General features: G+C 43.2%; 1 protein-coding gene across 1 annotated transcript; it reads left to right on the forward strand.

Annotated features, from left to right (window-relative positions):
• Positions 1-8,224: 8,224 nt before the first annotated feature.
• On the forward strand, positions 8,225-100,395 carry LOC147425916 (uncharacterized). Its single transcript, XM_086498058.1, has 14 exons — positions 8,225-8,426; positions 38,821-38,975; positions 39,054-39,197; positions 65,194-65,321; positions 65,427-65,565; positions 93,560-93,828; positions 93,960-94,084; positions 94,207-94,250; positions 94,336-94,467; positions 94,600-94,677; positions 94,884-94,966; positions 95,056-95,178; positions 99,549-99,609; positions 99,914-100,395. The coding sequence occupies exons 1-14, from the start codon at positions 8,324-8,326 to the stop codon at positions 100,076-100,078; spliced, it is 1,749 nt and encodes a 582-aa protein (XP_086354184.1). The 5' UTR covers positions 8,225-8,323; the 3' UTR covers positions 100,079-100,395.
• The last annotated feature ends 43,784 nt before the right edge of the window (positions 100,396-144,179 follow it).

Below are 144,179 nucleotides of genomic sequence, written 5' to 3' on the forward strand. Positions count from 1 at the left end.
CCTTGTCAATGCTTACAATGCTACATTAGAGTAACCAAATGTACATGTTTCTTTTAGATGATCAATGTTTTTGTCTTATAAGACTAATTCTCCTTTTATTCTCCACAAATTTAAGCAGTATACATGCTTACAATCATGTTTGTGATGACGACGTCTCTCAAACACCAAGTAGAATTTATCACTCTACTTTGGGAGAATGAAATTGACTAAATAGCAGATATGCTTGGGGCAACTAAGTCTCCCAAGCCCCAAATGGACTAGTCATCCATCTTTGAATGATGTTGTAGGGTAAAAAGGGATCCTCTACCCGCTAAGAAATATCGATTGATGACTAAGGATTTATCTTTTCTATCTCATAGTCGAGGACGACTATGATTTCAAGAGAGAGGTAATGTCATAAAATCTAATATGTAACCAACCCAAATGATTTTCTCATATTAAACTAATCATTCAATGTTGGAGAATAAACAAGAACAAGGGCTAGAATATAGACATGTGCTTATTGATCTATCTCAACACAGGGCCAAGGTTAAAGGGGTCCAAATGAGAGAGGGTAGGTCAAAGAGCAAGGATACCTAATGGAGCTTAAAGACCTTAGGGTTAGCTTCATTAAAGACCTCCAAAGGTTAGTGTTAAAACTCCTTTGACCTTAAGCAAGCTAGGACTGTGCTTGAGGTGGGAACCCGACCCAAGCTTGAGGTGCTTGCTGACTAAGGTGCTTGAGGTGCTTAATGCTTGAGGTGCTTAATGACTAAGGTGCTAAGGTGTTCCATGACTAAGGTGCTTAAGGGGTTCAAGGTGTTCCCAAAATTCAACAAGATCCCTACTTAAGGGGGGAGAGCCCTCATTGTAGGAGCTAGAGAGAGAACACACACACCCTCACACCAAAGTCAAGCCTTGCCTAATGAAGTAACAAGGACACTTGTCAAGTTCCTCTTCATGTTGCCCTCATGGTGTGCCTAAAGCCTATTGGTTGGCCTCCCAAGGGGTCCAATGATAACTTAGCCAATTTAATTAATTGTGCACGCATTTAACAAGTCCTCTCTCTAAAAGGGTAAAGGGGGACACTTGTCCCAAGGCTAGCATGCTTGCTTGATATGCACTCTGCATGTGATTGGCTAGGTTTGAAGGGATCCAATGAGTTTTCGCCAAGAGCTAGAAGAGGGGGTCGACCAAAGCAAGGAGGGGGCAAGCTTGGGGGGGGGCACACACACACACACACACACACACACACACACACACACACACACACACACACACACTTATATTATGCTAAGCAAGAAGAGTGATGATAAGTGAGGAACTATTTATTTCTCCTATTAATATTTCTTCTTTCTCTTCCCTACCCTCATTCCCCGCTAGCTCTCTCCACCTTTCAAGGTGTTTGAGGCCTTGGGACTGAGGCCGGGGATGGTTATTGCTTTTACAAAAGATTATGCTATGCTCATGATTCTTGAAGCTTTCCATCTTCATTGCACCACCCAGGTCACAAGGAACACAAAGATTATATTGTACCAAGTCTCTCTTGATGGGAGAATCTATAATACAAAAGCCTATTGGAGGGGGGACCGGCTCCACATAAATTCGGTCCTTAATTGTTGTCAAGTTCTCTAACTCTCTCTCTTGCAAAAGTATTGTTCATTCCAAGTTAATTAAGTATTATAGTTATCTTGCTACCGCTTATTACGTTCCCTTTCTCTATGTTCTCAAAGTACTCTCATGAAAATGCTCACTCTAATTCTCTTAATTCCGTTATTCTCAAAGTTCATAGGTCATTTCCGTTATAACATTTAACACGTGTTTTTGACCTTCTTTCACAAAACCACCTATACCCAAATCCCAAAAAGAGTTCATTTTTTCAATCTGACATTGAGTATTTGGGACATATTGTATAAAGAAAGGGAAGACATGTAGACCCCAAGAAAATTGAAGCTATTCAATCATGGCCTATACCCAAAAATCTACATGAGCTACGCTCTTTTATTGGTCTCTGCAGCTATTACAAGAAGTTTGTTCGTAATTTTTCTTACAAATCTCATTATTTGACACTCCCTTGTTAAAGAAAAACACCCCATATGTATGGACTCACTTACAAGAAAGCTCATTCATTGCACTCAAGAATGCTTTGAGTAATGCACCTGTGTTACAATTGCCTAATTTTGACCGACCATTCTTTGTTGTAGTCAATGATGCTAGTGGAAAAAGTATCAGTGCAGCTCTTATGCAAGATAACCATCCGCTTGCATTTGAAAGTCGTAAATTCAAACCATCTGAATCTAAGTTCACTACATATGACAAAGAATTGATTGTTGTAGTGCATGCTCTAAAAAATTGAAAACGCTATCTAATGGGTGGTGACTTGATAATCAAAACAGATCAGCAAAGTATCAAATACTTATAATCTCAACCCCTAATAGATGATAGACATATTAAGTGGATTGCTTTTATTCAAAGTTTTCTGCCCTACATTTAGTACCAACCTGGTAAAGAAAACGTTGTGGCTGATGCTTTGAGTCAAAAACTCTCTCTTAATAATCTATCTATTATTACGGGTACTTCATTTGATTCTATGTCTGCCACTCATGCACAAAACGATGACTTTAAAACCACTTGGTTACATATGCTTGAAAATTCAGTGCACATATTTTGAATACACCATTTCCTTTACTTCAAATAGAAATTGTCTGTCACAAAATCATTCCATGTTTTACTCATTGAAGAATTGCATAAATTGCCTTATTCTGGACATAGAGATTTTGCTGCTACTACTGTTTAGAACTTATGTTGTGATTTTTATTGGCATGCTATGAAAAGTGATGTTAAATGGTATGTTTTTTCTTGTTTGATTTGCCAAAAGATTAACAGGTAAGAAATTAAATCTTTTACACCCTCTCCCCATTCCTGAAAGACCTTGGGAACATATTTCTATGGACTTTGTTATTGATTTTCCACTCATTGCTCACAAACATGGTATGATTTGGAATGTTATTGATGCATTTTCTAAGCAAATATATTTCATTCCATGCAAGAAAACTCTCACTGCATATCAAGATGCACTTTTCTTTTTAAAAACTATTTTTCCTCATCATGATTTGCCAAAAGTAATCATATTTGATAGAGATTCCAAATTTTGAAGTGTTTTTGGACTACATTTTTGAAAATACTAGCACTACGCTTGATTTCACTTCTGCATTCCATCCGGAATCTAATGGTCAAATAGAAGTCACTAATCGCACTATCATTCATTTATTGAAAGCTTATGTGTCTTCTCAAACCAAGAAATGGGATGATTACCTGCATATTTTACAGTTTTCTTATAACAACACAACTCACTCTGCTACATGTAGATCTCCATTTGAAATTGTTTATGGTCACTCTGTTCTTACTCCTACTTCAAGACTTTCTAACATTGTGCCTGCTGCTTATACTTTCACTGCAAATTTTCATGATATATATGAAATTTTACGCTCTGCTATTAAGCCTTCACACGAACTGTACACTAAGCATGCTAATAAGCACCGCAAAGCAAATGAATTTAAAGAAGTAGATTATGTTATGCTTCGAATTGAAAAGAGAAAAATTAAAAGTGTTGATATAAATATTTTTTGTTAAGCTTGCTCCTCGTTTTTATGGTCCATTCAAATTTTTTGTTGTGATAAATGATGTTTCATTTCGCTTAGAGTTACCTTCACACTAGCACATTCACAATGCTTTTCACGTTAGTTTATTACAACCTTTTCCAAGACCCCTACCTACACATCATATATATGAAGAACCACCTGTATTGGTAGACCAAGAAGAGCAACTCATCCCTGACCAAATAGTTGATTATGAGTCCACCCTACATACACTGGCATGGTTTATAATCGTTATCTATGACTTTTAATGGCCACCCTAGAAAAGATGCTAAATGGATTCGTGATTTTTTTTTACAAAACTTCCCAGATCTTCTCCACACATTTCATCACTCACGGTCTAGTTAATTCTCTAGCTGATGTGTAATGATTAATTACTGTGTTTTCTTTCTATTTTTACTAATGATGAGTTGATGCTGTGTAGATTGAAACTCTAGAGTTGAGGAGAAGGCATCGGCAATAAATTATTCTTGGCCATTTTCAATTGCATAGTGTTTAAGTTTATTTTTCCAATAAGCCACTATAGTTAGCTTGTAAATAATTAGTGAGAACTCACCCTAAAGAGGGTCATGCAATAAGTGGTAGCCACCACACAAAGACTAAAGTGGAACTAGCTGGAAGTAAGTGTAAAAAGGGGCCTCCAATTTTTGGTGCCAATAAGCAATAACAAATATTAAATATCAAACTCCACAAGAGGTGCCATGGAGTTTGTGGCTATAATCTTAGGCCATTGATTTGCAAGATTCACCTCTCTCTCTCTCTCATGCTATGCTACGATATGTTGTGTACTCTCTAATATTGTCTACATCATCTTCCCCTTACATTCTTTCACTATCAAGTCTATACTTTGTGTGTGTGAGTGTGAGTGTGTGTGTCATAGTATAGGTGTGTGTACTTGGGTTTTGGGAGAGATGGTGAGAGGTTGACAAGTAGCAAATTGGAATTGTGGAAGCAACCGTTCTCCCCTTCTACTCTCAACAATTATTGGCATCCAAAACTCTCTTACAAAGAAGATTTCTTGGGACATTTGCCATTTCCATCTTTGGCACTACACTCTTATTCTTTGATCGGCTTTGGTCCTCTCTTGACTCTTGTTGGCTTGAGTTGGCTTCCTTGATTGCCTCCTCTTTTTATTAATTTTCTTGGATGTCTTACAAGAATTGCAATTGATCTCTTGAGATTCTACTCTTTAAGCTTGAGCTCTTATGATCACATCAAGAGAGACGACTCTTCGACAACATTCTCTCTTCCTAAAGAAGATATCAAAGATAGTATCTCTATCAACTACATGTTAGCCTTGGGAGCCTTTAAAGACTCTCCTAGATTTCTTGAGAAATTTGTTGCAAAGTGGGTAATTTTACACTGCACAATATCTAATAATTGAGGCCAATTAACCCCCATTTGTAAGCGAGGGATTGCCACCATCGTAAGGATATTTGGTGTTTAAATATGCATTCTCTGCCTTACAATAGATAAACAAATGGATCAATGATAGTTTCAATGATCACCAATAGAGAGACATGTAGATCAAGGATACCATGGAATGCCTCTTTCAATGATCGAACAAGTCAATTATTAGTAGCAGCCCCTTAATCCATGATGATATGACAAAACTCTCACTTGCCAAGGACCCTTTTAAGGTTCAAAGCTCTCAATTGTTATGTGGGGATGCTATTAGACACTCATTTTGAAGGATCAATAACTTGACTATCACCTTTTTTTCAAGCATATTTGGAGAATCATAGGACTGCTGACACATGTGTGGTATCACAATTTAGAAATGGTTTTTATGCAGGCTTCAGAGCATGGATCGATAAATTGACCAATAGATTGATATGTTGATCTTTGTCATAAAGAGCTAATACTTCTTTGAAAAAGCTAGAATATGCCCAAAATAATCTCAAGCTTGGCAAGTCAAGTGCTAGCAAAATCCCACATAAACTTGAAGAATCAACAAAACAAAAGAGCGATGAATAACTACTTTTACAACATATACAAAGCATTTATGCATTCCACACACACTCATGCTTTGAAACCTAACTTGGTTATTACATTAATCCTACTACTAATCTACTTCTAAATCCTCTCCTAAGCCAAAAATAACATCTATGTAACAAGATAAGAAATGATTTTTTGTGCAATAAGGTGGGACTAGTTGTATGTGCGTGGGTTTGTGCCCAAAAGCATGCACAAACCTTCTCCCAAATGCTTTGAAGATTTATCAAACAACACCTACCAACTTCTACCTACTACACACACATATTTGTGTGTCACTGCATCAATATTGTTTCTCCTTCTCAACCTTAATCTTAACAAGACTAGTGGAGATTTAGTATCGTGACCTTCCAAGAGAAGCATTCCTCCTTCACTCCTATGCTTAGCCTACTTAAGTAAGCTATACTCACAACTCAAACAAACATAATGCAAATAAGAAGGATTTACTATTGTAGCAGGCAAAAAGATTAAGCACTTCAAAGCGTTACTATATCATCAATCCAATAATTCAAGCACGCAGTCAAGAATATTGAAGATAAATATTGATAAGGGAAGAAGAGAACATGAAGCTTCCATTAGCAAAATCACCATCTCTCAAGCATAAAAAGCTTGGGGGAGCCAACGATCACACAAGCAAATTGGGAGTGTGCATGGAGGTGGTGGGATCTTTTATTTAAAGAACCCTCAATCTCCTCAAATTATGCTCCTAAATCCCTAATTTCTTTGAAGCCTTCGCTTATGAAGGTGCATGGAATTCATTCTAGAGTTTTTACTTGGTTAGACTATTACAACGCATTAGCCAAACCTCTTTAGTTGGCTTAGTCTCTTGATGAACAATCACAGAGTGGAACGATCAAATTGTCTCTCTAACATGTGGATAAAACAAACTACTAGCACTAGCAGAACGCCCTATCACTTTCTCAAGCTCGTATGAATTAGACCTTTTCAAGTCCATGGTGGCCCGTCTTTCTCTATAAACTCTACTTGAACACCATGAGGCACATAGGAACTCAAAAAGATACATGTGGCTACTAAGAGCCACACACACATCGTAAATTTTGGCATGAGGCTAGCAATTGCCTATAAATGTAAAATTTCTTCTATTTGATAATTAGTCCACTTCTATCTTGTAACTTTTTGGGTCTAAATTGTAGGGTTGTATGGAAAAATGGCCCGAAGATATCTTCAAGTATTCATCAATAAGGTGTGACAAAGGGAGAGTGGATGGCCGAGTCATGGATAGGATAGAAGAAGAGTAATTTTGATTGCTACAAAAACAAGGTGAGGAGTCATGAAGGCCCACTAAAATTAAGGGGGGGGGGGGGGGACAAGAGTTATCGAGAGTAGGTCTTAACGAGTGCCTATAATTATATGCCATTTTTGTCGTGTTTTAATATAAAATTTTATTATTAAAATACACACATAATCACAAATGCCTTATATGTTACTATGAGCCCACTTAAACAACAAGGTAAAAGGATCATATTGGCATTCTAAAACAAATTATAATGAAAAAAGTAAAATAAAGCAATAAAATAAAGAGACTCATTGACAAACTAAAGCAAAATAATATTTTGTTGATTTCATAAGCAAAGGTAGGTCTAGTAAGCATAAGAAATAGTAACACAATATATTGAAATGGACTTTTAGGAGGTCCTTAAATGAGAAGATCCTTTCACAAATTAAAATATTGCAATATCTCACATCATGAGATCAAACTTCTATGAACGCACGCCGTAATGCCTCGATCTCTAAGGCCTTCTTTAGCAGACCAACAATCTACACATGAAATGAGAGAGAGAGAGAGAGAGAGAGAGAGAGAGAGAGAGAGAGAGAGAGAGAGAGAGAGAGAGAGAGAGGCTTAAAATAAACATTTTTCTACATACTTAATAGGGCACCCACATGTTGGGTGTGGGTTTTTTTATGAGATACCAATGGCAATTCCGTCCATCTTTCAATTGAAAATTGAAAAGCCACACAAACATGCTACTTTTAAACAAAACATGCTATTTTGAAAATAGCATGTTTGACAAAGGGAAGGGGTTCTGGAAATGCCTAACCGCCCTTCTCTCTCTCTCTCTCTCTCTCTCTCTCTCTCTCTCTATGTGCCTTGTCTCTGAGCAATAGCTCTACCAACCGAGCTGCAGCTCATGCGCGCAGGGTGGAGGATGAGGGGCTTTCTCCCTCTCTCTCTCCCCCCATCCGTCCGGCTCTCAGCCGACTCTTGGCTATGGTGAATGCCTCTCTCTCTCTCTCTCTCTCTCTCACTCACACACACACACACACACACACACACACACACACACACACACACACACACACACACAATCAGACAAGCGTTGAATCTGTGGCGACGCTTTTGCCTCCGCCATTTCATGACGATGCTTCGCCTACGTCGTTCTCTCTGTGCAGTTTCCTGCACGTCGACCTTCAGAGGGCTCATGGTTTAAAAAAAATGCCAGGTTGGCATTTAAAAAAAAAAAAAACCAACCTCTATTAAAATACTAACCTTCATCGTCTGGACTCTGCAAACTATAAATATAGTCTTAGAGTCTAGAAGGTTTTTATAATCACTCAAAATTTTGAGGGTTTCTCACCTAGATTTCCAAAACCTCCCCTTAAACTATCACCTTGGAGTTGGCTACCGTTGGTTTATCAGCAGACCAAACTTCTCCTTCAAGGCGTCAGAACTAATGACGAGGTTTTTGAGAAATTGGCGCGTCGTCGGCTCTGCAAGCCCCTATCCATGGACTCCAACCTCTGCTCGACCACGTTCAGGCTACCGCTCTTACCAGCGTAAGTTCCTCCTTCTCTTTCTTTGGTCGTTAGCTGTGCAGGTGTGAGTGCTGAGCTGGAATGCACTTTTGGTCCGGCAAATAGCTGTACTATCTGCGCTTTTCCCATCTCAAGAAGCTTTAGTATCCCTTTGCGCTTCCCTCCCAATTCTTCTTATTTAGTGCTCTTTTCGTGCTCGATGCATTATGCCTTGAGTCTGCCTTGCATCTCGTAAGACAGAAACTAAGGATATAATGATACCCATTCATAGTTACCAAGAAATTAAAATGGAAACTGAAACGTTTTGACACCAAGGCAATGAAAACGTCCATATCACAAGAAGTTTTGGACAAATTCTCACAATAATTCCCACATTGTGACTTACCTCAACATCATGAGCTTTTGTGAGGGAGGCACCGCATACCTAGCTAGGTACGATTGGGGGCAGGGGGGACCGCTGGCCCCACCGCATACCTAGCTAGGTATGATTGGGGGCACTGGGCCGGCGGTCCACTGACCCCTATCATACCTAGCTAGGTATGCGGTGCCTCTCGAGCAGAAGCTCATGATGTTATGTATTATATGAAAAACACTGAAAAGGACTCTTTTCCTACACGAGAAAATTTCTAAATCTTCTTGTGTATGCGTGGAATGAAAATGGGTTAGAAATGCCACATTGTAAGTGTCGGTGTTCATACAGAAATTAAAATGGAAACTGAAAGGGTTGACACCAAGGCAATAAAAACATCCTTATGCTTGGAATGAAAATGGGGTTAGAAATGCCACATTGTAAGTCTAGGTCTTCATACAAAGAGACTAAAAGAGATGAGAGAGATTGTACGTACAATCCAAAGGACGTCTTGAACGTGGTCTTGTATACATCTCCAGGAATAATCTTGATTTGATGATAGCCATTTTTCAGGTAGATTCTTCTGAAACAAGAAGAACCCTGTAACTTGTCCACTATATCATTGATCCTGCTATTAAAAACCTGTCCTCGATGGTGATTTTAGTGAGAGCACTGTAGTCAATGTACATTCTCCAAGATCCATCTTTCTTTAAATCATCAACATTGGCGAATAGTAAGGTGATGCACTGGGTTGAATCAATCCTTGTTCCAAAAGTTCTTTCACTTGATTCATAATTTCTTTGTTTTGGGCATTGCTTACTTTGCAAGGTGGCCGGTTTGGTGGCGTACTATCCGGAATTAAATCAATAGTGTGATCTTCAGGACATTGAGGAGGTAACTCTCCTAGTAAGCCTTCAGAGAAACAGTCAGCCTGAGCTTGCAAAAGTTCCTGTCGTTCCTTCTGAAGGTCGGACAAATTTGACACATGAGACGGAGAGCGGCGGAGTGTCACCCTGAGAGAATGAAGGGATTATGAACAAAGTGAAAGACCTTCTGGAAAAGGGTCTTATCCAGCCGAGTACTTCACCCTACTGCCCTCCGGTGTTGTTGGTTTTAAAGAAAGACGGATCTTGGAGAATGTGCATTGATTACAGAGCTCTCAATAAAATCATCATCAAGAACAGATTTCCGATTCCAAGGATTGATGATATTCTTGACAGACTTTAGGGATCCTCTTGTTTCAGCAGCATTGATTTGAAAAGCGGATATCATCATTCATGAGATCAGAATTGCTCCGGGAGATGTTTACAAGATAGCCTTTTGGACGAGCTTCGGTATATATGAATTTTTGGTGATGCCTTTTGGCCTTACCAATGCTCCAACGACTTATAACCGAATGATGGATAGGATTTTTAGAGAGTATAGATCATTTGTCGGCACTTTCTTTGATGACATTATAGTCTTCTCTAAGGATGAAGCAGAACATAGACACCATTTGCTACAGGTCTTTCAGGCATTGTGAGATCACAAGTTAGTTATCAATGCCAAAAAGAGTAAATTTTTCTTGCTGTAGATACACTTTTTGGGACACATCGTCTCAGTAGCAGGAGTATAGATGGACCGGACCAAGATTGAGACTATATGTGACTGGCCAGATTTCAAGAACGTTCATGAAAGTCGAAGCTTTTTGGGTTTGTGTTCTTATTACCGACGGTTCATTTGAAAGTTTGCAGAGGTAGCTTTCCCTTTGCACATTTTGACATAGAATGGAGTCCCTTTCTCGTGGAGACACACAGAGGTCACTGCCTTTCAGATATTGAAAGAGAAATTGACTACTCGACAAGTATTGACTTTGCCGGAGTTGCAAAAGTCATTTGAAGTATATTGTGATGCTTGTGGTCGTAGTCTGGAAGCAGTCTTAATGCAAGAAGGCCATGTGATTACCCATGAAAGCCGATTGTTTTCAAGGCTAGAATTGACAGCACAGATTTATGAGAAAGAGCTTTTGGCAGTGATCCATGCTCTTACTTAGTGGCGACATTACCTACTTGAAGCCGACTTCACAGTCTTCACTGATCATCAGAGTTTACGTTACTACTTGTCACAGAAGCAGCTTTTGAAAAAGCAGATGCGGTGGGCTAACATCTTGTCACAGTTTTACTTCCAGATTGTCTATGTTCAGGTTAAGAAGAACTTGGTGGAAAATGCTTTATCTCGAAAGCCGCTAGTCTTGGCTATTTCCAGGATTCATCTTACAAGCTTCGAGGGCATGGTTGATCAATACGCCACAGATTCGGAGTTTTCCGATGTATTCGCTCGAATATAAAATAGAGAGGTAGTAGCGGGATATTCCATTCGGGATGGCTACTTGATGAAGAAAACGATGTTGTGCGTTACACAGCCGTTGAGGGAAAAGGTTTTGACTGAGTGCCATTGTCCACCTTTTACGGGTCACCACGGCACCGACACCACCTTGAAAGGTGTGGAGCGTTGCTTCTTTTTGTCGAGACTCAAGAAGGACGTGGATGACTTTGTGCGCAGTTGTTTAGTATGCCAGAAGGTCAAGTTTGACAGGCATAAGGCATAGGGATTGTTATAGCCTTTACCCATTCCCACCCGCCTTTGGGAAAGTATTGCTATGGATTTTATTTTTGATCCCCCGAAGATAGAAAGTGGGCATGATGGCATTTGTCGTCGACAGATTTAGCAAGCAAGCTCACTTTATTCCAGTGAAGAAAACAGTCAAGCCGGATCATTTGACGAGACTGTTCATTGCACAGATTTTCAGACTACATGGCATGCCTGAGACAATAGTCTATGACAGATCCCTCGTTCACGAGTTTGTTTTGGAGGGCTATTTGGGAGAACATTGACACAATTGCAGTTGTCGTCATCATTCCACCCGCAGACAGATGGGCAATCTGAGATTGCAAATTCAGTTGTTCTGGATCTATTGAAGTCTTAAATTTCTGATTAGAAGACTCAATGGGAATTTTTTTGCCCTTGGTGGAATTTGCCTACAATAACAAGATCCACTCTTCGACGTGGAAGGCGCCATTTGAGATCATTGAAGGTGCTCCGAAGGTCCACCCTTCCTTAGCACGAAAGATAATTTTTTTGAAGCCGACCAGTACATGAGGGACTTGGACACTTCATTTGCCAAGGTTCGGGAGGCTTTAGCGAAATCTCAGGAACGACACAAGAAGGGAGCCGATCGACACCGTCGCGATTTGAAATTAAAGAAAGATGATTAGGTGCTCTTACATTTTGAGAAGGCACGTGTAAGAAAGAAAAAGGGAAAGGAGCAGCTTTTTCCAAAGCTTAGCATGAGGTATTATGGCCCTTTCCAGAGAAAAGAAAAGATAAATGATGTCTCCTTTATAGTGAAGCTGCCTGATACTTGGAAGATTCACAATGCATTTTATGTGAGTCTATTGAAGCCTTTCAAAGGCGTTGTGCCCGATGATGGGGAGCCTGATGAGCAACCCAAAGTGGAGGTAGAATCTTGACTTGGGGTGTCCAAGTTTGTTACAGCTCGGCATCCGGTGCCTTGCCGACGGCAATCCTCTTCATTTACTACAGTTTTCAGCCATATACACCTACCGTGTTTTCTCCGTTTACAGCCCATCAGGGGCAGAGACTTTGATTCACCACCATCTCCAGACCCTCTATACCGCTGCGGACCTTGCCGGGAGCGTACGAGCATGCTGAATTTCATTGGACAGCAGCGTTTTCATCACCTCACAGTTGCGTTTTTGGGTGGACAGCAGCCTCTTGGCTTTGTGTTTTTCACAGAGGACGAAGTTACCTCTTGCCAAGACACCATGCGGTGGTGGTCCATGCGGTCTCTCAGTGACTGTTGTAGTACACGGTAGTTTCGACATTGGCTTGGTCATACACGGGCGTAGGATCCTTGGGAGATCCATGCATTCCAACCATCATTCGGCGGTTGCGCACTCCAGAGGGGGTGGTGACTTGTGGTGTGCTATGGACACATGTCACAAAGTGATGACGTGGCGGACAACATAAACCCTAATTTCTGCCAGAAACCCTAATTTACGGAAATCGCGAAGGCGGAATATTAAAAAAAAAAGAAATTAAAAAAAGAAAAAAAAAAGAAAATTTTGAGCGACGCAAATCTTGGCTTTTCGCTTTGATTTGGGAGAAAGAAAGAGAAAAAGAGAACTTGCTTTTTACTGACTCTCATTGAGAGAGAGAATCTGCTTTTGCTTTCAAGCTTTTGGGGCTTTGCTTTTGGGCATCCCTTGTAACCTTTAAATTAGTGGTGAGGGCCTCACTTCTCAGAGCATCTGGACTCAAAGTCTGAGAGTGAAACCCTAACCGCTCTCGTACTTTGATGATTGATTAATACAAAAAGAAATACCGAAAGGGGCGCCAGTCTTTGGGGCCAATATCTCTAGGCACGGAACTCCGCCGGGCCAGTGCAAATCTATTGTGATCTGTGAATTGTTTTGAAGTGGTTATTTGGTGCTGTCGCGATTGATTCTGGACTTGGAGTGTCCAAGTCTGTTACAGTGGTATCAGAGCACGGCCGATTTCTCTGCTACGGGAAATCCGATCCCCGATATTTTTTTTTTTCCGCGGCACCTATGGCTTCAGGCAATGATCAGTCGACTCCCTCTGCATCTGGAGATGCGGGCTGGGATCACAACGAAGATTCAGACAGAGTATAGCCCGCCTCGGCCTACTCAGGCGGAGCAAAGAGAGATGGAGCGTCGTCAATTGATTGGCGATGCAACAAAGATGATGCTCAATTTTGCCAAGGACCCGAAGATGGCAAAATATATGCCTCTTTGGAAGGTACAGATGGAGTGGCAAAGAACCACAACACCACTCCCGAAACCCGCTTTCAAGAAACCTTTTGCCTCCAAGAAATATACGGAGAAGGAACTGGAGAACGTGGTTGATGCACGGATTGCTCAGCTTTTCGACGTGCAAAAGAAAGACAAAAAGCACGGCAAAAAGCAGAAGAAAGGTACTGACTTCCCGGGATATTTGGGTCGTCGGTCGACATTTGACAAGGCAAAGAAACAGAAGAAGCGTGTTTGATTTGAAGGAGCACCTAGTTCTTCTTCTTCTTCTTCTTCTGATAGTTCTTCTAGCTCCTCGGATTCGAGCGAAGAAGACAGAAAAGGTAAAAAGCGAAGCAAGAAACAAAGCTTTGGAAAGGGCAAGAAAAAGGCAAAGAAGGCTACATCTCGCCCAGAGATTGACAGTTCTACTGAGGACTCGTCTACAGACAGCTCAGATTCCGATGATGGAAACTTTTATGCGAACAAGAAGAATTTTTTTACAAAGCCAACCAGTATGACTTTCTCGAAGATGAAAGCAAGAAAGTCCGAGAGTTTAAGGAAGGTGGCCACTCTATCAAGTTTGATACTTTTTCAGGATACTCGGATGCTTCGAAGGCTTTGTCTTTTTTCAGCAGTTTGACATCGCTTTCGCAGGAGGACGCTATTCAGAGCACTCCAAGATTCGGAGAGCTGCCTCTTACTTTAAGGGGAATGCTCGTACTTGGTGGTCCACGCTTCTATTAAGCAAGATTGTGCCAGTTACATGGCTGAAATTCAAAAGGCTTTTTATTTCTTCTTGGTTGACTCAAGAGTTTGAGCGAGATATACGAGCTGCTTGGAACCATCTTCGGATGACCAAGAAAGATACAATCAATGCTTATTGTGAAAGATTCTGGAGCTCTTTTCTACCCGCATCTTCATTCAAGAAGATCTCGTTCAGAGAACAGATTGAGCGGTTTACCTTGGGTCTACCTACAGAGATCCGAGATCACTGCTTGGAACAGAAGTGAGCTTCTATTCAGGAGTTGATGAGTCATGCGAAGCGGGGCTTTGCCATTCACTCTGGCAGTCTGACCTACCCCACAGATGAGGCCATGACACAACAAGCCAAACAGACTTTTGGGAATGAAAGTAGAAAGAAAAAGAGCAACCCAGAGAAAAAAGGATGCACGACCCAAGCTTACTCCTGAGGAGAGAGCTCGCTTCATCAGAGAGGGGAAGTGCTTTGGATGCACGGAACAGGGACATATCACCGCGAAGTGCCCTAAAAAGGCACAGAAAGAACAACATGATAAAGACGACGACAGGCCTGAGAGTTGGAGAGCAGCTGAGGAACGTGGCAGAAAAGGTAGATAGAAAAGCAGAACTGGTACCACATGGCGTGGGACTTGCACCGAATCAAATGAATGAAAGTACAAACTTTGTCGCTTTTTGGGGCAAAGTGAAGGATCAGGAAGCTCTTTTGAAGGAGCCAAGGCCAACTTCTTTTCACTTGGAATTGGCGGCTCGATTTGGAATTATGCCCGACAGACGGACGCCACAGGCGGAGGTAGTTCGACTGGCACCCGGATGGGATGTTGCCATTACACCGAGCATTGGCAAACTTTGTTTGCAATGACAGGGGTGTTCAGGGCACGGGATGACGTTCTACTCAGGCTCCCTTGGTACCACAAGAACTACGCCGTGGTTGACTACCGGGCCGAGAAAGCGACTTTGATAAATGAAGGGCTTAGAGATTGTACTTGATGAACTTCAATTTCTTACTCATTCTTTTGGAAGAGAGCTGAACGATGGATAAAGGTTGAATATGTTTTGTGTAACAAACTGCTGACGTGTCAAAGCCTAAAGAATGGAGTCAACTTACAGGGGCCTAAACCTTAATGTCTGCCAGAAACCCTAAAACCCTAATTTCTGCCAAAAATCCTAACTGCTGAAACCCTAATTCCAGAAACCCTAACTGCTGAAACCCTGATTCTGAAAACCCTAACCCTAAAACCTGCAAACCCTAATTCTGAAAACCCTAACCCTAAAACTTGCAAACCCTAATTCTGGAAACCCTAACCCTAAAACTGCAACAGCGTGGCTGATTTCCGAAAATTGCGCTGACATGATGACGTGGTGGCTGTACGGATTTCCGTGATTTACGCTGACAGCTTTTGGCATTGCTTTTTGGCCAGAAGCTTTTGAGTTTGAAAGCTTTTCATGTAAACTGCTTTTTGGACCAGAAGCTTTTGATTTTGAAAGCTTTTCATGTAAACTGCTTTTTGGACCAGAAGCTTTTGATTTTGAAAGCTTTTCATGTAAACTGCTTTTTAGGCCAAGGGCTCTTAAATATGAGGCTAGGGCTTATTCTCTAGCATGCTTCCTGGAGAAGGTGTAGAGTTTGGAGTACTGGCTTGTACTTTGATGATGCAATATAAAGAAATACCGAAAGGGGCGCCAAGGTTTGGGGCCAATACTCTCTGGGGTGAAATTCCGCCACTCCATGTCACGTGTCGTCTCTCTCTCTCTCTCTCTCTCTCTCTCTCTCTCTCTCTCAGTTCAGTTGTTATTGAAGTGCGAAGAGTTTGTTCAGTCTGTTCTTTTCTATTGGCACGTGGTGCCCGCCTTGTGATAGTGGTATCAGAGCATCAGGCGTGTGCTTTTCTAAAAGCATACCGGTCCTACAAAAGAGCAGACAGAGCTATTGGAATTTGATTCGAGGTATCTTCGCCCTCCAATCCATACTTACTAGCCACTCCCACCCTTCATAGTTACATGGGACGGCGGGTCGGGGTCGGGAACGGGGTCGGGACGGCAAAAGTCAGGAAACGGGGACGGGGGTCGGAACGGCAAAAAAAAAAAAGAGAGTTTTTTTGGCATTTTTTGACCTACACACATGCCACACACATAGAGCATCACTTTGACCATAAATTTACACTAAATAGACCAAAGAACACGAGTCATATAGGCTGAAATGTGCTAATAAAACATCGATGATCGATGGATACAAAATGAGAAGTGCATGCCACAAGGGCTCAAGAGTCAAAAAGCCTAAAGGACTTAGGACAAGCCTGAGGCCTCAAGGATAACAAAAAGTACAAAGGGCTATGTAGTAGGTAGAGTCGTAGACTCAAGAGTCTAGACTCGAGAGTCGAGTGATCAATGATTATCAAACTCAAGAAGTGCTTGCCTGCTGAATCTCCACATCGTCGTCGTAGTCGAGGTCGTCAGCAACGTATGAGGGCTCCGGCTCGGGAGGCTCGCATTGAGGCTCGAAATCCTCCTCTAGCTCCTCCAAAAGAGTATCGGCCATAGATGGATTCTCTTGTGCCATCTCCCACTCAGTGAAAGGATCTGCCTTGTGTGTGATGCTCTTGGCAAGCATGCGCAAGTTAGCGCTCACAAACACCAAATCATTGGCCCTCTGAACGCCAAGGCGATTCCTCTTCTTAGAGGCAATGTGGCTGTACACACTCCATAGTTGCTCCAAGCAACTAGTGGTACATGCTTGGCTAAGGACACGAACAGCCAAGCACTGCAAATGTGGGCCATCTCCTCCATAGTCCTCCCACCACAAAACCGAGCCAATCTTGTTGCGATCAAGCTGTGCATCTACACATCCATAGGAGCCCTTCTTTTGCCTGTAGTTGAGTAGCTCGTCTCTAATCTTGCGCCTAATGTCACCGCTAGGCTCAAGGCGCTCCAATGCAAGCCGCCATCCTTTGCTCACCTCCTTGTCGGTCTCTTGATGCCTTCCTTGAAACTCAGGGTCAAGCACATAAGCTGCCGCATGAAGTGGAGAGTACCTCGACTCACACAAGCCATGAATCTCCGCATACTGAACAGGGTCAGGCACAAGCTTCTCAAGTGCCTCTATCATCCGATCCATGGCTTCGTAGACTTTGCCAATGCATGGCTGCAAGCCATCCACCACTCGAAGTAGGTGTAGAATAGGCTTGACCATGGCGTCAAGAGTCTTCACCTCCTCCCACCAAGCGGCGTCGTCGGCCCATTCTCGGCATTTCAATCCTACTGCTGATGTAGACTCCGGCATGGCCTGGAACTCATCACTGAGAAAGAGGCCCCTTAAGGCTCCGCCACATGTAGACAAGCGGCCTAGCATAAGCCAATTGAATGCAAATCTTGTCTCTGAATATTTGAGCAAAGACAACTGGCTCCTCTTTGAGAATTCATGGCGCACTTTTTGATGGTTGAGCACAAAGGAGACAATTCGAGAGGCGTCACCAATGGTGGGTGAAATCCATGACAAGTTCCCTATGTCCTTGAGGAGGTTATTGAGGCAATGCGCCATGCAAAATGTGACATGGATGCTGGGATACATGCCCTCAATGATAGCTCCGGCTGCCCTATTTGACGCCTCTCCATCTGCAACCATACAAAGGACATTCTCCGGGCCGGTGATCTCTATGGTGCTTGTCCACTCCGCAGCAAGCATCTCGGCGGCCTTGCCACTATCGGATGCATCATGTGACTCCACAAAGTACATCTCCCCCCGAGAGTAGGCCACCACCCCGTGGATGGACCGCTTGCGGGTGTCGCTCCATCCATCTACAAGAAGAGAGACGCCATTGGTCTCCCACAAATCCTTTGTTGCTTGGGCCGCTTGCTCCACGGCAAGCTTCTCTTTGTCAAGAAGGGTGGTGCGAAGCCTCTCCGATGAAGGTGGCACATAAGAGGAGCCATATTCCCCTATTTTCGTAACCATGGTTCGAAAGTATGGAGACCTATCCACACAAAATAGAGCATGTTGCGTTAGTATGGAGAGTCGAGAAATTATAACCCATTATGAATACAAAATGGAAGATTGCAATGTGCATATGCCAAGGGAAACTCACCGCGAAGCATGGAAGGCAATGTGGTCGTGGAAGAAGAATCGGGCAACCGACCTATCTACCTCTTCCTTCAATTTAGGATTCCAATTTTCGTTGAGAGTGGTTTGGCGATGCGGAAGGGAAGAGGACGGTGTAGATCCATGGCTCTTGAAGGTTCGAGAGATGTCGTCAAGGTTGGCTTCCCTTTGCTCTCGCGGTGTCGCCGTGGCGGAGGGATCAACGGCAACAAAACGGCCCCTCTTGGCCGCTTCCGCAACCTCATACACCATGAGTTTCTCAAGAAGATCCAACCTCTTCTCGGGAGCTACATGAGGGCAAAACTTTACCTCGTGACCGGGTTCATGAAGAAGATGGGCTCGCACTTTGTTTGAACCACCCGATCTCTTGTATGGACATAGCTTGCACGTCCATGGTCTTGCACCGCCACCTTTGCCACGCGAGCTAAAGTCGACTTCATCCCACCACGACCACGTTTGCACGGCGGGCCTCCTTCGAGAAGAAGCGGCTTGAGAAGTGGAGTTGGCTTGAGATGACATGATGGTGGAGAGACTCGAGAGAGTAGAGCTTAGAAGTTAGAAGGGTTAGAGGAGAGCTTGTGTGGAGAGAGAGTAAAGGAGAGCTTCAAAGTGGGTAGAAGAGGGAGAGGAGAGCTTCAAAGTTCAAACTTGAGCCTTGAGCTTGAGGGAAATGGAATGAGCTTGAGCCTTGAGCTTGAGGGAAATGGAATGAGCATTGAGCATTGAGACTATGAGTATTAAGAGGCCCAAGGGAGCCTTTTATAGCCTCCCAAGGGCCAAGGCTTAAAAAATATGGCAGTTGGGGCTGCACAGAGCCGTTGCAAACGGTAAAAAACGGTCACTTTTTTGAATCCGACCCCTGGCCGACCCTTGCCGTCCCCGTCCGACCCCGGTCCGGCCCCGGCCGTCCCCGGTCCGTCCCCCCTGCGACCCGCCCGTCCGGCCCGTTTTTCGTCCGTCCCTCGGCGTTCCCAGCCGTTCCCGGCCCGGTTACGGCCGTTCCGCGGCCCTAGGGCCCGCCCCCCCCGTCCCCTGTAACTATGCCACCCTTACTTCATCGTGCATCGGGCGCGCTCCCGTCTTCACCGTGGTGTCTTACAAGGCATAAGCCAATTAAGATCACTTGCAAGAGAAGGATCCAGATTTGTTTCAAGTCACTGTTTTTCTCAGAAGCAGTGCTATGCAAATGTTGATTTCTACAGCTACCAAGCAGCATACTCCAAGTACTTGGCAAGCTTTCAAGAAAATTTTTTGCCCGATGTTATATATGGTTTCTGACATCTTCCTTCAGAGTGCAACTTCTGGCAGAGTGGGGTATCCTGAAATGCTTGCCATGGAAACCCTAGCAGATTATAACTTGAAGTTTCTCGACATCTCCCAGTAGATGTCTCTTCACGAGCAGATGAACTTGGAGACCGAGTGCGATTGCTATCTTGGGACTACCATCGCCGCCAAAGAAACACTGTTTGTCCAAGAGCTGATGGACCATGTTGTGCTCGGCTACGACCTTATGGAAGAAACCTAACCCTAATTTTTGGTGCAGGTTTCAAGATGGAAAGTCAGTCGACTTTTCGAGCTCGACTGATGTCGAGATTGCTTTTTAAGTTTTGAGTTCTGTTTGAGCTTGTTTGGTGATCCTGTTTGGAATTTGTTTGAAATGGATGGTATCTGTTTTGAACCTGTTTTGGTGCCGATTTGAATTGTTTGACTCTGGTTTGATACTGGTTTCAATGATTGGTGATTTTACTCCCGGGTGGAGAAGTGGTAAATACTGTTTTGGTATTGTTTGAACCTCGGAACGACACAGGCCGATGCCTGGGGAGCGTTTCGGTGTATGTTTAAAAACCTCCGAACGACGTAGGCCGATGCCTGGGAAGCGTTTGGTTATATGCTTGTAAAATAATTATTGTTGTGACTCCCGGCCTGGACCTTGATGGTTATGCGGGAGGAGTATTAAGAAGTCTGAGCAGTGGTTACTCTCAGCACCTCCAAACGACGCAGGCTGCGGTCTGGGGGGCGTTTGGTTGTAAAAGGCCTCTATATCTCCCGGCCCGGACCTTTTTAGGTTATGCGGGAGGAGTGATGAGGGAGTCGTTGAATATCTCCCGGCCCGGACCTTGTTAGGTTATGCGGGAGGAGTGTTCATCGTCGGCTTTATGTTTCTATGTCTTGTAACATGCATATGTGAGCATTTGTGTTGCATTGTGATGTGCCAACCACTGAATATTCCTAATTGGATGAGATTGCCTGGGTATGTAATTTTAGTGCATCAAGACACCCGTGGAAGATCAGTACGGTCTGGGTGTTATGGCTAATTTTACTACGCCGGAATATCAAGAGTTCCGATCTGGACGAAAGGAGAAGCTAACTCCTTGATCAAAACAGCCGATAGGAGCAGCTAACTCCTTGATCAAAAGAGCAGAAAGGAGAAGCTAACTCCTTAATAAAAAGAGCAAATTGATTGTCCCTCGGAATGACCCTCGGAAATTTTTGAGCTAACTTGAGTTGTTTTGCAGATATGTTGTAATCGCGGACGATTACTCTCTTTCAACTTTCAAGTAGGGGAGATGTAACAAACTGCTGACGTGTCAAAGCCTAAAGAATGGAGTCAACTTACAGGGGCCTAAACCCTAATTTCTGCCAAAAACCCTAACTGCTGAAACCCTAATTCCAGAAACCCTAACTGCTGAAACCCTGATTCTGAAAACCCTAACCCTAAAACCTGCAAACCCTAATTCTAAAAACCCTAACCCTAAAACCTGCAAACCCTAATTCTGGAAACCCTAACCCTAAAACTGCAACAGCGTGGCTGATTTCCAAAAATTGCGCTGGCATGATGACGTGGCAGGCTGTACGGATTTCTGTGATTTACGCTAGCAGCTTTTGGCATTGCTTTTTGGCCAGAAGCTTTTGAGTTTGAAAGCTTTTCATGTAAACTGCTTTTTGGACCAGAAGCTTTTGATTTTGAAAGCTTTTCATGTAAACTGCTTTTTAGGCCAAGGGCCTTCAAATATGAGACTAGGGCTCATTCTCTAGCATGCTTCTTGGAGAAGGTGCAGAGTTTGGAGTACCGGCTTGTACTTTGATGATGCAATATAAAGAAATACCGAAAGGGGCGCCAAGGTTTGGGGCCAATACTCTCTGGGGTGGAATTCCGCCACTCCATGTCGCGTGTCGTCTCTCTCTCTCTCTCTCTCTCTCTCTCTCTCTCAGTTCAATTGTTATTGAAGTGCGAAGAGTTTGTTCAGTCTGTTCTTTTCTATTGGCACGTGATGCCCGTCTTGTGACATTTTGACCTGATCAAAAGAACGCCAAGATTTTTCTCCACACTCATGCAGATTGCTTTTCAGAGGGCCTGAAGATCAAACCATTGATCTGATACCTAGAAGCACGCCACCGAATCGGCCACCTTACCGTGTGAGCCGAGTACATAATGAAAAGATTACGAACCCAGTGAAAGACCTCTTGGAAAAGGGTCTTGTCCAGCTTAGTACTTCACCGTATTGCTCTCCAGTGTTGTTGGTTTTGAAGAAAGACGGATCTTGGAGAATGTGCATCGATTATACCACTCTCAACGAAATCACCATCAAGAACAGATTTCCGATTCCTAGGATCGATGATATACTTGACAGGTTATAGGGATCCTCGTGCTTTAGCAGGATTGACTTGAAGAGTGGATATCATCAGATCAGGATAGCGCCAAGAGATGTCTACAAGACAGCTTTTCGGACAACTTTTGGGTTATTTGAGTTTTTGGTGATACCTTTTGGCTTAACCAATGCTCCTGCGACATTTAACCGGATGATGGATAGGATTTTTCGAGAGTACAGGCTATTTGTTGGCACTTTCTGTGACGACATCATTGTTTTCTCCAAGAATGAGGCAGAACACAGAGATCATCTGCTTCAAGTCTTTCAGGCATTACGAGATCACACGTTAGTGATTAATGCAAAGAAAAGTGAATTTTTTCCTTACCAGAGATACACTTTTTGGGACACATTGTGTCAGCAGCAGGAGTGCAAATGGACCCGGCCAAGATAGAGACTATCCGTGATTGGCCCGATTTGAGGAATGTCCATGAAGTTAGAAGTTTCTTGGGACTGTGTTCGTACTACAGGGGGTTCATACGAAAGTTTGCAGAGGTTGCTTCCCCTTTGCATACCTTGACACAGAAAGGAGTACCTTTTTCGTGGGGACCCACAGAGGTGAGTGCCTTTCGGACATTGAAAGAGAAATTGACTACGGGACCTATTTTGACTTTGCCGGACTTGCAGAAGTCATTTGACGTATATTGTGATGCTTGTGGTCGTAGTCTGGGTGCAGTCTTGATGCAAGAAGGCCATGTCATAGCTTACGAGAGCCGTTTGTTCTCTAGGCCGGAGATGACAGCACAGATCTATGAGGAAGAGCTTTTGGCGGTTATCCATGCTCTTACTCAGTGGCGGCATTACCTACTCGGAGCGGATTTTACTGTCTTTACAGACCATCAGAGTTTGTGCTACTTCTTGTCATAGAAGCAGCTTTCGGAAAAGCAGATGTGGTGGGCGAACATCTTGTCACAGTTCCACTTCCAGATTGTCCATGTGCAGAGACAGGAGAATGTGGTGGCAGATGCTTTGTCTCGGAAATCGTTGGTTCTGGCTGTTTCCGCGATACATCATAGGAGCTTCGAGGATATGGTCGATTAGTATGCCATAGATACAGATTTTGCAGATATTTTCACACGGATACGGGATGGGGAGACAGTAGTGGGATACTCCCTTCGGGAAGGCTACTTGATGAAAAAGACTATGTTGTGTGTTACACAGCCGTTGAGGGATAAGGTTATGACTGAATGCCACTGTCCACCTTTTACGGGTCACCGCGGCATTGCTACCACCATGAAAGGGGTAGAGAGATACTTCTTTTGGCCGTGACTCAAGAAGGATGTGGAAGAGTTTGTGCGCAGTTGCTTGGTATGCTAGAAGGTCAAGTTTGACAAGCATAAGGCACAGGGATTGTTACAGCCTTTACCCATACCCACCCACCCCTGGGAAAGTATTGCAATGGATTTCATTTTTGATCTCCCAAGAAAACAGAATGATCACGATGATTTTCCGATTACATTGCACGTCTGAGACGATTGTCTCCGACAGAGACCCCAGATTTATGAGTTTGTTTTGGAAGGCAATTTGGGAGAACATTGGCACGCGGTTGCAGTTCTCGTCATCGTTCCACTTGCAGACTGACGGGAAATTTGAGATTGCCAATTCAGTGATTTTAGATTTATTGAAGTCTTGTATCTCGGATCAGAAGACTCAATGGGAAAAGAACTTACCTTTGGTGGAATTTGTCTACAATAACACGATACACTCTTCAACGGGGAAGACGCCATGTGAGATTGTTGAAAGTGCTGCGAAGGTTCCATCCTTCCTGAGCACGAAAGATTAGATATTGGAAGCGGATGAATATTCGCGAGATTTGGATACGGCTTTTGCCAAGGTTCGCGAGACTTTGCAGGAGTCTCGAGAACGACAGAAAAAGGCAGCGGATCGCCATCGTGGCGACTTGAAACTGAAGGAGGATGATTGGGTGCTCTTACTTTTGAGAAGGCACGCCTAAGAAAGAAAAAGGGTAAGGAGAGGCTTTTTCCAAAGCTTAGTATGTGATACTACGGACCTTTCCAGATTACTGAAAAGATGAGATGTCTCCTTCCGATTGAGACTGCCAGATACTTGGAGGATTCACAATGCATTGCATGTGAGTCTCTTGAACCCTGTTAAGGGTGATGTGCCTGATGATGGGGAGCCTGATGAGCAACCCGTAGTTGAAGAAAACGAGGAGATCCTTGTTCCTGAACAGATTTTGGCACATAATGATACGAAGAAAGGTAAAGTCCGAAGGCGGTTCTTGGTTTAGTTCAAGAACTTTCTGCATTTGATGCGAAGTGGATGGAGGAGGAGGAGGAGGACCTAGCAGATACTCCTCGGATTGTGAAACTTTACCTCGATGCTTTGGTTTAGCATAGTCTACTCCAAACGGAACCCAGAATTCAGCTTGGCCGGAGATCTGGTGCAGTGGGATGCACAAGAGGGGAGTTACTCCACTCCTTTGTCAACAAATGCCTCGATTTTGATACTAAAGTCACTGATGTCTCTTTGCGCTTCAGGGATACTCAGAGCTGACAGTATTCTGTTGGATGACTTTATGAAATGGAATTCCTGATTATGATACTGATTTGTTCTTGACTTCTTGTGAGTGCAGGAACTAATAGCCGAAATGACTGCAGCATTTTGGTCTGATTGATCTCGAATAGACATGGTTGCAATAGGGGTTAGACAATCGGACATTGTTGAGGTCCCGATTGGACCTAGATGTGATTGCTAGCTACATTGCCGATAAATCATGGTCGAAGATCCGAATGAATGTTGAATGTCATGTGATGTCTTGTGATGTGATTGTCGATTTTGTACATGTGCTAGATGTGTGTTCCTAGTACGTAGGTACTAACAGTCAGTGTCTGCTAAGACGATTTATGGCTTTTGTCGGTTTTGCAGTCGTAATCGCGGTCGATTACAATGCTTTCAAGAGGGGGGTATGTCACAAAGTGATGACGTGGCGGACAACAGAAACCCTAAGTTTTGCCAGAAACCCTAATTTCCGGAAATCGTGGAGACGGATTATTCTTTTTTTAAAAAAAATAAAAAAAATAAAAGGAAATTTTGAGCGACGCAAATCTCAGCTTTTCGCTTTGATTAGGGAGAAAGAGAAAAAGAGAACTTGCTTTTTACTGACTCTCATTGAGAGAGAGAGAATCTGCTTTTGCTTTCAAGCTTTTGGGGCTCTGCTTTTGGGCATCCCTTGTAACCTTTAAATTAGTGGTGAGGGCCTCACTTCTCAGAGCATCTGGACGCAGAGTCTGAGAGTGAAACCCTAATCGCTCTCTTGTACTTTGATGATTGATTAATACTCATTTGGATTGCTACCTTCAAAGTTGCTTACACTCACCCTCGATAACCTTACCCCCCGACTTGGAGCTAGGACACTCCTAGCTCATTCCCATTGAGAGCCACACCGAGTTGCGGTTTGGTTGCGTTGTTGGCGCGGATCCTGTTTTGGTTGACACGGGAGAATTGGAGGTAGGAGATACAGGCAAGACGGCGCAGACAGATTGGTATGGCCTTTCCTCTTCTCAGAGGATCTTCACAGCGCAGACTGCTCAGTCTGGCTTCCCTTCTTCATACAGGATGATTACGATGCAGACAGCTTGGTCTGACCACACCTCTTCTTAGAGGCCCTTCACAACACAGACAGTTGAGTCTGGCTTTCCCCTCATCCTGGATTATCCTACCTATTGATAGGACACCATCCGGTGGTGGTCCGTGCGGTCTATCGGTGACTGTTGCAGCTTAAGGTATCTTCTACAGTGCAGACTATTTAGTTTGGCTTTCCTTGTTTTGGAGGACGCAGATTGCTACATCTGGCCTTCCTAGATTTTTTCACAGCTTAGCCACCTGGCCACTTTGGGTTACAGATTCATGCATCGATAGGCTTCCGGTCATGCTCATGACGATTCCTGGGCGTTCCCATTTTCTCCAGACATTTTGACTACAGACACCACAGATCCTATTGGGCAGGACACTTGCAGGTCTATTGGCACTCCTTTTACGACAAAATGTTGTTTTCACACTCAGTTCGGGACCTTCACGTAGCATCTTCACCCTGTAAGCTACATGGCTGATCTTTTCCGAAAGCTGAAAAGGACCATAATATCGCATACTGAGGTTTGGAAACAAGCGTTCCTTGCCTTTCCTTTTACTTAACCGGACATCTTCAAAGCGCAAAAGTACCCAATCACCAAGTGAAAATAAGCCTTAGGGTACAAATACAACTAAAAATTGAGGAGAATCTTGCAAGTCCCTCTCCATCGGCTTTGCATTGAGAGTTGGAAAGTTCCTGCCCTTGACCGAATTACGGTGGATCTAGCCCTAGGACCTGTTTATTACTTTGTCTCCTTGTCCACCGACACACCATTTTAAATCTTCGGATTGGAACTATTTGATAAATCATGAGTTGTTTCTTTTGGTTCTTTCTTTGGACTCTCATGAAGACGTACCCTGAAACCGGCCTGTTCAATCCAAAAAGGGCGGTAGACTTTACTTTAAACCTTGATTGAGCTTTCACCCATTATTAGTCGTCTATTTTACCTGTACTTTCAAGACACAACAAAGGGGAGAGGGATACATGCTGCTAGATTGCACCTGTATGAGTAGACGGACACCAGATTGGCCCCTAACTTAGGCGCCCCTTTCGGTATTTCTTTATTGTTCAAAAGAGGGAATAAACGCTGTGGTTCCCTACAAGCTGCCCCGCACAAACTCGGCTGAATTTCCACTGTTCCAGCCCGATTTCGGCAGCATAACTGTACTAGAACCCTTCACGGTCAGTATTCCCACGCATTGACTAACTTTCCCGACGTATACGGGCACTTTGCAAAACCTGGCGAGAATCTGCAGCACGCTGAATTCTCTGCTTTCAGCCCCGAAAATGCGCCAGATCACCTGTACAGCGGTCCCCTTGCGTCCCCGAACCTCCTGGGGGTATTAGGGTCCGTTTAGGGCCAAAACCCTAAACCTGCAAAAATACACAGCAGGCTGTAATTTACTGTTTCGGGCTCCGTTTCGCGTGCCGGTCGCATCCGTAGCAAGTCCTCGAGCTCCCGCACCTGTAGGGCTACTTGCCCTTTGAATCGGACGAGATTTCTGGCGTGAAACCTCTTCGAATTCACCTGTACCTGCGGGGGGATTAGCCGCTAGCTAATCCAGTACCTGTGCAAGAGGCTCTTGCCTCGGCAATCGCGCATGAACCCACACAACTGTACATTGGTCAAATGAAGAGCCCACTAGAGCGGCATAACATACTGCCAAAGGGGAGAGAGAGGGCAGTGTGTAGCGTGCAGGGCATCACTCCTGGCACCGCACTGTACATAGGAGGGAAAGCAAGCACTCCATAGCTCTTAACCTGTGACAAAAGCTACAAATGAGCCTCTTCCAGCTTAAAATTCAGCGCCACTTCTTGTTGCATGAGGCAAGTGCACCAGAAGGTGCCACTTGGCACATTTACAAGCATTTTCCCGTTTCGGGGTTGCCGTCTAAAAATATCCCAACCGGTTGCCCAGTTGACTTCACGACAGAGTAAGAAAATGTTCCCCTTGTCATTCCGGAGGTAATGACGTCAACACATTTTCGGGTCCCAAAATAGCAGTTCCCTAAATTTTAGGAGATGCTGCCATTGTATCTTTCTAGGTCATCCGACCCTCTTTGTACACTGTGGCCACATCCAGAATTGAAATGTAGCCTCTGTAGCAAAGGATTCCACTTTGGCTAGTCAATGACCCCACTTGGCTAACCATAGTCCTTGTCCAACCTTAGTGCTCTCTTGCCCTCAGGCCTGGACTCCCTCTGGACAGTTCCACACTAGCTATGCAATGCAGGGCAGTTAGATTTCCCGAGGGGTGTTTCCAAAAAGTGAAAGTAAATAGATAATAAGAAAGAAATCAACAAAAAGGATAGATAGTAGTCACACGCTGGTGACATACCCCCCTCTTGAAATCTCAAACGTCCTCGTTTGCATCTATGTCGTACATGCTTACTGTCAACACTGATGTATTCAACACCTGTCGACACATATACGACACATACATGCTCATTGTCAACCTGGTGTATTCAACACCTCGTCGACTCATGTATTGCTTGCGTGTGAACCCTGTCCCAATGACATAGTGGTAGCTTCGCACTCTGCCATTGCTTTGAGTCACTAACTTTCCAATGACAAAATGGTAGCTGCACATTTTGCCACTGTCTTATAGTACACGTTGGATCCCGTAACACTTTTGAGCATACCCAAACCGACAGTTTAAGAATGCAGTTACACATGTACTCTTCAATAGAAGCAATCACTGTATCCTTGACAAACTGACAAGAAATACTCACTTCTATAGCACTAACCAAACTTTTGGACATTCCATAAGAGCAATTGTCAAACTGACAATCTGTACAGCTCTAACATTCATGTAACAGGTATTTCATTTGACCTCACTTTAAATACCATGTACATCATTTGTTTCAGAAGCCATTGTCACACTGACAATCCATGTAGCTTTGAAACTCAAGGGGTCAAGGTAGGTTGCAAATCGAAGGCTTCAAGGTAAAGTGATAACACAGTTGGTGACTCTACAAGTTCACCTTCTTCCATCCACTTAGCATCCATTGGTGGATAGTTTCTGAACTTTACCAAGTATCGCCTAGCAACCTTGCCTTTCACTTTCCTTTCTTTGTGTGCCAAAATCTGTTCCGGGACCAAGATCTCGTCAAGTTCCTCGACTTCCGGCTGATCTTCAGCTGGCATATCTTCTGGCACATCACCCACATAGGGTCTGAGAAGACTCACATGAAACGCATTGTGAATCTTCCAACTGTCAGGCAATTTCAGCCTATATGTAACATCACTGATTATGTCGCACACTTGAAAAGGCCCATAGTAACGCATGCTGAGCTTTGGAAACAGTCTTTCCTTGCCCTTCAACTTCTTTAACCTTGCCTTTTCAAAGCGTAAAAGCACCCAATCACCAAGTCAATATACCACTTCACGACGGTGACGATCAGCTGCTTTCTTTTGCTTTGCCTGAGTCTTTTCCAAGGCCACTTTGACCTTCTTGTACATTTCATCCATGTCGTGAACATACTTATCTGCTTCAAATATCTTGTCCTTTGTATGAAGTATGGGAGGAGCTTTCTTGCCACCTTCAACTATCTCAAAAGGTGCCTTGCCAGTTGATGAATGCACTGTATTATTGTATGCATACTCCACCAATGGCAAATACTGCTCCCACTTTCCTTTATGCTCTGACACATAACACTTCAGCAGATCTAGGATAGTAGAATTTGCGTCTTCTGACTGCCCATCTGTTTGAGGATGAAATGACGAAGAGAATTTGAGCGTGGTGCCCATATTCTCAAACAAGCCTCTCCAGAACAAACTTGTCATGCGTGGATCACGGTCGCTAACAATCGACTGTGGCAAGCCATGATACTTGAAAATATTGCTCATAAACAAGCGTGCCATCTGATCTGGCTTTATCTTCTTCCTGACAGGAATAAAATGAGCCTGTTTGCTGAATCTGCAAATAATGGTCCAAATACCATCATTTCCTGTCTGCGTTCTCGGAAGATCAAAGATAAAATCGATAGCAATACTTTCCCATGGTTTATCTGGAATAGGTAGTGGTTGCAATAATCCTGGTGCCTTTTGCCTGTCAAACTTGACCTTTTGGCATATTAGGCATTCTCGCACAAAGGCATCCACATCCCTTCTCAATGTAGGCCAATAGAAGAATGTCTCAACCGCTTTAACTGTAGCATCGATACCACGATGCCCTGCATACGGTGGGACATGACTCTCTTCCATAACTTTGCGTCGCAATGGCTTTGTGACACACAATCTGCCATGCATCATCATGAACCCGTCTTTAAGAAGATAGTGTTCATGACGTTGTCCATCCATTAGTTGCTCGAAGACCCTTGCAAAATCTTCATCATTTGCATACTGTTCTCTCATATCATCAAGTTCATGATGATAAGGAATCGACACAGCTGAAATTTGTGGCTTCCTTGACAAGGCATCAGCCACAACGTTCTTCTTGCCTTCCACATGCACAATCTGAAAATGGAACATGGACAAAATATTTGCCCATCGTATATGCTTCTCAGATAACTTTGTTTGTGTCAAGAAGTATCGCAAGGTCTGATGATCCGTTTGGACAACGAAATCTGCACCTAGCAAGTAGTGTTTCCAACTTAAGAGCGCATGAATCACAGCCAGTAACTCTTTCTCATAGACCTGCATGGTCATCTCTCGCCCTTGCAAAATTTGCTCTCATAGGCTACTACCCTGCCATCTTGCATTAGCACTGCACCAATGCTACTACCGCAGGCGTCACACTGGACCACAAATGACTTCCTAAGATCTGGCAACACAATGACTGGATCTGAAGTCATCTTTTCCTTTAAGAGATTAAAAGCTGAAATCTCTTTTTGTGTCCATCTAAAGGTGACTGCCTTCTTTTGAAGAGCATGTAAAGGTGAAGCAATCTCAACGAAATTTCGGATAAACCTTCTGTAATAGGAGCATAGTCCCAAAAAGCTTCGGACATCATGCACCGTCTTCAAATTTGGCCATGACTTGATCGCTTCAACTTTTGCAGGATCCATTCTGACACCATCCTTTGAGACAATGTGTCCCAGAAAGTGAATCTCTTCCAGAAAAAACTCACTTTTCTTTGCATTGATAAGCAACCTATGACTGCGTAGCTCTTTGAACACAATGGCCAAGTGATGCCTATGCTCCTCTTCTTTCTTTGAGTAGACTATCATGTCATCAAAGAATGTACCAACAAACTGCTGGTGTGGACGGAAAATTCTGTCCATCATCCTATTGAACGTAGCAGGAGCATTTGTGAGACCAAAGGGCATCACTAAAAATTCGTAAAGGCCAAACGTCGTTCTAAAAGCAGTCTTGTGCACATCCTCTGATCTAATGCGGATCTGATGGTACCCACTCTTTAGATCTATCGTGCTAAACATAGCTGCTCCTTCTAATTTGTCCATAATATCATCAATTCTAGGTATAGGGAACCTATTCTTGATGGTATTCTTGTTCAGTGCACGGTAGTCGATGCACATACGCCATGAGCCATCCTTTTTCTGCACCAACAACACTGGAGAACAGAATGGAGATGAACTGGGCTGAATCAGCCCCTTTTCTAACAGCTCTTGTACTTGACCCATTATCTCTTTGTGCTGAGCCGCAGTAACCCTGTACGGAGGCTTATTTGGTGGGCTACTGCCTGGCACCAAATCTATCGCATGGTCCTCGGGTCTCTTTGGCGGTAATTGAGACGGTAATGAATCGGAAAAACAGTCACTATACTGTTGTAAAAACATTGACCTTTCTTTATCTAGCACAGATAAATTTGATTCATCACAATCTGACACTTCACGTGCAAAGACCAAGTACGCAGAAAGATGCTTTTTCATTACAGAAGTAATAGCAGAAGCTGATACAGTAGGAATAGACTCCCCTTTAAGCTTTACATCCAGAATATGAGTCTTTCCCCTGCTCTGTACAGTGATCTTTTTGTTGTAGGCATCCATGATTCCCTGTACACGAAACAACCAAGGAATACCTAACAACACATCACATCCGTCCAGTGGCATGATGTAAAATTCTTCAGCATCTACATAGGACTGGATATGTAGACGCAACTTTCCAATGATGGGTGTCACAGCCTCTGTATGGCCAGGACATGCCAAACCTGCCTCTGCTGTATACCCCATCTCTTCAGGTTTGATTCCCAACTTTAAAGCCAATTCTGGGGAAATGAAGTTGGCTTTGGCACCTGGATCAAAGAAGATAAGCACTGTTTGATCCCTGACCTTTCCCCATGCTCTGCAAAGCTCACTTGCATCTGAATTTGGCTTATCGCCCACCATATCTGGCACTAGACCAGCCATGGGCTTCTTTCCTTTCTTGTCTTCCTTGTCATGACAGAATGGCACCAGCTTAATGCTGCCATTTGCAGAAATCTGGATGATTACAATCGGAAGTTTTGGAAAGCTCTACTTCCAGTAACTTCCTATAGGTTTGTGCCATTGACAGAACAGATTGAAAAATACTGTTGTGGCCTTCCCAAAGGATTGAGAAAATACTGCACGAAGACAAAAGTCACTACTTTGACGCAGCTCATCGAGGTAGCAAACACTGGCAATGGTTTGCTCAAGGGAGAAGATTGTGAATTTAACACTGGCGTCAAGGCAGGATCAGGCAAGAAAAATTCAGCCAAGAAGCACGTTCCCAATGAGGCTCCTAAAGGGACTCAGGAGTAGGCCAACGCAGGGAAAGACAAAGCTACGGCTGAATCAGAAAAAGGCCTATTCAATCCAAAAAGGGCGGTAGACTTTACTTCAAACCTTGATTTAGCTTTCACCCATTATTAGTCGTCTATTATACCTGCGCTATAGTGACACAAGAGAGGGGAATGGGATACAGATGCTAGAATGCACCTGTATGAGAAGACCGACACCAGATTGGCCCCTAACTTAGGCGCCCCTTTCGGTATTTCTTTATTGTTCAAAAGAGGGAATAAACGTTGTGGTTCCCTACAAGCTGCCCCGCACAAACTCGGCTGAATTTCCACTGTTCCAGCCCGATTTCGGCAGCATAACTGTACTAGAACCCTTCACGGTCAGTATTCCCACGCATTGACTAACTTTCCCGACGTATACGGGCACTTTGCAAAACCTGGCGAGAATCTGCAGCACGCTGAATTCTCTGCTTTCAGCCCCGAAAATGCGCCAGATCACCTGTACAGCGGTCCCCTTGCGTCCCCGAACCTCCTGGGGGTATTAGGGTCCGTTTAGGGCCAAAACCCTAAACCTGCAAAAATACACAGCAGGCTGTAATTTACTGTTTCGGGCTCCGTTTCGCGTGCCGGTCGCATCCGTAGCAAGTCCTCGAGCTCCCGCACCTGTAGGGCTACTTGCCCTTTGAATCGGACGAGATTTCTGGCGTGAAACCTCTTCGAATTCACCTGTACCTGCGGGGGGATTAGCCGCTAGCTAATCCAGTACCTGTGCAAGAGGCTCTTGCCTCGGCAATCGCGCATGAACCCACACAACTGTACATTGGTCAAAGGAAGAGCCCACTAGAGCGGCATAACATACTGCCAAAGGGGAGAGAGAGGGCAGTGTGTAGCGTGCAGGGCATCACTCCTGGCACCGCACTGTACATAGGAGGGAAAGCAAGCACTCCATAGCTCTTAACCTGTGACAAAAGCTGCAAATGAGCCTCTTCCAGCTTAAAATTCAGCGCCACTTCTTGTTGCATGAGGCAAGTGCACCAGAAGGTGCCACTTGGCACATTTACAAGCATTTTCCCGTTTCGGGGTTGCCGTCTAAAAATATCCCAACCGGTTGCCCAGTTGACTTCACGACAGAGTAAGAAAATGTTCCCCTTGTCATTCCGGAGGTAATGACGTCAACACATTTTCGGGTCCCAAAATAGCAGTTCCCTAAATTTTAGGAGATGCTGCCATTGTATCTTTCTAGGTCATCCGACCCTCTTTGTACACTGTGGCCACATCCAGAATTGAAATGTAGCCTCTGTAGCAAAGGATTCCACTTTGGCTAGTCAATGACCCCACTTGGCTAACCATAGTCCTTGTCCAACCTTAGTGCTCTCTTGCCCTCAGGCCTGGACTCCCTCTGGACAGTTCCACACTAGCTATGCAATGCAGGGCAGTTAGATTTCCCGAGGGGTGTTTCCAAAAAGTGAAAGTAAATAGATAATAAGAAAGAAATCAACAAAAAGGATAGATAGTAGTCACACGCTGGTGACATACCCCCCTCTTGAAATCTCAAACGTCCTCGTTTGCATCTATGTCGTACATGCTTACTGTCAACACTGATGTATTCAACACCTGTCGACACATATACGACACATACATGCTCATTGTCAACCCTGGTGTATTCAACACCTCGTCGACTCATGTATTGCCTGCGTGTGAACCCTGTCCCAATGACATAGTGGTAGCTTCGCACTCTGCCATTGCTTTGAGTCACTAACTTTCCAATGACAAAATGGTAGCTGCACATTTTGCCACTGTCTTATAGTACACGTTGGATCCCGTAACACTTTTGAGCATACCCAAACCGACAGTTTAAGAATGCAGTTACACATGTACTCTTCAATAGAAGCAATCACTGTATCCTTGACAAACTGACAAGAAATACTCACTTCTATAGCACTAACCAAACTTTTGGACATTCCATAAGAGCAATTGTCAAACTGACAATCTGTACAGCTCTAACATTCATGTAACAGGTATTTCATTTGACCTCACTTTAAATACCATGTACATCATTTGTTTCAGAAGCCATTGTCACACTGACAATCCATGTAGCTTTGAAACTCAAGGGGTCAAGGTAGGTTGCAAATCGAAGGCTTCAAGGTAAAGTGATAACACAGTTGGTGACTCTACAAGTTCACCTTCTTCCATCCACTTAGCATCCATTGGTGGATAGTTTCTGAACTTTACCAAGTATCGCCTAGCAACCTTGCCTTTCACTTTCCTTTCTTTGTGTGCCAAAATCTGTTCCGGGACCAAGATCTCGTCAAGTTCCTCGACTTCCGGCTGATCTTCAGCTGGCATATCTTCTGGCACATCACCCACATAGGGGCTGAGAAGACTCACATGAAACGCATTGTGAATCTTCCAACTGTCAGGCAATTTCAGCCTATATGCAACATCATTGATTATGTCGCACACTTGAAAAGGCCCATAGTAACGCATGCTGAGGTTTGGAAACAGTCTTTTCTTGCCCTTCATCTTCTTTAACCTTGCCTTGCGGACCTTTGAAGCCTCTGTAAAGTTTCCCCCTGCATAGGCCTTGTCAAACTGCTGGAGGAATGAGAGAGCCTTCTTCCTGTCATCAAACCCTGTAAAGGTTGTGAAAGACACACCTTTGCCACCTTCTTTGTACGGCGTTGGCCTCTCTAGCGGCGTTAAATTGTCATATGGAAGTGACTGAAACATGGGAACACTATTAGGGTTCCTTGGTCGCTATTAACTTGACCTGGAAATGCCATATTTGGCTGCTGATTTGTAATTCAAGCCATACCAAAATTTGCCTGTGGCATCCCAAATTGGCCCTGAGTGCTCTGAAACCTTGGTTGCATATCCATGACACTGTACATGGGGTTAGGCATCATCGTTTGAGCACCCTAAACACTGTTCCTGGCGTGTAAAACTGATTTCCAGGTGCATGACCAGCCATGCTCTGGAATACCGATCCACCTCCAAAATAGCCAGGGTGTACTGAAGGTGGTGGGAACACTTGTTGCATAGCGTGCAGGTCGCTTACTTGCCCATTAGAACCAGCTATAGGCTGCTGAAAGGTGGCAGGCTGAACTGGTACAGCTTGAAAAACTGGCATCTTAGCCACCTGTTCTTGCACCTTAGGCACAGGTTGTGGAGACTGCATGTTCTCCGTCAAGTGTATAGGTGTTTCCATTGACTGTGCGGTATGAATCACCTGTGCTCGAGCCTTAACAGGCTTTTGAATATGATCCAGTGACCCAACTTGCTGAGACGGAACAGGAGGTTGCAGAAAGGCTAAAAACCTCGGGTTCTGCATTACTTGTGTGAACATAGCCACAACAGTAGCCAACTGGGTCCTGAATATATCATCATCTGTCTGTGGTGGTCTTGAGGACTCACCCACTTCATGTGTCTGTTGACCCTGTGAAGAGGAAACCTCTTCAGTCACATCATCTGGTTTGTCAGCCATAATTGCTATTCCCTGTGTCTTCAAGCCCAATCTGACCAAGGCTCACTTCTATGGGAAAAAGTGATTTAATCCCGTCGATGGAACCATGAAACCGGCCTGTTCAATCCAAAAAGGGCGGTAGACTTTACTTCAAACCTTGATTTAGCTTTCACCCATTATTAGTCGTCTATTATACCTGCGCTATAGTGACACAAGAGAGGGGAATGGGATACAGATGTTAGAATGCACCTGTATGAGAAGACCGACACCAGATTGGCCCCTAACTTAGGCGCCCCTTTCGGTATTTCTTTATTGTTCAAAAGAGGGAATAAACGTTGTGGTTCCCTACAAGCTGCCCCGCACAAACTCGGCTGAATTTCCACTGTTCCAGCTCGATTTCGGTAGCATAACTGTACTAGAACCCTTCACAGTCAGTATTCCCACGCATTGACTGACTTTCCCGACGCATACGGGCACTTTGCAAAACCTGGCGAGAATCTGCAGCACGCTGAATTCTCTGTTTTCAGCCCTGAAAATGCGCCAGATCACCTGTACAGCGGTCCCCTTGCGTCCCCGAACCTCCTGGGGGTATTAGGGTCCGTTTAGGGCCAAAACCCTAAACCTGCAAAAATACACAGCAGGCTGTAATTTACTGTTTCGGGCTCCGTTTCACGTGCCGGTCGCATCCGTAGCAAGTCCTCGAGCTCCCGCACCTGTAGGGCTACTTTCTCTTTGAATCGGACGAGATTTCTGGCGTGAAACCTCTCCGAATTCACCTGTACCTACGGGGGGATTAGCCGCTAGCTAATCCAGTACCTGTGCAAGAGGCTCTTGCCTCGGCAATCGCGCATGAACCCACACAACTGTACATTGGTCAAATGAAGAGCCCACTAGAGGGGCATAACATGCTGCCAAAGGGGAGAGAGAGGGCAGTGCGTAGCGTGCAGGGCATCACTCCTGGCACCGCACTGTACATAGGAGGGAAAGCAAGCACTCCATAGCTCTTAACCTGTGACAAAAGCTGCAAATGAGCCTCTCCCAGCTTAAAATTCAGCGCCACTTCTTGTTGCATGAGGCAAGTGCACCAGAAGGTGCCACTTGGCACATTTACAAGCATTTTCCCGTTTCGGGGTTGCCGTCTAAAAATATCCCAACCGGTTGCCCAGTTGACTTCACGACAGAGTAAGAAAATGTTCCCCTTGTCATTCCGGAGGTAATGACGTCAACACATTTTCGGGTCCCAAAATAGCAGTTCCCTAAATTTTAGGAGATGCTGCCATTGTATCTTTCTAGGTCATCCGACCCTCTTTGTACACTGTGGCCACATCCAGAACTGAAATGTAGCCTCTGTAGCAAAGGATTCCACTTTGGCTAGTCAATGACCCCACTTGGCTAACCATAGTCCTTGTCCAACCTTAGTGCTCTCTTGCCCTCAGGCCTGGACTCCCTCTGGACAGTTCCACACTGCAATGCAGGGCAGTTAGATTTCTCGAGGGGTGTTTCCAAAAAGTGAAAGTAAATAGATAATAAGAAAGAAATCAACAAAAAGGATAGATAGTAGTCACACGCTGGTGACATACCCTCGTTAACCACAATCATAACACTTGTCCTCCTTTAAGTACTCAGCACAGTGCTATTGTGTCAATTTGGGCCTTGTGGATTTCTTCTTCCGCTTCGTGCCCTTCTTCTTTTCCTTTGAAGACTCCTTTCTCGTTGACTTGGGCATTGGCTTGTTCATTGGGTAAGTCAAGGAGCTAGAATGCATCGAAAATCTGTCCATGTTCCATGGGCTTCTGAATGCTCTTGGACTTTTGCTTCAAACAGTATTTCCGGATCTCTTCAGGTAAGCCGCAACAAAACCGCTCCATCTGCTCCAAAAAGGGATCTTTCGAAAAGAAGCAACTTGCAAAAAGGTATACCAAAAGCGTTGACATTACATTGCTGAAGTATTATCTTTCATCATCCTTAGATGGGTCCATGATGACATCTTGTTCGTACTTCTCGGTCAACCATGCCGAAGTGAACAGTTTCTTGAACTTTACCCATGTTTTCGGTGCTTTCTTGTTCAGAAACAGGGTCGACCACCATGTTTGAGCATTGCCCTTCAGAAAAGATGCCGCCTTTAGGGCCTTGGAGGCTTTAGAAAAGTTATCCCTAGAGTAAGCGGTGTCAAATTGCTATCTGTAAGTAAGAGCTGGATGGGAATTCTTGAAGCCCGAAAAACTGTCAAACTTATTGCTCGACCCCCATCCTTGAACTCTTTAGTTTTCTTTTCCTTCTCCTCAAATTTGTCGTACTGACTGGCTCTCAATAGTTGATTTTGCTTCTTACCATAAATGGTACCAAAAGGGTGGGTATCACTGTCTCAACTATTGGATCTACCTGCATTTTTAGGGATTTAGGGTTCTCGGCCAACTGTCCAAGTTGGGGTTTAAAAACCCTAACCCCCTTTGAGACCTTGCCATGTCACCAGCTTGTGACAGTGCTTTTGCATTGTCTTTGGGAGAGTTTATTTCTTCTCAACTCTACCATGTCGATGCAAAATACAAGCTCACCTTCTAGCCTTTTAAGTTTTTACCTCAGCTCTACTTTGTGTTTGTGTGTTTTTCCACAACATCAATTTGTCTGGCATTGTCTTGGGCCTCCACTTTAGTATACTTAGCTACCTCAAAGATGATTTTCATTCCCTTTTTGACCTTATACTGTTATGCTCTGGTTATTCTTGCCCTCTGCTTTGTATTTGGCCAGCTCCAACACTAGGCACCTTTCCTCTCTAGGTTTTGTTTTAACCCTTGCTCTGTTCCATATATGCTCACTAGTACACCAGTGATCTTTGCCATTGTATGTGACCGTATTTTTGATTGCATCTTTTAGCATACCTAACCATTACATCAGAGGAAATTATCAACATTGCCATCATTTAGTTCTGAGATTTCCAAATCGTCTTTGGTGTTTGAGCAGTAATGTGTTGCTTGTAATTAAACATTTCAAATCTGGACATGTTTATTAAAAGTTTGACAAGGCCGCCCACTTTCAGAGCAATTGGGTTTTCAAGTATGTGCTTCGGATCAAGAGGGAAGGACGACCTCAAATATGCTTCCAAGTGCAGCTTTTCTGCTAGCATTTGGATGCGGCCTTTCTTTTACATCTACAACATTATTGGAGCCTGCACAGACTGAATCTGGTCCTATGGTGAGAGATTACTTGTATTTGGTAGCTTCAACTGTGTCTGATTGCTTGTGAAGATTATATGTTGTTACTCCTTGGCAGGCTAACGAAGCTGGTAAAGAAAATATTTTGGATAAGGAGAGTGTAATGCGACATGCTGAGCTGGGTATACAAACAAGATTAAAGTCTCTTAATCTTACAGAATCTGCTGTCTCACCTTTCACAATTTCTGCTAAAGGTCAACAGGTACATGCTTTTGATCTTTAACGAGATGCATCTCTTATTTACTGTTTTTAATTTCAAGCTTATTTTTCCGGTCATTAGTTGACGATTAACATGTATTATAGTCCAATTAGTGGGGCATTACCATATGTGCAAAGGGGAGAGAGAGATGCACGAGAGCAAATCATCGTGCTACATGAGACAAAGGAGAAGACTAGCTTTCCATTAAACCTGGGTCTTGCACCCACTACTCACATACACACACTGTAAATGCACACTATCTCAAAAATCAGCCTCCACTCTCATTTGGGCGCCCCCTCTTGCTGGGGTGCTCTCCTACTGCCATGTGTCCAGTTTGCCCCTTTGGTTTAACCCACCAACGTATAAAGTTGTCAGTGACTTGACGAGTGGCCCAAATTCCATTTTGGCGCACACGAGCTTCCATACTCATTAGAATTCAATGCCAACTGGCTTGACCAATCCTAGACTAACCGACCTAGATTCCCGATGTGAGAAACCCGTTTGGCCACAGCTGTTTCACACTGGCCATGCAATGTTGACTTGTACCTTTTCAAGGGTTTCAGGAAAAACAAGTAAAAATAAATTAAATAAAAATATGTAGTACATATTTAAAGAAGGCAACAAGAAAAATACACCTCCTGGTGACATACCCCACCCTTGAAATACTGCAAGTGACCTCCCTTGCATGTCAATAATACATGCTGATATTTGATGATATCACATGTATTCTATGATGGGAATCAAAGGTATACATGCTTCCGGAAATGTAGCGTTGGACGTTTAGACAATCCCACCAACTTGGCTACCACACATATATCAAGCATAGAAGTCTTCTGGTGTACTCTCAAGTACAAACTTCTCTAGCCAAATTCTGTATGGAAAGAGTAGATACAATTGCTCAACTACTCCATTTAGCATCATGAACCATGCTCTCATCTTGCTCCATAGAGCTACATCAAGTCACTCTGGGTTCCATCTGAAAGGCTTCAGGATATAGTTGCAATAGCTCAGGTGAATCAACCAATTCTGACTCTTCCATCCATTTAGCATCCAAAAAATGGATAGTTCTTGAACTTCACCAAATAGCGTCTTGCAACCTTTCCTGTACTGAGTGTAACCTTCCTTTCCTTATGTGCGAGTATCTGTTTAGGAACAAGAATCTCATCCAATTCTTCCACTTCGGGCTATTCCTTATCAAGCATATTCTCTAGCACATCACCAACAAAGGGCCTTAGAAGGCTGACATGAAAAGCATTATGTATTTTCTAGCCTTCTGGTAGCTTTAAACTGTAAGCTACATTGCTGATCTTTTGGGAAATCTGAAAAGGATCATAATATCGCATACTGAGCTTTGGAAACAAACGTTCCTTGCCTTTCCTTTTCCCTAACCTGGCCTTTCCAAAGCGCACAAGTATACAATCACCAAGTGAAAATACAATTTCATGATGATGACGATCAACAACTTTCTTTTGCTTAGCATGAGTCTTCTTGAGAGCAATCTTTATCTTTTTGTATGTTTCATCCATATCTTGCACATATTTGTTTGTCTCAAATATCTTGTTCTTAGTTTGCAAAATGGATAGGAATTTTTTACCTCCTTCCACTATCTCGAATGGTGCCTTACCTGTTGACATGGGCACAATGTTATTGTAAGCATATTCGACCAATGGGAGATGGTGTTCCCAAGTTGCCTTGTGCTCTGACACATAACATTTGAGCAGATCTTGGACAATAGAATTTGCCTCTTTTGACTGTCCATTAGTTTGTGGATGAAACGAAGATGAGAACTTTAGTGCAGTGCCCATGTTCTCAAACAATGCCTTCCAGAAAAGACTCATCATATGTGGATCCCTGTCAGTGACAATTGACTTAGGCATCCCTTGATACTTAAAGATATTGCTCATGAATATCTTGACCATGTGTTCTGGCTTTATCTTCTTCCTAACAGGGATGAAATGGGCCTTCTTACTGAACCTACAAATGATAGTCCAATTCCCATCATTGCCTGTTTGTGTTCTTGGAAGATTAAAGATTAAGTCCATCGCTATGCTTTCCCATGGCCTATGAAGGATCGACAATGGCTGCAACAATCCCGATTGCTTTTGCATGTCAAATTTGACTTTTTGGCATACTAAGCATGATCTTATAAATGTGTCAACATCTTGACGTAAAGCTGGCCAATAGAAGAATGTCTCAACCCCTTTCACTGTCGCATTGATTCCACGATGTCCAACATATGTTGGAGCTGACTTTTCATCAAAAACCTTAGGCCGTAACTGTTTAGTAGCACATAACTTTCTATGCATCATGAGAAAGTCATTCTTTAAGCATATAGTGCTCAAGATGTTGCCCATCAACAAGTTGATCATAAATCCTTGCAAAATCTGAATCTTCAGCATATTGTGTCTTCATTTTGTCTAGTTCACAGTGGTACAGAATTGACACTGCCGAAATTTGGGGCTTTGGTGACAACGCATCAGCCCATCGCATGCGTTTCTCGGACAACTTCGTTTGTGTGATGGCCTAATGTGTATCTGATGGTACCCACTTTTTAGGTCTATCCTGGTAAATATTGACGCTCCCTCAAGACGATCAAGGATGTCATCTATCCTTGGTATGGGGAACCTGTTCTCGATGGGATTCTTATTCAAAGCGCGGTATCTCATCGAGTTCCTCAATTTCAGGTTGATCTTCATGTGGCATATCTTCCGACACATCACCCACAAAGGGTATTAGAAGACTCACATGAAACCCATTGTGAATCTTCCAACTGTCAGGCAATTTCAGCCTATAAGTAACATCGCTGATCTTGTCAAGTACTTGAAAAGGCCCATAGTAGGCATGGTGACTCCTGAGCTTGGGAGGCAACCTTTCCTTTCCTTATCTTCTTTAATCTGGCCCTTTCAAACCGCAAAAGAACCCAATCACCATGTGAAAACAAGAGTTCACAATGGTGACGATCAACACCCCTTTTTTGCTGCCTGAGTCTTCTCCAAGGCGAGCTTAATTTTCTTTTACATTTCATCCATATTCTCTACATACCGATCTACGTAAAAAATCTTATCCTTTGTGTGCAAAATAGGAGGAACCTTTTTGCTACCTCAAACAATTTTAAACGGTGCCTTGTATGTTGACAAATCCACTGTATTGTTGTATGCATACTCAAGCATGGGTAAGTACTGTTCCCACTCGCCCTTATTATTTGATCGATAAAATTTCAGTAGATCTAAGATAGTAGAATTAGCCTCTTTGACTGTCCATCAGTTTGTGGATGAAATGAGGAGGACAACTTGAGCGTAGTGCCCATGTTTTCAAACAATCCTCTCCAAAACAGGCTCGTCATACGAGGACCTCGATCACTAATAATTGATCGTGGCATACCATGGTACTTAAACACATTGTACATAAACAACCGGACCATCTTATCAGATTTTATCTTCTTCTTGACAGGAAGAAAATGGGACTGTTTGCTGAACCTTCAAATAATGGACTTAATACCATCATTCCTTGTCGACGTTCTTGGAAGATCAAAGATAAAAATCCATAACATGCTTTCCCATGGCTTATCAAAAATAGGCAGTGGTTGCAACAACCTCGGTGCCTTTTGCCTCTCAAACTTGTCCTTTTGGCAAATGAGGCATGCTCGCACATAGGCATCCACATCTCTCCTCAAAGTAGGCGAATTAAAGAATGTCTCGACCACTTTCATTGTCGCATTTATACCACGATGCCCTGCATAGGGTGGGACATGACTTTCTACCATAACCTTATGTCACAATGGCTTAGTGACACAGTCTTCCATGCACCATCATAAAACCATCCGCGAGGAGATAATGCTCATGGCATTGTCCATGTAACAACCGTTCAAAGATCCTTGCAAAATCTTCATCGGTAGCATTTTGTTCCTTCATGTCATCAAGCTCATGATGATATCGAATTGACACTGCTGAAATTTGTGGCTTTCTTGACAATGCATCAACCACAACATTCTGTTAGTATACTTGCAATGCCCACCTGTCAGTTTTGCCCACCACAATGTATGTTGCACAGTTTGTAAGGCCCCCTTATGAGGAGAATCCAATAGTGCATATGTTTGGTGGATTCGAGCTTGCATGCTGATGGGATCTTTATTTATGAACGTGGATGGTACGGAGCAAATTCAAGGCTTACCTTTGGGAAAGATTCACTGGAATATCTTAGCTGGACGATGGACGGAAAGTAATCGAAAACTTGGCCGGTTAGTGTGGCTATTTCTCCGGAAGATTTAGCTCGGCACTGCATTTGCATACTTCCAACAAGATATGATGGTCTTGTTAGGACGCTCAACATTCGTTCATTTAATCCCTCTTATGTTTGAAGAATTGAGTGCATTGTTGCTTGAAGAGAAGCTACGACTCGGGACTAGAGATGATGAGGGTGATGTTGCTTTCACAGCCAACGCAAAAGAGCAAGGGGACTACGTCAAATACCTCTAAGAAGAAGCCCAAGAAGAAGAAATTTTTAGGTAAGTGTTTTTATTGTGACAAGAAGGGTCATCTTGTAAAAGAGTGCAGAAAGAAGAAAGTAGGCGAGAAGAACGGCGTCATGAAAACTTCTTAGAAGGAAAGAGAATCTGCCAACAATGCTGAGGCAGACCTGGAACTATGGGCCGTCATAAAAGAGGTATGTTCATTAGCACAAACTCTGTTTGTTGATGGTTCTTGGATTCTAGATAGTGGTACATCCCAACATATGACTAGTAAGAAAGTTTGGTATAGTTCCTGGAAGCCTCTACAAGAACCCATGAGTGTAATCGTTGGGCATAATGCAAAATGTCCAGCTGAAGGGTTTGGGACAATTTCTCTTTTAGCAGCTATAGGTGAAACTAAGCAACTCTTTGATGTGTTGTACGTACCTCAAATCAAGAAGAATTTGCTCTTGATTGTTGCAATCATTGATCGTGGTCTTGAAGTTCATCTCAAGAATAACGGAGCAATTCTGAAGGTAGTACAGTGGGAAAGGGCGTAAGGAGCAACAGTCTTTACGAGCTTGTTGAACCTAAGGTAACTTCAGAGAAATGTACATTTCAATTATGGCATGAGAGACTTGGTCACCTATGTATTGCTGTGCTAAAAGAGATGCAGAGATCTTGGATGGTTGCACACATGCTTCAAATCTTAGATATGAATGAAGTATGTGAAGCTTGCATGATGGGCAAGCAACAAAGAAAGGCATTTCCACAAGAGAGTAATCGAGCTCAATCTCCTCTAGAGTTGGTACATGCAGATCTCTGTGGTAAAATGTCTACTTTTGCTTTGGGTGGATCTTTCTATTTCTTAATGTTAGTCGACGACTTTAATAGATAGATGTGGGTGTATCTCATTTGTGAGAAGTCTGAAGATTTTGAAAAATTTAAAATGTGGCACAAGCTTGTAGAAAATGAAGCAGGAAAGAAGGTTAAGAAGCTTTACGCAGATAGAGGAGGAGAATTCATCTCAAATGAATTCAACAACTACTGCAACGAGCATGACATCAAACATCACCTTACTACTGCTTACACACCACAACAAAATGGAGTTGTGGAATGTTGCAATCGGACAGTGGTAGAGATGGCACGGTGCATGCTCAAAACCAAGGATATTGCAGATTTCTCTTGGGCTGAAGTAGTGAGTACAACAGTGTATGTCCTCAATCGAAGCTACAAAGGCTTTGAAAAGAAAACCCCCTTAAGAAGCCCTGGTAAGAAACCTTCGGTCTTACATTTAAGAACTTTTGGGTGTTTCCGTCATGTACATGTTCTCGATTCCCAAAGAACTAAGTTAGAAGCCAAAAGCAAGAAGTGTGTTTTCTCGGATACAGTGAAGAGTCTAAGGCATACAGACTTTATGATCCAGAGGCAAAGAAGATACTTACTAGTCGTGATGTGATTCGGTGGAGAAACCAAGTTCGTCCACTTTATCATGTCCACTTTTTCATGAAACAAAGAAATAACTCACCTTGTGCCAAATCAAAGTCAGGTAAAATTTCAAGATGAGAAGTTGTCTGATGATGACAATTAAAAAAAACTAACCAACCTTTTGTAGCATCACGGGAAAAGCCACTACCAAAGAGGGCTCAACAGCTCTTTGATGCTCGAAATTCTCAAGTTCACAATCCTCATGAAGATGAAAGTGGTTTGAGACGGTCAAAGAGAATAGAGGAGCAAAGAAGAGTTTCCGAACACATCATCAAATGGCTCTGATGACTAAAATTGTCGGCTCTGTAAAGGAGCCAACCTCCGTTGAGGAGGTCATGGCTGATCCAAAGTAGAAAGAAGCAATGCAGTTAGAGTATGACAACATCACAAAGAATGACACTTGGGAAGTAGTGGATCGGCCACCAAAGAAGAAGGTCATCGATACCAAATGGGCTTACAAAGTCAAACACAAGTATGGCTCATTGGAAAAGTACAAAGCAAGGTTAGTAACCCAAGGTTTTTCATAGGTTGAAGGGTTTGATGTGAGTGAAATCTTGCTTCCACAGCTTGTATGACAACTACTTGTCTTGTACTTGCTCTTGCTGCAATCTTTTTGTGGGTTGTTTACCAAATGGATGTAGTATCCGCTTTTCTTAATGGACTTCTCAAGGAGGAGGTTTATGTAGAGCAGCCATGAGGGTTTGAGTCGCCTCATTCAAAAGGGAAAGTTTACAGATTGAAAAAGGCTTTATATGACCTAAATCACCAAGAGCATGGTATGTTAGAATGGATAGGGTGTGACAACCAGAGTTGCATGGCGATCACGAAGAACCTTGTGTTGGGGTAAGCCCAACTTGTGGTGACAAAGTGGTGTCTATCTATGAGGCTTGCATAAATTGGTTAGACCGGAGGTCCCTAACACCTTAAGGTTTTGGGGTCTGGATGGCTAGACCAATTTGTGGAACGTCACAGTTAAGCACATATGCGCGGGAACAGTACTGGGATGGGTGACCTCCCGGGAAGTTGTTGCCCTCATGACCTACAACTGGTATCAGAGCCATGGTTCAAAGTCCAACCTCTGAGTCCGTGGAACAGGACATGTTGATGTTGACTTCAACCTCTAAGCTAGCTCCCGGCCACGTTGAAGCTCTCAACCTCTGAGCCTAGAAAAAGGCGGAACACGTTGGTACTCAAGGGGACAGGAAAGTCCCAAGTTTGGCTTAAGGGGGCGATTGTTGGGGTAAGCCCAACTTGTGGTGACAAAGTGGTGTCTATCTATGAGGCTTGCATAAATTGGTTAGACCGGAGGTCCCTAACACCTTAAGGTTTTGGGGTCTGGATGGCTAGACCAATTTGTGGAACGTCACAGTTAAGCACATATGCGCGGGAACAGTACTGGGATGGGTGACCTCCCGGGAAGTTGTTGCCCTCATGACCTACAACACCTTGTCTTCCATGCATGCACAACGTATATTGATTAGCAAGTCGGAGCAAAATCCGGGCGTCCGTACAGCCTGTTGCCACGTCATCAGCTGAATACGGAAGTCCTTGTGTGTGTGTGGGTCTTGCTTTAGGTCACTTGGGCCCCATCAGACTGGGTCCCATAAGTTGGTGGGAACTTCTTCCGCTTCTTCTTCTTCTACTACTTTTGCTTCTTAGGGTTTAGGCCCTTCGGCTGTGATATGAAGGTTGGCTCTGTTCTTCAGTGGCTTGACATGTCAGCAGTTTGTCACATCCCCCCTTCTTGATAGAGAGTAATCGTCTGCCTTTACAGCATATCTGCAAAACAACTCAAGTTAGCTCAAAAATTTCCGAGGGACAATCAGTTTGCTCTTTTTTTTTTGGTTAAGGAGCTGGCTTCTCCTTTCGTCGAGATCGGAACTCTTGATATTCCGGTGTAGTAAAATTAGTCATCACACCCAGACCGCACTGATCTTCCACGGGTGTCTTGATGCACTAAAATTACATACCCAGGCAATCTCATTCAACTAGGAATATTCAGTAGTTGGCACATCACAATGCAATACAAATGCTCACATATACATGTTACCAGACATAGAAACATAAAGTTGCCGATGAACACTCCTCCCGCATAACCTAACAAGGTCCGGGCCGGGAGATATTCAACGACTCCCTCATCACTCCTCCCGCGTAACCTAAAAAGGTCTGGGCCGGGAGATTTGGAGTCCTTTTACAACCAAACGCCCCCCAGACTGCCACTTGCGTTGTTTGGAGGTGCTGAGAGTAACCACTACTCAGAGTCTCAGACTTCTTAATACTCGCGCATAACCATCTAGGTCCAGGCCGGGAATAACAACAACAATATTTTTTAAGCATTTAATACTCGCTCCGCAAATAACCACGAGGGTCCAAGAGTATGTGCAAGATTATCAAACATCATTTCTCAGTACTCTACCCGGGAGTAAAATCACCAATCATTGCAACCAATATTTAAAACCAAAGTCAAACAATTCAAATCGGCACCAAGACAAGTTCAAAATAGATACCATCCATTTCAAACAGATTCCAAACAGGATCACCAAACAAGTTCTCAGACAAAATTCAAACTTAAAAAAGCAATCTCGACATCAGCCGACCTCGAAAAGTCTCCTGACTTTTCATCCTGAACTTGCACCAAAAATTAGGGTTAGATTCGTTCCATAAGGTCGTAGCCGACCACAACATTGGACGGTAATGAATCAGAAAAACAATCACTGAACTCTTGCGAAAATGTTGACCTTTCTTTATCTAACACATATAAATTCGATTGACAATTATTTGAAACATCATGTGCAAAAATCAAGTACGTAGAAAGGTGAACTTTAATTACAGAAGTGATAGCCGAATCTGATACAATAGGGACAGACCCTCCTTAAGGTTTGCATCTAGGATATGAGTTTTGCCCCTATACTGCCGGGTGACCTTTTTGTTGAAGACATCCAACACTCAATGTACATGGAACATCCATGGGATTCCTAACAATGCATCCCACCTTGCCAGTAGCATGATGTAAAATTCTTTTTTGTCCCTATATGACTGAATATGTAGACGCAGCTTTCCAATGATGGGAGTAAACACACTCCGAATGGCCAAGACATGCCAAACCTGCGTTTGCTGTGTACCCCATCTCTTCAGCTTTGTTGCCCAACTTGATAGCCAACTCTTGTGAGAAAGTTTGCCTTAGCACGTGGATTAAAGAAAATAAGCACTGTCTGATCTCTGACTTTACCCCACGCTCTACATAACTCAATGGCATCAGAGTTTGGCCTATTGCTTACCATATCTGCTAATTTTTTCGATTTAATGCTTCTTTTAGTGCTAGGCTTCATTTTGGCTGAGTCTGCCCTTGATCTCCAGAGTCATGACAGAAACTCGGTACGTTGAACTTTGTGTTGATGTATGCTCATGTGTGTGTGTGTGGTGTATGTTGTGTTTGGGAGCATATGTTAGTACCTAGTTCTACACCTACTATTGGGCACTGACGACGTTAGTGGGGATGTCGTGGTATTTAGTCAATACTATGCATGATGGAGCTGATGGTTATATTGTCTTGTGGGTGACTACCATGGGTCTATACCTTGCACTTTCCTTTAAGGGTGAATCTGGGCTTATCCTGGGTTCATCTAGGTATATTGCTTACCATATCTGGCACTAAATTGGTCATGGGTTTGGGCTTATTTTCTTCCTTGTCCTCTTTGTCCTCTGAGTCAGCTGGCCTCTTCTTCTGTGGACAATGTGCAACAAAGTGACTAGGATGGTCGCAAATAAAGCATTTACTCTCAACCATTAAAGCCTTCTTCTCTTCAAACGACTTGCGCACAAAAGGCTTCTTCTTCTGTTTCTTAGCCTGTCCTTTAGACGTCTCGGCTAAGGCCTTAGCTTTCTCTGACTTTCGTGACCCCTGGGAAGCTTTAGGAGTCGCTTTTGCAAAAGGCTTCTTTGCTGAATTTTTCTTTGATTGGTCCCCTTCCACATTGCCTTGAAATCCATTGTCCTCTCCCTTCAACAAGGCATGCCCAGTGTTGGCAACCTCCATAAGCTGAGTAGTAAGGGTGGCCTCAGTGTTCTCTGTATAGTAATTCCTGGGCCCTTCAGGCAGCCTAGAACAATATTTCTCTATTTGCTCTGTCAATGGCACAAATATGTAGGAAGTTACTGAAATCAACGCTGTACAAAACTTCCGATTGTACTTTGCTAAGTTGCCACATTGAGTTGGTGCCAATCTGTCTTAAAATCAGATTGAAATTCATTTGAGAGCCCCATGCAGAGGCAAACATCTGTTTGAAGTAAACCCATGTTGCAGGTGGTGCCTGTCGGAACTTCGAAGGCTCAGTAAAATTTTCCCCTGCATAGGTAGTATCAAACTGTTGGAGGAAAGTGACAGCCTTCATTTTGTCCTCAAATCTGTTGAAAGTATCAAATTTCACAGCTGCACCACCTTCTTTGTATGGTTTTGGCTTGTCGAGCACTGCCAAATCTTCATAAGGAAGTGACTGCAACATGGGTACAATGGTAGGGATCATCTGTGCCCCTTGGCCATTAGGATCTTGGCTTCCTGGTGTCATGTTTGCATGTTGATTCGAAAAACCAGCCATATCAAAATTGCGGTGTGGCACCCCAAGCTGGCCCTGATTCCATTGAAACCCTGCTGTAAGCCAATATTACCATACATGGGGTTTGGCATGTGTTCCTGCCACGTACTTGTCACAAAATGTTGACGTGGCATGTGCTATCTGGACAAACCCTTGACAATTTTATAAGTTGTCCCAACTTATGGGATCCTGCCGTCCGATTGGGCCCATGTAGACACAAAGAGAATTAAAGGAAAAAAGGCGTGCACTTGTTGACGTGGCAAGATTTGCATGATTTGCGATAACATGGCAGACTGTACGGTAGGCCCAAAAAACGCGTTGGCTGGCTGACGTGGCTGATTGTACAGAAACCCACGATTTGCGCTGCCAGCTTTTGGCGTTGATGCTTTTGAAACTTGAAGCTTTTCATGTACTGTTTTTGAGGAGGCCTAGGACTTATAAATTTGTACCTAGAAGCTCTCTTCCCTCAGTTTGTCGGGAGCACTGAGCAGAGAAGAGCCTCTGACTTTGTACCTTGATCAGGCATTAATATACAATTAAGTACTGCATGGGCACAAGACTTTGGGTTAATTTGTGATAAAGTTTATTAAGTGATTTTGAGTTATTCTCACGTGTGTTGTGCCAGATTTCTGACTAGGAGTGTCCAAGTCTGTTACAGTGGTAAGAGAGCTCAGTCGATTTTCCTTCCAATGGGAAATCCGATCCCTTCTACCGCGACATGCATGGATTCAGCTGACGAATCTTGTAAGAATCAGACGAACCTACCCGACAACTCCGGATTAGGTGAGAACACGGAAGACTCGAATGGATGACGACCTCCTGTTGTTGGTTGAGAAGGATAGTACGGGCCACCTTGACCCACGGAATATGAATGAATGGAGATGCAATGTCAACAACAGGTTGATGCTTGTGCTAAGCAGATGCTCCAGTACTCTAAAGATCCCTATTACGCGAAATTTTTGACCCGACACCTGATTGATGAGATGCATTCTCGATGGCGTACGGCCATCAATTCACCTTTGAAGCCAGCTTTGAGCTTTGAAGGAATCACCTGTTTCGCGGGTGTATAGTGAAGATGAACTCGACGACATCGAAAGACGAGTCAACTGACTCTTGAGGACCAAGAAGCATTCAAAGAGACATAGCCGAGCAGCAGATTATCCTGGCTATTTGGGTGACAAGTCTACTTTTGCAAATGTACAAAAGACAAAGAAGCGAGTACGCTTCGAGGAGGTGTCTAGTTCGTCCTCATTCTCCTCTGATAGTTTCAACAGTTCTTATTTCTCTGATTCTAGTGATGAGCGTAGAAAGGACAAGAAATGAAGAAAGACTCAAGGATATAGAAAGAACAAGAAGAAGGCCAAGAAGAGCAGATCTTGCCAAAGATCTTGGAAATATTTAGATAGCTGCAAGGAGGCTTCATCCTCTTCTGAGAGCTCGGACTTTGATGAACCGATGTTTTATTCTAAGAGGAAGCATTTGTACAGACCAACCAATGTGAGTTTCTTGAGGACAAGAGTAAGAAAACCAAAGACTTCAAGGAGGGTGGACAAGCACTTAAGTTTGATACTTTTTTCAGGCTTCCGAAATACCCTCAAGGCCCTCGCTTTTATTCAACAGTTCGACATAGCTTATTCAGGAGGACGCTATTCAAAGCACTCCAAGGTTCGGAGAGGAGCATCCTATTTGAAAGGAAATGCACAGACATGGTGGTCCACTCTCTTGCTACGAAAGGAGGCACCGACAAAGTGGCTGCAATTCAAGCGGCTTCACTTCCTCTTGGCTCACTCAGGAGTACGAACGTGATGTGATTACCGCTTGGAATCACCTTCCAATGATCAAGGAAGATACTTTGGATACTTATTGTCAAAGATTTTGGAATACCTTCTTACCGGCCTCTTCTTTTAAAAAGAGGCCAATCCCTGACGGTTTCTATTTTTGCTGGTTCCACCTTTACACCCTCTGCTGAGACGATTTGTCCCAAGGAGTGTATTTCTGGCAAGAAGAACTCGCTCTTTTTCGTGTTGACCACGAATCTATTTTTCTGTAGTGCCTGAGAAACTTGTAAGAGATGGTGTCTTTGTTCTGCTTCGCTCTTGAAGGACGCGATGATGTGGTCGAAAAAGGTGCCCACGAATGACCTGTACTCTCTAAAAAATCTTGTCCATCATCCTGTGGAATGTTGTAGGAGCATTTGTGAGACCAAAAGGCATCACCAAATACTTGTACAATCCAAAGGACGTCTTGATCGCGGTCTTATATACATTTCCAGGAGCGATCTTATCTGATGATAGCCATTTTTGAGGTCGATTCTACTAAAGTTTGTAGAACCCTGCATCGTGTTAAGTATATCATCGATCCTCGGTCTCGGAAACCTGTTCTTGATGGTGATTTTGTTGAGAGCTTTGCAGTCAATGCATACATTTCCAAGAGCGATCTTATCTGATGATAACCATTTTTGAGGTAGATTCTACTAAAGTTTGTAGAACCCTGCATCGTGTTAAGTATATCATCGATCTTGGGTCTCGGAAACCTGTTCTTGATGGTGATTTTGTTGAGAGCTCTACAGTCAATGCAAAGATCCATCTTTCTTTAACACTAGAAGCACTGGTAAAAAACAAGGTGATGTACTGGGCTGGATTAGACCCTTTTCAAGAAATTTCTTTACTTGGCTCGTAATTTACTCATTTTGGGCTTTGCTCACTCTGTAAGGTGGCCGAGAATCAAATCAATCATATGATCTTTAGGTGGCTTAGGAGGTAGCTCTCCAAAAAAGCTCTCAGAGAAACAGTCAGCTTGAACCTCTGGCAATAGTTGTCCAAGGTGTCTTCTTTGGTCATCCTTATATGTTTCCATGCTGTGATGACATCCTATTTGTATTCTAATTTAAGCTAGGCATACGTGAAGCTCGTTTCAATTTTAACCACTTTGTAGTTGCTTCCTTCAGCAACAGTAGGGTAGACGGTAGACCACCAAGTCCGGCCATTCCCTTTCTGATAAGACGGCGTTTTTCGTACTTTGGAGTGTTCGGGGAAACGTCCTCCTGAAAAGACGATGTTGAATTGGTGTATGAATGCAAGAGCTTGGTGGGTGTGCTCATAGCGTGGAAACGTATCAAACTCGAGTGCTTTCCAACCCTCTTTAAACTCCTTGGTCTTCCCTCCTTTCTTCTCGAGATGGTCATATTGGTTCAAACGGTACCGATGTCTTCTCTTTGGTCCAAACATTGACTCATATGAGTCAGAACTATTAGAGGACGAGGTATCCTCGTTGGAACTGTCAAAAGTGTTTCTGATGCTTCTGAGATTTCTTGTAGGATTTGCTCTTCTTGCCCTTCTTGCTCCTTTGAGTCTTTCTCCGCTACTTGTGCTTCCCATCTTGAGTTGGAGGAAGAGGAAATCTCTGAGCTATCAGAAGGTGAAGATAAACTAGGGACATCGGCAAAGTGCACACGTTTCTTGAATTTGTGAGCTGCCTTGATCATTGACCTTCTGTTCAATAGCACTGTCAAAGTCATCTTGCGAGTACAATTTTTGCTTGTCTGCACTCGGCTTTGCTTTCTATTTCATGGCCGACTTGAGAGGTAAGTGAATGGCAGCCTGCCATTGTGAATGAATCTTGTCAAGTGGGCGATTCTTCAAAAACTTTGCATACTGTAGATCCTTCGAGTACATGAGCATCTGATTAGCATAATTGTCAACTTGCAACTGACGCTGAAACTCCATCTTGTTGAGGTCACTTGGTGGAACTGGGCCATACTTTGCTCCTGATTCCTCGGAAGAAAAGGGGTTTTTTTAAGGTAGATTCTGGAAGCGCCATCTTACTGTGTCTGCTCTTGATGGACTGGTATGCTTTCAACAAAGCACATGCTTGAAGCTCTGATACCAGTGTAACGGGACGGGCACCACGTGCCAACTGAGAGAACGTTTAGCACTTCAAACAACTGAAGAGAAAGAAAGAGATTTCACACGAGATGTGGATTTGGCGTAGTTCCACCCCTAGAGTGCACTGACCCAAACTTTGGCTCCCTTTTGGTATTTCTTTATATTGTTTCAACGAGGACAACACTTGTGGCTGTGCTTGTCATGTGCACATGGCTCTATGTGTCATGTGGACATGCTTCATCGACTGCCAGAGCCAATTTTGTATGTATCCCTAGATAGGAGTGTCTAGAATCCTAGGAGGATTAGTACCGGCAATTTTATGAGCCTATTCGTAGGACCTGTATGTCTGGATGAGTCCATTAGATTAGGTTTTCCAGTTTTAGAGTTCTGACAGATATTATTACACTTGGGTGGGCATTTAACATGACGAGCATGTAGGCCTAGGTTAGAGGAATGTGTTGTCACAAAGTGATGACGTGGCTACGGACAGCAGAAACCCTAATTTCTGCCAGAAACCCTAAAATTCTTGCAAACCCTAATTTTTGCCAAAAACCCTAATTTTCGGAAATCGCGGAGGCTATTTTAATATATATATATATATATATATATATATATATTGAAAATGATGAGCGACGCAAATTTTGCTTTTTCTCTACAATATGAGAAAGAGAGAGAGAATGCTTTTGCTTTCAAGTTTTGACTCTCTGTGAGAGAGAGAGAGCAATTGCTTTTGATTTGAAGCTTTTGGGGCTCTGCTTTTGGGCATCCCTTGTAACCTTTAAATTAGTGGTGAGGGCCTCACTTCTCAGAGCATCTGGACGCAGAGTCTGAGAGTGAAACCCTAGCCACTCTCTTGTACTTTGATCTGATTAATATAAAAAGAAATACCGAAAGGGGCGCTAGTCTTTGGGGCCAATATCTCTAGGCACGGAACTCCGCCGGGCCAGTGTACATCTATTGTGATCTGTGACTTGTTTTGAAGTGGTTATTTGGTGCTGTCGCGGTTGATTCTTGACTTGGAGTGTCCAAGTCTGTTACAGTGGTATCAGAACACGGCCGATTTCTCTTCTACGGGAAATCCAATCCCCGAATTTTTTTTTCTGCGGCACCTATGGCTTCAGGCAATGATGAGTCGACTCCCTCTGCATCTGGAGATGCGGGCTAGGATCACAACGAAGATTCAGACAGAGAGTATAGCCCGCCTAGGCCTACTCAGGCGGAGCAGCAGGAGATGGAGCGTCGTCAATTGATTGGCGATGCAACAAAGATGATGCTCAATTTTGTCAAGGACCCGAAGATGGCAAAATATATGAACCAGACCTCTTTGGAAGAGGTACAGATGGAGTGGCAAAGAACCACAACACCACTCCCGAAACCCGCTCTCAAGAAACCTTCTGCCTCCAAGAAATATACGGAGAAGGAACTACAGAACGTGGTTGATGCACGGATTGCTCAGCTTTTCGACGTGCAAAAGAAAGGCAAAAAGCACGGCAAAAAGCAGAAGAAAGGCACTGACTTCCCGGGATATTTGGGTCGTCGGTCGACATTTGACCAGGCAAAGAAATAGAAGAAGCGTGTTCAATTTGAAGGGGTACCCGGTTCTTCTTCTTTTTCTTCTTCCAGATAAACCATGGGAAAGTATTGCTATGGATTTTATCTTTGATCTTCCGAGAACGTAGACAGGAAATGATGGTATTTGGACCAGCATTTGCAGATTCAGCAAGCAGGCTCATTTTATTTGTGTCAGGAAGAAGATAAAGCCAGATCAAATGGCACGCTTGTTTATGAGCAATATTTTCAAGTATCATGCCATGCCACAGTCGATTGTTAGCGACTGTGATCCACGTATGACAAGTTTGTTCTCGAGAGGCTTGTTTGAGAATATGGGCACCACGCTCAAATTCTCTTCGTCATTCATCCTCAAACAGATGGGCAGTCAGAAGAGGCAAATTCTACTGTCCTAGATTTGCTAAAGTGCTACGTGTTAGAGCATAAAGGAAAGTGGGAGCATTATTTGCCATTGGTGGAGTATGCATACAATAATACAGTGCATTCATCAGCTGGCAAGGCACCTTTTGAGATAGTTGAAGGTGGCAAGAAAGTTCCTCCCATACTGCATACAAAGGACAAGATATTTGAAGCAGATAAGTATGTTCAGGACATGGATGAAATGTACAAGAAGGTCAAAGTGGCCTTAGAAAAGACTCAGGCAAAGCAAAAGAAAGCAGCTGTTCGTCACCGTCGTGAAGTGGTATTTTCACTTGGTGATTGGGTGCTTCTACGCTTTGAAAAGGCAAGGTTAAAGAAGATGAAGGGCAAGGAAAGACTGTTTCGAAAGCTCAGTATGCGTTACTATGGGCCTTTTCAAGTGTGCGACATAATCAGTGATGTTACATATAGGCTGAAATTTCCTGACAGTTTGAGGATTCACAATACGTTTCATGCGAGTCTTCTCAGACCCTATGTGGGTGATGTGCCAGAGGATATGTCAGCTGAAGATCAGCCGGAAGTCGAGGAACTTGACGAGATCTTGGTCCTGGAACAGATTTTGGCACATAAAGAAAGAAAAGTGAAAGGCAAGGTTGCTAGGCGTTACTTGGTAAAGTTCAGAAACTATCCACCAATGGATGCTAAGTGGATGGAAGAAGGTGAACTTGCAGAATCACCAACTGTGTTATTACTTTACCTTGAAGCCTTTGATTTGCAACCTAGCTTGACCCCTTGAGTTTCAAAGCTACATGGATTGTCAGTGTGACAATGGCTTCTGAAAGAAATGATGTACATGGTATTTAAAGTGAGCTCAAATGAAATACCTGTTACATGAATCTTAGAGCTGTACAGATTGTCAGTTTGGCAATTGCTCTTATGGATTGTCCAAAAGTTTCGTTAGTGCTATAGAAGTGAGTATTTCTTGTCAGTTTGTCAAGGATACAGTAGTTGCTTCTATTAAAGGGTACATGTGTAACTGCATTCTTAAACTGTCGGTTTGGGTATGCTCGAAAGTGTTACTGGGCCCAACGTGTACTATAAGACAGTGGCAAAATGTGTCCCTACCATTTTGTAATTGGAAAGTTATTGACTCAAAGCAATGGCAGAGTGCGAAGCTACCACTATGTCATTGGGACAGGGTTCACACGCAGGCAATACATGTGTCGACGAGGTATTGAATACACCAGGGTTGACAATGAGCATGTATGTGTCGTACATATGTCGACAGGTGTTGAATACATCAGTGTTGATTGTGAGCATGTACGACATAGATGCAAACGAGGACGTTTGAGATTTCAAGAGGGGGGTATGTCACCAGCGTGTGACTACTATCTATCCTTTTTGTTGATTTCTTTCTTATTATTTATTGACTTTCACTTTTTGGAAACACCCCTCGGGAAATCTAACTGCCCTGCATTGCATAGCTAGTGTGGAGCTGTCAAGAGGGAGTCCAGGCGCGAGGGCAAGAGAGCACTAAGGTTGGACAAGGACTATGGTTAGCCAAAGGGGGGTCATTGACTAGCCAAAGTGGAATCCTTTGCTACAGAGGCTACATTTCAATTCTGGGTGTGGCTGCAGTGTACAAAGGGGGTCATATGACCTAGAAAGATACAATGGAAGCATCTCCTAAAATTTAGGGAACTGCTATTTTGGGACGTGAAATGTGTCCGCATCATTACCTCTGGAATGACAAGGGGAACATTTTATTACTCTGTCGTGAAGTCAACCGAGCAACCGGTCGGGAGATTTTTAGGCGGCAACCCCGAAATGGGAAATAGCTTGTAAATGTGCCAAGTGGCAAATTTCTGTGCACTTTCCTCATGCAAGAAGAAGTGGCGCTGAATTTATAGCTGGGAGGCTCATTTTGCAAGTTTCTGTCACAAGTTAAGAGCTATGGAGTGCTTCCTTTCCTTCCTATGTACAGTGCGGTGCCAGGAGTGATGCCCTGCACGCTACGCACTGCCCTCTCTCTCCCCTATGGCAGTATGTTATGCCCCTCTAGTGGGCTTTTCAATTGACCAATGTACAATTGTGTGGGTTCATGCGCGATTGCCGAGGCAAGAGCCTCTTGCACAGGTACTGGATTAGCTAGAGGCTAATCCCCCGCAGGTAGTACAGGTGAATTCGGAGAGGTTTCACGCCAGAAATCTCGTCCGATTCAAAGGGCAAGTAGCCCTACAGGTGCGGGAGCTCGAGGACTTGCTACGGATGCGACCGGCACGCGAAACGGAGCCCGAAACAGTAAATTACAGCCTGCTGTGTATTTTTGCAGGTTTAGGGTTTTGACCCTAAACGGTCCCTAATACCCCCAGGAGGTTCGGGGACGCGAGGGGACCGCTGTATAGGTGATCTGGCGCATTTTCAGGGCTGAAAACAGTGAATTCAGCGTGTTGCAGATTCTCGCCTGGTTTTGCAAAGTGCGTGTATGCGACGGGAAAGTCATTCAATGCGTGGGAATACTGATTGTGAAGGGTCCTAGTACAATTATGTTGCCAAAATCGGGCCGGAACAGTTGAAATTCAGCCAAGCTTGTGCGGGGCAGCTTGTAGGGAACCACAACGTTTATTCCCTCTTTTAAACAATAAAGAAATACCGAAAGGGGCGCCTAAGTTAGGGGCGAATCTAGTGTCGGTCTACTCATACAAGTGCAATCTAGCAGCCTGTATCCCTCTCCCCTTTGTTGTGTCTTGAAAGTACAGGTAAAGTGGGCGACAAATTAAATGGGTGAAAGCAAATAAGGTTTAAGTCTAAGGTCTACCGTCCTTTTTGAAAGTACAGGCCGGTTTCAGAGGTCGCCCCGGTAATCTGTTTGACGTGGGAGCAGAAGGTTGCTGTAAGGATGTCGAGGCTCGCTCAGGAAATGTATTGAACGTATGCCCTGTTTGAAAACATTCGAAGCATCGGTCTTCTTCCAACAAGGTGTCTCGTTGACGGTGTGTCAGACGAGGCTGTTGAGGTTGGTTTTCACGGGATTCCTGAGAATTTGCTCGTTGTTGCCGGGAGTTCTGGTTAGTGGCCGTAGGTTCTTCTGTGGTAAACTCCAACTTTCCCTTCATGAGCTTGTAGCCAACTGCGGCATGGTCCATAAGCTCTTGCACAGTAGAGACTTGCTTGGAGAGACAATATTCCTGCAATGGTGATAGTAGTTCAATGGTGTAGCGCTCGCACTGGTCCTCCAAGGAAATTAACTTAAAGGAGGACACCGGAAGGTACACGTTGAGAAAGCTTTGGTTATAGTTGTCCATGGTTTCGGTGGCAAGCATCCCACTCTGCCAAAATCCGGAATTCAAACATCAAAGTCATGTAACTACATGCAAAAACTGTCTTCAAAGCTTGCCAGGTCCTTGGAGCATGCGGTTGTGTCGCGATTGAACTCCACCATTGCATAGCATTATCTTTAAGAAATCCCGCTGCTCGAGAAATCTTGGATTCTTCTGTATAGTTCCCCAAAGCATAGATGTTGTCGAATTGCTGTAGGAACTGTAATGCTTTCTTGCGATCTTTCACCTCGGAAAAAGTGAAAATTTGACTGTCGTGCCGCCATCTTTGAAATCTTTGGGTTGGTTAGGCGCATATCCCGGGTATGGATAATAAGGGTATCCATATGGGCTCCAACCATTGTAGCCTGGTGGCGGTGGTGGTGGTGGAGGTGGGGGCAATGGCGATTGCACTGGATCAAGGTCAGATGGCTGCACCATATTCCTAAAGACTCCCCTGATCGGAACAGACGACTGAGAAGGTTGCCGATTGGAAGCTCTCGTACTTTCTGGTGCTGGAGGAGCTGGTAGGGCATCAGAGGGGGTAACGTGTAGTTCAAAAATTGTTGAAAACTTTGCAGCATCGGAAGATTCTGCTGAGGATGCCGCGAAAGAATGTCGTGAAGCTTGTCGAGCAGAAACCGCAAATATTTTGCTGAATCCATGAATTCCATGTCTTGGGTTCTTTATGGCTTATGCCCTGTAAGACAGAGCGATGAAGACGGGAGCGCGCCCGATGCGTGATGAAGTAAGGATGGGAGTGACTAGTAAGTCCTTGGTCCAAAAGCTTTTGGTCCAAAAGCAATGCCAAAAACCTGCTAGTGTAAATCACGGAATTCCGTACAACTGCCACGTCAGCAGTCAGCGCAATTTCCGGGGTTTTTCGTACAGTTGCCACGTCATCAGTTGCTACGCAAGTCTTTCAGTGTGTGTGTGGGTCCTGCTTTATTCTAATCCTTTATGTCACTTAGGCCCCATCAGACGGGGTCCCATAAGTTGGTAGGACTTCTTCTTCTGTTGCTTGTTCTTCTTAGTGTTTGGGCCCCTCGACCGTGATCTGAAGGTTGGCTCTCGTCTTTACTGACTTGACACGTTAGGAGTTTGTGACACTCCATCATCATGTGCGTTATCAACCTTGTTTTGCGCGACAACTCACCGCGTTTTGCGTGCCAAATCTGCGGTTTTGCAGCCAGCTTTCAGCCCTTGATTCCTCTCACATCGCGAGCGCAAATCAGCCCCAGATCTACCCGTTGGTGGTCATCAGCAACCCCTCATCAAGACGGATTGTAAGGTGCATCAAATGAACCCGGAGGTGCTTCAACTTGAAGAGTTATCGCGGCGACATTCCCCATTGAGTCAGTGGAGTCGTATTGCACATGTGAACATTCCATTTACGCAATTGAAAGCAGATGTCACATCGGCGATCGTGTGGGGTGCCCTTGAGAGGGTTGGTTGAGACCCCATCGGGTGTCTCTCTCTCTCTCTCTCTCATTCTCTATCTAAAAGGAACCATCATTCGTGCTAAGCACCACACATTCAAGCAAGGAAAGAAGTTAAGATTTGTGACGTGTAATGTTTAGATCTTGTCACTGTTTCAATTCCGTTGCACCTGACACTGCTCTGCATCTCTCGTGGATAGAATGCCAAAGAGTTAGCCCTTAGTACATAATTAAAGGCCCTTGGCCATCCAAAAGCAGTTACATGAAAAGTAGTAGGTTCTAAAAGCATCTGGTTCAAAAGCTAAGTGTTGAACATGCCCAAAGATGCGGGCGTAATTTGTGGAAGACCGTACAATTGCCACGTGAGGTTGTTTGCGCAGCTCGCGGGTGTCTGTACAACAGCCACGTCATCAGCAGTTTATGCATGTTGGAAGTGTGTGGGTGCGCTCTATTTACTTTAGGCCCCATCGATCGGGGTTCCATAAGTTGTTGGGGGTTAGGATTTAAATTTTAACCCATGTTAATAATTGGGCCACTCGATACGAACTTGTAAGTTGGTGAGGACGTTTTCTGCTTCCTTTTTTTATTAGGGTTTAGGCCCCTCGGCCGGAATGAGCAGGTTGGCTAGGGTTTGGCTCAAGGAGGTCCTAACCTTGTGGGTCTTTAGTGGCTTGACACATTGTTGGGAAACAAGCAAACTGGAACACCTCTATAGCAGTGTCACCCAATAGCGTTGAAAGACACAAGATCAGCACCACAAACAGTATCAAAAGAACCTCAACGAAACCACAACTCAAAGACAAGTGATCTCTTGGGAATTTACCAGCACACGCCCACCCAAAAGACCACCATGAAAATCAGGAAGCACTTACCCTGGCGTGGATTTACAGCACACGCCTACCAATGCACTTGAGAGAAAGAGATTCCACCTTCACCAAATAACTCTTCAAAAACACAATTTTGAAGTGTACACACATCTCCAAACAAGAGAGCTTCCACAAGCTACCATACACCAAACTGCCTGTAAGATGCCATATCCTGTGCGTTGTGGGAAATAGATTGTATCTCCCAAACCACAACTCCAAAAGGGATGCTTTCAAGCCTCAAAATTTCTCTACATTTTCTACAACAAAAGCTCTGAAGACCACAAATTTCAATTCTATGTACCTCTATGTGCAAAATTGGCGCGAACAGCGAGCTGCCATGGCCCGACTACATGTAGGAAGGCTGTCGAGGGCAAAAAGCTGCATCCAAAAGCATCAAGAAGCCACAACGACCCAAAACCTGCAAATTTCTGATATTTGACTGAACTTTTTTGAGTTTGTACATGAGTTTTAGTTATATACAAGTCTCCCTTCAAAAAACTCACTTACGGGCAGCCCGACAGCTGCCACTATACTAGTGACTTGCCTTGCATGTACATGTGCTTGCTAAAGCAAGCTAAAAACCCCACCAAAATAAAGTCCACACATACTTTTGACATCGGGCGTCATGTTCGTATGTAAAAATTTACAAAAAACGGGGTGCCAGAAATGCACGCAACAACGTTAACAATTTGTGACATCTCCCCCTCGTGAAATAAGAGTAATCATCCGCGATTATATCTACACATTGTTCAAGTTAGATAAAAAATATCCAAGGGTCATTCTGAGGGTCGGAGGATCATTCATTTTTCTCATTTGATATCGGAGCTCTTCATATTCTGGCGTAGCAATCTCTGATGAACACTCCTCTTGCAAATAACAAAGAAGGTTTGGGCCATAAGATATTCAACGACTGCTTATCACTCCTTCTGCAAAGAACCTAAAAAGGTCCGCGCCATGAGATATAGAGGCCTTATACAACCAAACGCTCCCAAGACTGCATCATGCGTTGCTTGGAGGTTCCAAGAGTACAAGTAAACGTCTCCCAGACCACAACCTATTTTCTCTTCAATACTCTTCCTGAGAAAGCCTGAGCCATGAGACAATAGTCTCAGACAAGTTCTCAAGCAAAATTTCAAGCAAATGGTTCTCCTCCTTGCAAAAGAGTGGATGTCCAACTCCATGCTCCAAATGCTTCCAGTATTACCTATTGTTTTCCAAATTCACCCAAAACATAATTTTGACCCATGCTGCGAAACCCTAATTTACTGCTGAAAACCCGAAACTTTCAAAATTGCTGGAATCAAATTCTACTCGCGCCAATGCGTAGGGATCATGGAGAGGATCAACTTTGACTTCTGTTGCATATCCAAATTCTCAACCATGGAAGAGATTTTGAGAGGTCTCTGCAACGCAGAAAAGCGTTTAAAAGCATGGTTTTAGAGCTTTTAGGGGAAAAACGAACTTCTGCTACTTCATCTCCTCCTCCTCTTGTTGTTTCTTCTTCATCCAACTCAATAGGTTCCATTTGTAGGTTTATGTAGGTCCGGTTTGCTTTTTTTTTTTTGGTAGATTTTGGAAGCGCCATCTTATTGTGTTTGCTCCTGATGGACCGGTATGCTTTCAGAAAAGCAGTGTCCTGAAGCTCTAGTATCAATGTAATAGGACGGGCACCACATGCCAACTGAAAGAATAGACGGAGACGTTTAGCACTTCAAACAACTGAGCAAAAAGAAAGAGACTTCACATGAGACGCGAATTGGTGTAGTTCCACCTCCAGAGTACACTGGCCCCAAACTGTGGTGCCCCTTTAGGTATTTCTTTATATTGCTTCAACGAGGTACAACACTTGTGGCTTTGCTCTGCATCTCTCGCAGGTAGAATGCCAGAGAGTGAGCCCTTGGCCATCCAAAAGCAGTTACATGAAAAGCAATAGGTTCTAAAAGCATTTGGTTCAAAAGGCAAGCGCTGAAATCTGCCCAAAGCTGCCAACGTAATTTGTTGAAGACTGTACAACTGCCACGTCAGCATGTTAGCTCAACTCGCGGGCATCTATATAGCAAGACACACCATCAACTGTTTACACCTTTTGGAAATGTGTGTGTGTGTGCTTGATTTACTTTAGGCCCTATCGACCGGGGTTCCATAAGTTGTTGGGGGTTAGGATTAAAATTCTAACTCATTTTAATAATTGGGCCACTCGGCACAAACTTGTAAGTTGGTGAGGACTTCTTTTGCTTGGGGCAACCCTCCAGCGCGGATCTTAAGAGCGTTCTTTTCTTGGAGCCTTTGTTCTTGAAGATCCATCATCACATATGTCTCTACTTTGACAAGTGTCACTGAGTGAGCTTGGGTCACCTTTGCCTCGATTTCCTTCACCTTGCTGGAGGCGAGTGTCACGAAGACGTGGCAATTGCTAACCTTAGTTGTTGGTTTCTTTACAATGATTTTTGTTTGATTTTTGAGACCTCTTTTTGAAGTGAAAATGGTCGGACATTGTATGGCCAATGTGAACGGTAGTTTCACCCGCAAACGAGACATATGAGCGATCCGCGAGAGGGTAAGATCATCCCCAAGAAAGATGCCCGTCTCTTTAAGAGTTGGTCTTTTCTTCAAGGACTTCTTCGCTTCCATGGAGGGAAAACGGAGGATGAGTGTTCTTTCTTTTGAGGTTTCCCCACTGCTTCCATTTTTCTTTATGTTGCCCACTCTCCAGGCTCTTGTGTGCGTCGGCTCATGAACCCCCATCAAGGCCATGAGTTCTTTTACCTCTTCGTCCACATTGCCTTTGTCTTTAAGACCGCAAATTCTCACATATAAAGCGTGCACCCGTCTTCTTTGCTCCTCCTCTAGTGTCTGATTAATGATAGTGGGTGTGGACGTGGACGTTATCTCCTTGCCTTTTCCTTTCTTGGCCACCTTGATCCATTTCTCGGCTTCATCCGCCTTCTGTTGAGTTTTGGTAAGAACATCCGCCCAAGAAGTCATCTCTTTGTGTTGCTCTTCTCCCTCTGTGATGGCCCGCACTTGCTCCTTGATCGTGTTGATTTCTTCGATTACTGAGGTTTACAGTTCGCCCTCTTCCAGTGTGTTTCTTGATCGTGCTTCGGCGAGATCTTTCTTGAGTGACGCAATCTCTTCGTCTTGATTCGTCACTGGGTCTTCCGTGTATTTATCTTGCTCTCTTGGATCAGCAGGCGTCCTTCGAGCATTTTTATTGTGCCCAAGAGATTGCGGTTCATCTTGGTAATGGTCTCCGTCATTTCCTCTTTGCACTTTTGGATGGCATCCTCTAGGGGGTCGGCTTTATCGTCCAGCTTCCTCGTGCTTGATCGCCGTTCGAAAAAGAGCCACTAAGCGCACGTGTGCATCCACACTAGCAGCGGGCGTGGTAGCTGGGCGAGTGGGGGAACGCGAGGAGGTATGGCAGGGGAGGCCATTTTTCTTTATGTTGCCCACTCTCCAGGCTCTTGTGTGCGTCGGCTCATGAACCCCCATCAAGGCCATGAGTTCTTTTACCTCTTCGTCCACATTGCCTTTGTCTTTAAGACCGCAAATTCTCACATATAAAGTGCACACCCGTCTTCTTTGCCGTTGGGGGAGGGCGGGGGGGGCCGAGCCGAGGGTGTGATAGGCGGGGGGGGGACCAGGCTGCAGAGGGCAGCACAGTAGGCGAAGGATAAATGGAAAAAATGAAAACGCGATAAGAGCATGAGAGGCAAAAGATAAATGAAAAATGAAAGTGGAAAATGAAAAACGAAAATGAAAACGTGATAGAGCAGGGGCAGCGGGGGGGGGAAACACCACGCGGGGCGGGAAAGAGAGAGACTTACCTGCCCGAACGGGAGAGAGAGAGAGAGAGAGAGAGAGAGAGAGAGAGAGAGAGAGAGAGAGAGAGAGAGAGAGAGAGAGAGAGAGAGGTGTTTAGGCATCATAGTGTTCTCAGCATGCAATGATGTTATCAGTCACAACAAAGCAGAATTGACATGCTGTTTTGTAAATCATCCTTGACCTCATGATATGAATGCCTTAGAATGCAGGTTTCTATCAAGTTTCCAGTTTCCCCTCTTTGTGATCTTTGGTGCTTGGTTGTGGATGTTGTATCACACGTTGGGAAGCTACAAAATAATGTCAATGGGGGAAAGATCATTGTTTCTGCATCAGACAGGTAGTGCTTGCATTATGTGATGCTTAGCTGCCAGCTGTTAACTCTTTCAGTCCAAATTTTAAAACAACAATCTAACATTCTGATTTTCTATGTGCGGCAAGACAGTGTTGTGGCTCAAGTTATGACATTGGAACATCCAGATTATCAAATTGAAAGGCACCTCGCAGAAAATCATGGCAAAGAGGTTTCTTCAAATGCTTTATGCATTGGTATCTTTGAGCCCATGATGGGAGAAAAATTTCCTGTGAGTGAGTCTTTCCACCCCCACTTCTTTGCAACACCCACGCACACAGCGCGTGCGCGTGCACGCACGCACGCACACACAAGAAAGGAGAATGTTATACACGTAATGAAGAACAAAATAGATGGTAAGTTTTAATTTGCAGTTAGTTTTGATTGTTGTGTTTTGTAGAGTACAAACTATAGTGTGATTATAATTCACCTGAGGTGCTACATACTGGAAACACATCTCTGTTTTTCTATCTCATATCCTTTCTTTCTTTCTCTACGATGCACAGTACATCTGTATTAGAAGGTGCACAAATAGAGGTAGATATCTTTTACATTAACATATGCTTTTTCTCAGCGGAGCGATTGGCGTTACTTTCCTTTATGGTGACATTGTAACATTTGCAAGCATAGCGCAGGATTTAGAACCAGCTCCTTGTTTCATTAGATTGTCGTGCATTGTCTTAACCACCTGTTGTAGTACATGTGCTGTATTTCTTTATATTACTTCAACAGGGTACAACTTTGTGGCTTTGCTCTGCTTCTCCACGGTGTAGAATGCAAGAGAGAGAGAGCCCACAATTTGTATTTAAAGGCCCTTGGCCATCCAAAAGCAGTTTACATGAAAATCAATAGTTCTAAAAGCATATGGTCCAAAAGCAAGCGCCTAGAGGGCTTTCCGTATAACGTTACCACGGCATCATTAGCCAACGCAAATCACGGGTTGTCCGTACAACATGCCACGCCGTCAATTTTTATGCAATTTGGGTAGTTGTGTGTGTTTGCTTTATTTTCAAGGGTTTAGGCCCCTCAGCGGGTTCCATAAGTTGTTGGGGGTTAGGATTTTCATTTGGGCTACTCGGCGATGATTTGCAAGTTGGTTAATCCTTCTTCTTCTTCTTCTTCTTCTTCCGCTTTTGCTAGGGTTTAGGCCCCTCGACCCAGAGGGTTAGGGCTCCCTAGCCCTAACCCTAGCCAACCTGCAGATTCCGGCCGAGGGGCCTAAAACGTAGTAGAAGCAAAAGAAGAAGAAGTCCTCACCAACTTATAGATCCTCATCGAGTGGCGCAATTATTAAATTGGGTTAGGATTAGAATCCTAACCCGGCGATGGGGCCTAAAATAAAGCGCGCACACACACACACGCACACTATAATTGCATAGAGGGGTGATGATGTGGCAATTGTACGAACGTCCACGTTTTGCGATGACATGCCGATGTGGCAACTTTACGGATTTCCGTGATTTACATTGGCAGCTCCTAGCGCTAGCTTTTGGGGCTTGATGCTTTTCATGTAAATTGCTTTTGGACGGCGAAGGTCCTTCAAATATTTACAGAGCTCTCACTCTTTGGCATTCTACCCACCGGAGATGTAGAGCAGTGCCGCCAGTGTTGTACTGTGTTGAATCAATATAAAGAGATACCGAAAGGGGCGCCACAGTTTGGGGCCAGTGCAATGTGGGATGGAACTCTGTCACTATGTGTCTCTTGTGAAGTGTCTTTCTCAGTTCACAAAAAACATGCTTTTGACGCTGTTCTGTGTTGCAGAGTCCTCTAAAAATCTCTTCAATGGTTAAGAATTTGGATATGCAACAGAAGTCAAAGTTGATCCTCTCAAGGAGCCCTAGGCATTGACACGAGCAGATTTTGATTCCGACAATTTTGAAAAATTGGGATTTTCAACAGTAAATTAGGGTTTTTGCAGCATGGTTCAAAACTACGTATTGGGTGCTTTTTGTAGACAACAAGCAATGCTGGAAGCATTTGGGAGCATAGAGCTGGAGATTCAATCTTTTGCAATGAGGTGAACCATTTGCTTGAAATTTTGCTTGAGAAATCGTTTGAAAATACTGTCTAGAATTTGTTTGAAATGGATTTTATGTGGTTGGACCTTGTTTTGGTACCGATTTGAGATTGCTTGATTCTGGTTTTGATACTAGTTTCAATGTTCACTTTGTGATACTCATGGCTTGAGCTTTCTTGGGAGGAGTATTCAAGAGGAAATTGTGATTGTAAACTTGTGTTTTACGCATGGCTCGGGTTTTTGCGAGAGGAGTATTGAAGAGAACAATTGACTGCTGATAAGTCTGAATATCTCATGGTCCGGGCCTTGTTGGTAGGGGAATATTCAACAGGAGATAGTGAGTGAAAAGACGTGCTTTACTCATGGTCCGGACCCTGTCGGTTATTTGTGGGAGGTGTAACAGGAAGGCATCACGTGCCAACGGAAAAGAATAGGCGGAACAAACTTGTAAGCACTTCAATAACAATTGAACTAAAAGAGAGATGCACGACACACGAGACACATAGTTTCACCCCAAGAGAGCACTGACCCCAAACCTTGGCGCCCCTTTTGGTATTTCTTTATATTGCTTCAATTGAGTACACAAGAGGTTGCTCTGCTCCTGCAAAGATGTCAGAGAAGAGAGTGATGAGTTCGTTGATGCGGAAGCGTACTCCCTAATCACCAATGATTAGTGTTAGGCTATAGAGGGTGAAGCCTTAGCTTAACCATGGTGTTAGGGTTAGGGTTAGGGTTAGAGAGATGGTGATTAGGGTTAGGTTATGCCAAAAGCAAGAGTAGAGAGAGAGAGAGAGAGAGAGTATAGACACAATGATAGGACTCAAAATGTAATTGGTTAATTAGAAAATACCTCTATATGGGCTTGGTGCTTTACAATCATTGGCTAGAGAGGTTGCACCCTCTTGCTATTGGACCATCTCATCATTTATCCTTCCTAGGTGGCTAGAGGGCTTTCCCACATGGTGCCCCAAGTTGGGCCTACCCTTACAATCGCCCCCTTTAGCCAAACTTGGGGTTTTACAAAGACTTCATGCGTTTTTTGGTTCATGGATTCATGTCATGGTGTACTCCTAGGCTAACATGATTCATCTACTTGATACATCATGGCGGTTCAATTTGATTCATCACCATGGTTCAGTGTCCCATGATACATCATAGTGGTTCTCAATTGGATTCATCACTATGGTTCACAAGTGAGACTTAGTAGGTTCACTAGTAGTCCTAGGTAGTACATAAAAATTAATCATTCATTTTTTTGTGTGAAGGGGTAATCATGTGTATCCCCTCCAAAAATTGTCTTCATGTCTTTGTTGTCGTAGTTGTCATTTTGTTGGCTTCATTGGTTGTCGTCTTCATGCTGTCGTTTGTCATCTTCATGTTGATGGCGATCTTCATTGGTCCTTTGTGTTGATGGTGCAACAGTCTTGGCCAATGTAATAATGCACACATATATAGCAAGTGCAGTGCTCGTGTGTGTGCAAGTCACGGGCGGTCTTACCACAAAAGGTGTCTCTGGGCGGTATCTGTAAACCCGTGCACATGTGTGTAAAGTGCCTTTATGCATGTATGTGGCATACATAGTAGTTGTGTGCAAATGAGCTCTCAAAATTTTGATACACATTAACGCTTTGCCACGGCTCTCTGCAAAAGACTAGAAAATGAGCTTCAATCTTTGGGGCTTGCTCGGGGGACTGCTTGGATGGCAAGGGTTTGTAGCAGGCTCATTTAAAACAAAGGCAAGCACTGGAGTCGTCCTTTGCCTAATGGGTGTTGAGTAGCACATGTGCAGGCCGTTTGCAGGGAATCGGACCTGAATTTGCAAGGTTGTGTGATGTGATGCACCAGCAAGTGATTGGGCTGGATTTGACTTGTTGATTTGAGCTTAGAGTTCATTGAGAGGCGTTGTGTGGTCGACCACTTTTGACTTCCTTTTCTCCAAATAATAGGAGTCTCCCACATTCTGAAACGCCAATACACATCTGAGGGTCATTTTGAGGGACGTTTTGAGAGGCATTTAGTTTTCTCATTCCAGATCGGAGCTCTTGATAATTCCGGCGTAGCAAAATTAGCGCTACATCACACCCAGACCGTGTTAATCTGTAATGGGTGTCTCGATGCACTAAAATTGTATACCTAGGCAATCTCACCCAACTTGGAATATTCAGTGATTGGCACATCACAACACAAATGCTCACATATGCATGTTACAAGACACAATGAACAGCGCCGCTCAACACTACTGTAGCCTGCGTCGCTTGGAGGTTTGAAGCATACAACTAAATGCTCTCCAGACACCCGGTCTGCGTCGTTTAGAGGTTTTCTAGCATACAACAAAACACTCCCCAGACACCTTGTCTACGTCGTTCTGAGGTTTCATACATTATCAGACATCACTCCAACCTAGATTAAATCACAAATCAGTGAAACTAGTATTAAAACCAGAGTCAAACAATTCTCAAATCGACACCAAGACAGGTTAAAAATAGATACCATCCATTTCAAACAGTACTTTCTCAAACAAAGTTCAAGAAGTATTTAAATACAAAGCAATTTGAAAGTTCATTTGGGTTTTTGTTTCGACAGCTGAACTTTGAGGAGGACCGGCTTGTCCTTCTGTCACAAAGTGATGACGTGGCTGCCCGCTCTGCAGAAACCCTCACCCTAACCCTAACCTTAAAAGCTGAAACCCAAACCCTAAAAATCTGAACCCTAACCCTAAAAATCTGCAAACCCTGATGACGTGGCGGCCTGTACGGCAGGGCCGAAAATCACGCGGAGGATGACGTGGCAGGGCTGTACGGACTCCATTGCTTTTCACGGCGGGATTTACGGCAGAGGAGAAAGCTGGGCAGATTTGCTTTAATCTATGCAAAAGCATAGGCAGCTTTTGGGCCACGCAAATCCAGCAAGAGAGAGAGAGAACTTTATGAACTGCTTTATTTTACTGAATAAGGCTAGAGAGTGAGAGCTTTTAATTTTCAGTTTTTTGGACAGCTTTTAAAAGAAGCTTTTGGGGCTCTGCTTTGGCATCCCTCGTATCTTTAAATATGTGGGTAGGCCACTCACAACTCAGAGCATCTGGACGTAGAGTCTGAGTGTGAGCGATTGCCCGCACTCTTGTACTTTGAACTCAGATTAATACAAAAAGAAATACCGAAAGGGGCGCCAGTCTTTGGGGCCAATATCTCTAGGCACGGAACTCCGCCGGGCCAGTGTTGAATCAATTATGAACTGTGAACTGTTTTGAAGTGCTTATTTGGTGCTGTCGTGGTAGATTCTTGACTTGGAGTGTCCATTGGTATCAGAGCACGGCCGATTTCTCTTTTACGGGAAATCCGATCCCAATTTTTTTTTTCGCGGCACCTTTGGCTTCACGCAAGGATCAGTCGACTCCCTCTGCATCCGGAGATGCGGCAAGGGATCACAACGAAGATTCTGGCAAGGAGTATGGCCCGCCTCGGCCTACTCAGGCGGAACGTCGAGAGATGGAGCGTCGTCAATTGATCGGCGATGCAACAAAGATGATGCTCAATTTTGCGAAGGACCCAAAATTTGCAAAATGTATAAGCGAGACTTCTTTTCAGGAAGTGCATGCGCAGTGGCAGAAAACCGCAACACCACCCTCAAAACCTGCTCTCAAGAAACCTTCTGCTCACAAGAAATATTCAGAAAATGAATTAAAAAAGGTGGTTGATGCACGGATTGCTTAGCTTTTTGACGCGCAAAACAAAGCTAAAAAGCACGGCAAAAACCAGAAGAAAGGCACTGACTTCCTAGGTTATTTGGGTCGCCAGTCGACATTTGAAAAGGCAAAGAAACAGAAGAAGCGTGTTCGATTTGAAGAAGTACCCAGTTCTTCTTCTTCTTCTTCTTCTTTTGACAGTTCTTCTAGCTCATCTGACTCGAGCGAAGAAGAACGCAAAGGCAGCAAGAAACAACGCTTCGGAAAGGCAAGAAAAAGGCAAAGAAGTCTAAATCTCGCCCAGTGAGTGACAGTTCTACAGAGGACTCGTCTACAGACAGTTCAGACTCTGACGACAACAACTTTTATGCAAAGAAGAAGAATTTTTATAAAGCCAAGCAATATGACTTTTTGGGAGATAAAAGCAAGAAGGTCTAAGACTTTAAGGAAGGTGGACAATCGATTAAATTTGACATGTTTTCAGGATATAGAGATGCGTCGAAGGCTTTGTCTTTTGTACAACAGTTTGACATTGCTTTCGCAGGAGGACTCTACTTAGAGCACTCTAAGATTTGGAGAGCTGCCTCTTACTTTAAGGGGAATGCTCGAACTTGGTGGTCCACACTTCTTTTAAACAAGACTGCGTCAGTTAAATGGCTGATATTTAAGAAGCTTTTTATTTCTTCTTGGATGACTCAAGAGTATGAACTCGATATATGAGCTGCTTGGAACCATCTTCGGATGACCAAGAAGGATACAGTGGACGCTTATTGCGAGAGATTCTGGAGCTCTTTTCTACCCGCCTCTTCATTCAAAAGATCTCCTTCAGAGAACAGATTGAGCGGTTTACCTTGGGTCTACCTACAGAGATCTGAGGTCATTGCTTGGAACAGAAGTCAGCTTCTATTCAGGAGTTGATGAGTCATGCGAAACGGGGTTTTGCCATTCACTCAGAAAAGAAGGATGCACGACCCAAGCTTACTCCTCAGGAGAGAGCTCGCTTCATCAAAGAGAGGAAGTGCTTCGGATGCGGGGAACCTGGACATATCTCCGCGAAGTGCCCTAAAAAGGCACAAAAAGGACAACATGACAAGGACGACAAAAGGCCTGAGAGTTCGAGAGCAGCTAATGAACGTGGAAGAAAAGGCAAGATGAAAACATGACGGGTTTCAGATTGTGTGGGTACCGATTCCAACACAATGGACAAGAGTACAGAACTTTGCCGAGCTTAGGGCAAAGTGAAAGACTAAGAGGCCCTGATCTTCTTTGATGGAGGAGCCAAGGCCAACTTTATTTCACAGGAATTTGCGGCACGGCTCGAGATCACTCCCGATAGGATGGGACCACTTGCGAAGACTGTTCTAGCGGCACCCGGCAGGGACGTAGCCATAACACCTGTCATTGGCAAACGTCGGTTGCATTGTCAGGGGTATTTGGGGCATGAGGACTTTTACATAATGCCTTTGGAAGGTTGTGATGTTCTCTTAGGAATTCCCTGGTACCACAAGAACAACGCGGTGGTCGACTATCGGGCGAGGAAAGTGACTTTGACTACAGAGAAAGGCAGAACCATTGTACTTAACTTAAGGGCGAGTCTGTCCCTATTGTATCGGCTTCGGCCATTTCTAAATTAATGAAATCTAGTCTGTTTGTTTACTCGATCTTTATGAAAGAGTTGAGTGATGAGGATAGGACAATAATGTCTAAACTTGATAAAGAACGCCAAGATTTTCTCCACTCTCACGCCGATTGCTTCTCAGAGGGCCTACCAGGCGAGTTACCACCTGCTCGTCCTGAAGATCGTATCATTGATATGATACCTGGAAGCACACCACCGAACCGGCCACCTTACCGTGTGAGCCGAGCACAGAACGAAGAGATTATGAACCAAGTGAAAGACCTCTTGGAAAAGGGTCTTGTCCAGCCTAGTACTTCACCGTATTGCTCTCCAGTGTTGTTAGCTCTCAACAAAATCACCATCAAGAACAGATTTCCGATTCCTAGGATCGATGATATACTCGACAGCATACAGGGATCCTCGTGCTTTAGCAGGATTGATTTAAAGAGTGGTTATCATCAGATCAAAATCGCGTCGAGAGACGTCTACCAAACAGCATTTCGGACGACTTTTGGGTTATTTAAGTTTTTGGTGATGCCTTTTGACTTAAACAATGCTCCTGCGACCTTTAACCGGATGATGGACAAGATTTTTCGAGAGTACGGGCTATTTGTTGGCACTTTCTTTGATTATATCATTGTTTTCTCCAAGAATGAGATAGAACATAGAGATCATCTACTTCAGGTCTTTCATGAATTACGAGATCACAAGTTAGTGATTAATGCAAAGAAAAGTGAATTTTTCCTCCCAAAGATACACTTTTTGGGACACATTGTGTCAGCAGAGCAGGAGTGCAAATGGATCCGGCCAAGATAGAGACTATCCGTGATTGGCCCGATTTGAAGAATATCCATGAAGTTAGAAGCTTCTTGGGACTGTGTTCGTACTACAGGCGGTTCATTCAAAAGTTTGGAGAGGTTGCTTCCCCTTTGCATATCTTAGACACAGAAAGGAGTCCCTTTCTCGTGGGGACCCACAGATGTGACTGCCGTTTAGACTTTGAAAGAGAAATTGACTACGGGACCAGTTTTAACTCTGCCGGACTTGCAGAAGTCTTTTGAAGTATATTGTGATGCTTGTGGTCGTAGTCTGGTTGCGGTCTTAATGCAAGAAGACCATGTCACTGCTGACGAGAGCCGATTGTTCTCAAGGCCGGAAATGACAGCACAGATCTATGAGAAAGAGCTTTTGGCGGTTATCCATGCTCTTACTCAGTGGCGGCACTACCTACTTGGAGCGGATTTTACTATCTTTACAGACCATCAGAGTTTGCGCTACTTCTTGTCACAGAAGCAGCTATCGGAAAAGCATATGCGGTGGGCGAACATCTTGTCATAGTTTCACTTTAGAATTGTCCATGTTCAGGGTCAGAAGAATGTGGTGGCAGATGCTTTGTCTCGAAAGCCGTTGGTTCTGGCTATTTCCGCGATACATCATAGGAGCTTCGAGGATATGGTCGACCAGTATGCCACTGATCCAGATTTTGCAGACGTTTTCACACGGATAGGGGATGGGGAGACAGTAGCGGGATATTCCATTTGGGATGGCTACTTGATGAGAAAAACCATTTTGTGTGTTATAGAGCTCTTGAGGGAAAAGGTTATAACTGAATGCCACTGTCCACCTTTTACGGGTCATCACGGCATCGCTACCACCATGAAAGGGGTAGAGAGATACTTCTTTTGGCCGAGACTCAAGAAGGATGTGGAAGAGTTTGTGCGCAGTTGCTTGGTATGCCAGAAGGTAAAGTTTGACATGGATAAAGCACACGGATCGTTACAGCCTTTACCCATACGCACCCACCCCGGGGAAAGTATTGCAATGGATTTCATTTTTGATCTCCCGAGGACACAGAGTGGTCACGATGGTATCTGGACTGTTATTGACAGATTTAGCAAGCATGCTCATTTCATTCCAGTGAAGAGAACAATCAAGCCGGATCACTTAGTGAGATTGTTTGTGGCCCAAATCTTCAGATTACATGGCATGCCTGAGACTATTGTCTCCAACAAGGACCCCAGATTTACGAGTTTGTTTTGGAAGGCAATTTGGGAGAACATTGGCATGCGGTTGCTGTTCTCGTCATCGTTCCACCCGCAGACTGACGGGCAATCTGAGATTGCCAATTCAGTGGTTTTAGATTTATCGAAGTCTTATATCTCGGATCAGAAGACTCAATGGGAAAAGTATCTACCTTTGGTGGAATTTGCCTCTAATAACACGCTACACTCTTCGACGGGGAAGGCGCCATTTGAGATTGTTGAAGGTGCTGCGAAGGTTCCACCCTTACTAAGCACGAAAGATAAGATTTTTGAAGCGGATGAGTATACGCGCGACTTAGACACAGCTTTTGCCAAGGTCGGCGAGGCTTTGCAGAAATCTCAAGAACGACAGAAAAAGGCAGCGGATCCATCGTCGCGATTTGAAATTGAAGGAAGATGATTGGGTGCTCTTACGTTTTGAGAAGGCATGCCTGAGAAAGTAGAAGGGAAAGGAGAGGCTTTTTTTAAAGCTTAGTATGCTATACTACGGACCTTTTCAGATCTCTGAAAAGATCAATGATGTCTCCTTCCGACTGAAACTGCCTGACACTTGGAGGATTCACAATGCATTCCATGTGAGTCTCTTGAAACCTTTTAAAGGTGATGTGCCTGATGAGCAACCCGAAGTGGAAGAAAACGAGGAGATCCTTGTTCCTGAACAGATTCTGGCACATAAGGACACAAAGAATAAAGGTAAAGTCCGAATGCGGTTCTTGGTTAAGTTCAAGAACTATCCTGCATTGGATGCGAAGTGGATGGCGGAGGAGGACCTAGTGGATACTCCTCAGATTGTGAAACTTTACCTCGAAGCAATTGGTTTAGCATAGTTTACTCCAAATGGAACCTAGAATTCAGCTTGGTCGGAGATTTGCTGCAGTGGGATGCACAAGAGGGGAGTTGTCACGTGACACATCCAACCCTATGTGTCCGTGGACAAGCTAAGCATGATTGGGGTTCAGTCAGTCCAGTCAGTCTAGATTTAGAAGTGATCTGGCACTTTTGTGAGTCTGTTCGCAGATCGTGCATGTCCAGACACTTAGTGTAGATGCATATCCTCTGGTTGCACACAACATGATCATAAGCATTCCCATCAGAATTCATCAGAATCCTTCAGGGAAATTTTCCAGTGCATTTAGCCTATTTTTCCTATTTTTGACATTTTTCACTTATTATTTTTAAGTGACTTTTGTTGGAAAGTAGGTAGGGCAAATTGAGTAAGTTTGTTTATAAGCAAACCTAGACTAGCACTAATTAGTGGAAGAGGCAACAGGAGCCAAGCTCAGCAGGCAACTTCTCAAGCAACTTAGCAAGACCTTGGCGGTTCTCCCCTCCAAGCAAGACTCAGCACCTAGCGTTTTGCATCATCAAGCATCATCGCCCTAGATCAGCATCAGCCTGGCGTTTTCCTTTAGGAGGATTATCGCCACACCTACCCCAACATCTAGCGTTTTGAAGACCTGTAGCCCTAGCGTTTTTGGAGACTCTGGCGATTGCAGTTTTCAGTAGGTACAACCTCAGCCATGCAGCGTTTCAGCAATGACGCACCCGCAGATTCAGCCCTAAAAGAGTAGCAGATTCAGCCCGAAAAGATCATCAGTTTTCAGCCCTACAGTAGATACAGATTTTCAGCCCTAAAGACCCGCAAAATAAGCATTTTCCTTAGCGTTTTCGGCAACAACAGATTTCAGCCCATAGCGTTTTTGGACAGCAGATAAAAGATTGCAGATTTCAGCCCTGAGGTTGGTCTCGCCATCACCGTCGTCGACACTGACATAGCCTAGACTTGCATCAGTCACATGCATTCAGTTTGTACCAGTTTTGCAATCATAAGTAGACCACTCTCACCGACGAGAGTGGAGCCTTTGTAGGAGGGTTTTACAACGTTTCTGGTGTCGTATCTCTCTTCTCTCTCTATCTCTCAGTCTCATACACTTGCACGCACAGTGTCCATTCACTTTGTTTGTGATCATATCTCTCAGTAAGAACGGAAGGCTCTACCTTCCATAAGAACAAAAGGAACCTTGAGCACAGTTCGGAGCACTCATCTTGAGCAAAGCGCAAACATTCATTCCGCTGCACCTAATAGGAGTTACTCCGCTCCTTTGTCAACAGATGCCTTGATTTTTGTATATTAAAGTCACTCATGTCTCTTTGAGCTTCAAGGATACTGAGAGCTGACAGTATTCTGCTGTATGACTTTATGAAATGGAATTCTTGAATATGAAATTGATTTGTTTTTGACTTGTTTTTAAGTGCATGAACTGATAGACGAAATGACTGCAGCATTTTGGTCTAATTGATCCTCAATAGACATGGTTGCAATAGGGGTTAGTCAATCGGACATCTATTAGGTCTCGATTGGACCTAGATGTGATTGCTAGCTACATTGCTGATAAATCATGGTCTAAGATCCGAATGAATGTTGAATGTCATGTGATGTCCTGTGATGTTTAGTGATGTCCTGTGATGTCGTGTGATGTGACTGTCGATTGGTACATGTGCTAGATGTGTGTTCCTAGTACGTAGGTACTAACAGTCAGTGTCTGCTAAGACGGTTTATGGTCTCTGTCTGTTTTGCAGGCGTAATCGAGGGCGATTACAATGCTTTCAAGAGGGGGGTATGTCACAAAGTGATGACGTGGTTGCCCGCTTTGTAGAAATCCTAACTCTACCCTAACCCTAACCCTAAATCTAAAAATCTGTAACCCTTACTCTAACCCTAACCCTAACCCTAACCCTAAAAATCTGCAAACCTTAATTTTGGCATGATGACGTGGTTGCTTGCACGGCAGGGCCGAAAATTGCGCGGAGGATGACGTGGCAGGGCTGTACGGACTCCAACGCTTTTTACGGCGGGATTTACGGAGAGAAAGCTGGGCAGATTTGCTTTAATTTATGCAAAAGCATAGGCAGCTTTTGGGCCGCGCAAATCCAGCAAGAGAGAGAGAGAACTTTATGAATTGCTTTATTTTACTAAATAAGGCTAGAGAGTGAGAGCTTTTAATTTTTAGTTTTTTGGACAGCTTTTAAAAGAAGCTTTTGGGGCTCTGCTTTTGGCATCCCTTGTATCTTTAAATACGTGGGTAGGCCACTCACAACTCAGAGCATCTGGACGCAGAGTCTGAGTGTGAGCGCTTGCCTGCACTCTTGTACTTTGAACTCAGATTAATACAAAAAGAAATACCGAAAGGGGCGCCAGTCTTTGGGGCCAATATCTCTAGGCACGGATCTCCGCGGGGCGAGTGTTGAATCAATTGTAAACTGTGAACTGTTTTGAAGTGGCTATTTGGTGCTGTCGTGGTAGATTCTTGACTTGGAGTGTTCAAGTCTGTAGCACCTTCTGTATCAAAGTGATCGTACGGTTGCAGATCTAAAGTTTTGCGTCATTCTTGTCATGCCAGGGCATGCCCAAGAGAGCGTCGCAATTGCCCAACTTCAAATCCGCTTTCCCTTGCCCTCAAGTTCGCCACCCTATGAATCATCCATTTGCTTGAGGAATTTGGGATGGATGAAGTTCTTGGTAGCTCTGGGCTCAAAGAAGATTAGGGATTTCAAGCCGGTGATTTTGCCATAGGCTCGGCACAATTCATTTGAACTTTCAAGATTAATTTCATAAATATAGGGTACAATGGCAGGTCTAACTCTCTTAGGCGGAGGTTCTCAAGCGGGTCTACATGTCGTCGGATCGGGAGGTTGCTCTCAAGACGTTGAGGGTCTTTGAGGACAAGAATTAAAAGTATGCTCTGTTTGAAAACATTCAAAGCATCGACCTTCTCATTGGCGCTATGTCAAACGAGGCCTTTGAGGTTGATCCTCGAGAAGAGTTGTTACATAATGTAATTGTGGAAGATTACTCTTCTTTCAAAAAGGGGGGATGTCACAAATTGCTGACGTGTCAAGCCTCTAAAGACCAAGAGGGTTAGGGCTCCTCAGCCTAACCCTAGCGAACTTGCAGATCCCGGTCGAGGGGCCTAAACTCTAGTAGAAGCAGCAGCAGAAGAAGAAGTTCTCACCCTACCCCCAAACAACTTATGGTACCTCCATTCGACGGGGCCTAAATAAAGCAGGACGCACACACGCGTGCGCGTGCATACACACACATCTTGTGTAGAACATGATGACGACGGACGTGGTTGTTGTACGGACACTCGAAAAATTGCACTGGCTGATGTGGCAAATTGTACGGATTTTTGGGAATTGCGCTATTGACTTGGGAGGTGTACGATCGTTCGGATTTTGTGTTGGCAGCTTTTGGACCAAATGCTTTTGGGACTTGAATCTTTTCATGTAAAGGACTCACTCTCTGGCATTCTACCCGTGGGAGATGTAGAGAAGATCTGCACATGTTGTACCTCATTGAAGCAATATAAAGAAATACCGAAAGGGGCGCCAGAATTTGGGGCGAGTGCACTTTGGGGGTGGAACTACGCCACTTCATGTCTCGTGTGAAGTGACTCTCTTTCAATTTAGTTGTTTTAAAGCATCTAATGTATGTTTAGTCGATTCTTTTTGGGCACGTGATACCCTCTTGTTACAATGGTATAACAACTAATTGAAAGGTCATATTAGTGTGTGCAAAAATTGTCTTGAAAGCTTGCCATGTCCTTGGAGCATGCGGTTTGTGTCGCGATTGAATTTCACCATTGCATAGCTTTATCCTTAAGAAGTCCTGCTACTCGAGAAATCTTTGATTCTTTCATATAGTTTCCCGAAGCATAGATATTGTCGAATTGTTGTAGAAACTTCAAGGCTTTCTTCCGATTGTTTCACTCCAGAAAAATGAAATTTTTTATTGTCGTGTCGCCATCCTTGAAATCTTTTGGTTGGTTAGGCGCATACCCTGGATATGGATAATAAGGATATCCATACGAGCTCCGACCATTGTAACCAGGTGGTGGTGGTGGTGGTGGTGGTGGTGGTGGGGGAAGAGGTGGCAATGGCGGTAGCAGAGGCGGCTGCATTGGATTAGGGTTAGATGGTTGCACCATGTTCCTAAAAACTCCCCCAATCGGAACAGACAACTAAGCAGGTTGCGGGTTAGAAGCTCTTGCAATCCTAGGGCAGAGGAGGGGTTACCTCCTGAGCAGAGGGGGTAACATAGAGTTCAGAAATGGGTGAAAACATTGCAGCATTAGGAGATTCTGCGAGGATGCTGCAAAAGTATGTGGCGAAGCTCGTCGAGAAGAAACTGTTGATACTCCGTCGAATTCATAAACGCCATGATGCTCTGTCTGTTCTTGGTAGGACGGGTAAGCTTCGAGAAAAGCACACAATTGGAGCTTTGATACCGCTGTAACGGGAAGGCACCACGTGCCAACGGAAAAGAACAAATGGAACAAACTTTTAAGCGCTTCAATAACAATTGAATTGAAAGAGAGAGATGCACGACACATGAGAAGTGGAGTGGTAGAGTTCCACCCCAAGAGAGTGCTGGTTCCAAACCCTGGCTTCACGAGGAGGGGTACCACGTGCCAACAAAAAAGAATAGAGTGAACAACTTTAGGCACTTCAAATAACAACTGAACTGAAGGAGATGCACGACACACGAGACACAGAGTGGTAGAGTTCCACCCCAAGAGAGCATTGGCCCCAAACCTTGGTGCCCCTTTCGGTATTTCTTTATATTACTGCCACGTCAACATTTTTTACACTAGCTTGGTGTGTGTGTGGGTACAACTTTAATGTTTGACCCACTCGGGGAGGATCTGCTTCTCCTAGGGTTTAGGTCCCTTGTTAGGATCTGCAGGTTGGCTAGGGTTGGGCTCGGGGAGCCCTAACACATTAGGTCTTCAGTGACTTGACATATTAGCAGTTTGTGACATGTGTATCCATGTAGCGGGGTCGAATCACAAACCCATCCCTTGTGAGTTGCTCTTTAGAGAAAGCCATCGTCGTGGTTGCCTCTATCCATGTCCTCCTGGTGTCCAACTAGGTCAAGTCTTGGCAAATGAATCTGGCAATCTCCACCCGTGAAAGGGACAACGATGGTGTATCGTTGCATCAAGGGAGTACTGGAAGTGAGGCAAGCTGTCCATGCTGAAGCAATGTATCTGGAACCATGATGACATCTGTGCGTACCAACAGGATGTGTCCCCGTGTAAAGCTAACTGTCAAGAGCACTTATCAGGAAAGCGCCTCTATCTCCATGGGGGGGCTTCTAACTCCGCTCTAATGATCTCGTGTGGGATTGAGGCCTTAGCTCTAATCAGCCGAGAGATCATAGATACCAAGGGCCTCTCCGTACCTCTCCACCCATCCCGACTCACAGAGGGATCCCAAACCTGAACCCATAGAGCATAGCTCAAGCTACCAAGGTATCAAAGAGCCTCAACTTTGCTCGGGGTTCTTGGAACTGAACCTCCAAACACATCTGCTTTGGTTAGTCTAGTCTTTGTTGCTCTCTTCAAAGAAAACCTTGGCCCAATGAACTCTACCCCAAGATAGTGTATGTATTTGTGTACTCCACAATCTCTTGACCATAAGTAAATGTAGGTGCTAATCTTCTGATCCACTTTAGTGTGGTGTTAAACACCTTAACCTTGGTTTTACCAAGGTTTAAAGACAATTCACTATCCTCCGCAAAGTTATGTAATGCATCCAAATGTCACTACATACCCTTCGATGAGTCAGAGATCAACACAATATCATCAAAAAATAACAATAGTGCAATCCATGTCCGTGCCAGTTGGGCACCTCTGTCACCCTCATTGTCAATGTAATTAGAAACCTCATCTATATACATACCAAATAGAGTAGGAGACAATGGACAACCTTGTTTCATTCCAATAGTGGAGTGAACTAAATTAGATATCCCCTCTGGAGTGCGTACATGTCCCACCACTGATCTATATAGAGCCATGATCCCCCAAATCAACTCAATGGGCACTCCCATCTCTCGTAGTCTGCGCATCAATCTGGCTCCAAGCACCATGTCAAATGCTTTGCAGAAATCCAGAAAGCTACAAGAAATCTGTCTCCCATGTGCTCGTGCTCTACCCTCCTCGATGATGTGTAACAAACTGCTGACGTGGCAAAACCCTAAAGAATGGAGCCAACTTACAGATGTGGTCGAGGGGCCTAAACTGTCACAAAGTGATGACGTGGCTGTCCGAGAGTAGAAACCCTAACCCTAATTTCTGCCAGAAACCCTAACTGCTGAAACCCTAATTCTGGAAACCCTAAGCCTAAAACTGTAGAAACCCTAACCCTAACTCTAAGGGCAGCAGGGAGATTTCCAAAAATTGCACTGGCTGATGACGTGGCACGCTGTACGGATTTCCGTGATTTACGCTGACAGCTTTTTGGCTTTGCTTTTGGACCAGAAGCTTTTGAGTTTTGAAGGTTTTTCACTGTAATTGCTTTTTAGGCCATGGGCTTTTAAATATGAGGTTAGGGCTTATTCTCTGGCATGCTTCCTAGAGAAGGTGCAGAGTCTGGAGTACCGGCTTGTACTGTGTTGATGCAATATAAAGAAATACCGAAAGGGGCACCAAGGTTGGGGCCAATACTCTCTGGGGTGGAATTCCACCACTCCGTGTCACGTGTCGTCTCGCTTTCAATTCAGTTGTTATTGAAGTGTTAAAAGTCTGTTCAGTCTGTTCTTTTCTATTGGCACGTGGTGCCGGCCTTGTGACAGTGGTATCAGAGCATCAGGCGTGTGCTTTTCTGAAAGCATATCGGTCCTACAAAAGAGCAGACAGAGCTATTGGAATTGGAATTTTATTCGAGGGATCTTCACCCGCCAACCCGGACTTATCAGCCACTCCCACCCTTACTTCATCACGCATAGGGTGTGCTCCCGTCTTCACCGCTCATGTCTTACAAGGCATAAGCCAATTAAGATCACTTGCAAGAGAAGGATCTAGATTTGTTTCAAGTCACTGTTTTTCTCAGAGACAGTGCTATGGACATTGCAAATGTTGATAGCTACCAAGCAGCATACTCCAAGTACTTGGCAAGCTTTCAAGAAAGTTTTTGCCCGAAGTTATAATGGTTTCTGACATCTTCCTTCGGAGTGCAACTTCTGGCAGAGTGGGGTATCTTGAAATGCTTGCCATGGGAACCGTAGCAGATTATAACTTGAAATTTCTCGACATCTCTCAGTAGATGTCTCTTCACGAGCAAATGACCTTGGAGGTTCGATGTGATTGCTATCTCTTGGAACTACCATCGCCGCCAAAGAAAGACTGTTTCAAGATGGAAAGTCAGTCGACTTTTTGAGCTCGACTGATGTCGAGATTGCTTTTTAAGTTTGAGTTCTGTTTGATCTTGTTTGGTGATCCTGTTTGGAATTTGTTTGAAATGGATGGTATCTGTTTTGAACCTATTTTGGTGCCGATTGGAATTGTTCGACTCTGGTTTGATACTGGTTTCAATGATTGGTGATTTTACTCCCAGGTGGAGAAGTGAGAAATACTGTATTGGTATTGTTTGAACCTCGGAACGACGCAGGCCGATGCCTGGGGAGCGTTTCGTTGTATGTTTGAAAACCTCGGAACGACGCAGACCGATGCCTGGGGAGCGTTCCGTTGTATGCTAGAAAAACCTCCGAACGACGCAGGCCGATGCCTGGGGAGCGTTTGGTTGTATGCTTTAACCTCCAAGCGACGCAGACTGCGGTCTGGGGAGCGTTTGGTTGTACAATCCTTTGAGCTCATGGCCCGGACCTTTTTAGGTATTTGCGGGGAGAGTGACGAGGTAGTTGTTGAGTAGCTTCATACCGCAGACCCTTTATCTCGGCGGAGTGCTCAGCGGCGCTGTTTGTTGTGTCTTGTAACATGCATATGTAAGCATTTGTGTTGCATGTGATGTGCCAATTACTGAATATTCCTAATTGGATGAGATTGCTTGGGTATGTAATTTTAGTGCATCAAGACACCCGTGGAAGATCAGTACGGTCTGGGTGTGATGGCTAATTTTACTACGCCGGAATATTAAGAGTTCTGATCTAGACGAAAGGAGAAGCTAACTCCTTTATTAAAACAGCCGAAAGGAGAAGCTAACACCTTGATCAAAAGAGCAGAAAGGAGAAGCTAACTCCTTAATAAAAAGAGCAAATTGATTGTCCCTCGGAATGACCCTCGGAGTGACTTTTTGAGCTAACTTGAGTTGTTTTGCAGATATGTTGTAATCGTACTCTCTTTCAAGAAGGGGAGATGTAACAAACTGACATGTCAAAGCCTAAAGAATGGAGCCAACTTACAGATGTGGCCGAGCGGACTAAACTGTCACAAAGTGATGACGTGGTTGTCCGAGAGCAGAAACCCTAATCCTAATTTTTGCCAAAAACCCTAATTGCTAAAACCCTAATTCTGGAACCTCTAACCCTAAAACCTGCAAACCCTTGCACTAGCCGATGTAGGTGCACGACTTAATGCAATCAACTATACAATGTATCAAAAAGCAACAACCCAACAACTTCAACATTGCAGAGCACAAGTCAAAGACTACCATAAAGAGCTAACACCAACATTGGAACTGATCAATCTCAACGTATTTGTGCATGGATTTCTAAGCCCACACACCTTTGTTTGCATTCCAAATGAGCATGTGAATGAAGATGTGGTGCTAGGAGTTCCATGGATGCACACTTACACAGCAGTCCAAGACTGGGATGACTAAGTTTTCGAATTAACCCTCAAGGGTGGAAAATTACAAGTGTCATTTGCTCATATCAATGAAGAATGGAAAGATGTCCTCCACACTCTTTAGCTCACCAACTCAAGTCCTATGTCCATTATTTGACATTGAATTCCTAATTTTGAAAACCCTAACCCTAACCCTAAGGGCAACAAGGAGATTCCCAAAAATTGCATTGGTTGATGACGTGGCGGGCTGTACGGATTTCCGTGATTTACGCTGGCAGCTTTTTGGCTTTGCTTTTGGACCAGAAGCTTTTGAGTTTTGAAGGCTTTTTACTGTAATTGCTTTTTAGGCCAAGGGCCTTTAAATATGAGGTTAGGACTCATTCTCTGGCATGCTTCCTGGAGAAGGTGCAGAGTCTGGAGTACCGGCTTGTACTGTGTTGATGCAATATAAAGAAATACCGAAAGGGGCGCCAAGGTTTGGGGCCAATACTCTTTGGGGTGGAATTCCGCCACTCCGTGTCGCGTGTCGTCTCTCTCTTTCAGTTCAGTTGTTATTGAAGTGTTAAAAGTCTGTTCAGTCTGTTCTTTTCTATTGGCACGTGGTGCTCGCCTTGTGACATGATGGCTCTGAGTGTGGTCAAGGGTGGTGAAGCCTCTCCTGCAACCAACTTGTGTTGTTGCTCGTATACCCTCACTCTTTGCCTACCTGCTCAACTGCTGCTCAAGGATAGATGCATACAACCATGCCGTGTGGCCAATCATAATAGTACGGTAGTTTCGAGGTTCCATAGGATCACCTGCCTTGAAGATAGGCACAATAGTAGAAAGTCTTCAAGTCTCAGGTAGACCCTCACACATGACACGATTGAACAAAACTGCAATAACCTCTGCCAGCATATCTCTAGCATGTATAAGGTGCTCCGCTACTAGACGATCATGATCATATACCCTCTTGGTCCTCGTCCTATCAATGGCCGTCTTTACCATCTCAATGCTAAAGAAGGTACTCGTAGATGGGCATGGCTGAGGAGGATCTGGAAGGGTGTCTGTTTGGGGACTGTATATAAGGATGTTGCATACTGACCTCACAGATCAAGAGAAGTAATTATTGGGGGAGGGGAGTGCTCATGAAAGAAAAGCCATGCCTCTCCTGAGCCTCTACTCAAGAACAACTAATATAATTCTCGCTCCATTTGAGCTAGGAACGCTCGCTTCGTCCGTCCCACAAGGCGTCGGAAGGCTGTCTTTGATTGATGACCCCTAGGAGAAGATCCCTTTGAAGTTGTGCTCTTGTCTCTATACACCCAGCTCGTCATACCAACTGTTTTGAAGCATGCTCCCAGAATGGCATGTCTAAACAGGCTAAGTGTGTGGGTATGCCTCTGTTGCTGCATCATGCAATGTCTCAGCCAGTAAAGTGGTGATCTCCTCAACTGAGAGTCCTGGCCTGCTGGGTGTTGTACATAGACGATTATAGATCCCCTTTGTATAAACAGAGCCGGTCTTTGGTGTAAATGTATAGCGGGTATGCGTCCTCTTTCATGACACCTGGGCTGTATGGTATTGAAAGGAGACGGAAAGTGTCAAGAGAGCATGGTCCACTGCTACACCCATTGGTTTGGCTCCTACTGTGAAATCCTGAATGCACGAGATGAAGCTCGGTTGCGCCATGACATAGTCCACTATGTTGGCCCCATGCCTGTGTGGAAAGCATGTGAAACCGGCCGCTCTAGGAAATCGTTGTAGGCCATTAAGTATGGCTAGACCATGTGTGTCACTGGACGTGGCAACCGTTAACTATGTCACGAGGACTTGGCAACTGCTAACCTTAGTTGTTGGTTTCTTTCCAATAATTTTTGTTTTATTTTTGAGACCCTCTTTTTGAAGTCGCAAATGGTCGGAGATTCTATGACCAATGTGAATGGTAGTTTCACCCGTAGACGGGAAGTTGGTCGGCACTGGAATTCGTATAGTAAGAGGATATCTAGGCTCAGTGCAAGATCATGTAGGTCCCCCCGTCGCACTTAGCAAGGCATAAAGTCAAGGTGGGATCACCAACAGAAAGTATCCGATAGTTGGGCCACATTGCACTTTTGGATGCGGTCTCAATGAGGATAGATGGTCAGATGACCAATGGGAGCCCAACGGAAGCATCTCCTAAAAATTAGGGAACTGCTATTTTGAGCCGTGAAATGTGTTTGCGTCATTACTTTCAGAATGACAAGGGGAACATTTTACAACTTTGCCGCGAAGTCAACTGGGCAACCGGTCGGGAGATTTTTAGGTGGCAACCTCGAAACGGGAAAATGCGTGCAATCGTGCCACAGTTCTGTGCACTTTCCTCATGCAAGAGAAGGTATCGCTGAATTTATAGCTGGGAGGCTCATTTTTGAGTTGTCTGTCACAGGTTAAGAGCTATGGAGTGCTTCCTTTCCCCTCTATGTACAGTGTGGTGCTAGGAGCGATGCCCTACATACTACACACTGCTCTCTCTCTCTCTCTCTCTCCCCCCTACGTGTTGTGATGTGATGCCCCACGAGGGTTTTTCATTTGATTGATGGACAATTGTGTGGGTCATGCGTGATTGCCGAGGCAAGAGCCTCTTGCACAGGTATTGGATTAGCTGGTGGCTAATCCCCCGCAGGTACAGGTGAATTTGGAGAGGTTTCACGTGAGAAATCTCGTCCGATTCAAAGGGCAAGTAGCCCTATAGGTGCGGGAGCTTGAGGACTTGCTAGGATGCGACCGGCACGCGAAACGGAGCCCAAAACAGGAAATTACATCCTGCTGTGTATTTTTGCAGGTTTAGGGTTTCAGCCCTAAATGGTCCCTAATACCCCTAGGACGTTCGGGGACATGAGGGGACTGCTGCAGAGGTGATTTGGCGCATTTTCGGGGCAGAAAACAGAGAATTCAGCGTGCTGCAGATTCTCGCCAGGTTTTGCAAAGTGTCCGTATGCGTCGGGAAAGTAATCTATTGCGTGGGGATACTGACTGTGAAGTGTCCTAGTACAGTTATGTTGCTGAAATCGGGCCAGAACAGATGGATTTCAGCCCGGATTATGTGGGACAGCTCGTAGGAAATCACAGGTTTTATCCCTTGTGTTACAGAATAAAGAAATACCGAAAGGGGCTCCAATTTTGAGGCGTGCAGGTTGTTTGTGTTTGCTCGGAGCATTCTAGCTTCCGAGCCGTGTGTGTGTTTGCTTAAGTGTTAATTCCTGTCGCAGGTTTCCTTTGCACATTCTCTCTGTGTGAGTCTAAAGTAAAGAATTTCGGGTTAAAGCCAACGCCTACCGCCCTACAGGCCAGTTTCAAGGTTCCGTTGTTGGGACATCAATCACTTTTTCTTCAAAGAGTGAGCCTCGATTGTTTTGGGTAAAGACACAGAGTACAGGAACGCCGGATTACACTATGGCCGACAAAGGGAAGGGCATTGTGGAAGAGGGTTCCTCTTCGAAGGACAGACAGGAAACTGCTATGGTGTTCGAGATTGGCGAGAGCTCATGGCCACGTTAGTCTGTACCTCCTGTTGATGTGAATGTCCCTCCAGTAGTACAGGGCTTTATGATTGGGCAACTTGAGGATGATGCATTTCAGGACTCAGTTAGTTGCCGCGGTGAATGTCTTTTCGCAACTGGTGCAAAATCCAAGGTTTATGGAGTTCTTGCAAGCGCGACTAGTGCAAGAGCAAAGTAGGCAAACTACACTGCGTAGAGAGCTTGTTGAGGCTCAAGCCCAAGTACGTCATGCGACTCAGCAGGATAGGGGGAACACTCGCATGTTGCGGAGTCAGGGGCTCCAAAACAGGTTCCTCCTGTGCTTGAACAGTTGGCCAGAACCTCTATTCCACAGGTTATGCCAGTTCAGCCCGCCACCTTTCAGAGCTCGCATGCTGTCTTGAATGGACAGGGAACTGGTTACCAGGCAATGCACCCAGTTTTTCCACCACCCACGGTTCATCCTGGGTATTTCGGGGGTGGAACAGTGTTCCAAAGTCTGGCTGGTTATGCGCCTGGAAGTCAATCGTGCATGCTAGGAACAGTGTTTGGGGGTATGCAAGGCATGATGCCAAACCCCATGTATGGTAGCATCGACATGCAGCCAGTTTGGGGTGCCACAGGGTCATTTTGGTATGGCTGGTTTTTCGGGACAGCAGCCAGATATCGCACCTCTGACGCAAAATGTTAATGGCCAAGACGTGCCAATCATGTCTACTACAGTGCCCATGTTGCAGACTATTCATTATGACAATTTGGGGGCACTGGAGAAACCGAAAGCTTACAAAGAAGGTGGTGCAGCTGTAAAGTTCAGCACCTTTAGTGGCTTCGAGGATAAAGCAAAGGCTCTCACTTTCCTCCAACAGTTTGATATAGTTTATGCAGGAGGGAATTTTACAGAGACCTCTAAGGTCAGGAAAGCTGCCACTCTCTTGAAGGACAATGCGCTTACATGGTGGACGACATTGTTAATGCAAGGACAGGCACCCGCCACTTGGGTTTACTTCAAGCAAATGTTTGCATCCGCTTGACTGTCAAATGAATTTGAAGCCGACATCATGACAGATTGGCACCAGCTTACTTCGGCTACATGCAAGAGCTTGCTAGAGTACAATCGGAGGTTTTGTAAAGCGTTACTCTCAGTGACCTCCTACAGATTTGTGCCATTGATAGAGCAGATAGAGAAGTACTGTTGTGGGCTGCCTAAAGGGCTTCATGATTACTGTACCAAGAACAGAGTGGCTACCCTCACTCAGCTTATGGAAGTTGGTAACACTGGACTTGCCTTGTTGAAAGGAGAGGACAGTGGGTTTTCGAGCAACGAGAAAGGAGGGCAGCAAAAGAAAAATTCACCGAAGAAGCAGGGTTAGCGCGGCGCAGCAGAAAGAGATTATGGGCCAGGTTGAGGAGTTATTAGAGAAGGGGCTGATTCAGCCTAGTTCTTCACCCTTTTGCTCCCCACTGCTCCTATTGCAGAAGAAGGATGGCTCATGGCGCGTGTGTATTGATTACCGTGCGTTGAATAAGAATACCATCAAGAATAGGTTTCCTATTCCTCCAATTGATGATATTCTCGATCGTTTAGAGGGTGCTTTAATTTTCAGCAGGATAGACCTTAAGAGTGGGTACCATCAAATTCGTATAAGGCCAGACGATGTGCACAAGACTGCGTTTAGAACGACATTTGGTCTTTATGAGTTTCTAGTGATGCCGTTTGGTCTAACAAATGCTCCTGCCACGTTCAACGGAATGATGGACCGGATTTTCCGCTCGCATCAACAGTATATTGGGACGTTCTTCGATGACATGATAGTCTATTTGAAGAATGAAGAGGAGCATAGGCGTCACTTGACCATTGTGTTCGAAGAGCTGCGCAGTCACACAGGTTACTTGTCAATTCGAAGAAAAGTGAATTCTTCCTGGAAGAGATCCACTTTCTCGACCACATAGTCTCAAAGGATGGTGTCAGAATGGATCCCGCAAAGGTCGAAGTTATTAAGACATGGCCAGACTTGAAGACTGTGCACGATGTTAGAAGCTTCTTGGGATTATGTTCCTACTATAGAAGGTTTATCAGGAATTTTGTAGAGATAGCATCACCTCTTCACGCTTTGCTAAAGAAAGAGGTCACTTTCAGATGGACCCAAAAAGAGATTTCAGCTTTTAGTCTCTTAAAGGAAAAGTTGACTTCAGATCCAGTAATTGTTTTGCCAGATCTTAGGAAGTCATTTGTGGGCCAATGTGACGCGTGTGGCAGTAGCATCGGAGCAGTGGTAAGGCAAGATGGACGGGTAGTGGCTTATGAAAGCTGAATTTTGCAAGGGCGAGAGAGGACTATGCAAGTCTATGAGAAAGAGCTCATGGCTATGATTCATGCGTTTTCTAGATGGAAGCACTACCTCTTAGGTGCTGATTTTGTTGTCCAAATAGATCATCAGACCTTGCGATACTTCTTGACAGAGTCAAAGTTATCCGAAAAGCATATGCGATGGGCAAACATTCTTTCCATGTTCCACTTCCAGATTATGCATGTGGAAGGCAAGAAGAATGTTGTGGCTGATGCGTTATCAAGAAAGGCACAGATTTCAGTTGTGTCAATTCCTTATCATCATGAGTTAGATGACATGAAGGAACAATATGCTACTGATGAAGATTTTGCTAGGATCTTTGAGCAGATGCAAGACGGGCAACATCATGAGCACTACCGCCTCAAAGATGGTTTTATGATGATGCATGGTAGACTTCGTGTCACTAGGCCATTGCGACATAAGGTCATGGAAGAGAGTCATGTTCCACCGTATGCAAGGCATCGTGGTATTGATGCGACAGTTAAAGCGGTAGAGACATTCTTCTATTGGCCTACCTTGAGGAGAGATATGGATGCCTTTGTACGAGCATGCGTGATTTGCCAAAAGGTCAAGTTTGATAGGCAAAAGGCACCAGGGCTGTTACAACCACTCCCGATTCCGGATAAGCCATGTGAAAGCATTGCTATGGACTTTATCTTTGATCTTCCAAGAACGCTAACAGGGAATGATGGTATATGGACCATTATTTGTAGGTTCATCAAGCAAGCCCATTTTATCCCTGTCATGAAGAAGATAAAATCTGATCAGATGGCACGTTTGTTCATGTACAATGTATTTAAGTACCATGGTATGCCACAATCAATTGTCAGTAATCGTGATCCTCGCATGACTAGTTTGTTCTAGAGAGGATTGTTTGAGAACATGGGCACTACGCTCAAGTTCTCGTCTTCGTTTCATCCACAAACTGATGGACAGTCAGAAGAGGCTTATTCTACTGTCCTAGATAAGCTGAAATGCTATGTGTCAGATAATAAGGTCAAGTGGGAACAGTATTTGCCTATATAACGGTGCATTCATCAACTGGCAGAGCACCTTTCGAGATTGTTAAAGGCGGCAAAAAAGTTCCTCCCATTTTGCATACAAAGGACAAGACCTTTGAGGCAGATCGATATGTTGAGAACATGGATGAAATGTATAAGAAAATTAAAGTTGCCTTGGAGAAGACTCGGGCAAAGCAGAAAAAGGCTGCTGATTGTCACCGTCGTGAATTGCTGTCATTACCTAGTGATTGGGTTCTGTTAAGGTTCGAAAAGGCAAGGTTAAAGAAGATGAAGGGCAAGGAACGGCTGTTTCCTAAGCTCAGCATGCGTTACTATGGGCCTTTTCAAGTGCTTGACAAGATCAGTGATGTGGCTTACAAGCTGAAATTGCCTGATGCGTGGAAGATTCGTAATGCATTTCACGTGAGTCTTCTAAGACCCTTCGTGGGTGATGTGCCGGAAGATATGCCATATGAGGATCAGGCAGAAGTTGAGGAACTTGATGAGATCTTGGTACCTGAGCAAATTTTGGCACATCAGGACAGAAAAGTTAAAGGACAGGTTGGAAGACGCTATTTGGTGAAGTTCAAGAACTATCTGCCCATGGATGCAAAGTGGATGGAAGAGCATGAATTGTCAGAGTCACCAAATGTATTGCAGCTTTACCTTGAAGCCTTTGCGTTACAGCCTACCTATGCCCCAACCTAATGTGCAAAGGAGGGGTAATGATAGGGCTAGCATATCAAATGTACATATGAATTCAGTGTAATAGATGGAAATGACAAAAGTATGAAGGCCTCATTAAGTCATTTGTATCTATGTGTTACGACCTTTCTTGCGGATACATGCGATGATAAAAGAGTGCTAACAACACAAGATCATCAATGGCGTGTATTTATGGTATGCAATCGAGGACGTTTGCGATTTCAAGAGGGGGGTATGTCACGGGGACGTGGTAGCCGTTAACTATGTCACGAGGACGTGGCAACTGCCAACCTTAGTTGTTGGTTTCTTTCTAATGATTTTTGTTTTTTTTTTGAGACCCTCTTTTTGAAGCTGCAAATGGTCAGAGATTGTATGACCAATGTGAACGGTAGTTTCATCTGTAGACGGAAGGCACTGGAATTCGTATAGTAAGAGGATATCTAGGCTCAGTGCAAGATCATGTAGGTCCCCTCGTCGGACTTAGCAAGTTGGTGGATACTAGGAAGTGAACTCAATAAAGGCATAAAGTCAAGGTGGGATCACCAACATTGCACTTTTGGATGCGGTCCCAATGAGGATAGATGGTCAGATGACCAGTGGGAGCCCAACGGAAGCATCTCTTTAAAATTAGGGAACTAGCTGTCCCGCATAATCCGGGCTGAAATCCATCTGTTCTGGCCCGATTTCAGCAACATAACTGTACTAGGACGCTTCACACTCAGTATCCCCACGCAATAGATGACTTTCCCAACCTGTGACAGACAACTCAAAAATGAGCCTCCCAGCTATAAATTCAGCGCTGCCTTCTCTTGCATGAGGAAAGTGCACAGAAATGTGCCACTTGACACGATTGCATGCATTTTCCCGTTTCGGGGTTGCCGCCTAAAAATCTCCCGACTGGTTGCCCAATTGACTTCACAGCAAAGTTGTAAAATGTTCCCCTTGTGTAATGGCACGAACACATTTCACGGCCCAAAATAGCCGTAGGAAATCACAGGTTTTATTCCCTCTGTTAAAGAATAAAGAAATACCGAAAGGGGCGCCAATTTTGGGGCCTACAGGTTGTCGGTGTCTGCTCGGAGCATTCTAGCTTCCGAGTTGTGTGTGCACTTAAGTGTTAATTCCCGTCGTAGGTTTCCTTTGCACGTTCTCTCTGTGTGAGTCTAAAGTAAAGAATTTCGGGTGAAAGCGAACGCCTAACGCCCTATGGGCCTGTTTCAATGTGTAGTCGCCATCTCCGTGAGATGTCTCCCATACTTTGTCTGCTCTTTGTCCTATAAATGTCTGTCAAGCCCTGAATTTCCTACATCCAGCTCTACAAGCATCTCCTTCAAAGTGTATTGGCTGTAGCCCCTCCTTGATAGTTTTGCTACTGCGTTGGACCCTCGTCCTCGAACTGTGATCTTGTCTCCTATCTGCTAGGGGACTCCCATCTATATCCACTAACTTGTAGTATGTTCTGGCCAGGCGCCTTGTGTGTCTGAGTTTAAAACAATGTCCCTCCCATTGAAATTGTCCTCAAATGCTCCTACATCCAATCTCATAGACCCATTGTAGTTCCATGCAACTATCTTAATTTTAGTCCCATAGGTCTCTGTCCCAGAGAGAAAGAGAGAGAGAGAGAGAGAGAGAGAGAGAGAGAGAGAGAGAGAGGGATCGCTTTTGTTTAGATCTGAGCTTTTAAGTTCTTGGTTGTTTAAGGGGTTTTCATGAATTAATCCAGGAAATAGAGTTCCTAAAGAAGGGTTCTTACTCTGAAGAAGAGCTGGATGTTGTAGTGAATACATTGCGTCTCTCCAGCAGTGAAACTGTGAGAAAAAGTCCCAGGCAAAACTACAAGAAACAACATGAACTCAGGAAAAAGAGTGGAAACAAAAAAGGTGCACTAGACAGCTTGGAAGCGATGGGAGTGAAAGTTTATGGACAAGACAATTTGGCTGGGCAATTGGCCGTTTCATGGGATATTATTGCTGGCTACCATGAGCAAAAAAGGTATTCTAAACTGGTGGCTCTGAGAAATCATGGTTGTATGTGATTAAACCTCTCCGGAAGTTCAGTGGCAAACTTGATTGCATGTGCTGCTACTAGCTTAGTTAAGCAACCTAATGGTTACGTGTTTTCAGGGAGATTGAGGATACGGTTCTTCTGGCGTTACGGTGTCCTGAAGTATATGACAGCATTGCACGTGGAACAAGGCGCAAGTTTGAGTCAAATCGTCCCCGAGCTATTCTATTTGAGGGGCCTCCAGGTATTGACGGGGATCATGTGCTTAATTTCATCAAAGGAGCATGAGTTGACTGTTTTCCAATGTATGCATTAAGATAACATTGAATGGGAGCCATGACAATTTTTGTTATCATTATTATGTAGGTACAGGAAAAACGTCATCTGCACGTGTCATAGCTACTCAAAGTGTAAGTAAATTTTGTTCTTGCAGTGTTATTATGTCAGATGGTACCTTCGCTTGGGGATCTAATCGATAGCTTATGGAATTTACAGGGTGTTCCATTGTTATATGTCCCTTTAGAAGCAGTTGTGTCCAAATACTATGGAGAGAGTGAAAGAATGCTGGGCAAAGTTTTCAATACTGCCAATGAACTTGAGAACGGTGCAATAATTTTTTTGGATGAGGTGCATATTTTATAAGATATGATGAGGATTTTTGTTTTTTTTTGAATGAAACCTTGTTTTTGTTTGTGCTCGTCTAAAAGTGTGTTGACTCCCTCCATTACAAATATATTTGAAGTTATATTTTTTGAGTAGATCGACTCTTTGGCAATGACTCGTGACAGCGAAATGCATGAAGCAACCCGTCGGATGTTGTCTGTGCTCCTCAGACAGGTGCAATATTCTTAGTTTCACATCTTTTTCTGTTCCATTAAACTTTGTGCTTGCAATTCAGATGTTCAATTCTTTAAAGAATTGAACACCTAGTGGAAAGGGTTTCCAGTGTTGGGGGCACCTCATCTGAGCGATAAATGATGAGTCAGGATTCGCCTGTTTGATGAATATGGAATGTACATTAAATTTTCTTGTTTCTGTTCCAGATAGATGGATTCGAACAAGATAGTAGAGTAGTTGTCATTGCTGCTACAAATAGAAAGGAGGATCTGGATCCGGCACTTATCAGGTTTGCTTGACAAGATCCAATGAATTGTCCTCCATGAGCATCATGGAGAGCCTTTATGTCAGGGTTGTAATTTATCATCTTGGTTGCAGCCGATTCGATTCTTCTATCACTTTTGGTCTGCCGGATAAAAAAACACGTGAAGAAATATCAGCTCAGTATGCTCGCCATCTGACGCCAAATGGGTTGGCTGCCATTGCTGATGCAACTGAGGGGTCAGTTTTGTTTCCCTTAGTAAAGCTTTCATGGGTAATTCTAATGTATTTTAGTGTTGGCTTGCATGCCATTGAGAGGAGCTATTTTACATCTTCTTAGCCACTACCTACTAAGATGGCATTTTATAAAGATTCTTATGTTGAAGGCTCATCAAGAGACTGTTCTACACAGATGTTCAGTAAAGGACACGGTGTTTCAAGGGCTTGAAATGCAGAAATTGCCAATACCTATCCTAGGAATAGGCGAAACGTTTTGAAATGGGTTGAGAAAAAAAGCACAGTAAAACAGTAAAATTGCCACATGGGTTTAGTATAGCAATGACCTATGTTAATGCTAGTCCCCTAGCCATATGCAAAGAGAGAGAGAGAGAGAGAGAGAGAGAGAGAGAGAGAGAGAGAGAGAGAGAGAGAGTGAAGAGTTTTAATGAAGCACACTCGTGACATGGAGATATATGTATCTTTAGAGAGAGAGAGAGAGGGGGTTTCAAATGCCTCTAGATTTAAGCTTCTAAGGTTGTCTCTTTTGTAAACAACTTGCTTCATTTAAACCCTAAAAGAAAAAAGAACTTTAGTTTGTAATTTATATAGATTAAATCTTTTTTTTTTTTAAAAGGAATTTTTTAATGTAAAAACACATGCTCTTTTAGTCTCTGTATATGGATATTTATATTGACAATGTCGTGTTTCTGGCCTATTTCCATCTTTGCACATGGTGTCAACTGTTGCATTTTTCGTTTTAGTTTCCAGGTATCGATATAATGTGAGCATACGTCAACACAAGATTTGGATGCTTAGCTTTTGACTCATGGCTCTAGAATTGCAAGACAGACTCAGCGATAATCAATCTAGCACTACTAGAGCATGAAATATGAAGAATTTATCAAGGATTACTCCAAGGTTGCTGCTCCGCTTACGCAAATTTATCAAGGATTACTCCAAAGTTGGCGCGCATTCTTCAAAATGGGCCAATTTTGCACCTTATCCAACTTTTCAGGGTCGACGCGAATTCCTCGCGAGTAATAATATGACCCAAATATAGAAGCTCTTTCTTGAAGAATTCACACTTAGAAGCGCATAAGCTTCTTAGTTCTTAGTACCTCGAGAACAGCACGTATATGCGCCAAATGCTCAGACATACTTCGGCTGTAAATCAAGATGTCATCGAGAAATACAACAACGAAGTTACCTAGAAACAGTCTCAACAGATCATTCATCATCTGTTGAAACGTAGCTGGAGCGTTGGTCAAACCAAAAGGCAAGACCAAAATTCATAGTGACCATAACGCGTATGGAAACCTGTTTTGGGAACATGCTCCAATTTGATCCATATTTGATGATAGCCTGATCGCAGGTCTATCTTCGTCCATACGCGGGAGCGGATACTATTTCTTGAAAGTGAGCTTATTCAATCCCTTGTAATCCACGTAAAAGCGCATGGTATTATCCTTCTTTCGAGAAAGTAACACTGGCGCTCCCCGTGGGGATTTACTTGGCCGAACAAAACCCTTGTCGAGATAATCTTTCAGTTGCTGCTGAATCTCGTCCTCTTTGGTTTTACTAAACCGATAGGGTTACTTTGAGAAGGGTTGACTACCAACCACCAACTCAATGGCATGATCTACTCTTCTCGAAGGCGGCAAGCCAGGATGTAGATCATCGGGAAAAACATCCTTGAAATCAGTCATGATTTCTTGGATAAGATTGGATTAGTCGGAATCCTGAAATTTAACAGAAGAACATGAAACATTTTTGCGAAATTCAATGACAGAATTACTAAGCACTAATGAATCAAACCAAGGAGATGGTACACATTGATAAAAGTCGACATGAGAAGACTTTGTATCTTTAAACATCTCCAGAGCAATGACGAAACAAAAAACATGGATCATATAGATAAAAGTCCACATCGGAAGACTTGATATCTTTAAGGATTGCAAGAGCAGTGACAATTGACATTACCAAAAGGATATGTACAAGCATTTACAAAGAGAAATACGCAATTGTGGCATGTCTTGCCGCATACATAAAAAGCTATATACAAAGAAAACTATAAATTCTTTTCGTAGTTTGTTGCTCAAGCTCAAAACCCAAAAGTATTTGGTTCTATATCCATGTTCATATCAGGAGCCACTTCAAGCGATTCTCACAGTCACTACCCGCATCTGCAGGCGCAGCATCTATAACAATTTTGTGTCCACAAAATTGTATAATTTTTTATTATTAAGGAAGAGAGTCTCGATATTAATTGCTGGAAAGGTTGCCAGTGGATGGGTGGGTACAATATTACTCTCTTCTCTTATCTTGTAGAGCATTGTGGCCTTAGCCACAGCATCTTCGACATCTGTCAGAGCTTTACCTTTGAGTAATGCCCAACGGTGCTCCTCATGTAGACGGAGGATATACATGTGGACAACATGTTCTGAGTCCAAATTAGTAAGGCATACGGCTTCCTTGAAGGCGGTAGTATATTGGTCGAATGACATTGTTTTCGTCTACAAGCTCTGAAGCCTAGCGCATGCCTTCAATGGATCCTTTCTGGCAAAGTGATCGAAGAACTTCGCACAGAAATCAACCCACGTCGCGGGTTTTTCTGTCATGTTACACCACGAGATGAGTGTGGCACCTTTTAAGTACCAAGAAAGCATCTACAACTTTTGTGCATTTGATTTTTCATGGAAATCAAGATAAGTTATCCATTGGCGAAGCCAATAATTGACTGCAGCCTCTGTACACTCTCTCTCCTCGCTAGAGAATTGAGTGATTTGTCCAACCTGTGGGTACACATTATCGGCAATTTGCATCGGCAATTGTCGAATTTCAAATTCGCTCGCAAAAAACGGCACAGTCGTCGGCTGAGCTATGTTTTTAGGAGCAAAAATAGGAGTATCAAAAGGCCATTTAAAGCCTCTGAGATGAGAATATTAATGTTTATATTCCATGAAAATGGCATACAAAAACAAAAAATAATTTCTTACCTCGAGTGCCCTTGCCTCGCGAATCAAAATTAGAGGACTCCATCGCGGGGAACCCAGAGAAATATCAAAATTCGATTGAATTCAAATTTTTCGCGTCGTCACGAAAAGATGAAATTTCACGCTTGCCACGCCAAAACAGGAGCATACAAAGGCGTGCAGGTGACGGCAGGGGCGCGTGAGTGCGAACAGATGAGAGAGAGGAGCGGTGGAAAGATAAGAATGAGCTTCCTCTGCAAAGTTTTGAGGTCTCTGTAAGTGATTTTTTATGACTTGTAGGTTTCAAACCACACTTATAAAAAACCAAGTGTCCTTGGCCATAATTAAAAGAGGGTCGCTTAATAAAATAAAAAAGCACTTTGGTAGCGTAAATGGACCAGCGCCCCACACTAGATGCCAGCTCTGCAAAAGACTGCACGCTGGAAGGCCAATGCAACCTTTGTACGATCCTTTCACTTTGCACAAAGTTTCAAACCATGCTACAGAGAGGGAGTTACCTCTCTCTCAATGCTGATGACATCATTCTAGTTTCTGAGACACAGGAGGGACTACAAAGCCACCTAGGAGCCTTGGATGATTTTTGCACACATCGAGGGCTCACAGTGAACCTTGGCAAGACCAAGGTCAGTTCCACACCTCCAGGACAGTTCGGAGTAGAGCAGTACTTACAGCAGCAGGCGGGCAGGTCGAGGTGGTTGATTCATCTGTATACGTGGGGGTGACTTTTACTGGCACCACTGGCAGAATTTCTATGGCCCAGGCAGCTCAAGACCGGCTTACACGAGGATGTGCAGCGCTGGCCACCTTAGAGCACCAATGCCATCAGGCCCACTTCCAGGAGCCCCATACCAAGGGGTGGCTTTTTGACACTCTTCATTTTATGTTGTATCATGACATTGTATCAACAGATTCATCAGGATTGTACCGGTTTGGTCTCATAGGTCATTTTGGCCTTTTGGAGATGTTTAATATAACATTTCATCTCTCTCTCTCTCTCTCTCTCTCTCTCTCTCATATATATATATCTCCATGTCACGAGCGTGCTTGCATAAAAACTTCTTACACTTTGTATTTCTCGTTCTCTTTGCACGAGGCAATGGGAACTTGCGCTACTATAGGCCATTGATATACTAAATCCACGTGGCAATTTTACTGTTTTATTGTGTTTGCTCCCTCTTTTGAAACGTTTTTGTATTTCTAAAGTTAAGAAATGGCCGTTTTTGCATTTCAAGCCCTTGAAACACTGTTTCGTTGTCACTATGGTCTCAAGTGCGTCAGCCAAGTTTCCCTTAATGAGAGCATATTCTGGTCTCTTAAATGTCCATGAGACTCTGTAAGCTTTTGATTCATGTTAAGGATTAGTTGCACTAATATTTATATGGCTGCTTTTTATTACAGAATGTCAGGGCGTGACCTGCGAGATGTATGTCAGCAAGCTGAACGGCGATGGGCATCAAAGGTTTACATCATTACTCAGAGACTTAATCACGTTACTACTCGTTTGCTTTCTGGCCAACAATAATTTTCCAACTCGAAATCTGCACAATAGAGAATTCAAACTTTTAAGCGTTGGCTGAGTCTGCTTTGACTGATAGAGAGTCTTTGTTGGGCTGGTCACAGAATACTTGCAATGCTGCATAATTGTCCATCAGTTACTGTAGGCAAGCCGCAAAACCCCATGAGAAACTGTCAATAGTCCTACATCACATCACGCACGTTTCTGTTTGTATTGGTGATTCTGCTGACATGTTTTATTTCGACAGGCAATTAGAAATAACGCAAGCAGTCCTATGGCATGTGGTCTACCTCCACTGGAGGAGTATATAGAGAGTGCACAGAAAAGGAGAACTACCATTCAAGTAATGCCATCTGAGCGAGGTCATCGTGCAAGGCCCGGGGCAGCATGGCCACCATCTGTGGTAGTTTGAAGGGTCTGTCCACCTGTGTTCTTCTTGTCATGATATTATATACCTACTATATAGTGGCCATATCATATCATAACAGATTTGAGTCAGTATAATGAGTGAATCATGTGTTACTAGAGGACATGAAGTGAAGAGAGCGCTGTAGATAGTGACATCAGTTAGAAGTGGGCATAGAGCGTGTCCATAATTACTGCCCTATCCTGCATAAAGATAAACGGGGACTGTAAGATAGCTTTGTCCATGCTTTGTAAAACAGTTAATAACAAAAAAACATTTTCTTTATAATCCAATGTGACAAGTGCACTTTTGTTCTTGCTTAATACTTATTAATATATTATTTGAGTTTTGGTTGGTCATCCGAATGTGGTTGTGTGTGCTTTTGTTCATAAGAATGCTCTCTCTCTCTCTCTCTCTCTCTCTCTCTCTCTCTCTCTCTCTCTCCATGGGTTCATCATGGACAGATTGCCGCCTTTCTAGTACTCATTGGATGCACCATCTCTGGCTCTTACACAGTCTGAGATTCCCCAGCTCATCCGCCAGGACCTGGCTCAGCTAAATACCAGGAGGACTTGGATACAGCCGGCGCAGGAACTGGGCAGGAAGATGGTGTTCTATGGAGAGCATCTTCTCCAACTTATTGAGGATGGTTTTGTGACGAGACCTAGATACATGGACACCCACTTATCTCATGGGATATGATGTGCTATTGGCCAGATACGCACATCTTCACACCTAGCTTCGGGTCGAGACTGGTAGATACAGCGGAGTACTAGCAGAGGCCAGGACATGTCCCCTATGTCACATGGAGCCGGAGACAGAGTTGCACTACACATGCCACTGCCCAGTTTAGTATGAGATACGAGGCCGCTTTCACTGCCTCTTTAGAGAGGGCTTTGAACCACTCTCTAGAGTCATGGGGTATGAGGACCAGAGATGTCTGGGACTGTTTTTGCTCGGGCAGCGCAGACACAGAGAGAGCCTAATGAGAGGAAAGGCTAGCCAGTCTCAGAGACGGATCACATACTTCTTTAGAGCGGGCACTAGGCAGCCGGAGGAGCAGCTACCGCAACAGAGCTCACATTCTCCTTATACCAGAGGCACACTGATCGATCGAGCGACCGATCCAGACGCCCATGACTAGGGAGGACTACAGAGCATCGCCGGAGGCTGCATCAGAGGATTCGGGTCACTTTGGCCCGACATGCACGCTGCCCAATCAGATTACTGACCATGGAGGAGATTGATGAGATCCGCCAGCGACCGATGATGGATATCTTTCTTTTGAGAAAATGTACCCTTGCTCATCTTGTACCACACATACCCACAATGTGTTATATTAGCCCGCCCCCCCCCCCCCCCCCCTCATATCCTACGCAGTTCCATTTCAGTACCTTCTCTTTTTATTTTTGGTACTCTAGACATTGTATAAGATTCACCGCGTTGTAACTTTTTGGTCTCATAGGTCATTTTGGCCTTTTGAAGACGTTAATATAAGATTTTATTTCATCTCTCTCTCTCTCTCTCTCTCTCTCTCACACACACACACACACACACACACACGTGTAAACAAATAAACAAACAGCTGTCAATGTAAAAGTACAATGATGTACATTGATTGGCTTCAATCAATGTACATGAAAACAAGGCAATCACGATTACTGCTTGGGTTTAGGTCGTTAAAGTATTTTGATCGCAACATTTTCCCATGGGTCCTCTAGGGAGATGCTCGGATCTAGCCATCAGCTCAATCAATGGTAACTTAACCATGACCAAACTACTCAATAACATACTGTCAAATGCATGTCCACTGGAATGGGCTACTGTAAGTTAAGGGACAGCTCTAAAGCAGAGCTGCCTCTGTTTACCCATATTTGCTGCGTCGTCCGATCGGCTTTTATTACCTATGTCTGGAGTGTTTGCTCCTGTTGGTCTTTCTGGTGAGCCCTCTCTTTCATCTCTCCTACCTGAGGATCCAATTTTTTTACTCCATTTGCTCTTGCTCAACCACCCTCCCCTCTGATACTTTGCATTCAGTATACCAAGCTTCCTTATTACCTTTCCTACCATAGACAAGGTGGCGTGCATATGTTGCGCTCCAGACCTGTATCTCGCGATGATTTGAACAGCTCATTGTCAGCCTTTCTGTAGAGTGGCATCTTGGAGTCTTTTCCTGGCTTAACCGTTGCATCTCCTGCATACTGGTGGATTGTGCGAAAGCGGATGCTGGGAAATGCTTTTGTGGCAGGTAAAGATTGGTAGGGAGCCTCGTTATGTGGCAGATCAGGGGAACACAGTCACATATAGTAGGCCTTCTTCGAAACGGAGTGTGTCAAAGACAATGACCTAGCTACAAAGAAGACTTATTCACAAGAATCCACATTAAGTGTAGGATTGTTCAAAATACTGTGTGAGCGTAATTATCGTTTGAGAAATGGACCGTTATGCCTAGAATTAGAATTAGAGTTGTTATTTCTTGAAGCTAGATATATCCCGATTCTCAATTAGATATAAAGGCCTTTTACTCTCTTTATGCATGTGCGCGTGCGCGCGCGCGCACACACACACACACACAGGAGGAGGAGGAGGAGGAGGAGAAGAAGAGAGTTTTAACATCGTAGGAAACTATCCCAAGGGATCTTCAAGATCTAGCCGATAGAGAGAGGTGAAATAAAATGAAACGCTATATTAAAAGTCTTCAAAAGCACAAAATGACCTATAAGACCCTAAAAAGTTACATCTCCGGAGAATCTGATAAAATGTTAAAGAAAAAAACTAAACAACCCTTTCCGAATAGACACTGAAAACAACCCTCTATCTCATAGTACACTAGACAATGACATACAATGTAGCTCGATGTGAAGATGTGCGCATTTGACCAATAGCACATCGTAACCCATGAAATAAATGAGTGTCCATGTAGCTAGGCTTGGTCACAAACCCATCCTCCATGCTCGAGAAATGCTCTCTGTAGAAAGCCATCTTCGTGCCCAACTTATGTGTCGGTTGTATCCATGTCAATGTGTTGTCTAAGTGAATCAAGTCTTGTGTAATAAGTCTAATGGTCTCTGTCCTCGTGAGAGACAGGGAGGGTGCATCCAATGAGTACTAGAAGCAATGAAGTATGTCTATAGTGAAACCATGTAACTGAAACTAGGATGTAACATGTGCGTACCAACAAGATGTATCTCCTTGTGAGCTAGTTGACAGGAGGACTTCAAGGCTATCTTACCTCTCTAACTCTTTCTCACAAGTGATTTGGCCAATCCTCCTCCACTAAGCAAATTCCATGTAGCCTGACCTCACTATGTGTAACTATCAGTTCAGGTTTGTCATTTTTAGCCATAGAATCCCTCAGTTCTTTAAAGTCTCTTGTTTCCACTAGTTCTAGTTTTGTTTTGTTGTTTGTTGGATTCACAATGGTTTCCATTTTTTTATTTCTGTGATTCTAGCATTGATTGCGTGACTTGCGCTAGATTTTTGTAAGCTTCCAGCTTTGTCACTTCCATATCAAGTTTTGGATAGTTCTTCCATTTTGTTTTCAACGTCTAATCCGCTTTCAAGCCTTAATGGTTGCCTTAACGGGTTCATAAATTTTCTCTACCAACACTAATCCTCATGATTTGGGTTTGGGCTCTTTGAACTCAGTTGACATTGACTTATTTCTTTTCTTTTTTTTTTGGGATTTCTCTTCAATTTCCCTTCGTTGTTGTTGTCTTCTAACCTCATAGTGTCGGCTTCTCTCTTTCTTGAAGCCTTAAGAAGAGTTCTTGCTACTATCTAACTTGCTAGCACTATTTTGTTTGTTTTTCTTGGCTTGTATCCTTGTGACTACCTTGATTAGAACCATAGGTTCATTGTCTGAGGAGTTAACTGGCATGACATGTACTATATTGATGGTTGTTTTTTTCCTTATTTGCAAGATTCCTATGACAATTCTCGAGATAGTGTCCACTTTTTTTGCCACATTGCGTGCAGCAAGCCTCAATTGGCCTAGCATTCTTGTCATGCTCTGGATAATCCTTTTTTCAATGATCATCAAATCCACAGTTATGGAAATTCCCTGCTCTTTGTTTTGGCATTTATTTCACCATGGGTGGCTTAGATCCCTAGATTGCAATGAATTAAACAGGTACAGCCTCTTGGAGGTGCCTGATAGACTGGTTCTACCATGGTAGTCTACGGTTGAGTATACCATTCTTCTTTTGCTACCACAGTGGATGAACTAGCCTCAATATAGGACATAACCGACACTATAGCATGCTCTTCTTGCACTAGCTATGGTCTCTTCATAGCCATGGGTGGTTTCTTTTTCCCCATGTCAAGCGGATACCTATACATAGGCTATCCCTATTATCTCATTAGCACATATTGGATGTTTCCATCATATTTTGGTTGATGATAACACTTGTTGCTCTCATGATTTGTCCATTTATCTTCGATGGCACACTATTTAGATGGTGTTGCTTATCCCATAGGTTGCACTGGTGGTGGACCTTGTCTTGGCCCCGTCACCGGCATCCTTTGCATATTGCTCATCGTTTCATTAATGCACTTGAGTATATCGTTGTTGGCATTCATCAGAGCTACAATAGTGGTGCTCTCTTTACCGAAGATCTCACAATTGTTCCCATATCTAGCATCTATGATACATGCACCTAGGGTGTTATGTTTCTTGCTATACAAAATAGCACGCAACTCTTTGTTAAGTCTTCTAGAAACAATGAGACAAGTCTCTCCTCTCGTGGAATTTCCAACTCTGGACATCTCTCGATGTATTGTCTCATTCTACTTACATAGTCTCTTAAGAGACTCCCCTTGTTTTGCTTGAAAATGTAGATTTGTGCTACTACAATGTGCTTGATTCCCATTTTTGAACAAGAAGCAACAAATATTTTTTCCAATGTCAGCAAATTTGTGATAGATCCAAAGGGTATGGTTTGAAACCATGTCAAATTTTTACCTTCTAAGGTCATTCTAAATCCTTTGAAGAAGGGAATATAAAAGTTTGGTATTCTTTCTGCTTTCAGTACTTGCTTGAAGCTTGCTTGGTGGTTGTATGGATCCTTAGATCTATACAATAGATCCTTAGATCCACCGTATTTTTTTGACCCATTTTTTAAAATCGGCTGGTTTGACTCTACGGTTATGCTCAACACCTGCTCTTTTGGCTGGTGGTCCTCCATCTAGGCCTTCAAACCAGTTTCTTGATAATGGTGACTCATTGGGTCCTCTTTAAGTCTTGGTGTCACCCGTTCTTTCTCATGTAGTCATTGAGGTGGCTTTCTTGAGATGCACTATCCCTTTGAATAATTGATTGGTCATGCTACCAAAAGATCTCTCTGTTGGTCAAAATTTTGGTCCATATATCAAGCCCATATCCATGATCATCTCTTGGATCAAATAGCTCTAATACTTGGTTTGTTTGACATCTTTTGGAGTCATCATAGCAAAGTTATTGTTACAGAAATCCCAAAAGAGGTGTATGGGAAGGTTTGCTACGCCCTCTCCCTAAACTTGAAGATGTCCATAGTTTTCAAGGGTGTTAATTGTTCTGGTTTAGAATGAGCTATCCACATCAAATGTGTCACATTATTGTCCTCCCAACAATAAATTCCGAGTCGTGGGTTACTAGTCGATATGTGTTTTAGAGGTTTAACATATACTTGGTCATACCCTGCTAGGTCTAACTCTGGTGGTCCTTCTTTAGTGGTCATGTTTAGAACTAGCATATTGACTTTGAAACCCCATTTTTCCACAGTGTCGGGATCTACAATCTTTAGATACTACACCATTTTGGTCTATATAGAAGGTATCCTATTTATCGGCTCTAACCTCCTCTTTGAATTCGATAGTGTGGTCATCAACTTTTAACCACCTACTCCTCATTAGGGTCGAGATAAATCTGAACCCCATCCTTGTTGATCTTCTAGAAGGTCAATATGTGTTTGAACGCGAGAGAGGTTCCAGTCCTCGATTGAGTAGAGAAGGAAGACATCTCTAAACTAGAGTCAGAGTAAGTGTCTGCACTTCTTCAACTATGGTCTCTAATGGTTGCCCTTGGTTTATTCTCTCCTCAGTAGACACTCTGCTCTCAGTTTCTCCGTTGTAACACTAATTTGCTATAATATGATCTAATATAAGGTACATAAAGATCTGAAATGCTCAATGAAATAGATACATGGCTTTTAGAACATTTCAATTTTCATAATTCCAAACTGGCTATCATTCAAGCTTGATCTCTATCACTCCTATACAATCAACATTATTTAAGTTAGTCTATTTATCTACAAGTATATAAAAGGACTCCTCGTATTGCAGCTTCAATTTTGCAAAAGTAGCCAAGGGACCAATCTACAACCTTCACTTCCTTAAAAGATTTATTTCGAGTAGCAAATAGTGTTCAAATGACTCTAAATTTTTCAAGCTATCTGTATGATATATCTATTAGCCTTGGTAGCCAAAAAATGTCAAAAGCTATCTGTATGGTATATCTACTAACCTTGGCTAGGAGGAGATAATGATTGCGATTAATATCTAATGGGTCAAAGAAGCACTATTTTGCACTTTTGTTGATCCCCACTAGTTAAGTGTATGGTCAATAAGATTTGAATGGGGTTTTTAAATTTTTAGAGCAAGTTTATTTTTGGAAAATATTACTAGGAAGTGAGGTTTTTCCTTAGTTTAGGTCACCTCGTCCCTAGCAATTGTGCAAAAATGTTAGCTTGCTGTTTGTTAAACCTCGCTATCTTATTTTAGAGACAGTGAGAACCACGTACATAAATGTCATATCGTGGGAGGAGTTGATTTGACTAGTGCATAAAGGCTACAAGAGGTTGTTAAGCTCTTAGAAAACAATCTCAATTCTTAGCTATCCCAAGCTACACTCAACTACATGTCAAGCAGCAAAATCTAACTGAGACATCTGCAAGGAAATCTCATTGATTCACTAAGCAAATGAAGTCCAAACATGACCAAACTTGTAGGATGGATAGGCAATGACTAAAGACATATACCTATGGCCTCAAATCCCCTTTCAACCACTTGCAAAAATCGTGCTTATTATCTACAAGGCAGATTTAACATAGCTATTTTCGATGTGAATGGACCCTAGAGCTTAGCAATGTTGTCCTAACACCTCTTTTGCATAAAATGCAATTTGGATATGTAAATTTTGAGTTATGAGAAGATTTAGAATAAGGTTAGCCACAAAAAAACCACATATTTATCACAAGAAACTTACAATGTCGCATAGAACTTTCACTTGCAAATGCAATGAAGCAAACAATGTTCCAAACGGACCATTCGTGAGAGCTACAAGCTTGAGAAAGAAGGAGAGTACAAAATTCTTTGTAATGGCTCAAACGCTTATTATCCAAAACGAACTTACAAGTGGTTTACAAAAATTGGCTTCTATACTTTAGCCGTAAAATTTTTGGTAAAAAATGGATAACCTACTACCTCTTTTATAGCCTAGGGATTCACTTATACAATTTGGAAGCAATTAGCCCGTCTCAATCTAGACCATAATTACATAACCCTTTACATGCTTGGCCCAAGAATCAATACATTACAAAAGCGTATTGCCAGAAATTTCTAGATTGCTCAAAAAAATGGGAAATTACATCATAGAATGTTACAAAGGCTCATTTGTTGGATGTATCGGCAGATAGAAAAACATCATGCTACAATGTATTTAACAATGAAAGAGTGCGGGCTAAATTAAACTTTGTAATAAAGCTTGATGAGTACTAGATTATGAAGGGTTAACATCATGAAATGATAAGGTTTACTTTCATGACAAGGCCTTGGTTGGCATTGATGTTGAGATAACCAACAATGAGAAGGGGAACATAAGTTATGGCATGCAATCTCAGGAGAATATTTGGTGGCTAATATAGTGTCTTTCATCTTTCACATGAGACTCATGGGTCTCTAAGTTTTTATTTCAATCTCACTCCCATTATTATGCTGTTAGGAAACAAGAAGAAGTGCAAAGATTGCAAGTTCCACGTATGTGGATCTTTGGTGTTGAATGAAACTTGGCAAGAGACTTAAAGACTCTAAAGTGGATGTTGGGATGTAAGCAAGGTGCTCTCTTGTTGTGTCCATGCATTTATTGTTGTTGTAGCAATGTCTTAATGAGTCTTGAGGGCAAGCATGCCAAGGGAAATAAAGCAAAGGCTAAAAAAAATTAGGGTGGAAAGGCCACTCTAGGCAAGGGTAAAGCAAGTTCACCCCCACAATTTTGAAAAAAGATATTGAATAAAGAACTATTGGCTGAAAGGATGTATCGGTGGTACCACTTTTAGCACTTTTTTGTGGTATCCTTTACAAAAAGTGAAGATTGGTATAATTTTTACAAAAAACCTCAAAACTTGTTGGACCTTATAGTTTTAAATTCTACTTTTGAAAAGCTACACATTGACATATTACAACGTAAAACATCAAAATGAGGTTTGTAAAGTGCTATCAAAGGAGTGTCCAAGACACTACTCTTTGATACCACCAATATATGTTTTTTCCCTACTTCAATGGTTTCAAAACATCCTTAGTTTACGATCAAAGTGTACCCCCCAACCGTGACATAGAAGACCCTAATTGGCATTCTATTATGCCAATATTGCTTGCCAATGTCCATATATACACTATGTATGCATGTCGCATGATCCTTGAGGTGGAATCCTGGTAAGGTGGTCCTATTGCTTAAGTTCGTGGACAACCACTTTTAAAGTGATAAATAGCTTGTCCAAGTTGAAAATTGATGAGTGAGGGAAAATCTGCTATTGTTTTTGGAATTTTTTTGGAGGTCAAGAACGTGTGTGTGTGTGTTTCTTCTTGGAATGCAGGAGTTATATTGCAACATGTATCCCACTAGGCCCTATGATGGGCTCGTTCCTTGGCTCGCTCATGAACACACCGAGGCTCTTTCTCTGTCTCCCTCACACACACACACACACACACACACACACACACACACACACACACACACACACACACACACACATTGGGAGCATTTTTTCCTTATTGGAAAATTTCAAACATGGTTGTCATTACAGAATCGACTCCCAAACTTTTGTTTGTTCAAGCAGCAGTGCATGAGCAGGTGGCAAGACAATTGGGTTATATGAGGCTGAGAAGAAGCGGTCTTATAGAGCTAGGAATAAGGAGAAAGAAGCTCAGCTTGGTTAAGGAGAGAGGGAAATTCAGCTAGTTGTGGCATAAGTTATTGGGCTTGTGGCACAAACAACCAGGTTTTACAAAAAGGAGCACATGATTATCATCATGGAAAGAGAGCATCTTGAGATTGCAAATTTCATGGAGAACATACATGTGACTTCTTCCCTTGTGTCTATGCTTAGGAGCTCCATTGTTAGCATAAAACACCAAAGATTAGATGACCAATTGGTAATGAAAAGGAGTAGTTCAGTATTGTTGGTAAATGCAATACAAGACCAAGATGGACCTAGTTTGCGAAAGGTTGCAAGGATGTTGGATGTGCACAAGCGAAACTTGTATGCAACAAATAAAACTTTGGCTAATGTTGATGGTGAAGAATGTGTTTCTTTGGCTATGTATAGAAGAAGGCAGCATTGTGATGCACTTTCAAATGATGTGAGGAACATCATCTCTGAGTTTTGGACAACACATACATTGAACGTCCAATCCACTATCTTGATGAAACGCAAGTGAGTTCAACTTCAACTTCTAATTCACATTTTCATCCCATTTTCTAATTAAATGATTTATTTTATATGCTATCTTTCATATGTATACTCGTCAGGAATCTACTAGTGTATCATGTTCAAGGTCAATTTTTTTCGCCTATCAATTCACAAAAATTTGGAGGTTCATGCTTCGGGCATGGTTCCAAGTTTTGTTTGGTTCTCATTGTTCTTATAATGACATAAATTCTTTGATTCAATTAGAGTTGAGATTCCTCCTTTTGCTTGGTTTCATTGCTCAAAAGCATTAGTCCTCTAATTTAGTATCATCACTCGGGTCTACTATGTAAGAGATGAGAAAGTGGTACCTCTACTATTAACATTTTGTATTGCTTAGTGAAATGTTTGGTTCTATTTCCTTCTTTCTCCTTCGTACTGCTATATATCAATAAATAAGACTATGTAACGTTGATTAGTCTTAACTAGCAATATTGTAGTACTCTACACATAGAAATGTTACCTCTTAAACATACTTTTATTCTATTTACCTAGAACTGTTGAATTGTACACACGTTGCTCTCATATGCTATCACTATTTGGTATATATATTTACATTGTCTGGCTATATTCCTATGATATCCTTTATACTACTCTATTGTGATGAACATAATCACTACACAAATCTTTTTTTCTATCTTTGACCATGGGTAATCATAATTTGTGTTTTATATAGTATTGTAGCATTTTTATGTTTATCTGAGAGATTTGTTAAGATAAATTATTTCTTTTTATTTTCTTCTTGTTTATTGCGTGCATTCATCATTCATGACCCATATAGTGGTATAATTACCTTTGGAGTAAAGTTCTTTTCAAATATGTAGAGTAATGTTAAGAACTACCTAGAATTCTTTACTTCTACATAGTGCATTTCACTGCAAGGTGGAAAAAACTCTATTTATACCCATGGAGAGTTTTTTGTACTTTACATGGGCCATTTATTTATAGGAACTTCTAATACTATGAATTATTAGATGCAGTTGTGAGTTACTACATAGACCTATACACAATCTATCACTATTTCACTTAATTTATTTGTTGGGAACAATGATTTAGGAGATCTTATATTACTTCCAAGTGCTATATAACATCTTTTAGTACTATTTATTGTTGTTAGGTATTATATAATTATCTACTTTTGTATATAGCTCTATGAAATGCTATATAGTTTTGCAGGGATATATAGATCTCTATGGATTATAGAAATGTATTGTGATTTAGCAATATAGCATCGTATATGGATGCGTGTATGCGTGAGTGGGGTGCTATGAGAAAGAAGACAGACTATGTGGGTTGGTGGAGACCTCACTTCCAAGGTAGTGAGAGAGTCTCCCTTATTCCTTATCTATGAAAGAATATGGTTAGTAAGTTAGTGGACGGCTAGATCCCATGTGTTCGGATCCGAGGTTTCAGATGCATCTTGCCTTTACCCCAGCAATCTCCCACTTGAAGGCAAATGTGTCAATCCGCCGACCTTCTAGCTAACTGCTAGTATATACAAAAGATATAGTTAAGAGACTCTCTCAACCTATGCCAATTGGCTCACTTACTCTCTCTTAATGTAGCCGTATTGGTTGTAGTAGTAGGTGAGCATGCATATCTGTGCTCGAGCCTGTATGAAAATCTTGCAAACATCTCATAATGGTCTACATATCTGCACTTTGCATCATGCTAGTGTCAACCACCATACGACTGATAATGCCAACTGCAAATGCTCCCACTGTAGTTGCTATCTAGAGTTTCAACCTCAAAAGGGCATACGTGAGTATCTCGAACACTGACAAAATCCGTGAAACCTTGGCTAACCTATCCTTGTCAACCGCTTCTACACTATGTGCAATCCCTGCACCATCAAGGCTAGAGACAAAAGGATGTGACCAATCAGGGGTGCTCAACACTGTGACCGTCCGTGCATCCATCGTACCATGCTCTACCTATCTTGGCATAACCATGTCAACATGTAGAAAAACTATATGAAAGAACTCCATGTTGGATGTGTCTCTAGGGAGTAGAACCACTCTACCTCTGTCTGCACAAACTCTAACAACACCTGTTGTGTCTCACTAGAGCAATGCCACTTTGACTGTATATCCGTAGACATGTCTTGCACAACAGTAAGCTCACTCGCAAAAGACACGTCTCGTCTCTCGCTAAGTACATGTATGCAAAGTCATTGAGACTGCACCGTCTCACACAAGTGACTCACTGCTTTGCTCTCTGACTGGCAAAGCATCAAAATCTATCATCACCATCGGTGATTGATCTAGTTGTGCACTCAAAGAATTGTCCTACTTTACATGTTTGTCCTCAGACCTTGCATGCACAACAAGTGAAGTGTCACATTGCTCATTAGCAAAGTGTACTCGCCTAGACTGTGAACGTTTGCATGGAAAATGTTAGGTCCCCAACCCGGAGAATGGGGCAACTTGATAGTTGGCCTTCCTTTATTCTCAAGTTCCATTGATCACACCCTACTCCAATTGAACAAAGCAAGGGTACGAGAAATAGAAGAGAAAGTGTTCTCTATCCATCGTGGTTGTGGGTGTAAGGGTCATACACCACAAACTAGGTCGATAAATCAAAGGACTATATCATAAAAATCTCATTGACATACCCAGGATCTATAAACACCTTTTTTCTTACGTTGAAGAGACGTGGCTTCCATTCATAAATTCCTAATGATATGATACTTATTCTTAACTAACAAGTAGACTTGTGAAAAGTACTCAACTAATCGGGCCCACCCTTCCCTAGACACAGGATAGTTGTCTCCTACTTTCCACACCGCACTCACCTGTTCCTAATGTTTTCTAATTACTACCACATTGTTTTACATATATAGATAGGGTTCACTTATTAATTCTGGGCACATGTTCTTTTGTACAGCCCTTCAAACATCATCCAAACAATTCTTTTTGAAACAGGGTCTAACAAAGACAATCTTATATTTTAACAATTCTAACTTTCTTATGAGTTTGCTACCGTGGACTTTCTCTATCTAACCAACAGATCCTTTGCAAAGGATTTACTCATTTCCTTACTACGAAATGCACAAAAATTTTCCAATTGCTAACCGTAGGGGGAATCTCGCTAACCACAAGGTGTCTTGCAAACCGCAAGGACAAAAAGAGATTAACTAAATCCTAATATCAATCAATGTATTTTATCAAACAATTCATTCACTATTCTACGAAATTATATATTGGTTCTTATGATACAATCATGTTTCTTGAATGATTTAAAGGAGTTCCTAAGCTCGACTTACTAGGTCAGCATGTATAACAATGCAAAATTATAAATTTGACAAAATGGAGTCATACCAATTCTTTGATGGTGTGAAGCATTGTAAGCATACTTCACTAGAGGTAAAAAATGAATCCATCCTTAGGCTCCCTACTGCAATAGGCTCTGAAAATATCTTTGATGACTTGGTTGACTCGCTCTATTTTTCCATGTGATTTTTTAGGATGGTACGTAGTACTAAAGTTTCATTCCGTTTCAATCACCTTAGAGAGAGGTCCAAAAATTTGAAGTAAACTTCACATCTTGGTCACTTACAATCAATCCGGGCAATCCTTACAATTCAAAAATCTCTTTAGCAAATAGTAGTGCAATGTCGGAGGTGGTAAAGGTTGTCTTCCCTAACATTGTAGGGATTAGGATTGGCTTGGCCATCACCTTTGCTTGTGAGTGCCCTCGACACTAGCGAGAAACAATTCAGAGCATGTTCTTTAACAACAAAATTTTTAGGCCTAGTCATAGCATTAGTAGACAATTGCCATGGAAAAAAATAAAAATGAGTTAGAGCATTGGTTGCAGATTGTGCATAATGTAGGTATGCTATGGCTTCCCCCTACCAGTGGAGGGACTAGGATCAACTTGTCCACAAACAAACACATTGACAAGAAATCTCTTTGAGGATTGGAACGTAGAATGTAATCTATGCCATAAGGGCCAGGTGAGTTGTTGACGCTTTGTGAACATTGATATGCAAAATGCACAGATTGTGTTATTAGCCAAGAAGAATCTTCACCAAATCATGGACATAAACACAAATATGGCAGTGGTAGAAGTTCACTTATGTGGGGGGTAGCTATCGTACGTGCCTCAACTTGCAAGCCTAGCATTACCTTCATCTTGGATGGCATATGCTGCTCACAATCAAGCACCACACACTTTTGATAGGAATGGACCATGTGTGCAAAACAAAGAAAGTGGTAGCAATGATCACAAGGAGGTGACATAACATCTAGTGGCTCTCGTGAAAATCCAAAACCACAACCACAACAAGGTGCATATATTTTTATGGCCTTGAAAGCATGACCTGTGCAAGGTGGCCTTGGATGGAAAAGAGGGGGTGGTTGTTCCGATAACACTGTTTCCAATGAATTACAAAATTTACATTTAGGAACAACAAAATTGTGCTCAGCCTCTATCAAACTCAACTCAACCTGCACACAAGCAACAAACATAGGTTTCAATCCATTAGTGAAGAATATTTGATTTGCAGGCTATCTAGGAATGTTTATCAGCCTAAAACTTACTGTTCACCCAATTCCATGTAGCTATTTCCATTTTGCTCAAGTATATAACATCAAAATGACTACAATATATTGTATCACTATATAGCATAGTCTGTAACTATATGAGTATATTTAATACTATATACAAGTGCACAGAGGTGTATAGGCTATATAGTATTATCTAACTATATTCCTATCTACTTTATAGAACAATCTATCACTACTTTATTACTATAAACATCACTTTATAATTACACCATCATATTACCACTAAAGCACACAATAATATAATAGCACAATATAGCACACTCTATCACTATATGCCTTAAAAAACTACTATATAAAATTGCAGAGTGGTATAAACATCTACATAGTGGCACATAATTGTATAGCTAAAACATAACTATATAACACTATATATAGCTATATATCCCTACATACTTTATTGAGGAACTTAGCACTACATGACTAGTATAAATAACACTATATAATTATACCTTAGTGGTACGAATCCGTAAAGTCTATATAAGCACACAACAATATAGTGCATTATAGTTATGTCTTGCCATGCAATATATAACTATGTCTATGCATTACTATTTAGTTTAATATTACCATAAAGTTAATAAGTGTTGCATGGCTTCTTGAAGACATCATAACCATATATATATTACATGCATTGCTTCTACATAGGTATGCATACATGTACATAGCTATGTATTGTGCATTATAGCTCCATAGTTTACTACATAGATATGCATACGTAGTATATAGATGTGTAATGTGCATTATTGGTACACACTTTGCTACATACGTAAGCACACTTATATGCTACCACCTTTTTCAAATTTTCTATAGCTCTTTCATGTAAAGCGTACAACACTATCTTTTTGTGGCCATCAAACTCTTGGATGATGCATGTTTTACTGCACTATGCTTGCCAATAGATTCCATCTTTGAGAAGGCACTCAGGAAATTTTTGTGCTCGGTTTACCTTTTGATAATTGCTCTTCATGGCCCCTATGCAATGTTCCCATACAAAGCCCCTCACAAACCAGTTGGTGAGTTTTTTTATTGGAGGGCATCTCCTAGTACACATTGAGGTGTAACTCCATGAGCTGCACATATAAATGCCGATGAACCCAGTAATACATGTAAGTGCCGATGAACTCAATAAGAATTTACTTTTTTACCTGGTTCGGGATTTGCACAATAGAAAAACGATGCTCATTACTCATCTGAAATGTCTTCCATCTTGATTGCTCGAGGGTTGAAAACCCCATCATACCACACATGCACCTCTTTGAGGACATCCTCTATCTTGAAAAAATTCCAAGGCCCATTAAAGTGGAGCTCGAGAAGGTTTGAGTACTTTGAAGAACGTTGCATTGTCTTGACGCACATGGGACTGCATTTGGCTGCAACCTTTTGTCTCTTATAGGGGCTTGGTTTCACCGGCTTTGTGGGTGTAGCCCATCTCTTCTTCATTGACATCCTACAATGCAGAGTTAAATAGACAATGAAGCACCCGTTGCTTCTCTCTCTCTCTCTCTCTCTCTCTCTCTCTCTCTCTCTCTCTCTCTCTCTCTCTCTCTCACACACACACACACACACACACACACACACACACACACACACAAACCTAGTCTAAATTTAGAGAAGTTACTCTCCACTGAGTCAAAAACTTACTTACTGTGCTAATCTAATTACGATTGGGTTGCTCTGTGCGCGTGCGCGCGCGCGCGCGAGAGAGAGAGAGAGAGAGAGAGAGAGAGAGAGAGAGAGAGAGAGAGAGAGAGAGAGAGAGAGAGAGAGAGAGAGAGAGAGAGAGTGCGCGCGCGTGCGCACACGAAGCTATGACATGAGGATGAAACCTGCGGGTACAAGACTTCTTTTATGGAGAATCTCAACAATCAACAATGAGGGAAATAGACTGACATTCCATGCACGGAGCTGTACTGCTCGACATTGATGTGGGGCACATGTATGTGTAACTATACTAAGTGCTATGCATGCATGCAAAACATACTACATATGAAACCTACCTACAACCCTTTTCAAGATTATATGACAAAGATAGTCTTGCCATGCGGATTATTCTCTGTGTACATACTTAGCCTGCACTTGAACATTGAGATAACAAAAAGTGATAGCTCAGAACACTCATGTGGCTTGGGCGCCCAAATGATCAAGAAAATGTTTTTTGATTTGAATTCTTGGACGCCGTTTAATTTCAAAGAAGGACCTTACCTTTTGCCTCCTATTTGCCTCCAAGAAATTATACTATATAGCACTCTCTCCCTTTAATTTTTAGAGCCAAAAAGTGGGCACCTTACCATGCATCCAACCCTTGGTAAGTACGGACATTGTGTGCTCCATATTAACTATGCTTGGAGTAAGGAGTCTACAAAAGCAAGTGAAGATAACATTCAAGAACTTGAAGGAATTCTATCTAGTGTAGGTCTTCATTGCTATTGAGATAAGCATGTAGCTCACACTCATGGTGAGAACAAACCCTTAAGCCAAGCATGCACCATTTATGTGCATACTCACATTTTTCCTATAGAATCCATAAGCCTCACACATGCTACTCAATCCTAAAAACATGCCACACTCTTGATAGCGGCATTCTTCTTGTGGTAGCTCACATGACCCTTTCCATTTCCACTTGTTGTGCATATCCATCCAGTCATTGGTTTCACATCTTCTACCACGAGCCTATAAATGGTCACTATCCAAAGCTTGTAACTCTCCTCTCTCATTCTAATCAATCAAAGCAAGTTTATTTCTTTTTACATTGAATACATTCTCTCTAATCTAATTACTTCTAATTGTCATGAATCGCTTATTATGATGAATGCCTCATTGGTCTATCCACCATAGGCATTGAAATGGAGGTGCAATAGAGCTAGCAAAGGATACATGAACATCGCAAAGATCATAGCATAGACCCACTATGGGCGGCAGTAAAGTCTAACATCTACTATGTTCAAGACATGAATTTGATTCACAAACCAATGAGCTTAAGTTGTGGAAGAAGGAACACTTACAAGGGTAACAAAGCAACCTTTGTGCTTAATTTCACTCAGGTGTGGCAAACTATCGACAAAATATTTAGACTATTCAAGAGAAACTAACAATAAATAGGGGTTTGATTTTTTTTTTTGTCCCTTGCATAATGACTAGGACATGAATATAACAACCTGAACATTTTCTAGCGCAGTGCATTTGAAGAATATCTTACCATCTTGACATGAATATGAGAACCTCAAGATTTTCTAGGGTGGTGCATTTGAGGATAGCCTCCACTTCTCATCCTCCATCCAAGGCTTTCCGTCTGCGGATTAGTAGGACCAAAGATAATGATTTTCCTTCGTGAAAAGTCATTTGCCCCCCTCCCCTTTGCAAATAGATTGTGGCATGTAACAACTGAAACAATATGTGTACATTTCTAGTGCTCCGCTTCCATGAAATACTATAAACAAGTATATTGGCTGATCAAAGTGATTCACACCCTATTGAAAAGAACATGCCACTTGAGAGAAATGATTAAGGAAGACACCACTATTTACGACTCATGTAAGGTGCTTATACATTTTTCAATTAAAAAAATTATGCCTCTTATATTTAAGGTTTTATATGGCTGCTATATTATTTAACGTAAAATTTGGGGAAAGATATGAGCTCTTAAATAAAAAATCTTCATAAAATAACACCTAGCTTTTGTTAGAATAAGACTAAAGCCATAACTCAGCTTGCAAGCTCCCAGAATAAACTACTTCGAAAAAGTTGTTTTTGGTCCTTTGTCTGGAACTTCTCATCTACATTTTGCATGACAAAGTCTTCAAAGAAAAGACAAATGAAATCAATTCTAATTCCATATCCACAATTAAAATAATAATATCTTTTTAAAAAAATTAAATCCTATTAGGTCTCCTCAATTTTAGAAAAATAAAAATTCTTTCAAAACATATTAAGTATATAAGTGGGGTGAGTTTAGGAAATGAAAAGACAAATGAAGGTATAAAGTCAAAAGACATATGAAGGTGGAAAGTCAAAAGAACTTTTGTGTCCATATAAAGAGGTGTTTCTCTTCTCCTTTATTTTCTTTTTAGCGTTTTCTTCTCTTTAAAGTGTCCTCTCTCTCTCTCTCTCTCTCTCTCTCTCTCTCTCTCTCTCTCTCTCAATGTTGTATATGTCCTTCCCAACTAATAATGTTGCAAATCTACGTGCTTCGTCATTGCCCGTTGCTACGTGCTATAGACCAGCGCATCATTTTTGTTGTTGTTGAGAGAATCTTTGAATTAGGAATACCTTTTAATTTCATAAATATATCCTAGTAGGGATAATATATTTAAAGAAAAACTACATCAAGCTCATGTCGAATCATCATCATGATGAACCAACTAACGACAAGAGATACCAAGCCAACTATCATAGCCATTAGGAAGTGAATGGGGTTTAGGAGGGCCTCTTTATTTGACAGTTTAAGGAAATACTTACAGCTTAAGCCAAGTGTGACCAAGCCTAAAAGAGAGGTCAACAAAAAGGCCTATGCTGGGATTTTTAAAAATGCCAATTCTATATTTTGTTTTTGAAAATGGACCATTTTAACTCAAAAGAGAGGTGGGTAACTAAATTTTAGAATTTCTTTTTCCACCCCTCTCCTCTCTCTTTAACATATAAACCACTCTCTCACACTTAGATCTCATTAAAGGAAGCACTTTTCAGTCCCCCTGCCAAAAAAGCACATTTTTACATTCTGTCATTGCATCTCTCTCTAAAACATGAGACAACTCTCTCTCTCTCTCTCTCTCTCTCTCTCTCTCTCTCTCTCTCTCTCTCTCTCTCTCTCTCTCTCTCTCTCCCTTTTCTTTCTTGTCACTTTGCTCTCCCAAAATCATTCAAGGGACATTCTATGATGCCTTCTTCTGACAAAAAGTGCATATCCTCCAAGGTTGCAGATCTACTCTCTCCCACTCTTTTCCTTTATTGTCTTTCTCTCTATTTTACTCCCTCTCTCTCTCTCTCTCTCTCTCTCTCTCTCTCTCTCTCCAACTCTAGGTGAGAGCAATAGGAGACTCCATTATCTCTCTGTGGAACAACATTTATCTCTCTAAAACACTCATGATCAACATTTTGAATTTAAAGGAGATTAAGTTGCACTTCCTCTCTTTCTTCCCTCCACAACATAATGCTTTTCTCATATCTTTGAGTACTATCTGTTTCTTCCCTCCATAGCTATCTTCCTCTACTTGTAGCAGTCACCATTACACCTTCTCTCTCTAATTTACTTGATTAGCGAACAAAAATCTCCTTCCATTGCAAGACATTACTAATAAGCCTAAACAATATCAATTAAATACTGATTTAGAGAAGAAATACGCTATTGTGCGACTTGGCACATCTAATCCCACTGCTACAAATCAGCTATGGAACATTGGATGCAAGGCAATCAATTTATGGGTTGAGGACCATATTTACCCTAGTGATCCAATGACCAATGCATCAGTGCCCTTTTGGAATGTCACTAAGCTACCATGTTTTGTAGGAGATGGAAGAGACGTCTTGTTTGGCTATTGCTAGAGATTGTGTTCAGCTTTCGTTAATGTAAGGAAAGTAAATAAATAGCTCTTTGTTGCATATTCATCGTTGCAAGAGAAGTACGTGAAGGAAATTCAACAAGTGAGAGAGGAAGACAATGAGAAGACAAAGCACTTGAACAATGAGATGGCAAAGCTTAATAAAAAAGTAGAGTAGAAAAGAAATGAGCAAGAGCGTTGGTAGGACAATTACGTTCAACTATAGCACACTGCACGTAATATGAGTTGATGAATTGATAATCTCACACACGTTCCTCTGGGCTACCACATTTGTAAGCACAAGAGATAAGCAATGCCTATGCTATCTTCAAGTGGAGGATCTCAAAAGAAACGTATCCGTCAAACTACTTAAGGGTAAGAATGCAAGCTTTTGATTTCTTACATTTTTTGCAGATTGTTGTAACTTTATTTCAATATGTAGGAGTTTGGCTTGAATGATGATGGGAATCGATTCCAATGCTCAAACGACATGACCCACCAATCTCATCTCTTAACAGAGCCACACAAGAAACAAGACGAAGTGAAGAAGAATACTGGAGTTCGCTATTAAATGAGCAGGTCTCACTTGCTGTCGCAACACCTCGAGCTCAAGCAACCACGTCATCTATACCATGGAAATTTGGCCCACAAATCAAACAAAAAGTGATCAAGGTAATAGCAACTGATCACGTTTCCAAAGCATGACAAGCCAAGAGAAGGAAGAGAAATGAAGAGGGGAAAAAGAAAGAGGCAGCTGTTGAGAGAGAAGCACAAAGAAGTAAGAAGCAGAGAGAAGACAGAGGGAGCAGGAAGAGTGATAGAGAGTCGAGACCCAGAGAGCCCACCTGGAAAATTTACAAGCACGGGTAGAGGCAGAGAAGTATGCGGCAGAGGATAGAGCTGGAGCCGCCCAACAAGCGAAAGCTAGGAGCTCTAAGCCCTCAAAAATTCCATAGAGAGCAAAACAATGTGCAAAGAAGAGGAAGGATAGTCTCACACCCAAAGAGAAACAGAATGAGGAGGAGAGAAGGAAAAAGTAGAAAAATGACCCTCCTCAATGGGCCAGGCAGCCATCTCCTAGGAATAGTAACTTTGAGGGAGATTTGGAAATATTAAAAGAGCACCATACCTATTATACCAAAAGAACCCTTTTTCGAGTGGTGAGAGAAATAATAGACAAATATAGTGATTGTGTGACCCGCATACAACGAGCACCTTTATTGGCCCTACAAGATGCCGTCGAGGATATTTTGGTGCATCTGTTCTAGGATGGCATTTCTTGTATGATGCATGCAAATCAAGTAACCCTAAAAACACTAATTTAGCTCTGTAATCAATTTTCAAAATGAAGGGTGCCTACATAAGAATTAGTTTATCCCATGTAACCTCTCTCTATGAGATTTGTAATCTTTTCATATAATATCAACAACTCAAATTTCTACCATTTGGTGCAATTGTAACAATTGATTATGTGCATTGTGTTCTTTTAGTGTTTGAAATTGTCAAGTTGTTAAATTTAAACTCTCTCCCCTAATCAAGCATTCGGTAGCTAGGGGGACACTGCCAGTGAACTTTTGTTTGCACAGGTCAAAAATGACCCCTACGCACCATGGCGCACAGGGGTTTTTTTTGCAACCTCCAACTTTGCCGAGCATCATAATGCGTCATGGTCATCCTGCCACCTCCATAAGATCCCCTTATTGCTGGATTTTGACAAAAGTTCACCAGAGGTGTCCCCCCGGCCGTGGGTGCTTGATTAGGGACCGTTCTATACACTCGCTACGGTAATGAATTTTTTTGGACAATATGAACAAAACAAAATATAAAGTACACATTGCTGACAAAAAATAGTAGAAAAGATAAAATTATTCTCTATTGATTTGGCAATCACATCATGGATGATTAGTCTTTATGCAAATTACATTTGTGGGTATGGGGGCGAATGGCTGATCTGATGCCGAGGGTTTTTACAATTCTTTTGGGTTTGTCACCCCTTGACCTAGGATTAAGTCACAATGAGAGACGATTGACCTAGGGTACTTACCTATAAAGGCATACAAGGCAGCCTCTTGGTCCAACAATAAACATTTGTGAGCATTAAGGATGAGGGAATCTTCAGCAAGGATGGCACTTAATGATTTGCACTTGAGCTGCTCCGTGGTATCATGCTCGGAGAACTTTGTGTGAGAAACTCAAAGAATTGATGGTCCCAGGTGGCTCAGGTAGTGCCACAAGGAGCTAACCCTACCCATGGGCATGTTGAACAACCAGTTCTCATTGCAAATTGATCAACATGGTATGTGATCTGCAAAACATTTTAAAGGACTTTAACACTTGTTGTAAGGAACCATAGACAATTGATTAGGTTAAAAATGTTTGCCTCAATGTTTTCTCTTCAAGAGTTTTCCTCGTAAGGTCGATCCTAGAGTGATTATCTCCACCCTTATGAATCAACGGTTTAAGTGGATGGAAAGCGCTTTTTGGGATGCTTTCATAAAAGGATGCACATGATTTGATTTCCACAGGGGTACTTGCCATTGTTTGCACCAACCTCTGCTCATTTTCACTGGGAGGAAAGAGAGGCTTTCTGGGAGACTTTGGTCTTCAAAGTCAATTTGAAACTTGACCTTCTCTTTATAAGGAACATAGGCTAAAGGGGATCCAAGTCCCGGATTTGAGAAACCCTTCATTGCAATTGGAGAAGGCTGCTACTACCACTAGATGTCCTCCCCACAAAAAGTGCAAACTCCAACATTGGACCATCACTTGCCCTCTCCAAAGGGAGGAGGGAGGATCAGTCCATTCCCATCTCAAAATAACTTAGAGAGTGGTTATTGTAGCCCAAAGAAGAGGACGGAGGGGCAGTAATGCCCCCTTAAGTTTCAAGTTTTGATAATATGTAAAGAAAAAATCCCTACATATCGAATATAATAAATTTAAAAGTGGTTTATTACAATTGATTTGGAAGAACAAGGTGGAAGGGGGTTGTTAGTCCCTTGCTAGGATCCACTCTGCACACATAACAAGACACAAGCCAAATTCACACACAACAAGCATATGAGTGGATATCAAACTCACCTCCTAGCCATAGAGCCAATACAACCTTTCCTCTGAGCTTTAGAGCCTACAAAGAACAGGATAGCCTCTACCACAAGGAATAGTGTCCCATATCACCAAGCCCACACCAACACGCGTGTGTGGGTAGAGCTTCATGTTACCATATACTTGTGGTAGTGATGTGTGTGAACACACTAGGACTGCAGGGGCATTTTTTCCCTCTTTAGGAGGTTTTTTCCCCTGAGCATTGTATATACGCCCATCACTCTAGGGCTATCCATCTTTCCATTGCACACTAAGTAACACACTCTCTATTGTGTGCCTTGAGCTTTCTTCGTCTTCTCAAAGCTGTGTGCGTTTCTCTACAACCCTAATTCCAACAATTGGTATCAGAGCAGGTTACCTCCTCCCGGGCTTAGTCGCCAGCAGCTCCAACAAACACCTGCTCACTTTGTCTGATTTCTGTGAGCTTTTGCGAGCGTTCGCAGGTTGACAAAAATTTCAGGAAGGCTCGTAGAGCTTAGTCTGCTCAAATTTTTTATTCGGGCTCAATGCAGCCTCTGTTTTCACTACAGGTAGGTCTGCACAGGCAATTTTATCATTTTGTGCAGAATTTCTGTCAGTGCTGTTTTTTGCATAATAGGTCCTATACAGTCAATTGCGGGTTGTGTTATATAGCACGTGCAGGTCTCACTCAATTTCTCCTCATTTCGGGCAGTTTTCACATCAAGTGCAGACATTTACCATGGCTGACAACAATACAGATGTGTTCAAGATGTTTGCTGCTAAGGACAGATTGGATGGGGAAAATTACCATATGTGGGCTTTTATGATGCAACATGTTCTTGTGTCAAAGGGCATCTAGAATAGTGTGCAGGGCATTGATGTACGTCCTAGTTCTGAGGATGCAGGCGATGTTGAGGATGTTGCAGGTCTTGATGCAAGAATTGTTGCTATTAGAGTTGTTTTGCCTACGGTAGAACAATCAAGGGATGTAAAGGATGCGCAGGCTCATGCATTGATTGTGTTGTCTGTGAAGCGCACCATTGTTCCTCACATTCATTCAACAAAATCTGCAAATCAGGCTTGGGATATTTTGGCTGGTCTTTATGCAAGTCGCAATGACGCTAAAATTGCTTTGTTGCGTAAAGAGCTGGAGTCGAAGATTATGCATGAGCAAGATGATATGGACACTTTTCTTGCTAGTGTCAAGGATATCAATGAGAAACTTATTTTTGTAGGTGAAGTCATTTCAGATAGTTCCCTTGTGCAGACTGTTCTTGATGCCTTACCAGATTCTTACCAAACATTTGCTAGTACTTGGAGACTTATGACCCAAGGAAATCCTGAAGTTGTCAAGTTTGATGCATTATGCACATTACTGTTGCAAGAGTCACTTTCCACAAAAAATAGGACTAGGTAGCGTGCAGTTGAACAGGCTTTTATTTCTTCTCAAAGAAAGGGTGGTAACAGCAATGCAACCACTTCTTATGGTTCTGCTCTGCGAGTGGCAAAACTTTTGTGCCTAATGCTTCTGCTGGCAGCAATTCGTCTGGAAATTCTAGTGATAAGAGAAAAAAATAAGATGCGTTGCGATTATTGTAGAGCTAATGATCATTTGATTAAGCAGTGTCCTAACTTGAAGGCCAAAGAGGCTAAGAAGAAAGAGGGTGGTTCCACTGCAAATGCTGGTTCCACTACAAATGCAGCCATTGTTGAGTCTTCTGTAAAAGGAGACTGTGATGTTGATGTTGATGTTGATGTAGAATGGGCTTTTAGTGCAGAGTGCACTTACAATCCTACTGTCCATGATGCATGCTTGTCAGTTGCTGCAGATTCACATGTGTGGTATTTCGACAGCGGTGATACAAAGCACATTACCTCACATCGTGAATTGTTCACCTCTCTTGAGTCTGTCCCCCATGGGAATTCAGTCACTTGTGCCAACAATGCTTCTTATCCGATTCAGGGAGTTGCAAAGATTGTGCTTACTGCTGCAAATGGCAGTTCCTTCACACTTGTTGATGCACTTTATGTACCTGGGATCAAGAAGAATCTCTTGTCTGTATCCGCGCTTGCTAGACTTGGACTTGGAGTCAAATTTGTGGATAACAGAAACAATTCATGATCTCAGTTTTCGTGATGAAATTGTTGCATCTGGCCTTTTGTGCCGTGGGTTGTATAAGATCACTTTGTATGACAAGTGTGGACAAAATTTTGCAAATGTAGTTGTAGATTCAAGGGCTATTTCAGATGCAAAACTTTGGCATGCACGTTTTGGGCATCTAAATTTTGCCAGTTTGCTGCATTTGCAGAAATATGATATGGTTGCTTCTTTGCCACCTCTTGAAGCACCTGTCAAACATGTTTGTGAAGGTTGTATTTTGGGTAAAATGCAACGTTCTAAGTTTCCAAAGGATGGTTCAGTTAGGGCCACATGCAGGTCTCAGCTTGTGCATAGTGATGTTTGTGGGCCCATGCAAACTCCGTCCTTGGGCAATTACTTGTACTTTGTGACTTTCATTGATGATTACTCCAGGCATGCATGGGTATTTTCGCTTACAGCGAAGTCCGAAGTTTTTATGTGCTTTAAACAATTTCTGGCTATGGCTGAAAATGTATTGAAATGTACTATGGGCACCCTCCGTTTTGATTGAGGGGGGAGCATATGTCTCATGAATTTAATGCATTTCTGGCTAGTCGTAGGATAAAACACCAATGTACAGTGTCATATATGCCTCAACAAAATGGTGTTGCTGAGAGAAAAAATAGGTCTCTTACGGAAATGGCACGATGTATGGTCAAGAGTCAAGATTTACCACATTCGTTTTGGCTCAAGGCTTTCATGTGTGCCACTTATGTACTCAACAGGTGTCCTACGGAAGCGTTGCAGTCTATGACTACATATGAAGCATGGCATGATAGAAATCCATCTATTGAGCACATGCGTGTTTTTGGTTGTTAGGCTTATGGTTTAGTGCCACAATGCAACATAGAAAATTGGATGATAAGGCTGTCAAATGTATTTTTGTTGGCTATAGTGCAAAAATCAAAGGTTACAGGTTGTATCATCCACAAACAAAGCGTATTTTGGTTTCACGGGATGTAGTGTTTGTGGAAGATTCTGTTCAGCCCTTGTTGTCATGTAGTTAGAGACAGTAATGTAAGCTCACAGGACATTTATGACACTTTGTTGCCTCTTTTTAGTGGTGGAAGTTCGAATGTAAATTCCAATGAGGTAAATGTACAGCCTATTGGGGTTTCCAAAATTGTTATAGATCAGCTTGTTACTGATGCAGATGTACATGATGTACTTGATGAGGAAAGGGCTGAAAATGAGTAGGCTAGAGGTATGCCAAAATGGCTCGTGCACACTTTGCGTGATAGTAAATTGGATGCACCTTTGTCTATTCATACTCCTTCAGGCTCTCTCCATGCATCTTATGCATCAAATTGTTATGCTTTGGCTGTGTCTAGCTTACATGATGTTGAGGAACCTCTGTCTTTTGATGAAGCACATAATTCAGAAAATTGGATGGCTGCCATGCAATGAGAATATGATGCACTTATAGAAAATGACACATGGACTTTATGTGATTTGCCTCCTGGCAAAAAGGCCATTGGTACGGAGTGGGTTTACAAGTTGAAACGCAAGCCGGATGGTGACATTGATCTCCATAAGGCTCGACTTCTTGCAAAGGGTTATGCACAACAAAAAGGCATAGATTATGAAGAAACTTTTTTCTCCCACTTGTCGTATGACTACTGTTTGTTTTCTATGTGCATTGGCAGCTCATTTTGGTTGGGATGTACATCAATCAGACATTGTTACTGCTTTCTTGAATGGTGACATATTTGAGGAAGTTTATCTAACACAGCCTCACGGTTTTGTCAAGAAAGGACAAGAGGACAAAGTGTGCAAATGTAACAAGGCTTTCTATGGGTTGAAGCAATCTCCTCGTGCTTCATATGAGAAAGCTGAAACTCATTTGGTCAAACAAGGATTTTGTAACAGTCCAACAGAAAGCACATTGTATGTAATGCGTGAGGGTGATGTACTTCTCATTGTGGTTCTTTATGTAGATGATTTGCTGATCACTGGACCAAATGAGAGACATATTGTTGAATTTAAGGCTGATTTGAATGCTACTTTCAAGATGAAATATTTGGGGCTGTTGCATCATTACTTGTGTATACAATTTAAGCAGTGTGATGGTGGTATTGCTTTGTGTCAAAAAAGTTACATAGAAACATTGCTATGTAAGTTTGGACTTGAGGATTGCAAACCTATTGCCACTCCCATGGAAACAGGTTTAAAGTTAAGTCTACATGATGCTGGTGATCTTGCTGATGTCACTCTTTACCAAACTGTTGTTGGCTGCCTCATTTATGTCTGCAACACGAGGTCCGATATTCAGTTTGCTGTCTCACAGGTCAGCAGATTTATGCATAGCCCAAGGTCTAAGCATTGGCAGGCTGTCAAGAGGATTTTTTGCTACCTTAGTGGCACTTTACATCTTGGCTTGTTTTATCCTATGGGGGGATCATTGCCGCCAGACTTACATGCTTTTTCGGACTCAGATTGGGCTGGTTGTTTAGACACGTGAGTGTCCACAAGTGATTTTTGTTTCATGCTTGGCAGTTCATGTATATCATCGTTGAGCAAGAGGCAACGGTTCAAGTTGTGAGGCTGAGTATAGGCAGTCTTCACAGCTACGGTTGAGTGTGTATGGCTCAGACGCCTTATGGCTGATTTGGGTGTTGGACAAGACACTACCACACTATGTACACTGACAGTCAGAGCGCATTGGCAGTTGGGAGAAACCCAGTTTTTCATGCTTCCACAAAGCACATTGAGGTGCATTAACACTGTGTCATTTCCCTTTACTCATGTACCAGCTCTCGTTCACCGCATCACTCCAGGGGAGATTTGTTATCATATACATGTGGTAGTGATGTGTGTGAGCACACGAGGACCGCCGGGGCATTTTTTCCCTCTTTAGGAGGTTTTTTCCCTCGAGCATTGTATATACGCCCATCACTCTAGGGTTATCCATGTTTTCATTGCACACTAAGTAACACACTCTCTATTGTGTGCCTTGAGCTTCCTTCGTCTTCTCCAAGCAGGTCTCAAATGCCGAATGTGATTTTTGTGCACCCTTGCAGGTCTCAAAACCAATAGCTGCCTGCATCTCCATAATCGAAGGGAAAGAAAAGGTCCCTGTTCATATCACGAGAGAGAGAGAGAGAGAGAGAGAGAGAGAGAGAGAGAGAGAGAGAGATGGTAGCATGCACTCTTGCCAAGGCCCCCTCATCTAGAATATATTGTTTTCTTTTGTGTCAAGGTGCATGACAACCTTAGCAATAGCAACATCATAGCTTAAAATAGATGACAGTAGTGCAACAAGCGTCTGATTCAATAGTTAAGAGATTTAACAGCAAGACAACTTTCCTTGCCATGAGTCAATGGGCATAAGATTCTGGAATGAAAAGGTTGAGGATGACTACAATGCAACCAGCTGCAACACGTCGATCAATTTATGATCGGTTTCGCTACAGAACAGGCATTGCATGCTATATCTGAAGGATATGTATTTCATCCTAGATGTCGTTCAGATGTGGAAAATATCAAGTGAGCTATTGAGTTAACATGAAAGTTCAAGCAAGAGGATGATGTGGCGATTAAGAGATCTACATTTGTGCAAGCATTGGGGCGGCAATGGGTGGAAGCTCTCTCTCTCTCTCTCTCTCTCTCTCTCTCTCTATATATATATATATATATATATATATATATATATATATATATATATATATAGTGCGATGCTAGACTCTAGAGATGGTGTTGTCTCGCTCTGTCTCTGTGTCCCCGCCGCAAGCAAATACATGAAGAGGGCTCTGAGGCACTCTCTCTCTCTCTTGCTTTCATAAATAGGGACGACTCTCTCTCTCTCTCTCTCTCTCTCTCTCTCTCTCTATATATATATATATATATATATATATATATATATATATATATATATCGGAGGTGATGGCTGCCCCCTCCTTCAAATGCTCGTCCTTCAATGCTCTTCAAGATGGCCCCGCAACAAGAGTACCCGCCCGCCTTCTTAGAGCTGGAGCCACCTGTGCATGTCTCGCTATGTACCAGTGAGCACACCCTGAAGCCTGTTGGGAAACGTAAATGCGGACACATGTCTATGAGGCTCTTAACATTGAGCACTGTGCACCGCGCCTGTGGTGTCACCCGGCCACGTACCACACTCACCGGAGCAAAGAGTTTGCACCACGTGGAAAGGAGGGAGGGCCGGAATCCCTCCTCCCATTATACATAGTATAGACACACACACCCTCTCTCTCTCTCTCTCTCTCTCTCTCTCTCTCTCTCTCTCTCTAGCCTACACCTCAGTAACTCTAACGTCACCTTTGTGACTCCAACGGCACCAATAGAGACTATTTGAGACTTTTGGTTCGAGCTGATTCATATTCTGAGGGGCGAATTTGAGAGACTACAAGGCAGCTCAGACTGCATGAGGTAACATAGAGAGGCTTTTTCGTGACTCTGGCTCCTGGGGCCCTTCTTCACCATGGTCCAAGGTGTGCCTAGATGGCACTACCGGTCACCAGTGTGGCTTTTTCCTCCTCCCATGGTGTGATTTAGCCCTCATTGTACATACTTTGTTTACTCATTGGGAGAGTCTTCCCGTGTTTTTGATGTAACCCTATTTATTTTGTAGCCTTATGGGCAACTTTATTAACTAATGGAAGGATCTATTTCTCCAAAAAAACAAAAAAAAACAATTTGGTTAATGAAACCTTAGGAAAAATACGTACTCAATTAGTAGAAGGTGTTTGAAGGTGTAAACAATCCCACCTCCCCTACCCCTCACTCCCCTTGCCCCTCACTCCCCTCGTCTATAAGCGTCACGGGCTGGACTCGACGCAATCAAATACCTACCCATTGCTGCATCGATTTGACGACTAAGATCGCGTGCCCCACAGTTAAAATTCCCATACCATAGATCCCTCCAGTGACACCCCGTGTCACTTATAAACGAGGCCTCACTCCCGAGTCCCCCTTCTCTGTTGTGTCCTGGTACAATGATCCCTCTGTGTGTGTGTGTGTGTGTGTCTCTCTCTCTCTCTCTCTCTCTCTCTCTCTCTCTCTCTCTCTCTCTCAAGTCTCTTGAACTCGCTTCTTGTTTTACATGCAACCATAAAACCTCTCTCTCTCTCTCTCTCTCTCTCTCTCTCTCTCTCTCTCTCTCTCTCTCTCTCTCTCTCTCTCTCTCTCTCTCTCTCTCTTTCAAAACACACACAACCAAGGGCCAAAGAGGGTACCTTCTCTTTCCCTTCGATTATGGAGATGCAGACGGTTGTTGCTTTTGAGACCTGCAAGGGTGCACAAAAATCACATTCGGTACCACCTCTCTCTCTCTCTCTCTCTCTCAAAACACACACAACCGAGGGCCAAAGAGGGTACCTTCAATGGCAACAACCCCAAATAGGGCGCTTCCACACAACTGCACACACACACACACACACACACACACACACACACACACACACACACACACACATAGAGAGAGAGAGAGAGAGAGAGAGAGAGAGAGATGGTAGCATGCTCTTGCCAAGGCCGCCTCATCTAGAATATATTGTTTTCTTTTGTGTTAAGGTGCATGACAACCTTAGCAATAGCAACATCATAGGTTGAAACAGATGACAGTGGTGCAACAGGCGTCTGATTCAGTAGTTAAGAGATTTAACAGCAGGATAGCTTTCCTTGCCATGAGGCAATGGACATAAGATTCTGGACTGAAAAGGTTGAGGATGACTGCAATGCAACCAACTGCAACACGTCGATCGATTTATGATGGATTTTGCTACAGAACAGGCATTGCATGCTATATGTGGAGGATATGAATTTCATTTTAGATGTCGTTCAGATGTGGAAAATATCAAGTGAGCTATTGAGTTAACATGAAAGCTCAATCAAGAGGATGATGTGGTGATTAAGAGATCTACATTTGTGCAAGCAATGGGGCGGCCATGGGTGGAAGCTCTCTCTCTCTCTCTCTCTCTCTCTCTCTCTCTCTCTCTCTCTCTCTCTCTCTCTCTCTCTCTCTCTCTCTCTCTCTCTCTCTCTCTCTCTCTCTCTCTCTCTCTGTGTAGTGCGATGCTAGACTCTAGAGATGGCGTTGTCTCGCTCTGTCTCTGTGTCCCCGCCCCAAGCCAATACGTGAGGAGGGCTCTGAGGTGCTCTCTCTCTCTCTCTTGCTTTCATATATAGGGACAACTCTCTCTCTCTCTTCTCTCTCACACTAGTACTATCGGAGGTGATGACTGCCCCCTCCTTCAAATGCTCGTCCTTTCAATGCTCTTCAAGATGGCCCGCCTTCTTGGAGCTGAGCCAGCTGTGGATGCCTCGCTATGTAGCAGTGAGCACGCCCTGAAGCCGGTTGGCGGACTGCAAAAATGCTGACACATGTCTCTGAGGCTCTGAATGCTGAGCACTATGCAGCGCGCCTATGGTGTCACTGGGCCACGTATCACACTCACCGAAGCAAAGAGTTTGTGCCACGTGGAAAGGAGGGAGGATCGGAAACCCTCCTCCCATTATACATGGTATAGACACACACACACACCCTCTCTCTCTCTCTCTCTAGCCTACACCTCAGTAACTCCAACGGCACCTCTGTGACTCCACGGCACCAGTAGAGACTATTTGAGACTCTTGGTTCGAGCTGATTCACACTCTGAGGGGCCAATTTGAGAGACTACAGGGTAGCTCGGACCGCATGAGATAACACAGAGAGGCTTTTTTGTGACTCTAGCTTCTGGGGGCTTTCTTCACCATGGTCCAAGGTGTGCCTAGATGGCACTATCGGCCACCAGTGTGGCTTTTTCCTCCTCCCATCGTGTGATTTAGCCCTTATTGTACATACTTTTTTTACTCATTGGGAGAGTCTCCCCGTGTTTTTTATGTAACCCTCTTTAATTTGTAGCCTTATGGGCAACTTTATGTAACCCTCTTTAATTTGTAGCCTTATGGGCAACTTTATTAACTAATGGAAGGATCTATTTCTCCAAAAAAAAACAATTTGGTTAATGAAACCTTACGAAAAATTGGTTATACAATTCGTACGCAATTAGTAAAAGGTGTTTGAATGTGTAAATAATCCCACCTCCCCTGCCCCTCACTCCCCTCGTCTATAAGCGTCACGGGGTGGACTTTGAAGGAGTATGAGCGGAAGTGCGACGCGAGAGAGAGTGCGAGAAGAAGAGCACGACGATATGGTGAACTCGCTCCACTGTAATGTGTAGAGCATAGTGAGTTCTTATTAGGTTTTTACAAAAGAATATGTGTACATACTTGGCGGCCCGTCCACTTACCTGGGCAACCACATTGGGCTTTATACCCCAACAACCTCCCACTTAAAGTCCAATGTGGTACTTTAAATGTGAGAGAAGCGACTATACAAGCTAATATACAAGAGATGTAGAGAAGTGATGTACTACCCTACACCTAACTACTTGCGAAAATGCGCAAAGCTCTCTGAGGGAAGTCCTTTTGTAAGTAGATCAGCAGGATTTTCTGTGGTGTGAACTTTGACAAGCTGAAGTTGCTTATCCTTGAGCATTTCCCTGATGAAATGATACTTCATATCCACATGCTTTGTCTTTGAGTGATAAATTGGATTGCGAGCCAATTGTATAGCACTTTGACTATCACAATATAACACAGGCATCTCTTCTTTGATTCCCAAATCTGTTACTAGTCGATTAAGCCAAATTGATTCTTTGCATGCCTCTGATGCTGCAACATATTCAGCCTTTGTAGTAGACTGAGTAACACAATCTTGTAATCTAGAACGCCATGATACTGCTCCACCAGCCAATGTAAAGACATACCCTGACGTAGACCTTCGGTTGTCTAAGTCACCTGCATAATCTGAGTCTGTAAAACCCTTTACACTTAGCTCCTGACTCCCATAGCATATACGCATACTCTTTGTAGCTTTCAGGTATCTCAATATTCCTTTCACTGCCTCCCAATGTTTCTTGCCTGGGTTTGACATGTATCGACTTACTACTCCCACTGCAAATGCAATGTCTGGACGAGTAGCAATCATTGCATACATCAAACTACCCATTGCAGACGCATATGGAATCTTATCCATTTCAACCTGTTCTTCCTCAGACACAGGACAATCTTGTTTGCTAAGTTTCACATATGGTGGCAATGGAACACTCAGTGCCTTTCCCTTCTCCATATTGAAACGTTGCAAAACCTTGTCAATATACTCTGTTTGAGATAACCAAATCAACTTCTTTGATCTGTCTCTCTCAATGCGCATACCAAGTATATGACTTGCCTCACCCATGTCTTTCATGTCAAACGATTTTGCCATCTTTGACTTCAAAGCTGAAATTTCTTCCAAGTGCTTGCCAACAATCAACATGTCATCGACATACAAAATAAGGATCAGCCAACTACCATCCTTCGCCTTCTTTGTATATAGACAATGATCGAACTCACTACGTTTGTAGCCTTGAGAAAGCATAAACTTGTGGAATTTATGGTACCATGCCCTCGGTGATTGTTTTAAGCCATAAAGACTCTTTAACAATTGGCATACCCAATCTTCCTTTCCTTTCTCAACAAACCCTTCTGGCTGCTGCATGTAAATTTCCACATCTAAATCACCATGCAAGAACGTTGTCTTGACATCCATTTGGTGCAACACCAAATCTAATATGGCAACCAATGCAAGAAAGCATCTCAATGTAGTCATCTTGACCACCGGAGAGAAGACTTCATCAAAGTCAATGCCTTGTTCTTGCTTAAAGCCCTTGGCAACAAGCCTTGCTTTGTACTTTGGCTGACTATCATGAGCGGTGATCTTATACCTGTAAACCCATTTACAAGGTAGAGCCTTTTTGCCCTGTGGTAATTTAACTAGCTTCCATGTCTTGTTTTTATGCAGAGCTGTCATCTCTGACTGCATGGCCAATTGCCAATTCCCGGAGTCCTTCATTTGCACTGCTTCCTTGTTACATGAAGGCTCATTGCAATCAGTCAACATGACATAATTCATAGATGGAACAAACCTATCAGGAGGTCCCGTGACACGTCCAGATCTATGCACAATAGGTGGCTCAGACTCAGCCACAACCTGTGGTTCCACTCTATCCTGTCCTTGCTCCTCTTGAGCCCTGACATTTTGTCTTGCACGTGCAGGTCCATCTTCTTGGAAGACAACTCTTCTAATCTCCTCAACCCTCTCTGGTTTAGAATGATATTTGGATTCATTAAAGTGAACATCATTGCTGCGGACAACCTTTCCGGATTCGGGATCCCAAAGTTTGTACCCCATCTCACTAGAATTACCATAGCCTAGAAAGATGCACTTTCTACTCTTTGGCTCAAGTTTGTTCCTAAATTCCCTTGGGACGTGAGTATATGCCTCACAGCCAAAGACTCTGAGATGCTTGTATGAGGGCATTTTGCCTGACCATACCATCTCTGGCACTGAATCCTTTTGCAAAACCTTGCTAGGAGATCTATTTACGAGATGAACAGCTGTTGATACAGCTTCAGCCCAAAACCCATTTGGCAGCTGTGCATTAGAAAACATACTTCTGACCTTCTCTTGTATGGTCCTATTCATCCTCTCAGCAACACCATTTTGAGGAGGATTGTAAGGAGCAGTAAGTTCACGTCTTATACCTTTTGACTCACAAAAGTCCTGAAAGGCCTTTGAAACATACTCTCCACCATTGTCAGTGCGTAAGCATTTAAGCTTCTTGCCACTCTGATTCTCCACAAGTGTCACAAACGTTTTGAAAACACTAAACGCTTCATCCTTGTGCTTGAGAAAGTAAACCCATACTTTCCTCGAGTAATCATCTATAAATGTCATAAAGTAAGAAGCTCCCCCTAGAGATAGGTTAGGCATAGGTCCACACAAATCACTATGAACAAGTGCCAACTGTGTATCTCTTCTACTGCTTCTATGCTTATGTGGCTGTTGTGTTTGCTTACCATACAGACAATGTTCACAGAATTCAAAATCATTAAATGAATAGCTAGGCAAATAACCAGAATGAGACAAGATTTCCATTCCCTTCTTGGACATATGTCCTAATCGGCTATGCCACAAAGAAACGTTCGGCTGCTCGGTTACATTGATTGCATTTTTAGAGACATTTGATGCATAAATCATGTAAAGTCCTCCAGACTTTACTCCATGTGCTACTGTCATAGAACCCTTGGATATCTTCCACATGTTCTGTCCAGAAGTGGTGACGTAACCAGCATCATCAAGTAAACATGTGCTGATCAAGCTCTTTGTAATTGCGGGAACATGTGTCACATTTTTCAGTGTGAAAGAAGAGCCATTCTGAAACTTCAATTGAACATCTCCAACACCTAAGATCTCACATGTCTGCCCATTGCCTAGCCGAACATGATCTTTAGTGATCACATAAGAGGTAAACCACTCCTTGTTTGGAGACACATGAAGTGATGCCCCTGAGTCTATAATCCAGTCACTCAGTGCATTTCCATCAGATGCTGTAAGAAGAGCTGAGTCCATTGTATTCTTCAAGAAGTAGATGTTTCCTGACACTAGACTGTCATCCTCTACAATAGTGTTTGTCACATTTATTTATTGAATCTTCACTGAGGACTTGTTCTTCTCACCATGGTCTTCAGCTTTCTCTTTGCCTTTTTCTGCTTTCCATTCTCTGCAGTCTCTTTTCATGTGACCCTTCTTGCCACAATGGTAGCATTCTATGTCACTCTTGCCTTTAGCACTGCGGGACTTGCTACGAGACTGATTCCTCTTTCCACCTTTGTACTTTTCTTTGGTCCTTCCCCTGACAACTAAGGCTGTTCCTTTGCCTTTGTCCATTGTCTTTCTATTGGTTTCTTCAGTAAGCAGACTTCCTTCTACACCTGCTATGTTCAAACCATCTGGAGGTGCAGAATTACTCAAAGCTAAGCGAAAAGCGTCCCAACTTTCCGGCAATGTGATCAACAGGAACATAGCTCTAACAGGTTCATCAAACTTGACACCTTGAGCTGACAACTGACTGTAGATTGTGTTGAATTCATTCAGATGATTGGACATAGGTGTCCCTTCTTTCATCTTCAAGTCAAAAAGCTTCTTAAGTCAGTATACCTGTGAAGCTGCACTCTGCTTCTCATAAAGATCACTCAGCTTTAACCATGCTTGATAAGCCGACATCTCGTCTGCTACATTGAAGTAAACGCTTTCTGCCAAAGTCAGCATAATGGTAGAAAGTGCCAATTCATCCATTTCGCTCCATTCATCTTCGTCCATATCTTCTGGTTTTATCCCCTTGAGATTTATAGGTTTTATCTGCTTCTTTTGTACCAACACGTGCCAAATTTGCTTCTTCCACAATGGGAAATTGGTTCCATCCAGCTTCTTGATATTGTAAAGAGCAATGTCCTGTGATCCAGCCATAGCTATGCTTTACAGTAGTTTACTTTCCTGGGAAAAATTCGGCAGAGTTTCCCCTGTAAACTGACCTCTGAACCAATATCAACCTGTCAAATGAACCAAGAAAGCTTCAGATTTTGCAGAAATTTTGGCAGAGTCTCCTTTGTAAAATGGCTCTGGTGTACTAAAAACACACCAAAAAACAGCTCAAAAAACCACTGTCTCTCTAACACTGTAAGCTGTGGGTAAACCTGTCCTGCACCTGTACTATCTCTGAGTGTCCTGTCACTATCCTGTAAGCATAGACTGCGACAATGCCTCAACGGCAGTAAAGCAAAGATGCAATCCCAACTGTCTAACTCACAGTCAATACATCCTAGCTGCCAATCTAAGGGTGCTCGAGGGATCGCTCCAAGACCGGTATCACCGAAAGGATCTCAACATTCGAGAATCCCCCAGCTCAATAAAACCTCACTCGACCCTCAACAAAGGCTGCAGTAAATCTGACAGTACATAGACTTCCCACAAAGTCATACATCCACAAATTTCCCACTGTATGCTGTAACCGCTGCGGCGGTTGTTTGCTGCGTGACTCACAGCCAGCAAACCCTCAACAGACATACATCATCTCTGACAATACATCCCATGTGGAAGTACCTACAATTTCAGGATGAAATCTGGAATATCAAGCAGCAAACACAAGCTACCTGATGAACTAGTGGATGTCGCCTACAGACTGTGTGTAGATGCGCCCGTGTCGTATGTGACATGCCTCCAAGAACTGTGAGTCGTCCTTCGATGTGTAGACAACCACAAATCAACACTCTGGGAGTATCGATATCCTCAGCACCTGCAGTCGTAGGCCGAAAACCCCAAATTTGCAGAGTCGGATCTGCACCCGCCGAGACCACGTAGTCGAAAATGGCCTGCGCAGAACTTTGTCGAAGCCGAACGGTGACCGAGATGACCTCAGAATGAAATTTGAGGCCGTGTCTTTGCCTGTCGAATTTCACTCCAATCTGAGCTGGTGACTCTAGCCTCCTGCAGTGCTGCCCCGAGCCTCGATCTGAGCGCTGATACCAGTTGAAGGAGTACGAGCGGAAGTGCGACGTGAGAGAGAGAGAGAGCGAGAAGAAGAGCATGACGATATGGTGAACTCGCTCTACTGTAATGTGTAGAGCATAGTGAGTTCTTATTAGGTTTTTACAAAAGAATATGTGTACGTACCTGGCGGCCCGCCCACTTACCTCGGTGACCACATTGGGCTTTATACCCCAACAGACTGGACGCAATCAAATACCTGCCCTCTGCTGCATCGATTTGACGACTCAGATCGCGCACCCCACTATTAAATTGCCCATACCGTAGATCCCTCCAGTAACACCCGTGTCACTTATAAACGAGGCCTTACTCCCGAGTACCCCTTCTCTGTTGTGTCCGGGTACAATGATCCCTCTCTCCCTCTCTCTCTCTCTCTCTCTCTCTCTTTCTCTCTCTCAAGTCTCTTGAACTCGCTTCTTGTTTTACGTGCAGATATAAAACCTCTCTCTCTCTCTGTTGTGTCCGGGTACAATGATCCCTCTCTCCCTCTCTCTCTCTCTCTCTCTCTCTCTCTCTTTCTATATATATATATATATATATATATATATATATATATATATATATATATATATATATATATAGGAACAAGGACCTTCTCTTTCCCTTCGATTATGGAGATGCAGATGGATGTTGGTTTTGAGACCTGCAAGGGTGCACAAAAATCACATTCAGTAGCACCTCTCTCTCTCTCTCTCTCTCTCTCTCTCTCTCTCTCTCTCTCTCTCTCTCTCTCACGCTTGCGAATAAGCTTTTGGAATTGTAACGGCTATCCATGGAATACGGGAATTGGCATTGATGAGCTTACCAATGACTCTGGTGTGATACTTCTTGTCGAAACATGGGAGCATGATGCGCAATGAATTCTTGGATTTGACAAATATGATGTGCATTATTTGATGTGGACCAAAAATGCAAAGCAACGTAGAGGGCAAGGAGGCGTAGCATGTATGATCAAAAAGGGTTTGAAAGATGTTTCCATTGTCAAAGAAGTTAAGTATAAATGCTACTTATGGCTGAAAATCAGCCCACCCAATGGTCAAGTCATGTTTGTGGTTGGTTGCTACATTCCTCACTATGACTCTAACTTTTATGCTTGCTTGTATATGGATAGAGATCAGCCCTTTGTTGAACTAGAGGAAGACATTGCTCCTTACAAGGACCAAGGTGAAGTCATTGTCTTTGGAGACATGAATGCTCATACAAATACGTTACAACATGACACACAACAAGTTGACATGCCGCATGTTTCAAGAAGAATGGATGACTCATACATGTATAATCGAAGTTCTAATGATGGAAAAGAACTGGATCACTATGAAAAGTCACTTCTACATATGTGCAATAGTACCGGTGAAAATGGTGTATCTTTATTGCAAGGCACCAATGACTTTACATGTAGAAAGCACAATGGTGATAGTGTGATCGACTATATGTTGTTTTCGGAAGCCACTCTAGAATGCATACAAAGCTTTACACTTGGTGAATGGAGTCCGGAATTGGATCATAGGATGCTATATTAATCTCAAGTGTGGTAAAAGATCCGAGCATGTAGCCTCCACTCATGATGTGAATCATTTGTACCTACGTCTAGACTTCAAACGAGCACTTATATATGTTGATATGGTGGACCAAATGTTAAGCATGACAGAGCATCAAGAGAGCCCAACATTAGAATGCAAGTGGAAAGTTTTCAAAGAAGTAATTTTCTCTTGTGCGAGGGAATGCTTTTCGGTGAAACACATGTCTTGCAAAAGATCTAAGAAGGGTAGCACCAAGAAGAAATGATTCGACATGGAATGTAGTCAAGCCCGAAAACACTTGCTAAGGTTGGATGCAAGCAAAGACAAGGAAAGTTACTTGGAACATTCACACACATACAAAGCACTTGTTCAAAAAACAAGAGAAGGTGGGAAGTCAAAAAACAACTTCTTTTAGCGCAAGAGAAAGCACATGCATGTGGCAAGTTTTGGCAAAATCTAAAAGGCAAGCGTGTTGAGAGCTTTGGTGACTCTACTCTTGAGGATATGTATATGCATTGCAAGAACCTCTATGAGCAACCCAATGGTGATAAGATGGACTGTTGTAGCTCCGTTGTGTTTATGCCTCCCTTCTTTACCATTGAAGATGTATGTTTCGCGCTTGAGAAACTTGCTATCCGCAAGGCAGGGGACCTTCAAGGTGTCAAGGCTGAAATGATTAAATGGACAAGCAAGAAAACACGATATTGGATATGTGATATGTTTAACCTTGCACTTTAGCATGGCATGCCTCATGATTGGAGTGAAAATTGGATCAAACCTTTGCACAAAGGAGGAGATGTAAACAATGTGAACAACTATCGCACTATAATGGTTGGTTCTTTGATGGCAAAGTTATTTTGATGTTCATGGAGATGAAGATAAGTGAATGGGTTGAAAAGAACGGCAAATGTGTGCTAGGCCAAGCAGGTTTTCAAAAGCACCATAGCACTATTGATCACCTGGTCACTCTTTGAGTTCTTATGGAAGCGTCTCGATTGAAAGGAAAAAAGTTGTATTGTTGCTTTGTGGATTTCAAGAAAGCTTTTGACATGGTACCGCGAGGAAATCTTTGGAGACGTATGCAAAGCGTTCAAGTGCCGAGAGAATTTATGCATGCAGTCTTTCGTATCTACCAAAAAGTGATATATCGACTACGTATGGGAGATGAAATTTTAAAATTTTTTGTGAGCACCATTGGTGTCAAACAAGGATGCCCACTTTCCCCAACCCTCTTTGGGCTACTCATTGATGAATTGGAATGCATGGTTCTTGATTTTATGCAACAAGAAGGCATAGAAGAGGTTAATATCGGAAATGCGGTGATCATGCTTTTGCTTTATGCCGATGATGTAGTGCTCTTGGCACATACCTTAGAAGATGTACAAAAGATTATGAGTGTCTTGGCATGCTTTTGCCTACATAGCTGGCTGATCGTGAATGGATCCAAAACCAAGGTTATGCTTGTAAAGATCCTCAATGATGAAAATCCATGCATTGTATACAACAATGAGCAACTTGAAGTGGTAGATAGCTTCAAGTACCTTGGCCTTGAGGTTCCATCCAATCATAGAAGGAAGAATTGCGCAATGCGTCGCTTGGAAGCCGGAAAGAGGGCTTATTATGCATTTGAAAACATGTGCAATGCTGGAGAGATCAAATGTTGGGCTCTCAAAAAGTACCTCTTTGACACATTGGTGACACCGGTGCTTCTTTATGGAGTGGAGGTGTGGGGTGGTAGCATCGGGAAGTCTACTTGGAAAGAGTTTGAGAATGTCCAAAAGCGTTTTCTCACCAACTTTCTCCGAGTCAAGACACAAACACCCTACATGCTCTTAGTTCTTTAGTCCGGATCGCTTCCCATTGAGGTCTTGGGCATGCAAAGGGTTGTGGAGTACATGCTTAAGACACAACGTAGCCCTTTTTATCGACTTCCTAGAATTGCATATGAACCAATTCAAAAGGTCCAAAAGACATGCAAGAGCAAAATACTAAGTTCAGGGTGGATGCTTGACATCAAGAAATGGTTTGGAAGATGGGATGCATGTCACTTGGTCAAGGATGTGTCGATCGACTCCCAAGTTAATGAGACCTTCTTACAACGCCAATGTATCATGGCTTGGGAGAAATCCGGAGGTTCTTGCTTCAGCCATTACACCACACACATTGCCCCAAACTACAAATCTCTCTTCTTCTCCAAATGCGGTAACCGAACCCATCCCTACATCTTTGAGCCCATCCCATTGAGTGCAATCTGCACTATTGCCTCCATTTGTCTTAGCTCCCATTCTCTACGCTGTGAGACAGGACGTTGGGGCACTGGCGAGGAGTCTCATCGGCTTTGCACCTTATGCCCTCGTCAAGTGCGAGAGAGTGAGTACCACACACTACTTGAGTGCTCGTCGTTTGACCACATTAGGGCCTATTTTCCCCATATATTCAGCCATGAGCTTTCCCTACATACCTTCCTCTCCCAACCACGATGTGAACTCTCTATTGCGACGCTCATTTCAACCATTTTTGAGCATTGAGAGTCACTTATGACCTCCCCTCACACCACGTGACATGTTCATTTGGTCCCATAGGTCATATTTGACCTCTGAGGACGATAATAGAACTCTCTGTCTGTGTGTGTGTGTGTGTGTGTGTGTGTGTGTGCGCGCGCGCGCGTGCTCGGTTGTGTGGAAGCACCCTATTTGGGGTTGTTGCCATTGAAGCTACCCTCTTTGGCCCTCGGTTGTGTGTGTGTGTGTTGAGAGAGAGAGAGAGAGAGAGATGGTATCATGCACTCTTGCCAAGGCCGCCTCATCTAGAATATATTGTTTTCTTTTGTGTCAAGGTGCATGACAACCTTAGCAGTAGCAACATCATAGTGTGAAACAGATGACAGTGGTGCAATAGGCGTCTGATTCAGTAGTTAAGAGATTTAACAACATGACAAATTTCCTTGCCATGAGGCAATGGGCATAAGATTCTGGATTGAGAAGGTTGAGGATGACTGCAATGCAACCAGCTGCAACACGTCGATCAATTTATGATCGGTTTCGCTACCGAACAGGCATTGCATGCTATATGTGGAGGATACGGATTTCATCCTAGATGTCGTTCAGATGTGGAAAATATCAAGTAAGCTATTGAGTTAACATGAAAGCTCAAGCAAGAGGATGATGTGGCGATTAAGAGATCTACATTTGTGCAAGCAATGGGGCGGCAACGGGTGGAATCTCTCTCTCTCTCTCTCTCTCTCTCTCTCTCTCTCTCTCTCTCTCTCTCTCTCTCTCTCTCTCTCTCTCTCTCTCTCTCTCTCTCTCTCTATGTAGTGCGATGCCAGACTCCAGAGATGGCGTTGTCTCACTTTGTCTCTGTGTCCCCGCCGCAAGCTAATACATGAGGAGGGCTTTGAGGCGCTCTATCTCTTGCTTTCATAAATAGGGATGACTCTCTCTCTCTCTCTCTCTCTCTCTCTCTCTCTCTCTCTCTCTCTCTCTCTCTCTCTCTAGTACTATCGGAGGTGACGGCTGCCCCCTCCTTCAAATGCTTGTCCTTCCAATGCTCTTCAAGATGGCCCCGCAGCAAGAGTACACGCCCGCCTTCTTGGAGTTGGAGCCACCTCTGCATGTCTCGCTATGTAGCCGTGAGCACGCCTTGAAGCCTACCGGACAGCGAAAATGCCTACACATGTCTCTGAGGCTCTGACGCTGAGTACTGTGCAGCGCGCTTGTGATGTCACTGGGCCACGTACCACACTGACCGGAGCAAAGAGTTTGCGCCACGTGGAAGGGAGGGAGGATCGGAATCCCTCCTCCCATTATACATAGTATAAATACTATAGTTCACAGACTTTGCAAAGTTCACATATAGTTTACATGCAAGTTCACAACTAGTTCACATTTGTCCGAGTTTACATCTAGTTTACATCGAGTTCACATCTGGGATCAACGGTTGTGATCTTTGTCGACAAGTGACACCGATTATCAACCGTAGATCCCCTCTCAAAATTGAGGGGGTCAATTAGAGACGAGCCCCCCCCCCCCCCCCCCCCCCCCCCCCCCCCCCCCCCCCCCTTTGTCGCCATTCTCAAATCTACACACATCCCATTTCCTTAAGTAATAGCAACTTTGGATCACAACTCTAAATAAACCTTTGTTTTGGCCTTGAAACTTAGGTCCAATGAAATGCTCATCCGAATTTCAATCAGCAGTAGAGTACAATTCGGGATATCTGAGCATGCTTTGGACGAGGATTAAGCTTTTGCAAGATAAACATGAGCAAAGAAATCTATAATCTATAATCAATCCATTCTCTCCACCTCCAGATCTGCACACATCCCACTTACTTTTCATTTCCTTTGCAAGGAAAGAATCTGGCAAGATTCCTACTAAAGAAACATATTAGATGTAAAGGAGATTGATCCGGTCAGTGTCCCCTGGATAGAGAGAGAGAGAGAGACTCAGAGCCCCCATAGCTCTGTAGTCTAGAGTCCCACTGTTCGTGTAAAATGCGTCTCTCTCTTTATATCATGCCATTTTTGCCAATTCAGAGCAAGAGGAAAAGGAGAAATTCTGTCCCGAAATAGAGAAAAATAATGCAAAAACCCAAAAAATAACATAATTTTCTAAAATTTCCTCTTGGAAAATTCAACAAAAGGAATTTTGTATGCTTGAAGAAATGATTGGTTTGGATTGTGTGAGACGGTAAATGAGTCGTGCATGTGTTGTAAGTGAGTCTGCGTGGTCCACTATGGGACTGTGAGTGTGAAAGAGCCCGATTGGGCCATTGACATGCATAAACACTAGACAGTGGCAGTGGGCACTATTTTGAACCATCATCGCCAACATCCTTTCCACAGTGCACATGCATTGAGCAATGAGCATTGCCCCCGCTGTAGACTAGCTCCAATCTAGCCTAGGCCTACTTAGCAACTCCAAGGCAAGCGGGCGAGCCACGAGCATATGTTAGAGAGAGAGAGAGAGAGAGAGAGAGAGAGAGAGAGAGAGAGAGAGAGAGAGAGAGAGAGAGAGAGAGAGAGATTATGGAATGAAATGATATGATAAATTAATGTCTTCAAAAAGGCCGAAGTGACCTATGAGACCAAACAAGTTACAAAGTGATGAATTCGATAAAATGTCCAAGTAC

This window comes from Adiantum capillus-veneris, chromosome 24, assembly GCF_014529385.1.
Source record: "Adiantum capillus-veneris isolate H3 chromosome 24, ASM1452938v2, whole genome shotgun sequence".
In the NCBI taxonomy this organism is placed as follows: Eukaryota; Viridiplantae; Streptophyta; class Polypodiopsida; order Polypodiales; family Pteridaceae; genus Adiantum; species Adiantum capillus-veneris.

Coding starts and splice junctions, on each gene's coding strand:
- LOC147425916 (XM_086498058.1), top strand. CDS start 8,324: ATGACGAGGTTTTTGAGAAATTGGCGCGTCGTCGGCTCTGCAAGCCCC. Junction 93,829..93,959: donor GGCTACCATGAGCAAAAAAG/GTATTCTAAACT, acceptor ACGTGTTTTCAG/GGAGATTGAGGATACGGTTC. Junction 95,179..99,548: donor ATTGCTGATGCAACTGAGGG/GTCAGTTTTGTT, acceptor TTTTTATTACAG/AATGTCAGGGCGTGACCTGC.